Raw genomic sequence first — 128,743 nt, forward strand, 5'->3', positions numbered from 1 at the left:
CAGACCGTCAAAGATGAACACAACCTGGAAGTGATCAAAGCTGCACATTCCTGCTTCTTTGGTTTCAGTGAAGAAGAGATGAACAAGTTCCACCAAGCTGAGCTTCTTCTCTTTCAGCACATTCAGCTCTCTGAAGGTGAAGGGGAATGTGAACTCTATGTCCTGGTTGGCTTTGTCTTCAGCCCAGTCCAGAGTGAACTTCTGTGTTAAGACGGTTTTCCCAATGCCAGCCACTCCCTTTGTCATCACTGTTCTGATTGGTTGGTCTCTTCCAGGTGGGGGTTTAAAGATGTCTTCTTGTCTGATGGTTGTTTCTGCTCTGTCCTGTTTCCTGGATGCTGTTTCAATCTGTCTGAGCTCATGTTCCTCATTGACCTCTCCAGTCCCTCCCTCTGTGATGTAGAGCTCTGTGTAGATCTGATTCAGAAGGGTTGGGTTTCCTGCTTTAGAGATCCCCTCAAACACACACTGGAACTTCTTCTTCAGGCCAGATTTGAGTTTACGTCGACAAACTTGAGCACAAGTTTCTGAATGGGAGGAAAAACAAAAATCAAATGAAAAATTCAAACTACAAGGTTGATGTTTACTTCTTCTCAGGAATAAGAATATGATCAGAGTCTGCTCCGTCTCCTGAGACTTTAGTAAATTTTTGTGTAATTGATCCTAATTAATTAAATCCTATTACCTCTCTGCAGACAGTCAGCCAGCTCCTCCTGCTTCATCCTCCTCAGGAAGTTCACTGTGATCTTCAGAAATGCCTCTCTGCTCCTCCTCTGCTCTTCATCCATCTCATCATCCTCATTCTTGATGAATTGTGGGTAATCTGGACTCAGACTCTTTTTGATTTTCTTCAGCTCGTTCTTCAAAAAACAGACGATGTTCTCCTCCAGCAGCTGGAACACAATAACATCCTGTGTAAAGTTCACTCTCAGTATAAACTGATGGATCAAAGCATCAGATCATCAGTCAGCAGAGTTCAACTTTAGCTGCTGCTGTATCATCTGCTGCCACGTCTCTTTCCAGAGCTACACAGAAAGATTCAGACCTGCTGACTTCACTAAACTAACTTCACTGGTGTAACTTACTAAGTCTGAGTTTAGATTCTGACAACACAGAGATCCTGATCATCACATGAAGACCAAACTGATACAGCCCTTCAACACATCAACTCAGGAAGTGAAAATTCAAGGTATTAACTGTGACTGTGGCTGAAGATGGATCAGACCACCTGAACTAGTTCACTGATGAATTATTCCATTTTTAAAACCTGTAGAGACAGAGTCCATGGAGGTCCAGGACTGAATCTGATTAACTTTAACAGCTGAAATGATCTGGAAAAAAACTAAATAAACTCCAACAACAACTCCCAGTCCTCTCCCACTCTCTCCCACCCCAAACCTGTTCAATCCCAATTCAACTCCTGTCTGTCACAGAGTAAAGCTCTACTGGTCTAAAGAGTGCAGCTTCAAACTCAAGTCTTTGTTGGTGTCTGTTGTAGTCACTGGATGAACATTTACACACCATAAATATGGAGTCCAGGTCTGTGTGATGATGTTTGTCAGACTGAACTCTGAGGAGAAAAGACACAAACACACAGTTTGTTCCAGGAGTTTTCTATGAACAGCAGAGAAACTGATAGACAAGCTTTGATACCTTTAAGGAGTCAAACAACAACAAATGACCAGCTTTCACCTTTTTTCTTTGATAAAGTCATCCATAGACTGATCACTCTTCATGGACACACAGCTCAGTTCAGGAGAATCTGGTCTTGACGTCTGGTTGCTAGAAGATCGAAGCTTTCTTTAAAAGAATCAACAACCAAGAAACTGAGCAGCAAATGATCAGTTTAAGTTAAAATAGTAAGTTTTCATCTATATAACCATGAGTCACCCAGAATATTTTATTGTGTGATTTCCTTTTGATTTGAATGAAATTTAAATATAACTTAGATTTTTTTTTCATTTGACTCATGTAAAGCCTGTTACTTTGATTGAAATGTACAGAGCAAATAAAGATTATCGTGCTGATGCTCATCACTCACTCATCAATAATAATAACAATAATAATAATAATAATAATATCTCCACATGCTGTTTGAGATCCCTGTGAAAACAAGGGCAATCCAAATAGCAGCAGAAAAAGTTAAGGAGTAAAAAAAACAAAAAAAAAAAAAAACAGACCTAAGTGACAGAGAGAGTGAATAATGATGGAGCAGTGATCTGAGTGCTGAGCTCTGACAGATGGACAGTTAGAGATCCTCATCTCACCTCTGAGCTTTGGTCTGACTCTCATGTTCCCCACACAGAGTGGTTTTAGAGGGAGGGGCTCCCTCCTCTCTGTCCTCACACTGATTCATAGCTGAGCCTCCACCTGCCGAAAAAGTTACACAGTCATTCAGAACCAACAACTATGTCACTCTGAATTCACCCAACAGATCAGAAATATGGATTTCTTCATGACTTTAGTCTAATTTTATTTCTTACCTGAAGATAATATTCCATAGTGAGAAAGCTAATATTTGCATGTAAAACATTTTGAAAATTATTTGTAAACAATAGAAACCCCAAATAAAGTATACAGCTGACAACTTCTTCATGGTAAGTTTTTTTCGGAGCCACATCCCCCACAAATTGGGTTTGTATCAACAGCTGCAGTGTAGTTTTATAATATCTGGTGTTAATATTTGACTGAAATTCTACAATACAGCTTGTAGATTTGATTGAAAACAGATTTGATGTTTTTCTTTTTTTTTTTTTTAAAGCCACAAAACGTTTTAATCATTATCTTGTATATATTATATTGTATTTCATGAGAAGATATTGTTGGAAGCATACTAAAAAGTGAATTGTCAGATCACATTCTACTGATTTAACTGATATCATGTTGATGTTTTCAGAAGGAATTTTATGAGTTCATGTCTTTATCACAAACATTTTAAGAGATCTTGTTACTAAGTAACCACATCATCCACAACCAACCCTCTTTATCTGGAATCTGAACAGGGAGCTGTGAGGAGTTTGATGGCTCATCATCACGATTAAAGCATTCACTGACTGCAACATATAATTTAATATAACAGTTTCCTTTAATAAAATATTAACATTAAGATTAAACAGAACTGACCAGTTTGTGTTCTTTTATCACTTTGTCTATCTCCCTGTCTTTTTGTCATGTTCTTCAACTCTTCAACAGCCCATCTCAGTTAGTTACTCTTCTTTATATATCTGAGAAGGTAGCTGGTTGAAAATGATCATCGTGGCCCCAGATATTAACATCACATTGTCAGTTTTCAAAGAAAATTTGTTAATGTCAATTCCTAAACAATATTTTTTTTTTTTTCGTCAGGACTGACGTTCAGTATTTTATATGTCCATGCAACTAAATAATTTAAAATTTTCAATTTTGTTGACTTCACAATCTGTTTTTAAATCAGTTCAACATTCACTGATACAAACAGGATGAAGGCCGTTGGTTATGTTACCTGATGGTCGAACAAATCTTCATGCAGCTGATGAGTGAAGGTGAACTTTAACTGCAGCTTCCATGAAAAAAAAAAAAAAAAAAAGACAATATATGCATGTTTTCTTAAGTTGTTGATCCAAACACAGTCTGTGCTCTCCGACTGATCTGATCCCAGAGTAGTTTTAAACTTTGGAATGAATTTAAGTCAACCATTAACAGACAGTAATAATCCACATCAGGTAGATCACAAGACTCCAATGACCTTTGATTTATATGATGTGATGCACAATATGGGACAAATATATGCTCTTATCTTTTAATACAATGAGGAACCATTATTATACATGCCCACAGTCACAATTATGTTTGTCTACAATATACAGATGAGCTATAGCATAAACACAATGATCAGATTTGAAATGGCATAATATATCAGGGTTTGGTTTTTTCACTTTAAGTCAATTTAAACCTGGCCCCGATGTGCCACGTCGAGCCCTTGGCAGCAGCGCTTGAGCTGGATTAACATTCCTGGGATCTGTTTAAGTTATCCGGCTTCACTTACCCAGACATCCACAATCCTGATAAGTGGTCTCACATAGCTGGCTATCAACTCGAGACAGAGTTCACAGACTATGTGATTGAATAAATTACTGGGATTATATTATTAACTCTCCACCACATTCAATATAAACACTCATGATACAGCCCTGACAACTGTTGTATCCAGACTGTGCTGACTGCTGCTTTTCATGGAGAGCAGCTGTGTTTTATATATGTTGGATATTCCAAGCAGCACTGAGTTTCTAACATTTGGATGTTGGTAAGAAAAGTTATTTAGCATTGTCTGAAAAAACACCCTGAATAAGTCTTCATTTCTTGTTTGTCATACCTCCTCCTGTTCCTCCTCCCTCCTCCTTTATCGGGGCTAAAGAGAGACAGAAGCATCTCCACGTCCTCCCCCTGAACACAGGAGCCAGCCATCCATAACCAGATGTGGACAAACCTCCTCCCCACAACATCACCCAAAAAGAAACAACCCTCATCATCACTTCATCACAGAGAGGGACCTTCTGCTGCTGTCATCAGATTCAGTGATGTCTTCATCAGGGTCCTTATCCTTCCCTGGTGTGTCCAAAAGTTTGGATGACAAAGTTTACACATTATCAACTGTCTTTGAGGATAAATAATCAAACACCAAGTCAGTTTCTTCTCTGTATTTTCACCTGTCGGTCCAGGTGTGCTCTGACTAACAGGACTTCAGCCTGCTGACCTACACTGAGCTGCTCTGTTTCCTCTGAAAGAACAAGTCTTCAATTCGAGTTCAAACTGACTGTAACTGCAACAGTGAGAAATGTTCTTCCATGCTAACGAAGCCTAATTAGCTAATTAAGATACGTTAGCATGCTAGCTAAATTAGCAAAGTTAGCATGCTAACTAAATTAGCTAACTATGTTAGCATAACGACGTAACGACCTTAAACAAGCAGGACTCTGCTAAACATGTCTATTAAATGTTGTTTAAGAACAGTTTCACATGAAAACAGAGAAAAGACAACTTTACAGAAATTCGGCGTTAAGGTTCTCATTAAAGTTCTTACCTGAACTCCGGTGAATATTTACTACAGATGCTGCAGGAAGTGGGAAGCTTGTTTCAAAACTCAGACTGGTGAATTTACAGCATTTAGTTTGCAGCAAAACTTCCTGAACTTGTTTTTTAGCACTGCTCCTCTTTTCAGTTCACTTCTAAGTTTTATTTTGTTTTCCATTTTCTCACAAAATGTCGAGCTGTAGCAACTTAAACAACTTTACACAACGCGCTGTTACTCCAAATGACTGACACCACTGAGAGCCAATGACAGCTGAGGGGACATGGAAGGACCAATCAGGTTATAGGGGGAGGGAGCCTCCCTGTATCATCAATTTCAGTCCTAAAGTAGAAAACAGGAAGTTCACTTGCTGTGAAATGTCTCCTGTAGATTCACCAGTCACGATCGCACAGCTGATCGGCTGACGAGCCGACTTCCGGTCCTCTGAGGTCGACAATAAAAGACGAAGTGGAGAGAAATGAACTGATCTGTAGATACTTCACAACGACAGAACTTCACAACTCTCCGAAAGAGAAGCTGGATGCTGCCGTCTCATCCTGATCACATTTTGATGGGCAAATAGAAATCAATCATTCATCTGTGATCACGAGAGAATATTCTCATTCACTTCGACTCTTTCCTTCTCCTTATTTGTCCTAAAAAGGAACCAAGAAAGCCATCAAAGCTGAGCCACTTGGTTTTTCTTCATGCCAATCTGAACCAAAGACGAGATAAAACTGTTAGGATTTTCATTTACATCCGATTGTATCATCCTTCATACTTGTCTATGTGGTTTAAATGTAAGTAGTTCAACATTTTTAAATGATTTACATTTAATTAAAGATTAAAAATATTTTCAAACTGAGTTGGATCTTTGGGTTTTTGTGCTTTTTCATTTATTATTTGCCATTTATCATTCATTCGCGAAACGAGTCGTGTGCGTCTTTGTGCGCATGCGCTCATCCATCTGACACGAACGCTAGAGTGTCACGCGTGGGAGAGCGATCAAAGACAGGAAATGCCTTTGATCTCCAGTGACGTCACACAGTGTGGTAGCTCCATGTGGGTTGGAGCTGAGGATGTGATTTGTTTGAGTTGTTCTGAGCACACTCAGAAAAAGGACAGGAAGTGTCATTTCTCCGAACGTGTAGCATGATTTTTGTGCTGGAAGTTGTTCATCAAACATAACCAGAAAGTGACCAATTTAAAGAAGCATGAAACCAGAACATGCTGTGATCCATCCAACCGTTGTTGGCAGGATTTGAACCTGCGCGGGGAAACCCCAATGGATTTCAAGTCCATTGCCTTAACCACTCTGCCACAACAACCATGCACGGCAACGCTCCCATGACTCAGCATTTTCCAGCCTGGATAGTTTCCTCCTCAAAGGACAGGCTCTTGCTGCCTTCACTTCCCATGGAAGAAAAATGTTCATGTGGCTACTTGTGGATTGTTACAAGAGGCCATTTAGGAACAAACATTGTGCTTGATTGTAAGCGGGTGTCTGATGCTTTTAGTATTCCCATAAACCTTTTCTGACTTCTAACTTTCCCTGCACAGTGATTTATCATGAAGTCTTTATCAGTGTGCTTCTAATGTGCAAATAAACTAAACTAAAGCAGACAGCAACAAAAAGGGAGACACACAGAGACTGAACAGGCTGATCAGGAGAACAGGCTCTGCACTCAGCTTGTGCAGAAACAGTTTATTCCATCAGACACCTGAAACACCTCCGTTGTGGAGAAACTGTTCTGAATGGTGACAGTGGGACATCCTTTGTGTTTACATCTGATTACATCTGAATTCTAAATAAAGCTGATTGGTAGAGTGTTGTTACAGTTGTAATGACACAATTTTCAAATATAACCAATCATAGATCACAAACAGGCAATCAGGCCCTTAACCGCGCTACACCACTCTGCTGTAAACCAGCCCAGATGGGACTCGAACCCACAATCCCTGGCTTAGGAGGCCAGTGCCTTATCCATTAGGCCACTGGGGCAGATGTGACAACATGTCAATGGCTTCGAAGCCCACCAGGGACCTGCTGTGTTTAGTTTCCTTTTTAGTCCCAGACAACCCCTTCTGGTTCCATGGTGCGTCTGACTTTGGATCAGAAGACTGAGGGTTCGAGTCCCTTTGTGGTTAGGCACCTGTGTATTACAGGTGAACGGACTAAACTGTGTCCACTTTACAGAAACTTCTGCTGCTTGATGCTGCCTTCATCCTGATGAATGTTGAAGCAATGAAATGTGACAAGAACAGACACTAAACTGACAACAGGACATTAAAATGGGCCACACTCAGACCCCACATGGCCCAAAGGACAAGGTGTTTAGACCGAGGCTTTGAGGCCCTGGCTGCAGTAGACAAGAGAAAATGTAAATGCACGGTCCTGTGTTTAGCAGAAGGAAATTGGTGAGTGCCTTTTCATAGGAGACAAACTTTGTTAAGAGTCATGAGAGTGAGGCACTTCTGTTGGCTACAAGACATTATGGGCTCGACTGGGATTTCAACCCAGGACACTTCCTGTACTACAGCTTTTACCACAATGATCAATATTAAAAGAAATAAACACTTGAAATATGTCACTGTGTGTAATGATGTCATAAAATATATTATTTTTACTTTCTGAATGGAATAAAATGAAATAAAACAAATCTTTGATATTATTTCAGTGTAATCACATGCACCTGAAATGGGGGGCTGTCTGATAAGCAATTCACTTTGGAACAGGTCAGGAATCAAAAAGTGGTTGAATATATTTATCTTATAGCTTTTTGAAGGAATGAAATAGTTCTGTTTCATCCCTTTTACAGTGATGAGTAATCTGTCACTGATTCCATTTTAAAGTAACTTCCCCAACACTGTACGACGGTGCTGACTGCTGCAATAATGCTGCCTTTAATAGAAGTTTAGGAACATTTGATGAAAGAATACATTTTGATGATGATTGGAAATGTCTGTTTATAGTTTATCACTTGTTAGGATCCCCGTTAGCTGTCACTGAGGCAGCAGCTACTCTTCCTGGGGTCCAAATGAAAATGCACATCTGCAGTCAAACAGGTTCAGGTAGATGCAGAGTCCGACATTAAAACAAATCACTTTACCATCATCATCAGCTGCAGTATACACATTACACTTCCATTAACAGATCCTCTGTATATAGATGTACTTCAGAGTGGTTCTGTGGCTTAGCTGGTCAAAATACCTGTCTCCTGGGTTTGAATCCTCTACCACTGAGCTACATCCTATTTGGACCTTTACTGAACCACAGAGGCTCTGAGCTACTGCAGCAGGTGAAAAGAGAAACTGTTTCATGAAGCCTCCTCTCTGCTCAGGGGGGGATCACTGTTTTTGGGGAGAGTGGAGTTACTGTTATATGTAGTCACTATCCCACTAAATCAGAAGACAGAGGTTCCACCGAGACTTGAACTCAGATCACTGGATTTAAAGTCCAGAGTGCTAACCATTACACCATGGAACCCTGCAGGTGCTAGTTTGAGGTTCCAGTGTCGAGGGATGTCACTGATGGAGCCAAACCGTCTCCACTTCTTAAATGGTGAATGTGTGCTTCTGTGGTTTTTTTTCTTTTGCAAGAAAATGTAAAATGTTTACTTCTTCTACGATACAGATACAGACGTTTTACGTTTACTGCAGAGATGACTTTCTGCTTAGTTGAGGTGATGAGGAGGAACTCCACTGAGAGCGAAGCACTGCTGGGGTTTGGATGCAGGATGTCCTATTTACAAGACAGACTCTACTCTCAGACTCTCTTTGAAAATCTGAGTATCCGGTTCCAGAACAGTTGATCTTAGTTGGTTCATGTTCACGTTGAGTTGCACGTGTGCACAACCTCTATAAAAAGCCATCATCAATGGAGATCCAGTTATTTCAACACAGTGGAGTTGGAGGTCTTAAAGCAGGCCCATGGAGAGGATGAGCACGTTTCGCCGTAAATGTAACAGCTGCAGTAGCAAAGGAGAAACAGCATGAGAAGAAATTACTACCTGAGTCAACGTATAAGTTTGGATGTACTCTTCGATTGATTTTACATTTAACTTTAAGAGATCGTAGTTTACAGTTATAAATATAAATGGGGATAAAATCTGATTTTCATTTCATTTCAAAACTCTCGAGTGGTGAATGCACAACTTCCTGAACTTGTTTTCAGAATTGCTCCTTTTCTTTCAGCTCACTTCTAAAATTAATTTTATTTTACATTTTCTTGCTGAAGATAAAGCAGAGAGGAGGCTTCATCCGACAATTTGCATGCAGTCATACGTGTAGAGTGGACAAAAGGAGGTTGTTTCCATTTTCAAAGGACAGAGTGGCAGTTTTTCTTTCAGGACTCTCAGTGTTCCATTGGTAAGACTCAGGTTCCACCAAGACTTGAACTCGGATAGCTGGATTCTGAGTCCAGAGTGCTAACCATTGCACCATGTAACCAGGCAGGTGTGTGTGTTCATGCAGATGTGAAAGGAATTTTAGTCTTTTAAAAGTGTGGGCGGTCAAAAGTCGACCAAAATACCTTTGTCCCCAAAGAAAAAGGACATCTTTTTGCCATTCTCCGCTCCAAACATTTGGACACAGCTTTCCATCTGAGCTGCAGAAAGAACAAGAACAGTAACCACACAAGCATTTCAAAATAAAAGCAAATTTAGATTATTTTATTTCTCCACTTCTCCAAAGTCCCACAATGAAGGTGGTTATTAATATTTTTTGTTTTCATTGAGGGGAAGTTAAAACAGACCAGGAACACTAAATAATGGGCGGGGGGTGAAAATGACAGGAGGGTTAAAGAGCAGTGTTAATGGGCAAAAACAAGCAGAACTGTCGCAGAACATCCAGCAGAAGTGGAGGTTTCCAGCCGAAATAGCTCAGTTGGGAGAGCGTTAGACTGAAGATCTAAAGGTCCCTGGTTCAATCCCGGGTTTCGGCATCGAAGGTGGTACCTGAGTGAGGTTCAAGCTCTGTTTTGTTTTTTTTTTTTAACCTACATTTCCAATATTCTCCCTCCTCTTCCAACCACACCATGAAATATTGTGATGGTGGATGCGCCACGCTGACTGGACACACAAGAACACAACAAGAAAACACACAACATTGAAATGAACCTGTTTAAGTCAGAGAACCTTTCCTTAGTTCTTATTCTATACCAATGTATGGTAGTGTGGCCGAGCGGTCCAAGGCGCTGGATTTAGGCTCCAGTCTCTTCAGAGGCGTGGGTTCAAATCCCACCACTGCCAGTAGCCCAAGCTGTGCATAATGTGATATGATCTTACATCCAGCAGCTACTGTCACTGGGTGTTTCCAAAGTGGGGACTGAGCTGAAGATACAGATAAAACAATCAAAATTGGCTTTCTTTTTGAAATGCGTCCATGGTTGTTCTTGTTTTTTCTGTAGCAAAAAGTTAAGTCATTGTTTTAAGAAACAATGCCTGGTATAAAAGGCGTTCATGTTGGAGACATAGAATCTGTGATGTGTTACACTAAGTGACTTTAACTCCATAATTAAAAAACAACAAACCCAGGATTGAAACAGGGACCTTTAAACCTTCAATCTAACGCTCCCCCAAATGAGCTATTTCAGCACAGCACACAGTGGAAATGACTTCTCATTATTGCTTCCATGACCTGGAAGCCGTGGCCCAGGTTCGATTCCCGGTCAGGGAAAGTGTTTTTACTGAAAAATACAGGTGATTGACCCCAGAACATAAATATGTCATCATGCACCTGGGGGGTATTTCAGGTAGGAGTTTCAACAAACTTTGAGTCTATCCCTGAACTCTGAGTTGACTTACTCTGAGATGAGAAACTCTAAGTATCTGGTTCCAGAACAGCTGATCTTAGTTGGTTCAATCAACTCTGAGTATGTTCACCTGGAGTTGCGCACATGCACAACCTCGATAAAAGCCATCATCAATGGAGTCCCGTCAAGCTGCTAAAGCTACCACACCGTGCAGGGGATGTAGCTCAGTGGGCGAGCGTACTGCACAGCTGGGGCAAACTGGCAGTGGTGGGATTCGAACCCACGCCTCTGAATAGACTGGCGCCTAAATCCAGGGTCTTTGAATCCCATATGGTCTAGCGGTCAGGATTCCTGGTTTTCACCCAGGCGGCCGGGGTTCGACTCCCGGTATGGGAAGTTGCTTTACAACAATGGACCAATGAACGTCTACCAATGATCTGCATCCTCTTTGTGTTCAAATCCCACTTCTGACAGAAATGTCTTTTCTTTCACCTCTACTGCTGTTAGGTGTGTGTCGGACGATATGCTTTGATCATAATCATGGACCAGCAAAGATGGTGACAGATAGGACATCATGTCAGCACCACAAAAGTAGTACAAAGAAGTACCAAGATGTACAGAGGATCTGAAAATATTGCAAAGTGGCTGACTATCATGACTCCTAGCAAAGTTTGTCTCCTGTGAAAAGCAGTCAATCACCAATATCCCTTCTCCTCAGCACAGCATGAGCCACAAAATTAACATTGCTCTTGCTTCAGTTGCCAAGATACTGCAACTAACAACCAGACAGCAAACCTCACACAGCTCCATAGTATTACAGTTAGCACCCCTATCGGCTGAAAGGCAACAGATGGGCTCATCCGGGATTTGAACCCGGGACCTCTCACACCCTAAGCGAGAACCATACCCCTAGACCAACGAGCCATGTGGACTGCAGAGCTCATGACAAAAAAGTGGGAGGAGTCTTTGATCCCTTTGATGTCATTAGAACCTTTGTGACATCACAGAATCAGCATCTCCTTTGATGGTTACTGATGGAACATTTGTGGCTTTGTGACGTCACTGGAGATCAAAGGTATTTCCTGCCTTTCATTGATCCCCCACGCGACACAGATGGATACGTCACACTCTCACGTTCGCTTCAAATGAATGAGTGCATGCAGTCATGTCTTATAATGAAAAGGAACATTCAGTGTGTGCTCATGTTTATCTTTCTCTGTTCTCCCCTTGACATGTGGGTTCAAATTCCACTTCTGACAGAAGCTGCTTTACTTTCACCTCTACTGCTGTAAGGTGCATTTTGTGCTTTTCATGTGTGAGTCCTACAACATCTAACATTAGCAGTAAGGCACTGCTGGGATTTGAACCCAGGATCTCCTGTTTGCAGGTGCTTTGACCAGCTAAGCCACAGCACCACGTACATGCACTGCAGCTGCAGCTGTTTAAACCTATTTACACCTCTAAACTATTTAAACCTCAACGAGTTTCATGTTGGTTCAAACTGATAAGTTTAGATATTTTACTCGAGCAGTCATGGTTGGTCGATGTATGCTGGATAAGAGCAAGTGGATTAAACACAGCACGTCTCTCAGTGGGCTCCAAAAGACCACTGAGCCATCCTGACATGTGTGTCCAGCTGCCAGCCTCTGATGAGGAAACAGAGAAGTTAATGCTAGCTTTGATAGGACAGTGTCAGCTACACAGTGCATTGCAGTTGGCTGTGTATGAGGCAGCTGAGCTGCAGACCAGTCAGGGAGGAAGAAGGCAAGTTGGCAGAGGCAGTGTTCTGCTGGGTAACTTTGGATCTGAAGAAACTGCTTATCGCCCAACGTGGGGCTCAAACCCACAACCCTGAGATGAAGAATTTCATGCTCTACTGACTGAGCTGGCCGGGCTGCTGGAACTGCAGAGTGTTATATGTATTTCAAGTGTGAACAAGAGAAGACCATGATTGTCTTTGGAGCTTCATTAACATTGTGCACTCCATGGTGGAGGTCATGACAAGAGATGGGCAGAGTCTTTGATCTCATAAATATGTATTGTCAGTAATTTGTTTGAGTGACTAAGCAGGAGCAGTTGAGCATTTCATACGCTTCATTATAAAAGCTGGAGATGCTGGGGATTGAACCCGGGGCCTCATACATGCGAAGCATGCGCTCTACCACTGAGCTACATCCCCTGGATGGCTTCTAACATACTGTGACAGGTGAAGGTTCATTCTGATGGAATGAACTGTTTCTACACAAGCTGCATGAATGTGACACAGAGCTCATGTTTAAAGTATTTTTCTTCAGTACTGTTATTGTGTATGGAGCTCTGACTGTTGCCAAAAGTGCAGGTGACGTAAATTCAGCAGGACAGGCAGCATTATCAATGGCCACTGCCTCATCATAGTCCTTGTAGTAGAAGAGTAGCTGCTTCCTCAGTGACAGCTAACAGGGATCCTAACAAGTGATAAACAATTAACAGACATTTCCAATCGTCATCAAAATGTATTCTTTCATGAAATGTTCCTAAACTTCTATTAAAGGCAGCATTATTGCAGCAGGCAGCACTCTATGGTGGAGGTCATGAGAAAAAGTGGGAGGAGTCTTTGATCTCTGTGATGTCATTAGAACCTTTGTGACATCACAGAATCAGCATCTCCTTTGATGGTTACTGATGGAACAGGAGAAGGTCAGATCCTGATATAATCTTGTGAATCCACAAGTATGCCTTTCTTTGTTTGTGTACCAACAGCCTGAGCTCTGGTTCTGACTTTGTTTTGATGAACCTCATTATTTACACACAGCACATTCAGGACGATGGTGATTGACCCCGTGACATAAATAAGTTATCATGCACCTGCGGGGTGTACCAGGTAGGAGGTTCACTATCCAAAGTCTGTAACATTTGAAGATGACATCTTTACAATAGTAACAATGCCATGCTGAAGCTGCACTAGCTGAAGAGGGAAGATCTTCAGTGTTCCACCGTATTCACACTAGAGATGATTTTGCACCATCATCTTTGGAAGAGTTTGGTTCACATATTTTACAAGAGACTTTGTCAGGAGTGGGATTTGAACCCACGTCTCCATTCAGAGACCAGAATGCCCTTTAGTGCAGGAAGGAGCTCACCTTGAGTCTGGCGCCTTAGACCACTCGGCCATCCGGACATACGGACCTAGCTCAACTATCCCCTCAGTGTAGTCATTCTACCAAATTACTAACTGAACACAAACATATACGTGATGACAAAACAACAGCCATTGAATGCCACTTAAAACCAAAAATCTCCTAGTGTTTTGCCCCCACCCCCATTTTTTAAACCACACTTCAAAACATCATAATGAAGTTACAGCAAATACCCTCATGGTGACAGTTTAATTTGGTTAATGAACTTAATGAAGTGCGTTAGAGGATGACTCTGAGGCGCAATGGTAGCGCATCTGACTCCAGATGAGAAGGCTGCGTGTTCAAGTCTGATTGAATCTGATTGGGGGACCTTTTGAGCTGCAGTCAGAAGTTCAGTCCATAAAAATGGTTGTATTTGTGTCCGCACACTCCCTGGTGGTCGAGTGGCTAGGATTTGACACTCAAGATCAATAATCTTCTCAGCTGCTCTGAATGGTGACAGTGGGGCAGACTTTGTGTTTACATCTGAATCACATATGATTTTGGAAATTCTTCAAAGCAAAAGTTTCATTCTGGCAGTATTGTGGCATCATCAGGTGACATCATCAGGTGATGTATCAAAGGCAGCAGCTCTTCAGACTCACATCACAATAAGTTTTGTGTCTTATTTGGCTCCATTTGGTGGTACACATGGTAGTGTAGGTGGATGATAACATCATATGAGGGCGTTTTGGCAATGACATGTATTTTAAACGAAATAAAGCCATTTTCTCTGACTGGGAATTGAACCCGGGCCAAAGTGGTCCAAGCATTCTAATGTTCATGCAGCCATTTTTGTGGACGATCCAATGAACCCTGTAGATCTCAGGCTGATGGTGCCAAAAGAACCACATCATCTGAAAAATCCTGCGATCTTCCACGAGAAAATGGCGTCTTTGACAGCCTTTTGGACACACAACCAGTCAGCGTGACGCATCCACCCTCACAATATTTCATGGTGCTGTTGAAAGAGGAGGGAGAATTTGGGAAATGTAGGTTAAAAAAAAAAAACTGAGTGTGAATCTCACTCAGGTACCACCTTCGATGCCGAAACCCGGGATTGAACCAGGGACCTTTAGATCTTCAGTCTAACGCTCTCCCAACTGAGCTATTTCGGCTGGATGGCGCCATTTCTGCTCATGAAACAGGAAACATGAAACTCGCTCAGGTTTAAATAGTTTAGAGGTGTAAATAGGTTTAAACAGCTGCAGCTGCAGTGCATGTATGTGGTGCTGTGGCTTAGCTGGTCAAAGCACCTGCAAACAGGAGATCCTGGGGATGTAGCTCAGTGGGAGAGCGCATGCTTTGCATGTATGAGGCCCCGGATTCATTCCCCGGCATCTCCAGTATGGTACACAGGAAGTACTTATCTTGTCTAAAACTTAGATTTTTACGATGAGAGCAGAGGAGTATCTGATGAAGGAAGTTCAACAGAGCCGGGCTTTGTTTGGGTGTAGTTTCTGTCAGAAGTGGGATTTGAACCTACGCCTCCAGGGGAGACTGCGACCTGAACACCAGCTGCAGAAGGATCGTTCGACCTGCCACAAGAAAATGGCAGAAAGATGTTGTTGACAGCCTTTTGGACACACAACCAGTCAGCTGTTAAAACTGTCTCAGAGTGGTTAACATGAGTAACTGCAGTGAAAATAAAACTGGGCACTGAAAATGTATTCCAAAATGAACATGTAAAAAAGAAGTAGATAACCAGAGACCAAACTCCTCAACATGAAGTTGTGTGTGTGTGTGCATGTGAATTCATGCACATGAGTGGCATTTGACACTCCCTGCGCACACTAGCATGTTAGCACAGCGGAGTTAGCTCAATGGGTAGGCTGCTGGCTTAGTATGTATTTGTATCAATAATCTTCACAGCTGCTCTGAATGGTGACAGTGGGGCAGCCTTTGTGTTTACATGTGATTCAGATGTAAAACATTTTGAGGTACAGAAAGCACCACACAAGCATTTGAAAATAAAGCTAATTTAGATAATATTATTTGTATCTTTAGCTCAACAAATGTAGCAAAGCGCAACAATGCTGTCAATAAGGATCTTTCCCATTTGGGTTACTTGAAGTGATGGTGGCCACTGATGCAACAATCCGTAGCAGCACCACTCTGATGTACAGGGATGTATTTTGGATCTGAAAATACCCCCAACGTACGTGGCTGACCATCATGACTCTTACCAAAGTTTCTTTAGCAGATAATAAACTGTCACATTAACTGTCACATGAATGTGCTGTGTGTACATAATGAAAAAAAAAACGCCACAAATGTTCCATCAGTAACCATCAAAGGAGATGCTGATTCTGTGATGTCACAAAGGTTCTAATGACATCAAAGGGATGAAAGACTCCTCCCACTTTTTTGTCATGATCTCCACAGTCAGCATGGCTCGTTGGTCTAGGGGTATGATTCTCGCTTAGGGTGCGAGAGGTCCCGGGTTCAAATCCCGGACGAGCCCATCTGTTGCCTTTCAGTCAATAAGGGTGCTAACTGTTCCACTATGGAGCTGTGTGAGGTTTGCTGTCTGGTTGTTAGTTGCAGTATCTTGGCAACTGAAGCAAGAGCAATGGTAGTTTTGTGGCTCATGCTGTGCTGAGGAGAAGGGATATTGGTGATTGACTGCTTTTCACAGGAGACAAACTTTGGTAGGAGGGTTAGATGATGGTCAGCCACTTACTTTGCAATATTTTCAGATCCTCTGTACATCTTGGTACTTCTTTGTACTACTTTTGTGGTGCTGACATAACATGATGTTCTATCTGTCACCATCTTTACTGGTCCATGATTATGATGCATATAATGATCTTCATTTGCACGTGCACAGCGTGATTATATATATTTTTATCTTGGCAGGTGACCAATTGTCTGCTAGTTCACGATGTCCTTAAAGGCAGATATTTAGGATAATTCTAGCAGGAATAGCAGGCTGCAACAGGAAAAGTTCCAGTCAGACCTCTCGCACCCGAAGCGAGAATCAGACCCCTAGACCAACGAGCCATTGACAGCAGGACATTTATGGCATTTAAAATGTATTACATAGCCTATCGTAGCTCAAAGCTGTTGATCCAGTGAGACATTTATAAGCAGTTAGAGCACATTGAACAGAACCTGTTGAAGTCAGAGAAGCCTTCCTGAATTCATGTTGTCTAACTTACTGACCCTTGAATAGTGGAACTGCAGACAGCGGACACATCATATGAGGGGCTCCTCTGGGATTTACACACAGAACCTCTTGCACCCAAAGTAAGAATCATACCCCTCGATCAGGGGTCTGCAACCTTTATTGCCATTATTTAGTGTGATATTGATTAAGAAAAACCAATAACATCCAACCACCACCCAAAACAGAGGTTCATGATGACCCTGTAGTTGGCACACACCCTCTGGTCCCCCTTCTTGAAGGGCTGTTCATCATTATTTTGTTTGTGTGACGCTGTTCTGTTCTTAATGTTGGATCTTTCTAGTCAAGAAAGAACGCTTGAATAAAGATCAGAATGAAAAGTAACATTTTTTCAATAATTTAAAAAGCCTTACCAAGGGCTCGTTGGTCTAGGGGTATGATTCTCACTTTGGGTGCGAGAGGTCCTGCGTTCAAATCCCGGACGAGCCCTTCATATGACATGTCCAATGATCTGCCCTCCTTCACTTTCCAGCAAAACATTTCCAATATTATTTTTTTAAACATTGATTCAATGTGGTCCTTAACCTGCAATATGCCCTTTAAGGTAACATTTGTGACTTTCTAACTACTTTCTAAACCCTCCACCCTCCATATCATTGATAAAACTTGCTGACTTTTGGGTTTTTGTTTTTGTTTTTTTATATTCAAAATAAACTGAAATAAAATCAAATGGTGATGTGTGTCCATCTAAAATAATGAGAAATAGCGATGTGAAATGTGATGTGAAGAAATTAAATGGATCATCAGAAAAACACATCCTGCTGCACCACAGAGTATGTGAGCGTTTACCAAAAGTGCAAACAGATGATCTGACCCTGACGTGAGTTAAACACGCAACCTTCTGAGCTGGAGTCAGACGCGCTACCATTGCGCCACAGAGTCTCTCAGAAGTGCACAACTGTAGGAGTTGAAACGCAGCAAAACATATTAAATGACCAAAATAAAGATTTGAAGAAGGAAATACACATAACAGTCTGTGTTTTTTGTCAATTTTTTGGAGGATTTTTTGCAGTTCCTCATCAGAGACTGGCAGCTGGACACACATGTCAGGATGGCTCAGTGGTCTTTTGGAGCCCACTGAGAGACGTGCTGTGTTCAATCTACTTTCTCTTATCCAGCATACATCGACCAACAATGACTGCTAGAGTCAAATATCTTAACATCAGTTTGAACCAACATGAAACTATCTGAGGTTTAAATAGTGTAACTACAGCTGCTGGTCATTAAGTCTCTGTGGGGCAATGAGCCAGTGTGTTTGGCTGCTAACTGAAAGGATGGTGGACAGGAACCTGCAGAGAGATGCTGAGGTTGTGAGTTCAAGCCTCAGCTGGAGCATCTGGCAGTCTGTGGATTACTCCTGGAATGAATTTAATAACTTTGCACCAGAGTGTAGCAAAAAAAAAAAAATCTGTGATGTGTGCACACTGTTAATGAAGCTCCAAAGACAATCATGGTCCTGCCAGATAACTTTGAGTTCTGCCGACAGAAGAAAGAACCAAACTGGGCCAGGAGCCACATGTTTGTTGGATCAGGAATCCTGAAATGTCTCTCTTTTGTGCAGTCAGGATGTCCGAGCAATCTCAGACTGTCCCTGTTTTACCAGCAGCCCTACAAGTGAATCTGTCTTTTTCTTTTGTCCTCAGTAAAATAAACTGCATTTAAAAGCTTCACAATGTGAACAAGCTTCCAATGACAACCGTCCCAAGTACAGTCTCCATATTGTTCAACTTTTGCCCAAATGATTCAGTTGTGGAACTAATTTTCACTCCTATGCCGATGATCCCCTCCAACGAGACAACGACCTTTTGTTACTCAGTGTGATTCAACTTTGTTAAGATTTGGCTATATATATGAATGAATCTGAATTAATTTGAATCTGTGATTTTTGTTTTGGTGGCTTTCAGAATTTATAATGAAACTAGTTGTGCTAACTCAGACGTGGCTGGATTTGTGAAGTAATGTCAGATCTGTAAATATTAGTCAAAGAAGACAAGAAGACAAACATACTAACGGCTCCCTTCGATAGCTCAGTTGGTAGCGCGGAGGACTGTAGAGGCTTACAGCTGAAATCCTTAGGTCGCTGGTTCAACTCCGGCGAGGTCTTTCCTTTCATCGGCCTCATCCAGCATGGTGATGAGTCTGACTACAGACAGGAGGTGACCACTGTTCATGTAGAGCAGCTGTGTTTTATACTGCAGGCAGCACTGAGTTTCTAACCACTCATCCCAGTCTTCCAGAGACAGGCAGAGATCCTGTCCACAAAGGAGTTTAAACAAAGAACATCCCTGTGTGGGCTTGAACCACCATCCTTTCAGATAACAGCCAAACACATTATACATTGCACCACAGAGACACGTTGAGAAAATAAAAGTGATGAACTGTGGATGGCAGCCTGGCATTGTGCATCAATTTGGAGAGCAGCAGCGGTCAGGTGGACAGGTTTCCTTCAGCAGTTCTGCCCTCTGTGAATACACCTGTTTGGTCACACCCTGTGTTGTTACTGTTTTCACCAGCTTGAGGAATTGGTTGTCACATTTGTTGCTGCTAACAACCTTTTCAAAAGAAAAGCTGTCACAAAAAGAACAACAGCATCAAACGCACGAGTGTTGAGCACAGAGACTTTCGATTTGCAAAGTTTAACAGGCTGTTGATGGTTTCCGTTTTTAACAGATGCCCCTTGACAAGCAGAGAGATCAGAACTCATCTTCCTTTCTTTTGGCTGGAACTACAAAGCCTCTTCAGTTTTCAACAGCATTGTCATCCATTGGAGGACTGTTTGGAGCTTCATCAGCCTCCTCACCAGGGTGAGCATTCTGGGAAGTAGTGGAGTCAGGGTCAGGTCCTATGACAGTTGTTGCATCAGCTACATCATCCATTTAACGTTTTTGTTTTGCAGAACGAATCCTCATGTTTCCCTCAATGAGGGAAAGATTGGTTGGCACGAATGGGTAGGTTTTCATGTTTGAAAAGCCCATTTTTCATGTTTTTGAACTCTGCTTCAACAGCAGCAGAACTTCCACTGATGCTGGTGCTTCAGAAAAGTCAGAGTCAGTCGCGATGGTACGTAGAAGTTGTTTTGCATGTTCCACAGATTGTGACTTAAGAAGCTGTGCTATTGACCTCACAAGGAAATCTTTAACACCATGTGTTTTATTTTTCAGGCCGTCTCACTGGCAGATCATCTTGATGCCGTGTGCAACATCTACCCTTACAGAACATGGGGGCAGTTTTGAAGGTTGATTCCCAAGCAAGACGTTAAACTTATTCAGATCAGCCAAATCAGAAAAGCCAATTTAGATTATTTTATTTGTATCTTTAGTTCAGATGTAGCAAAGCGCAACAATGCTGTCAATAAGGATCTTTCCCATTTGGGTTCCTTGAAGTGATGGTGGCCACTGATGCAACACTCCGTAGCAGCACCACTCTGATGTACAGGGATGTATTTTGGATCTGAAAATACCCCCAACATATGTGGCTGACCATCGTCACTCTTACCAAAAGTTTCTTTAGCAGATAATAAACTGTCACATTAATGTCCTGAATGTGCTGTGTGTAAATAATGAAAAAAAAAAAAACACGCCACAAATGTTCCATCAGTAACCATCAAAGGAGATGCTGATTCTGTGATGTCACAAAGGTTCGAATGACATCAAAAGGATGAAAGACTCCTCCCACTTTTTTGTCCTGACCTCCACAGACCACATGGCTCGTTGGTCTAGGGGTATGATTCTCGCTTAGGGTGCGAGAGGTCCCGGGTTCAAATCCCGGACGAGCCCATCTGTTGCCTTTCAGTCAATAAGGGTGCTAACTGTTACACTATGGAGCTGTGTGAGGTTTGCTGTCTGGTTGTTAGTTGCAGTATCTTGGCAACTGAAGCAAGAGCACTGGTAGTTTTGTGGCTCATGCTGTGCTGAGGAGAAGGGATATTGGTGATTGACTGCTTTTCACAGGAGACAAACTTTGGTAGGAGTCATGATGGTCAGCCACTTACTTTGCAATATTTTCAGATCCTCTGTACATCTTGGTACTTCTTTGTACTACTTTTGTGGTGATGACATAACATGATGTTCTATCTGTCACCATCTTTGCTGGTCCATGATTATGATGCATATAATGATCTTCGTTTGCACGTGCACAGCGTGATTATATATATTTTTATCTTGGCAGGTGACCAATTGTCTGCTAGTTCACGATGTCCTTAAAGGCAGATATTTAGGATAATTCTAGCAGGAATAGCAGGCTGCAACAGGAAAAGTTCCAGTCAGACCTCTCGCACCCGAAGCGAGAATCAGACCCCTAGACCAACGAGCCATTGACAGCAGGACATTTATGGCATTTAAAATGTATTACATAGCCTATCGTAGCTCAAAGCTTTTGATCCAGTGAGACATTTATAAGCAGTTAGAGCACATTGAACAGAACCTGTTGAAGTCAGAGAAGCCTTCCTGAATTCATGTTGTCTAACTTACTGACACTTGAATAGTGGAACTGCAGACAGCGGACACATCATATGAGGGGCTCCTCTGGGATTTACACACAGAACCTCTTGCACCCAAAGTCAGAATCATACCCCTCGATCAGGGGTCTGCAACCTTTATTTATTTAACCTTTATTGCCATTATTTAGTTTGATATTGATTAAGAAAAACCAATAACATCCAACCACCACCCAAAACAGAGGTTCATGATGACCCTGTAGTTGGCACACACCCTCTGGTCCCCCTTCTTGAAGGGCTGTTCATCATTATTTTGTTTGTGTGTAGCTGTTCTGTTCTTAATGTTGGATCTTTCTTGTCAATAAAGAACGCTTGAATAAAGATCTGAATGAAAAGTAAAATTTTTTCAATAATTCAAAAACTTTATCAAGGGCTGGTTGGTCTAGGGGTATGATTCTCGCTTTGGGTGCGAGAGGTCCCGGGTTCAAATCCCGGACGAGCCCTTCATATGACGTGTCCAATGATCTGCCCCCCTTCTGCTGTGGACATTTTACCTCCTTCACTTTCCAGCAAAACATTTCCAAAATTATTTTTTTAAACATTGATTCAATGTGGTCCTTAACCTGCAATATGCCCTTTAAGGTAACATTTGTGACTTTCTAACTACTTTCTAAACCCTCCACCCTCCATATCATTGATAAAACTTGCAGACTTTTGGGTTTGTTTGTTTTTTTTTTTATATTGTTCAAAATAAACTGAAATAAAATCAAATGGTGATGTGTGTCCATCTAAAATAATGGGAAATAGTGATGTGAAATGTGATGTGAAGAAATTAAATGGATCATCAGAAAAACACGTCCTGCTGCACCACAGAGTATGTGAGCGTTTACCAAAAGTGCAAACAGATGATCTGACCCTGACGTGAGTTGAACACGCAACCTTCTGATCTGGAGTCAGACGCGCTACCATTGCGCCACAGAGTCTCTCAGAAGCGCACACCTGTAGGAGTTGAAATGCAGCAAAACATATTAAATGACCAAAATAAAGATTTGAAGAAGGAAATACACATAACAGTCTGTGTTTTTTGTCAATTTTTTGGAGGATTTTTTGCAGTTCCTCATCAGAGACTGGCAGCTGGACACACATGTCAGGATGGCTCAGTGGTCTTTTGGAGCCCACTGAGAGACGTGCTGTGTTTCATCTACTTTCTCTTATCCAGCATACATCGACCAACAATGACTGCTAGAGTCAAATATCTGAACATCAGTTTGAACCAACATGAAGCTAGCTGAGGTTTAAATAGTGTAACTACAGCTGCTGGTCATTCAGTCTCTGTGGGGCAATGAGCCAGTGTGTTTGGCTGCTAACTGAAAGGATGGTGGACAGGAACCTGCAGAGAGATGCTGAGGTTGTGAGTTCAAGCCTCAGCTGGAGCATCTGGCAGTCTGTGGATTACTCCTGGAATGAACTTAATAAACTTTGCACCAGAGTGTAGCAAAAAAAAAATTCTGTAATGTGTGCACACTGTTAATGAAGCTCCAAAGACAATCATGGTCCTGCCAGATAACTGTGAGTTCTGCTGACAGAAGAAAGAACCCAACTGGGCAAGAAGCCAAATGTTTGTTGGATCAGGAATCCTGAAATGTCTCTCTTTTGTGCAGTCAGGATGTCCAAGCAATCTCAGACTGTCCCTGTTTTACCAGCAGCCCTACAAGTGAATCTGTCTTTTTCTTTGTCCTCAGTAAAATAAACTGCATTTAAAAGCTTCACAAAGTGAACAAGCTTCCAATGACAACCGTCCCAAGTAAAGTCTCCATATTGTTCAACTTTTGCCCAAATGATTCTGTTGTGGAACTAATTTTCACTCCTATGCCGATGATCCCCTCCAACGAGACAACGACCTTTTGTTACTCAGTGTGATTCAACTTTGTTAAGATTTGGCAATATATATGAATGAATCTGATTTAATTGGAATCTGTGACTGTTTGTTTTGGTGGCAAGAAGTAGGCTCCCTTCGATAGCTCAGTTGGTAGAGCGGAGGACTGTAGAGGCTTACAGCTGAAATCCTTAGGTCGCTGGTTCAACTCCGGCTCGAAGGAGGTTTTTCCTTTCATTGGCCTCATCCAGCACAGTGATGAGTCTGTCTACAGGTGACCACTGTTGTATCACTGTTCATGTAGAGCAGCTGTGTTTTATATTGCAAGCAGCACTGAGTTTCTAACATTCAGGAAATCCCAGTCTTCTACAAGACAGGCAGAGATCCTGTACACAAAGGGGTTTAAACAAAGAACATCCCTGGGTGGGCTTGAACCACCATCCTTTCAGATAACAGCCAAACACATTATACATTGCACCACAGAGACATGTTGAGAAAATAAAAGTGATGAACTGTGGATGGCAGCCTGGCATTGTGCATCAATTTGGAGAGCAGCAGCGGTCAGGTGGACAGGTTTCCTTCAGCAGTTCTGCCCTCTGTGAATACACCTGTTTGGTCACACCCTGTGTTGTTATTGTTTTCACCAGCTTGAGGAATTGGTTGTCACATTTGTTGCTGCTAACAACCTTTTCAAAAGAAAAGCTGTCACAAAAAGAACAACAGCATCAAACGCACGAGTGTTGAGCACAGAGACTTTCGATTTGCAAATTTTAACAGGCTGTTGATGGTTTCCGTTTTTAACAGATGCCCCTTGACAAGCAGAGAGATCAGAACTCATCTTCCTTTCTTTTGGCTGGAACTACAAAGCCTCTTCAGTTTTCAACAGCATTGTCATCCATTGGAGGACTGTTTGGAGCTTCATCAGCCTCCTCACCAGGGTGAGCATTCTGGGAAGTAGTGGAGTCAGGGTCAGGTCCTATGACAGTTGTTGCATCAGCTACATCATCCATTTAACGTTTTTGTTTTGCAGAACGAATCCTCATGTTTCCCTCAATGAAGGAAAGATTGGTTGGCACGAATGGGTAGGTTTTCATGTTTGAAAAGCCCATTTTTCATGTTTTTGAACTCTGCTTCAACAGCAGCAGAACTTCCACTGATGCTGGTGCTTCAGAAGAGTCAGAGTCAGTCGCGATGGTACGTAGAAGTTGTTTTGCATGTTCCACAGATTGTGACTTAAGAAGCTGTGCTATTGAACTCACAAAGAAATCTTTAACACCATGTGTTTTATTTTTCAGGCCGTCTCACTGGCAGATCATCTTGACGCAGTGTGCAACACCTACCCTTACAGAACATGGGGGCAGTTTTGCAGGTTGATTCCCAAGCAAGACGTTAAACCTATTCAGATCAGCCAAATCAGAAAAGCCAATTTAGATTATTTTATTTGTATCTTTAGTTCAGATGTAACAAAGCGCAACAATGCTGTCAATAAGGATCTTTCCCATTTGGGTTACTTGAAGTGATGGTGGCCACTGATGCAACACTCCGTAGCAGCACCACTCTGATGTACAAGGATGTATTTTGGATCTGAAAATACCCCCAACATATGTGGCTGACCATCGTCACTCTTACCAAAAGTTTCTTTAGCATATAATAAACTGTCACATTAATGTCCTGAATGTGCTGTGTGTAAATAATGAAAAAAAAAAAAAAAAACCCCACAAATGTTCCATCAGTAACCATCAAAGGAGATGCTGATTCTGTGATGTCACAAAGGTTCTAATGACATCAAAGGGATGAAAGACTCCTCCCACTTTTTTGTCCTGACCTCCACAGCCCACATGGCTCGTTGGTCTAGGGGTATGATTCTCGCTTAGGGTGCGAGAGGTCCCAGGTTCAAATCCCGGACGAGCCCATGCGTTGCCTTTCAGTCAGTAGGGCTGCTAACCGTTACACTATGGAGCTGTGTGAGGTTTGCTGTCTGGCAGTTTTGTGGCTCATGCTGTGCTGAGGAGAAGGGATATTGGTGATTGAATGCTTTTCACAGGAGACAAACTTTGGTAGGAGGGTTAGATGATTGTCAGCCACTTACTTTGCAATATTTTCAGATCCTCTGTACATCTTGGTACTTCTTTGTACTACTTTTGTGGTGCTGACATACCATGATGTTCTATCTGTCACCATCTTTACTGGTCCATGATTATGATGCATATAATGATCTTCATTTGCACGTGCACAGCGTGATTATATATATTTTTATCTTGGCAGGTGACCAATTGTCTGCTAGTTCACGATGTCCTTAAAGGCAGATATTTAGGATAATTCTAGCAGGAATAGCAGGCTGCAACACGAAGCGAGAATCATACCCCTAGACCAACGAGCCATTGACAGCAGGACATTTATGGCATTTAAAATGTAGTCAAACGTTTTCTGAGCATTGATCATACACTACAACATTTAGTATCCTTCCTAACCTATTCTCGCTTCTTGGAGATATTAAACATCTGTCCCGGTGGCCTAATGGAACTAACTGCTTATAAATGTCTCACTGGATCAAAGGCTTTGAGCTACGATAGGCTAGGTAATTATTTAAGATTGAACATCTTAAATTACTGACATCTGACATTACTGTTTGATAAATTTGGTGACAACTGCACTTTGGGTCCATTTGGAGAACATGGGGGGCTGTGTGACTTCATCACCAGAAATTAAAATGTCTCACATCGATAAAACCGTAGCAGCACAAATAAGAATTTTTACAGTGCAAACAAACGGTACCATTTCGCATCCATTCGGAGTGGACGCTCACCATTTTACATGCAATGGTGGTATAGTGGTGAGCATAGCTGCCTTCCAAGCAGTTGACCCGGGTTCGATTCCCGGCCATTGCAGCCTAACTGTGTGTCTACAATTTAACTTGAGATCCTGTAGATCTCATGCCAATGGTGCCCAACTGGTCTACAGACCAGGAGGAGGACGAAACTGTTCTATCTACTCAGCTACAGTCGATCTGTTACAGTAGATACACACTCACACACATTGTTTAACTACATGAGATTTTCAGCAGCACTGATTAACAGGAAGACATTGAGAACTCTGTCTGTCATATCTATAATATTGATCATTGTAACCTACACCTGATGAAAACCCAGAAGTCCTTTTTTTCTACAACATCTGACTTTAGCAACAAGGAACTGCTGGGAGACATGAAGACTGTGCAGTTAAGTGACTGGTCAGAGAGAGTGCTGTGTCCTTTTAATGAAACTTATATGAATTTAACTCAACAACCTGAAACTTTATCAATGAGACACTGAACCCAGGATCTCCTGTTTACTAGACAGGCGCTTTGACCAACTAAGCCACAGCACCACTCTGAAGTACAGGGATGTATTTTGGATCTGAAAATACCCCCAACATATGTGGCTGACCATCATGAGTCTTAACAAGGTTTCTTTAGCATATAATAAACTGTCACATTAATGTCCTGAATGTGCTGTGTGTAAATAATGAGGTTCATCAAAACAAAGTCAGAACCAGAGGTCAGGCTGTTGGTACACAAACAAAGAAAGGCATACTTGTGGATTCACAAGATTATATCAGGATCTGACCTTTTCCTGTTCCATCAGTAACCATCAAAGGAGATGCTGATTCTGTGATGTCACAAAGGTTCTAATGACATCACAGAGATCAAAGACTCCTCCCACTTTTTCTCATGACCTCCACCATAGAGTGCACTCTGTTAATGAAGCTCAAAACACAAACATGGTACCTTTGAGTTCTGCCCGACAGAAGCAACAACAGAAGTGGAACTGTCTGTGGTAGTGTGGCCGAGCGGTCCAAGGCGCTGGATTAAGGGTCGGAGGCGTGGGTTCGAATCCCACCACTGCCTGTTTGTTTCTTGTCAATGAAAACCAATCCACTAAGTCAGGCACTTTTCATCTCCCTGTGAACAAAAGTTACAGTGACAGACGATACCAACACCAGCTGGGCTGAAATGAGAAACATCACAGTCAGCCTTTTCAGACCCAGGTAGGTTTGGAGGTCTACCAGGTCCAATTTTCTCCAGATGTCCCCAAACACACGCTTCCCCTCCAGGTTTGTCATCTCCAGTATAATTCCCTCAAGGAAAAAGATTTGGAAGTTGTGCTGGGAGCTTTGGTGTGTGTGGTTGTTGTGGCCGAGTGGTTAAGGCGATGGACTAGAAATCCACTGGGGTTTCCCCGCGCAGGTTCAAATCCTGCCAACAACGGTTGGTTGTTTTTCCGGTTTGGGAAGCCTTTCAATGTCGCTCCAGTTGTGCTTCTGGGCAAGCTATTAGCTTTTAAAACTAAATTTATTTTAAAGTCACAAGAGCATCTGAATCTCCAAAGAAATAACAATACAAAAATAACTATACTAAATAAATAAGACAAAATGAATGAATTGACCATTAACTGTTATTTTTATTTTTTTCCAAAATAAGTCAGCTTGGAACAACATGAGGAACGAAACAGCTGCACACAAACAAAGTAATCATTAACAGCCCTTCAAGAAGGGGGACCAGAGGGTGTGTGCTAACGACAGGGTCATCACACACCGGCATGAAGCTGGTGTGTGATGACCCTGGAGTGTTGCATCAGTGGCCACCATCACTTCAAATAACCCAAATGGGAAAGATCCTTATTGACAGAATTGTTGCGCTTTGCTACATCTGAACTAAAGATACAAATAAAATAATCTAAATTGGCTTTTATTTTGAAATGTTTGTAAAACTGCTCTTGTTCTTTCTGCAGCTCAAAGCATCAAGGAGCATACATACAACGCAGCATAATGATAAAAATAAACAGTCTGTATTTTTTGGGAATTTTTAGGATAATTTTTTGCAGCTTTAGCAGCCCGGCTAGCTCAGTCGGTAGAGCATGAGACTCTTAATCTCAGGGTCGTGGGTTCAAGCCCCACGTTGGGCGATAAGTAGTTTCTTTTTTTTTCAGACCCAAACTTATCCAGCAGAACACTGCCTGGTTATGAGCAGGTTAAAAAGTACTGAGACTTCCACCTGCAGTCTATCCAATGACCAGCAGGCTCCACTGGTTGACAAAAACAGTCAGGATGGCCGAGCGGTCCAAGGCGCTGTGTTCAGGTCGCAGTCTCCTCTGGAGGCGGGGGTTTGAAAGGGTCATCTCTGCAGTTGTTCTCCGAAACCGTCTGTATCTGTATCGTAGAAGAAGTAAAAACTAATGGGAAAATAACACTCAGTAACATTTATGTTTGTATGTATGTTGTTGTTGCGACATGGAAAGACTAACGCAACCACCAACGAGGATGGGATTCAAACCCATGTGTGCAGAGCACAACGGATTAGCCGTCCATCGCCTTAATCACTCGGCCTCCTCGTCAGGTTTGATACTTGTCCTGGAGTCTGCAGGGGAGACTGCGACCTGAACGCAGCACCTTAGAACGCTCAGCCATTCTGACGACAGAAGCTGAAAAATTTGCCCATCAAAGTGAGTCCAGTCATTCCAATACACAATGACCACGATCTGATCAGATCACATGGAGGCTCAGAGTTTGCACTTGCTCACACGTGTGGAGTGGACAAAACAGGTTGTCTACAGGTTAAGGTTTCACATTGGAACCTTCACTGTGTGAAATGACAGATTTTCTTTCACCTCTACTGCTGTAAGGTTTTGGGACAAAGGTGTTTCGTCTACACGCTCCCTGGTGGTCTAATGGCTAGCATTCGGCGCTCTCACCGCCGCAGCCGGGGTTCGATTCCCGGTCAGGGAAAGTGTTTTTACTGAAAAATACAGATGATTGAAAAATTGAATTATTTTGAACTCTCTCGAAAAAGCTTTGAAACCTGTTGATGTTGTTAAAGCTGCCATTTCTCAAAGCTTAGCTTGCATGCTAGCATGGCAGGGGAATTAGCTCAAATGGTAGAGCGCTCGCTTAGCATGTGAGAGGTAGTGGGATCGATGCCCACATTCTCCACAAGACTTTAGCTCTTTGGAGATACAGCAACAAGTGAACTAAACACAGCAAGTCTTTGTTTTTTTGGATGGATTCATGGCAGTGGATCAGCAACAACCACAACTGTTTCTCTTGTCCAGAGATTGCAATGATAATTGTGCATTTAAACTGGAAAATAGTGAGATGACACCTGTTGTGTTGCAAGGTTGTTTCAAGACTCGTGAGTGGCGAATTTACAGCATTTAGTTTGCATTTAGAGCCAGGTGATCAGAATGAGGATGCAACTTTAAGGAGGAGATTGGAGTTGTTCTTTGGGTATTCAGACAGGAAGTGTCATTTATTTAGTGTCATAACATGTAGCATGATTCTTGTGCTGGACATCAGGAGTGAAGGCAGTAACTCAAACAGTTCCAATATGATCAGGACTGTGGCAGCAAAATGAAGAAGCATGAAACCAGATTCTGTGATGTCACAAAGGTTCTAATGACATCACAGAGATCAAAGACTCCTCCCACTTTTTTGTCATGACCGCCACAGTAGAGTGCACTCTGTTAATGAAGCTCAAAAGACAATCATGGTCCTGCCAGATACCTTTGAGTTCTGCCGACAGAAGCGACAACAAAACTGGAACTATTTGGACTGAACTGGATTTGAAACCTTCACTGTCACCACCCACCACTGCCAGTTTGTTTCTTGTCAATGAAAACTAATCAGCTAATTCAGGCATTTTTCATCTCCCTGTGAACAAAAGTTATAGAAGCCAGTGAAAGACGATACCAACACCAGGTGGGCTGAAATGAGAAACATCACAGTCAAACAGAGTTCATGCCTGCGTATGAAAACATGCAGGTTTGGCAGGGGACACCCAAATTTGAACTGGGGACCTCTTGACCTGCAGTCAAATGGCCACGCCGTTGATGTGACATGTTACGGCTTCAGCCTGGCGTCTTCACTGTGGCAAGTGTCTTGTCAAGATCCTTCAAGTAACACAACCAGACAGCAAACTTCACACTGTCATTCATCTGTCGTTCATAACATAACAGCGGGCGTTGTGCACCATGCAGGGGATGTAGCTCAGTGGTAGAGTGCATGCTTTGCATGTATGAGGCCCCGCGGCCCCTGTCATCTCCAGCGTTGATAATGAAGCATGGGAAGTCTTTATCTTGTGCAACACCCTGATCTCTCAATTATCCACGCAGCTTGGAGCGATTTATCCTGTGTAGTCATCCTACCAAATTACCAAAGTGAACACAAGTGTACATGTGATGACAAAACAGCAGCCATTGAAGTCCACTTAAAAGCAAACTCCTAATGTTTTGGCCTCTTTTTTTAACTCACGTCAAAACATCATAATTAAGTTACGTCAAGTACATATAGAGCAGGTCTAGACCAAACTCTTATTAAAATTATTTTGAGAGCCGTGAAGAGGAGGGGTTCCAGGTCAGTATCTGGAGGATTTTGCAGATGATGTGCGCCTTTCAGCACCATCAGCCTGAGAACGACAGCACTCATTGGATCGGTTCACAGCTGAGTGTGAAGCAGCAGTGGAGCAGTGGAAGAGTGCTGGGCCCAAAACCCACCTCTGCTGAGGCAGTGATGCAAATAACAAACTACATTGATCAACTTGCTGATTACTGCCACTACATGTTGATGTTATGACAGTTGCACTGCCCCTTTCCTCCACTTTGGTTTCACCAGAACCATTAAATATGGTATAACCTGTAATACATAACTTCCCCACCACGAAGGGACTCGAACCCTCAGTCTTCTGATCCGAAGTCAGACGCCTTGTCCATTAGGCCACGTGGTCACTGGGCCACAGTCCCATTGTCAGAATCAGTCAGTTCTTTCTCTTGGCATGATAACACTGTGAGAGATGTGCATTTGAAGCCTTCACGTTGGGACTTTGGAGAAGTGGAAGGTGAACAGAACATCCTGCATTAGTGAGCTCAGCCAGCCGAAATAGCTCAGCTGGGAGAGCGTTAGACTGAAGATCTAAAGGTCCCTGGTTCAATCCTGGGTTTCGGCATCGGAGGTGGTACCTGAGTGAGGTGCAAGCTCAGGTTTCTTCGACCTACATTTGCAATGTTCTCCCTCCTCTTTCAACCACACAATGAAATATTGTGAGGTTGGATGCATCACGCTGACTGGTTGTGTGTCCAAAAGGCTGTCAAACACATCTTTCTTCCATTTTCTCCTCCAAACATTTGTACACAGTTTTGAGATTTCCCATAATGTCATATGTGTGTCATTTTTGCAGTGAAGTATTTAATTAAATGTAAAACTGTTATAAACGGAGTGTTGCATTAGTGGCCACCATCACTTCAAGTAACCCAAATGGGAAAGATCCTTATCGACAGCATTGTTGTGCTGGCGGTCTGTTCCCCTGAGGTTAGTCTGTGTTGTGCAGGGTGCGTAATTCAGGCATTTCTGTCTCCCTGTGAACAAAAGTTACAGAAGGCAGTGAAAGATAATACTAACACCAGGTGCACTGAAATGAGAAACATCACAGACAAACAGAGTTTGTGTTTGCATGTGAAAACACGCAGTTTGGCAGGGGGCACCCAGATTTGAACTGGGGACCTCTTGATCTGCAGTCAAATGCTCTACCACTGAGCTACACCCCCCATAAACACACACAGCCCATCACTGCAGATCAGCAGGTCTGACTGAAAACATACTGTAAAGTCTGAACCACAGCACTGCTGGGGTTTGAATTCTTAGGGTGCGAGAGGTCCTGGGTTCAAATCCTGGACGAGCCCTTATGTTATTTCGCCAATATCAAGTTTTTGTCCTGTGCAAAGCGGTCAATCACCAAATTTCCATCTGCGCAACAACCACTAAATTACTGTTTCTCTTGTCTTGTCCAGAGATTGCAAGTAAAAGCTGTAACAGCTGAGAGTGAAGCACTGCTGGGGTTTGAATGCAGGATGTCCTGTTTACCAAAAGCCTCCAAAGCCCACTCAGGGACCTGCTGTTTTTAGTTCACTTGTTGCTGTAATCTCCAACAAAGAGCTAAAGTCTTGTGGAGAATGTGGGCATCGATCCCACTACCTCTCAGATGCTAAGCGAGCGTTGAGTTCTGCAGACAGAAGTAAGAACCAAACTGGGCGAGGAGCCAAATGTTTGTTGGATCAGGCATCCTGAAATGTCTCTCTTTTGTGCAGTCAGGATGTCCAAGCAATCTCAGACTGTCCCTGTTTTACCAGCAGCCCTACAAGTGAGTCTGCCTTTTTCTTTGTCCTCAGTAAAATAAACTGCATTTGAAAGCTTCACAATGTGAACAAGCTTCCAATGACAACTGTCCCAAGTAAATTCTCCATATTGTTCAACTTTTGCTCCTACATTAAAACAAACCACTTTACCATCAACCTCAGCTGCAGTTTACACATTACACTTCCATCACCAGATCCTCTGTATATACATGTACTTCAGAGTGGTTCTGTGGCTTAGCTGGTCAAAGCGCCTGTCTCGTAAACAGGACATCCTGGGTTCAAATCCCAGCAGTGCCTTGCGCATAATGTTAAATGTTATAGATATAACAGATGCAGCTTTAGTTAATAATGAGAATTTAGTGGTTTAAACCTCAAATCCTTGAACACTGTCTGGTTAACATGTTTCGGTGATATTAGACTTCTATGGACCATTTCACCCCACTGGACCATTTTTGCAGAATCAACGACTAATAACTCCACAACGAGACTGTGTGACGTCACTGGAGATCAAAGGCATTTCCTGCCTTTCATTGATGCCCCACGCGACACAGATGGATACGTCACACTCTCACGTTCGCTTCAAATGAATGAGTGCATGCAGTTTCTGTAGTGTAGTGACCATCATGACTCTTAACAAAGTTTGTCTCCTGTTAAAAAAGTGCAACCACTACATTTCAACAGCAGGGTACAACTCAGACAGACTAAAGCCAGCTGAACACCGACAAGGATGGGATTCGAACCCACGCGTGCAGAGCACAATGGATTAGCAGTCCATCGCCTTCACCACTCGGCCACCTCGTCATGAACCCAAAGGTACATGTGATGACAAAAAAACAGCCATTGGTAAGAAGCTGCAGCACCTGAACAGGGACTTGAACCCTGGATCCTCAGATTAAAAGTCTGATGCTCTTCAATAAGATCTGACTTCATTTTCCAAGCTGCCCCCTCGTGGTCATTTGATACACTGCAGGTGGAAATCTCAGTACTTTTTAACCAAAACACCCACTTTGACAGAAAGTGGATGTGGTGGTTAAAAATTACACAAAACTCCAGAGGACATTGCAAACTGAAAGTAATGAGCAGAGTGGTGCAGTGGAAGCGTGCTGGGCCCATAACCCAGAGGTCGATGGATTGAAACCATCCTCTGCTGTTTATACACACCACATGAGATTTTCAGCAGCACTGGTTAACAGGAAAACATCAAGAACTCTGTCTGTCATATCTATAATATTGATCATTGTAACCTACAGCTGATGAAAACCCAGAAGTACTTTTTTTCTACAACATCTGACTTTAGCAACAAGGAACTGCTGGGAGACATGAAGACTGTGCAGTTAAGTGACTGGTCAGAGAGAGTGCTGTGTCCTTTTAATGAAACTTATATGAATTTAACTCAACAACCTGAAACTTTATCAATGAGACAGTGAACCCAGGATCTCCTGTTTACTAGACAGGCGCTTTGACCAACTAAGCCACAGCACCACTCTGATGTACAGGGATGTATTTTGGATCTGAAAATACCCCCAACATACGTGGCTGACCATCATGAGTCTGAACAAGGTTTCTTTAGCATATAATAAACTGTCACATTAATGTCCTGAATGATCTGACCTTTTCCTGTTCCATCAGTAACCATCAAAGGAGATGCTGATTCTGTGATCTCACAAAGGTTCTAATGACATCAAAGAGATCAAAGACTCCTCCCACTTTTTAGTCATGACCTCCACCATAGAGTGCACACTGTTAATGAAGCTAAAAACACAAACGTTGTCTTCGACAGCTCAGTTGGTAGAGCGGAGGACTGTAGAGGCTTACAGCTGAAATCTTTAGGTTGCTGGTTCAAATCCAGCTTGAAGGAGGCTGTTTTTTTTCATCGGCCTCATCCAGCACAGTGATGAGTCTGACAGAGTCGGCCTCCCTCCACATTTAGGAGGCTTTTTCACTTCTTACAACAGCTGACAAAGGGCTCATCTGGGATTTGAACCCCGGACCTGTCACACCCTGAGCCAGAATCATCCTGATTGTTCCTGGAATGGTTTGGTTAGTCAGAGTGTGTCTGTGTGTGTTCTTGTCTCTCTGAGTGGTTGGAAATGAAAATGGAGATCGGTAGAAGCAGATGACTCTGAGGATGAATGAATGTTTCACTGACAACATCAACAACTGCTTACCTCCACGAGACTGTGTGACGTCACTGGAGATCAAAGAGTCAGACGGAATGGCGCATGTGCACAAATCAGCTGTTATTAGACAAATAAGTGGCGTTAAATTGAACTAAAACCAAATCTGTTGGTTTGTTCCTCCTAATACTTATTAAAATGCGTCTTTTCCTGCTTTCACTCATTTTTGCAATCACAAGCTGAGAGAAGCTGAGCACCTCGTCCACTGTGTGTGTGTGTGTGTGTGTGTGTGTGTGTCTGTGCTCTCTCTGCTGGTCTGAGCTCTCAGTTCATGTAAATACTTTGTTGGATCTGTCTGTCTGTATCATGTCAGAAACTCTGAAACACTCTGAACTCCTTTAAAACACGGTGGATTTACTGATATGAAAGTGTCCAGCGGTCCATGATGGATTATTATAGAAAAATATCAGCTTTAATGTAAACACAGAAATTACAATAATCATCTGTAAAACGTGTAAAAAAAAATGTTGCCGTCTCACTCAGCGGAGGAACAAAGGAGGAACCTGTGTGAGAAAAACAGAAAAAAGAAGACTCTCCCTGATCGGGTTAGCTGCCACGTTATAAAATGCAGGAAGTACTTCAGAACATGCGTTTCAACAACTGTTGAAAGCTGCTGATGACTAGAGAACCCTGACGTAATGGTGAGACTCAATAAGTAAGCATTGGTGGTTCAGTGGTCGAATTCTCGCCTGCCACGCGGGAGGCCCGGGTTCGATTCCCGGCCAATGCAGAGTAACTCTTTACCAACATCCAGATGTTAGAAACACAGTGCTGCTTGGAAAATACCCTGATAGACTCCAACACACTGTGACTTTGTGAAACAACCAGTGGAGCCCCCTGGTGGTCAGTAGAAGTGCAGCCCCTCTGAGCTGGTGGCAGACCAAGGCTTCAGTCTGCACACATCTTCCACATGTGATGGCACACACACTGTGTATTGTGGCAACATCCGTCCCCTCAGAGAGAATCTGCTCTTTAACCCTCCTGTCGTTTTCACCCCCCGCCCCTTACTTTAGTGTTCCTGCTCTGTTTGATACGGTGGCCGGTAAGTGCAAAACTAAATTACAAAGTGCCAAACACTTTTACAAAGCGTCAAACAAATTTACATGTTGGGAAATATGTTTACATTTTATTTTTAAAAAATGACATAAGAAAAACACTTTTACCCCGGACAAAACAAATTCACGTTAGAAAACAAAATTCAAAAAGAAATCTTCCGGAAGGGGAATGTACCAAATGCCGGAAGTGATCCAGAAGAAGATTGACTGTGAGCTCAAAAAGTTTGTATCGGTTTGTGTGGCGGGAAAACTTTGCGGAGTGAAAGTTTATGGCAGCATGGAGTAAATGATGTTTTGGCAGTTTTGGGGAAACACCTTGAGCCAATTTACGCGGTTGTGTTTTCCGTGCGGACGATCTGTAGAATGTTTAACGTTGATGAACGGACCAGACGGAAGGAGCACGCGCACAGGAGACATCTAATAAACAGCCGGAAAATGCTAAACAAGCTAAGTGTAGCATCGCGCTAACTAGCTGAAGCCGCTGTCAGACATGCAGTGAATTAAAGTGCACCGAAACAGGTCCAGGTACGTGTGTGGATATATCTGTAAAATATGGAAGTCAATATATATATGTGTGTGTGTGTGTGAAATGAATGATATCTTTTTGTTATTTTAGCAGATAAACATGGATTGATGGCGCCACATGGAGCTGATTTAAAAGCTCAGAGAGGGAAAACACTCCCATTATATACAGATCCGGAGGTAGCAGCACCTGATCTACTGAAGCAAGCTGTCCAAGAAATGAGAACATTTAACAAGAACATGGATGAAGGAGCAGACCTTCTTTTGTATCCAGACTGTTCAGAGGTGCTCCATGTGCCTGGGTCAGAAAGCCCATTCAAACTGGCAGAATATAAAAAGGAAATAGGAAAGGCACTTTTTTCATTTGCCTAGAAACACACTTTAGAGGAGGTTTGTGGATCTCTTCATTCAATATTTTTACACATTTATTTACTCTGATGTAGCATAATTAATAATGTGTTGTTTGTTTTTACTACAGAGGTTGATACATCAGACTCTGATTCTGAAATTGTCATCACATCGAGGAGCACAGCTGAATTCTATGCAGCTGACACTGTGGTACGTTCATTTTTACATTTTGTACTTTCAGTTTTTTTATTTATTTATTGATAGAATATGCATTTGATTTCAAGCATTAAGTCTAAGAACCAAGTCTTGATTATTTGGCATTTACTATTCCAATCAGACACCCTGATAACCTTTCACCATTGATATATACTGTATGTGGTGAGGGAACAATAATGGAAGCTGTTTAAAGTTGCTGACAATTGTGTGCTTTTCTTCTCAGGTTTTTGAACCAAAAAAAACACAGTTCTCCCAAACGCAAACCTGAAGATAAAGGGTAGGTATTAGTTTTTACAAAAGCAGTAATTTGTCTTTAAGTTGTTGATGTGGTTGTGATGAACATGTGGTAGAAAATATCATACGTGTGATATCATTTATAACAAAATCATCTTATTTATAAATCTTATGGTTCCTCTCTACCTCTAAATGTTACTCAAAGCTCTGTTATACTCTGTATCATAAAGTTCATCAGTTTATCAATTTTATCATGTTTCAGAGATTCATCCACAGCTCAGCCTGGACAGGTATTAAGGCAGATTATGGCAGCCTGATGTTCTTTGCTTTCAGTGTGTTGTTTCAGACATTTTCATTTGTTTTTCAGACAGTAATATCTGACGCTGAGGATCTGGATCCACCTGAAACAAATCCAGTCAGGAGTACTTCCTACGGATAAGTAAAAAAAACACAACAGTGATTCACTTAATTTTAATATTAATTTATTGATTACATGGGAAAGATAATTGCATTTGTAAGATGTTCAACATATTCTGAAACCTGTGACATGCTGGTAAAATTCACAGATGATGCTGCCGTTTTGGAAGAAGGAATTGACACAGGTGGGCCGAGACGAGAGTCTTTAACTCTACTGATGAAACATCTGAAAGACCGGCCCATTTCTGATGGACCAGAAGGACATCAGTTCTTGGTGTACAATGCAAATGGTATGAACAGGGTTAGATGTAAACAATACTAATGGTTAATGATCATTAACTTCATATATCACATGACGCTTTGTTGCTTGAACTATTTTTCAAAAACGTGTTTCATCTCAGATTGAGAATGTTTCTTCAGTGGATGCTCTGTGAGAATGCATCATGAGACACGGCACAATGTTACAGACAGCAGTCTGTCTGAGACTTGTTGCTACTGTTGAAGAAAAGAAAGAAATCATGTCAGACTCCCTCCGATGGTACATTATTGACCGCATCCCATCTGTGTGTGCCTTAGTTTAGTATAATTGCTGTGTGATGTCTGTCTCCCCTTCCTCTGTCTTATGCCAATCAAAAGGTGCTCATGTCATTCCAGTCTTGTGTTTGTGTGCGTAATTCTTGCAGTCTGTAGAGTAACAATTACCCTGCCAAGTGCAAAGCAAGACACAGAGTTCTTCTTTAAATCAGTAATGTTCAACACAACCATTTTTACTCATTTCTATATGTTTGGCTGGATAGTCATTTTAGAAAACATTGATGTTTCTTTAGGTCATTTAAATGTGAAACAATGTTTGTGGTGACTTTTTAGATTCAAAGATGGTCTTTCAGCTCTTCAGTTTCTGACTGCACTGCAGAACAGCCTACTTTGCTGGCTCCTGTCCTGTGCCACTCTGAAAAGCCACTCACTGGTCTGGAACTTGAGACTCTTCAAACCTGACCTCAGTCCATCAGGAAGTAACAGGAGACTTAAAGAAAGTCAAACTTTGGGCTACTGGGCGGACTGTGTCTTTTATTGTGAAGGTTTGTAAATCACATTTTTATTTTTTATGATTTGTTGAGAAAATACATTGCCAAGATGTAACTGAAGGTTTTTCTTTGCAGAAGGTCAGGCTGCTGTGTCTCTGGAGGATGTTTTGATGTTTGCAGCTGGGCTGACTTCACCTCCCCCGTCCGGATTGGAACCATCGCCAAGAATAGAGTTCCTGGATGACTCTCCATTCCCAGTTCCCAATACATGTTCAAACACATTGAAATTAGCACTCATAGATTCACACACTGTGTTTAAGTCACACATGGACTTGTAACTGTAACTTGTAATTGGTAACTAGATCACCCCTCCAGACCAGACACCGAAAAGGTGTTTTGTTTTGTTTTTTTTCTCTCCACACAGTTAAGATTTTCACTGTTAAGTTTTAGACAAAACAAATTTCAAGAGGTTTTGTATTCCATACTTACAAAAATATAGGACTCATTACTTTGCTATAATTTTTATCAATTGATTTCAAACTCAGCAAAAATGAAGCTGTGACACTTGGTGTTCAGACAGACTGCAGTGTTCCACCACTCCAAATCAGATTTCATAGTTTGTCATTCACTTTTGCTTGTGATGTTTCCAAATGATTCTGGTACTTGTTCATCTGAAGAAATGAAACAATGGGAATGCAAATGTTATGTTTACAAACAATAAAAAAATTGCAAATATTTCCTTCTGATTGCATCTGTGATAGATGTTTTTTCCAAACTATTTTAAAACAGAAAAACAATATTTGATTCAATTCTGTGTGACTTGTCTAATACCAAATCACAGCACAGTCATCTCATGGCTCTTGACATGTATATTAAAAAAATTAATTAATTTAAAAAATAAATAAAATAGAAATAGGACAAACCCCAATGAGTAAGCACTTGATAATGCAGGAAGGGAAAATTCCCTTTGTCACTGACTCACAGCTGAGCAGTTTCTTTCAGCTTCATGTACAGTTCTGTTGCAGACTCCCAGTTCTCTGGCTTCTGTAGTTGTTTGTGCTCCATAACAAAGTCAAAGTCCTCCTGCATGTTTGAGTCCCCACATGGAGCTATTGACAGGCTCACCTCTGGAACAGCATCCAAATCAGCTGGTTCAATCTCAAATCCAGTCTGTGGAGCCAAATCTGTGTTAGATACAATAAATAGCATTTATATGATTTATTTACATTTAACCAATAAAATAATAATAATAAAACAAACATGGAAATATCAATCATCACCAATATTACCTGTGTGGTCAGCAGTACAGTTCATTGGACATGACGCTGTTCTGGAAGTGTGAATCCTGTGACTGTTCCACAGTCTCACACACTCATCCAACATCACCATAGCAACATCTCAGAAGGCACTGATGCTCATGGCTCCCGTTGAAGTATCCAGCAAACAACTCCATCCAGAACTGAGACCTGTAGAAATGGATAGAATCAGAAGTAAATATATATTATTAGTAGAAGTGGGACTCCATTAAAAAAGTCTAATTCATTAAAGGTTTTGTAATGAATTAATTGAAATGAACACGTTAAAGTCACAGCCTCAATTATTATATATGTTTAGAGGAGTTCATCTGCGATAGAACATAAAGATAAAAATCAAATGAAAGGTCAGTCATAATAAAATGACTTCATGAAGGCCACTTACCTTCCCCTTCTAAATATGGCCCACCAGGATTCAACACGCTGCTTATTCGTGGATGAGCCATACATGTGGCTGGACGGCCCAGAGCAGCAGTCATCATGATGGAGGCGTAGGGGAGACTGAATGGCAGCCATAATGCCATTCTCCGTGCCACAATCAGTCCTCAGTCTCATGAGAGGAGATTCTCAGCGATCACTGTTGGCTTCTTGTTATTTGTCGGTCCACATTGGAGCCACAGCACTTTAGGTGAAAAAATCCATCCATGCGTCCTGAGAGAGCCAGTTTATCAGAACCATCTGCATGCCACATACAGTTCGCTCCCATTGAGGAGCAGCTTCTTCTTAGAAACCTTCTGCGTGCTCTCTCATTCATCACATCATCTCTCTTCACTCGAAGATTGGACTTTTGTCTGAGTACCTGCCACATCGTCCGATAGCCAAACAGTTGTCCAGGTCCACGAAGTTCCAACCTGATGGCGTTTGGAGAGGAATCATCCTTTTAAGAGTCCGCAGGCTGATGTTTGCACCGTGTAAGCTTCACATCATGCTTCAGTAGATCAGGTGCTGCTACCTCCGGATCTGTATATAATGGGAGTGTTTTCCCTCTCTGAGCTTTTAAATCAGCTCCATGTGGCGCCATCAATCCATGTTTATCTGCTAAAATAACAAAAAGATATCATTCATTTCACACACACATATTGACTTCCATATTTTACAGATATATCCACACACGTACCTGGACCTGTTTCCTTTCGGCCCACAGTTCTTTTGACTTTGACTTTCTGTCCTCCATGAATTGTTTATATGATGTTCATGGTTGTTCTGCTGGAATGAACGGAATTCCGTATCAAAACAGAAAGTTAGCAGCAGCTAAAACAATCAGCAACAATTGTGCATTTATAACTGAAACTGAAAGCCTAAAATAAATAAAAACTAGCAACGCATACTAACTAAACGCGTTGCTATTCCGTGAAGACAACGATTGGCTGCTAAATGAAACGGTGCACTTTAATTCACTGCATGTCTGACAGCGGCTTCAGCTAGTTAGCGCGATGCTACACTTAGCTTGTTTAGCATTTTCCGGCTGTTTATTAGATGTCTCCTGTGCGCGTGCTCCTTCCGTCTGGTCCGTTCATCAACGTTAAACATTCTACAGATCGTCCGCACGGAAAACACAACCGCGTAAATTGGCTCAATTTGTTTCCACAAAACGGCCAAAACATAATTTACTCCATGCTGCCAAAAACTTTCACTCTGCAAAGTTTTCCCGCCACACAAACCGATACAAACTTTTTGAGCTCACAGTCAATCTTCTTCTGGATCACTTCCGGCATTTGGTACATTCCCCTTCCGGAAGATTCTGTCGTTTGGAAAATTGTTTCGCAACTTGTAAATTTGTTTTCTCAAATGTCAATTTGTTTTGTCCGTGGGAAAAGTGTTTTTCTTGTGTCATTTTGTTGAATAAAATGTAAAAATATTTCCCAACATGTAAATTAGTTTGACGCTTTGTAAAAGTGTTTGGCACTTTGTGATTTTGTTTTGCACTTACCGGCCACCGTATCAAACAGAGCAGGAACACTAAAGTAAGGGGCGGGGGGTGAAAACGACAGGAGGGTTAAAGAGCAGATTCTCTCTGAGGGGACGGATGTTGCCACAATACACAGTGTGTGTGCCATCACATGTGGAAGATGTGTGCAGACTGAAGCCTTGGTCTGCCACCAGCTCAGAGGGGCTGCACTTCTACTGACCACCAGGGGGCTCCACTGGTTGTTTCACAAAGTCACAGTGTGTTGGAGTCTATCAGGGTATTTTCCAAGCAGCACTGTGTTTCTAACATCTGGATGTTGGTAAAGAGTTACTCTGCATTGGCCGGGAATCGAACCCGGGCCTCCCGCGTGGCAGGCGAGAATTCTACCACTGACCCACCAATGCTTATTTAACGACTTTCACCATGACGTCACGAATCTCCAGGCATCAGCAGCCTTCAACACTTCCTGCATTTTATAACGTGGCAACTGACCCGATCAGGGAGAGTCTTCTTTTTTCTGTTTTTCTCACACAGGTGTCACTCCTCAATCAGGATTCATGACGTCATCTCACAACTTGTATAATTTATTTGGCAACATCTTAAGTTTTATTGTAATTTCAGTATTAATATACAACAGTGTATTTACATTAAAGCTGATTTCTTTCTATAATAATCCATCATGGACTGCTGGACTCTTTCATATCAGTAAATCCACCATATTTTAAAGAAGTTCAGAGTGTTTCAGAGTTTCTGACATGATACAGACAGACAGATCCAACAAAGTATTTAAATGAACTGAGAGCTCAGACCAGCAGAGAGAGCACACACACACACACACACACACACACACACAGTGGACGAGGTGCGCAACTTCGCTCAGTCTGTGATTCCAAAAATGAGCAAAAGCAGGAAAATAAGCATTTTAATAAGTAGAAGGAGGAACAAACCAACAGATTTGGTTTTAGTTCAATTTAACAGCACTTACTTGTCTAATAACAGCTGATTTGTGTTTCACTTCATTCGTTCGCGAGACAAGTGTGAGCTTCTTCGTGCGCATGCGCCGTTCCAGCTGAATCTGATGCGAGTGTGACGTTTGAGTTGGTGTCGCGTGGGAGAGCGATGAAGGACAGGAAATGCCTTTGATCTGCAGTGACGTCACATAGCCTCAGAGAGGTGAGTAAACAGTTGTTGATGTTGTCAGCGAAACATTCATTCATCCTCAGAGTCATCTGCTTCTACCGATCTCCATTTTCATTTCCAACCACTCAGAGAGACAAGAACACACACAGACACACTCTGACTAACCAAACCATTCCAGGAACAATCAGGATGATTCTGGCTCAGGGTGTGACAGGTCCGGGGTTCAAATCCCAGATGAGCCCTTTGTCAGCTGTTGTAAGAAGTGAAAAAGCCTCCTAAATGTGGAGGGAGGCCGACTCTGTCAGAGAGCAGTGTGCATTCTAGCTTCCTTTAGCTGTCAGCCTCTGATCATCAACTCTTCAGCTTCTATGACTTCAACAATTCCTTCTGAATGCAGTCTGAGGCAGTGATTGTGAAACTTTCATTCAGACAGAGATCCCACATTCAGAAGAAAACAGCCACACACAAACAAAGTCATCATGAACAGCCTACATGGAGCCTAAATGAAAAGAAGCAGGAAGTAAAGTGTGAAAATAATGATGAACAAAGTGTCACACAGAGAGGCTGCAGCCTGGTGTGGACTATAACGTCAGAAAATGGATCAGTCTGTGACACGGAGCACTAAAGTTGGAAGGCTGAGTTCAGCTTCAGCTTCTTTCATGTTCTCCCTGTGAAAGAAAGAAGGTGAACATGAGCTTGATATGAGAACACAGCAGTGTGCATCATGGTGCTCATGTTCATATAGAAAGAAGGAGGAAAAGCAGCAGCTCTGGTTTGCTGTTTCACTCCCTTTCCCTCCCCGCTATGAGCTGTCACTCACCCACAGCACATACTGTAGACTGGTTCACAGTCAGACTCATGATTCATGACTCATTGGTTCAGAGTGGAACTCATGAGTCCCAGTTCAGCAGCAGCACATTCACACACTGAGCTGAGAGTCTGCTGCACGACTCCAATAGAACATGACTAGACTGTATGATATCACTATATCAGCCAATTAACCAACCAACATATCAATCACTACTTTAAACTTTAGTTGATTTACACAGCCCCTTTCAAACAAAAAACAGTGTTCCACAAAGTGCTTTACACATTAAAAAATAATAGTCAGGACAAGATCCCCCAAACAGGCCACATCATCATCCACACATAAATGCATACGCACACACTCAGCGACATTCAGATTAAAACAGGATGTTAAGTTTGACTCCCAAAAATAATTTAGTACACTTAATAAAAATTTTCCTTTCAGAAGATGAAGTACGCTGTTGCAGTGTCCTCTCTTGAGATCTGCCTTTTAACCCTGTTATTTACTGAAAAATTTTTTAGCCACACATGGCAAAAAAAAAAAAAAAAAAAAAAAAGAAAAGAAATATTGTAATAAGAACAAACATTTAAAAAAAATTCATTTTGATGAAGGAAGAAAATGCTAATTTAAAAAGTGCTGACTGACAGTCACGTTTCACAACAAAATTACATCTTTTATACAGTAATGCTTCTAGAAATGTTGCTGAAGCAGCCCAAAGGGTCCAGAAGAAGCTGAACCTAAACCCCAGGTGGAGTTTGGAGGAGCTGGCTGAGAGGAGAGGAGGACTTGAGGAGTCTCTGGGATCATGGTGGACTGGACCCTGTTCTCAGACCAGTTCTGATTCCTCTGTCAGTCTCTGCTGGATGAAGCTCTCCTCTCCACCTCCCAGGAACATGGTCCAGAGTCTGGACAAGCTGCTGCTGCAACATCTGGATCATCAGGAAGCATCAACACACATCTTCTTTTTCACCACCCCTGCGGCCTGTGGAGAGAATAAGAGAGCAGATAAATCAGTGTTTCCTGACTCTGTCCATCAGCTGTCATCAACTTGGGGTACACCTTGTCCTGGTCACCAGGCCAGACGAGATCGTGGGAGGACACCCATGCAACCCACTGTTCAAACTCTGCACAGAAAGGTGGCTGGCTGGAAACCAAACCAGTGACCTTAACCACGTTAACCACGATGCTGCAGTGCTTCCAGATTCAGAACCTGAACGTCTGAGTTCTCTCATGATCATGATGATTGGCTGACTGTTTTCTCTCTGTTTTTCTGTCTAATTCTGAAAACAATTTGTTCTCCTCTCACAGCTTCACTGAGGAGTTTGAAGGTTCACAGGAAACACAGTCTTTGTTCTGATACTGGATTTAAACAATATTACTGAAAGGAACATAAACTGAGTCCAACTCTACTGACTTCAGAGTCTCCAGTCTGAAGTCTGGATTCTCCACAAGATCAGACAGATTCTTCAGCTCTGAATCCTTCAGGTTGTTCAGACTCAGGTCCAGTTCTCTGAGATGGGAGGGGTTGGACTTCAGAGCTGAGACCAGAGAAGAACAGCTGATCTTTGACAACCTGCAGCTTCTTAACCTGAGTGAAGAATAAAAGATGTGACTTTAGGAGACAAAGTTCCTGCTTGAAAGTGTTCAATGTTTCATCATCTGTTTAGAGCTGAAGGTTTAGAAAGTAGAAGTTTAGAAAAAGAAAGTCAAACAGCTGAACCAACAGGAAGCAGCTTCACAACAGTCAAATACAAACAGTGAAAAGATTTCATGGGGAAATGAAACAACACTGTAAAGAACCTGAACTGACTCAGACTGGCAATGTGAATTTCAACGGAGTAAAATCCAAATGTCATTTTCAAATAATTAAAAACTTCTTTTCAAAAGTTACTTTCCACCATGTAACAGTTTAAATGTTTAAAACCTGAAGAGGATTTTCCCTCATAAATATAAACCTGTCTGCAGGTCAGAGTCACCACAACTGTAACATCATATTAATCTGAGAGCAGAAATAAAACATGAGTCTGACCTCAGAGTCTCCAGTCTACAGTGAGGACTCTTCAGAAAACCACACAGATCCTTCAGTCCTGAATCCTGCAGGTCATTGTTGTGACTCAGGTCCAGTTCTCTGAGATGGGAGGGGTTGGACTTCAGAGCTGAGACCAGAGAAGAACAGCTGATCTTTGACAACCTGCAGCTTCTTAACCTGAGTAAAGAATAAAAGATGCGACTTTAGGAGACAAAGTTCCTGCTTGAAAGTGTTCAATGTTACATCATCTGTTCAGAGCTGAAGGTTTAGAAAGTAGAAGTTTAGAAAATGAAAGTCAAACAGCTGAACCAACAGGAAGCAGCTTCACAACAGTCCAATGCAAACAGTGACAAGATATAATGAGAAAATGAAACAACACTGCAAAGAACCTGAACTGACTCAAACTGTCAACATCTTAAATATAAACAGCTTGAAATCCAGATGTAATTTTCAAATAATTAAAAATCACTTTTCAAAAGTTACTTTCAGCTATTTAACAGTTTAAATGTTAAAACCTGAAGAGGATTTTCCCTCATAAAAATATAAACCTGTCTGCAGGTCAGAGTCACCACAACTGTAACATCATATTAATCTGAGAGCAGAAATAAAACATGAGTCTGACCTCAGAGTCTCCAGTCTGCAGTGAGGACTCTCCAGAAAACCACACAGATCCTTCAGTCCTGAATCCTTCAGGTCGTTCAGACTCAGGTCCAGTTCTCTGAGATGGGAGGGGTTGGACTTCAGAGCTGAGACCAGAGAAGAACAGCTGATCTCTGACAAACTGCAGTTCATCAACCTAAAGAGTAAAGAATAAAAGATGTGACTTTAGGAGACAAAGTTCCTGCTTGAAAGCGTTCAATGTTTCATCATCTGTTCAGAGCTGAAGTTTTAGAAAGAAGTTTAGAGAATTAAAGTCACACAGCTGAACCAACAGGAAGCAGCTTCTGTAAAGAACCTGAACTGAGTCAAACTGTCAACATTGTGATTTTAACACATCAGAAATAACCAAACAGCAGAGTCAGCCAAACTTTATTTCTATCTCTGATTCTGCCACATATGAACTCCTGTATAACAATCTGAGCTTTGAAATATCTTGGCCTGACATTGGACCAACACATGGCTATGGGTTATCTTACAGCAGGACACAAATTGACCTCAGTGTTGGCTCTTCATGGTGATTTGGGTTGGGAGTCCTCGAGTATCAGACATAAGAGAAATGCTCCAGCTCTGGAACGAAGCTGCCTGATCATAGAAATATGAAAAAGATATTTCATCACCATCCCTGAGCCAGTGAGCTGATATTAATATTCTATATTTGTGATTTATCTGATATTTTCATTCATAAATGACATGATATTCGAGATATTATAAACAAACTGTTCCTAAAGCAGAGAGATGAATGGTCTCAGGATATTTGGAGGAAGCCAAAATTAAGAAACTGAAAAAAAAAAAAAAAAAAAAAAAAACTCTTATGACCTTTGGTCACCATCCTTGTTCACAGGGTGGAGTCAACTCTGTATGCAAGTATGCATGTCCGTCCCATTTCCTATTCAGGTGGAGGTGGGATAGGCTGGTTCTCCTCTTTAAAGGTAGTTCTCCTGTACTGGGGTGACTCCTTCCTACTCTAGTTCATCCTGGGCTGTGCTGCATTTTGCTTTGGATCAAAGACAAAAAAGGGGGGGGAGAGCTCTCTCTCTCTCTCTCTCTCTCTCTCTCTCTCTCGCTCTCATATTACACATGTAGTTTTATTTTCTTAATGTTACAATAGCAGTCTTAGTAGCTGTAGGGGAGGGAAGGTGGGAAGGTATTTGTTTTCATGAACCCTTTTCTCCTGTTTCATTGTTGAGGGAGATTAACTTGCAGGTTTTCTTTTTTTGTCAGGTTATATATTCTACACCTTATTTGATTATGACTAAAACAAAGACAGTAAAAAAACAGCAGAGCAACACAACAGCTGAACCACAAATAACTGAGTAAGGTAAAGACAGTTCCACAAACACTGTATAGTGAAGCATTGATTCTGCTCTGTGTTCAACCAAGTTCATTCATCCACAGAGCATCATATCAGCAGTCCACTCAACCTCTGGTGTCTTTGAGCCCCTTAAATATTTTCCTGAATGAGAACTCCATCATCACAACTGTGACAGACAAAAGCAGCAGAAAGGTTGTGTCCACCTCACTAAAAGTAAAAATATTTCTCAGTGAACATGGAATTCACCACTGGAGGATTCACCAGGACGACACCAGCATGACCCAGCATGCACCTGTTGGCTGAGCAACAGTGTATGTGTCTGATTTGTTTCATTTTGTGTTCTCCATGTGGTGAAACAAATCAGTGATCCATTATGGAGCATGAAGCTTTTTATACTGATGACAAACTCCAAAATATATAAACCTCTTCAGTTCATTTTACCTGATTTCATGAAAATTCACAACTATGTAAAATGTCTTCACTCAAATATGAATTCTGACCTGAGAGTTTCCAGCTCACAGTGTGGACTCTTCAGTCCAGCAGACAGCAGCTTCACTCCTGAATCCTGCAGGTTGTTGTTACTCAGGTCCAGATCTCTCAGACTAGAGGACTGGGAGCTGAGGACTGAGGACAGAGCTTCACAGCTTCTGTCTGAGAGGTTACAGCAACTCAGTCTGGGGAGGAATCAGCAAAAAATAAATAAATAAATAAAAAATAAAAATAATAAATAAATAGAATAAAAAAATAAAAATCAGGGTTTTTGCACCATTTTACGAGTCAAATTTAATGCTTTATAAGACCTCAACAAATAAAATTTAAGACTCATTAAAAAATACATTTTTTCTTTCTTTTACTTCATGACAATTTAAACCCATCCCAGCTGTGGCTGGCTGCTGCCATATACAGCTGGTGCTTTCCTCCTTTCATATGCAACTCGACAGGTTTTCGACCCCTTTGAGGTCCCTAACGAAAAAGTCCTTTTGCATAATTTGCCCATGGCCTCATTGAGTGGGTTTACACGACATTTTAAAAATTTGATGCATTGCATTTGCTCGGCTAAAACTGGACTTTTAAAGTGCATGGAAACGTGTTAGCCTGCCTGAAATCGGGAGTTATTATCGAGCTAACACCCTTAGATAATGTGAATGAAGCCGAGCTACTGTTGCATGTACACTGACAATTGGGCTGGAGTCGGGAGTGGAGCAGGAGGAGCTGATCTGCGCATGTGTTAAAGTTTTTTGCCAAGCTATGACCCGGAAATCCAGCGACATTTAAAACGTAAACTTAGGAGATCAGACAAAAGAAGCCAGCTAACTGCTAATGCATAGAACATAATTCAAAGCCCAATACACAGTCCTGTCAATATGTCACAACAGCTTTTTAAAAAAAATAAAAAAACTTTAATATGCGCTAGTGAAACACAGCGGAAGTTATGATTGCTACATTGATATACATTATGGATTGTTGATGATGTTGACATGTCTCTGAACAGGTCATTTTCAATGGGCGAATTGTCAAATCCATAAATGACACGTCTGTTCTGATCTGTTAACATGGGCCATGAAATGAAAAGCAGCAGGTTCCGCAATGCACATTTGCTCCTAAAGAAGGCAGTGTGTCCCAGGCCTGAGCACTTTGACTGTAAATATATGTCTATGACTTCGACCACAACCATGGTGTGTAATGGCTGCACGCAGCCCGACGTCAGTCTGTCGCTGATGAACAGCTATTAATCGCTGAGTCTATTTACTACATGGGCTTTGTACTAAGTTAGTGAAACAGATAGGCTTTTACGGGCAAACCCTGCTTTCCCATCGGCATTAAACACACCGTCTGGAAATTTAATACCTATAGCAAAATTAAGACAATTTAAGGCCGATACAGCATACGACAGACTGTTGTCCTCGCTTAAAGTTATCAGGATAATCCATAGATTACCAAGATTTAAAATTAAGGCATTACGACTTTGTAAAGGACTTGATCTTGATGTATGTATTTACACGTACAGAACTTTGTTGGAGGCTTTGACCACTGGCAGCAGCCTCAGAAGAGCCTCCTCTGAAGCAGAGTATTTCTTCAGGTCAAACACGTCCAGATCTTTTTCTGATGACAGTAAGATGAAGACCAGAGCTGACCATTGAGCAGGAGACAGTTTATCTGTGGAGAGACGTCCTGATCTCAGGGACTGTTGGATCTTCTCCACCAGAGAACCATCATTCAGTTCATTCAGACAGTGAAACAGGTTGATACTTTTCTCTGGAGACAAATTCTCACTGATCTTTGTCTTGATGTACTGGACTGTTTCCTGACTGGTCTCTGAGCTACTTCCTGTCTGTGTCACCAGGCCTCGTAGGAGAGTTTGGTTGGTCTGCAGTGAAAGACCCAGAAGGAACCGGAGGAACAAGTCCAGGTGTCCATTTGGACTCTGTAAGGCCTCATCCACAGCATTCTGGTAGAGACATGTTTTTGATTCAGTCCTTATTGGTTTACACTTCTGAGTTGTTTGTTTTTCTGACATCAGATTGACTCCAGAGTTGATGAAGGTCAGATGGACATGAAGAGCAGCCAGAAACTCCTGAACACTCAGATGGACGAAGCAGAAGACCTTGTCCTGGTACAGCCCTGTCTCCTCTTTGAAGATCTGTGTGAACACTCCTGAGTAAACTGATGCTGCTCTGATATCGATGCCACACTCTGTCAGGTCTGATTCATAGAAGATCAGGTTTCCTTTCTGCAGCTGCTCAAAAGCCACTTTTCCCAGAGACTCAATCATCTTCCTGGTCTCTGGACTCCAGTGTGGATCTGACTCAGCTCCTCCATCGTACTTGACCTTCTTCAGTTTGGACTGAACCACCAGGAAGTGGATGTACATCTCAGTCAGGGTCTTGGGCAGCTCTCCTCCCTCTCTGGTCTTCAACACCTCCTCCAGAACTGTAGCAGTGATCCAGCAGAAGACTGGGATGTGGCACATGATGTGGAGGCTTCGTGAGGTCTTGATGTGGGAGATGATCCTGCTGGCCTGCTCCTCGTGTCTGAACCTCTTCCTGAAGTACTCCTCCTTCTGGGGGTCATTGAACCCTCTGACCTCTGTCACCATGTCAACACATTGAGGAGGGATCTGATTGGCTGCTGCAGGTCGTGTGGTTATCCAGAGGCGAGCAGAGGGAAGCAGTTTCCCCCTGATGAGGTTTGTCAGCAGCACGTCCACTGAGGTGGACTCTGTAGGATCAGTCAGGACCTCAGTGTTGTGGAAGTCCAAAGGAAGTCGACACTCATCCAGACCGTCAAAGATGAACACAACCTGGAACTGATCAAAGCTGCACATTCCTGCTTGTTTGGTTTCAGTGAAGAAGAGATGAACAAGTTCCACCAAGCTGAACTTCTTCTCTTTCAGCACATTCAGCTCTCTGAAGGTGAAGGGGAATGTGAACTCTATGTCCTGGTTGGCTTTGTCTTCAGCCCAGTCCAGAGTGAACTTCTGTGTTAAGACGGTTTTCCCAATGCCAGCCACTCCCTTTGTCATCACTGTTCTGATTGGTTGGTCTCTTCCAGGTGGGGGTTTAAAGATGTCTTCTTGTCTGATGCTTGTTTCTGCTCTGTCCTGTTTCCTGGATGCTGTTTCAATCTGTCTGACCTCATGTTCCTCATTGACCTCTCCAGTCCCTCCCTCTGTGATGTAGAGCTCTGTGTAGATCTGATTCAGAAGGGTTGGGTTTCCTGCTTTAGAGATCCCCTCAAACACACACTGGAACTTCTTCTTCAGGGAAGATTTGAGTTTATGCTGACACACTCGAGCATGACTTCCTGAATAAACAAAAAATAAATAAAAGATGAAAAAAAATTACAAGGTTGATGTTTACTTTTCCTAAAGAATATGATCATATTTCTCTCCGTCTCCTCAGACTTTAGTAAATGTCTAATTGATCCATCAAGTTAAATCCTCTTACTGCTCAGACAGTCAGCCAGCTCCTCCTGCTTCATCCTCCTCAGGAAGTTCACTGTGATCTTCAGAAATGCCTCTCTGCTCCTCCTCTGCTCTTCATCCACCTCATCATCCTCATTCTTCATGAATTGTGGGTAATCTAGACTCAGACTCCTTTTCATTTTCTTCAGCTCGTTCTTCACAAAACAGACGATGTTCTCCTCCAGCAGCTGGAACACAATAACATCCTGTGTAAAGTTCACTCTCAGTATAAACTGATGGATCAAAGCATCAGATCATCAGTCAGCAGAGTTCAACTTTAGCTGCTGCTGTATCATCTGCTGCCACGTCTCTTTCCAGAGCTACACAGAAAGATTCACACCTGCTGACTTCACTAAACTAACTTCACTGGTGTAACTTACTAAGTTTGACTTTAGATTCTGACAACACAGAGATCCTGATCATCACATGAAGACCAAACTGATACAGCCCTTCAACACATCAACTCAGGAAGTGAAAATTCAGGGTATTAACTGTGACTGTGGCTGAAGATGGATCAGACCACCTGAACTAGTTCACTGATGAATTATTCCATCTTTAAACCCTGTAGAGACAGAGTCCATGGAGGTCCAGGACTGAATCTGATTAACTTTGGTCTTTGTTATTAAGTCACAGCTGAAATTATCTGGCAAACAACTAAATAAACTTTACTTTAAGATTCACTGTAGTTGAACAAGAAGGAGCAGAAATGTTTTGTAAAAGTCTCCAACAGACCATATTCATACAGAACATATCTGTTGAGGCTGATGGATTATTGCTCTGTGGTGAACTACAACTCCCAGTCCTCTCCCACTCTCTCCCACCCCAAACCTGTTCAATCCCAATTCAACTCCTGTCTGTCACAGAGTAAAGCTCTACTGGTCTAAAGAGTGCAGCTTCAAACTCAAGTCTTTGTTGGTGTCTGTTGTAGTCACTGGATGAACATTTACACACCATAAATATGGAGTCCAGGTCTGTGTGATGATGTTTGTCAGACTGAACTCTGAGGAGAAAAGACACAAACACACAGTTTGTTCCAGGAGTTTTCTATCAACACCAGAGAAACTGATAGACAAACTTTGATACCTTTAATGAGTCAAACAACAACAAATGATCAGCTTTCACCTTTTGTCTTTGATAAAATCATCCACAGACTGATCACTCTTCATGGACACACAACTGGATACAGCAGACTGTTGTCCTCCCTTAAACTCAATAGGAGGATCCATAGACCAATCACTCTTCATGGACACACAGCTCACTTCAGGAGAATCTGGTCCTGACTTCTGGTTGCTAGTAGAAACAGAGTTGATATTAAAGTCATGAAAAACCAAGATAATGAAAAAAGAAATAGTCAAGCCATTTCATTTGTATTGCCACAAATCACCCAAAATATTTTATTTTGAGTTTTCGTCATTCATTTTTACTTTGACTTGGTTGTCTATTTGACTCACTACGAATTTTCAGGCTTGAATTGAAAAGTGCAACACAATTAAAGATATTATGATCATTATTATTCATGACAGTATTTCTCCATGCAGGTTAAGCTCCCTATGATAACATACAATGGCAGAAAAAGTTCAGGATCAAAAAAAAAAAAAAACAAAAAAAAAAAACTAAGTGACAGCAAATAATGAAATCAGATTTATTTATACCGTACCAAATCATAGCAAAGTCACATCAAGGGACTTTACTTAGAGCAGGTCTCGATCAAACCCTTTCTAAAATTATTTAAAGAGACCCAACAGATCAACAAAAGACAGATAATGATGGCACAGTGATCTGAGTGCTGAGCTCTGACAGATGGACAGTTAGAGATCCTCATCTCACCTCTGAGCTTTGGTCTGACTCTCATGTTCCCCACACAGAGTGGTTTTAGAGGGAGGGGCTCCCTCCTCTCTGTCCTCACACTGATTCATAGCTGAGCCTCCACCTTCACACAAACACAACAAAAAGATTCATTACAACAGGATTTACATCACAGCACATCTTTAGATTATTGTCTGTCACTGAAGACATACAAAAAGGAATTTTCTTAACTTGTGTTTCACTGATTAAGTCATTATTGTTACCAGTCTAATTGACACTTTGCCAAAGTGTTTAAATGAACTTAATTGTCTTTTTAATGAAGTTTTCATCTAAATATAGTGTAATAGAAGAGTAAAATTTCCTTCTAAAATCTAGTGGTGTTGAAGAGAAGAGTCACAATCATTAGAAACACTCAAATATAACCAGCATTTTAAATTGTATTTAAGCACACTTTATATTCTGATACAACATAACATCTCTAAATAAACTGACCCTGCATTGTCTAATGACTGAGCACCAGTGTTGGCTCAGTATGAAATACCAAGCCAACACTGAACATAAAAAGGAGCGCTGTCAGTTAGCTAACATTAGTTTGCTGGAGTGTATTTAGCTTCAGTGTAAAGTATTCAGATTAATATTCACTGTTGCTGACACGTCAGAAACATCAAGTCTGGAAGCAATATAGCAAATAAGACTGAGAGGTAGCTGCTGCTAATTAGATGTAGTTATTTTCCCATTGGCTTCAATACAATCAGACTTATTTTACAACCAGTGGAGTCAGTTTGACATTGGCTTAACTTTTCACTCTTAGTACAGTCTGATCTCATTCTCTTCATCATCACCGGCACATTAGCTTTCTCATGTCTCATTAACATGGAAGAAATAATTACCAAAGTAAGCCACCTTTATGTTTGACAGCAGCTCTACATTTGGTATTTGATTTGTAATCCCAAATGTGTTACATTTAATCAAATAAAAGCTGTATTCGTTTTCAAATCCAGCACAACTGTACTGATAGAAAGTTTATTATCTTGGTGAAAAATAGTAAATAGATAAATTATATAGTTTATAATACAAACCCTGATACTACATGTCTGAGAAATGTCTGCTCCAACCTGTTTTAGAAGCAGTCTGTGCCAGAGGAATCCTTGGTTTGTTGTTGTACTGCTGCACCAACACACCTAATGTCCTCTTTAAAAGGACTGGAGTGCAGCTGAACCAGTGTACAGACTGAGGTCCAATGATGTCCAATCTTGGACAGCCTGCTGGGTTAACTGGATTATTTCCCAGTTGTCTCAGAGTAATTATGTTCTGCACTGTGAACGGTCAATTTGCTCAGCCATTAAATGGCAAAAGGACAAGTCACATTCTCAGAAATTCAGAATCAAAGTATAAACAAAAACATCTGGGTGACATCAAAACAACTCTAACCTGTAGAGGAAACGTAGTCAGGGCCAGAGGAACATGAGATCATATGATATAGTTTGACTATTCGTCCCCCAGATCATACAAATTATGGGCTAAATTTCAGCTTTGTAAGAGATTTAAACTGGGTAAAATATAATGGATATATGAGACTCATGAGTTAAACATAATACAAAGGGTAACTGGAGGTCTGTCCAACACTTTAACTGTCTCTTAAGGTAAGACAGGTTTCAAATAAGGCTGAGGACTCTCTGGCAGAGATAAAAACCATTTGTTCCTAAAATTAAATTACACATCAACACCATGAGTGCAACCAGCAGACTAGTATTGTTTAATACTTTTGAAACTAAAAAAGGTGATGTTGGGAAATTTCAATTATGCCTTAAAAATTTACAGCAACTTCCTCAGTGAACTTTCAGCAGGTGTTGCTAATAACATGTACACTTATATTCCCCCATACACTTCAATACAATCTAATTTATTTTACAACCAGTGGAGTCAGTTTGACATTGGTTTAACTTTTCATACTTAGTACAGTCTGATCAGTAATGACGGTCATTAGATATTTACAGATTTGATCTGATTCTCTCCATCATTACAAGACAGAGTTCTCTCATGTGTCATGAACATGGAAGAAACAATTACCAAAGCAAACGATCATCTCTGACAGCAGCTCTACCATTTGGCATTTATTGATTTGTAACCCCAAATGCTGCATTTATCACATAAAAGTTGCATTTGTTTTCAAATCTGTATTGATAGGAAATGTATTATCTTGGTGAAATTAAATAATACATTTGTTTTACTATCCAAACCCTGATACTGTGTTTCTGAGAAATCACACACGGTTTCTGGGAAGACAAGTCTTTGTTATTGTCAGAGATAATTTATGATGTTGATTATTTAAAGAACAAAGACAACATATCTGAGCTGTCAGACCAGTTCTGTCTTAAAATGTCAAAAGTTGGCACACCCTGTGGTGTTAATGTATGAGGAAAAAACGAGGACAAAAGAAAGTCAATTCACAAGATCAGTGCTCCGTTGATGCTATTTATGGGCATAAATAGAACTGATCCTCAAATCATTGTCCTTTAACTCCAAGAGAAACTAATAATATTTGTACACATCTGAAAGCAGCCAATCAGCATCCAGAAAAGTTCTCCTGTCCACTCAAACAGTGAAACAACACAATGTGATCACAGTGATCCTGTTCACACATTTACAGATTCTCACCTGCTGAACTCACTTCAGGGAGACTTTCTGACACTTTCCAGCTTCATGTGAAGAGAAGAAGCTGCTTGTTCTCCCTCATCAGTCCTGGTGTCTGTTTGAGCTGAGGAAAAGTCACATCCTCATAACTTCAGAGTCCAAAGTATGAAACATTAAAACCGCTCCAACCTGTTTTTGGTTTGTTGTTGTACTGCTGCTGTTAGTCAGCGAGGTGTTACGGGTCACTAAAAAAAAAAAAAAAAAGAGCCAACAAAGAAACAGATCCGGTAAAAGGGTTAGGGTCTTTATCTACAGTTAGAGTCCAACAGAAATAGTCCGGTAGGGATACAAAAGTCCAACAAAAAGAGGAAACACAGACTGAGCTCGACTTTCTGAAAAACTAACAAAGTAACAACAGAGAGAGAAAACAAAAGGCGAGACTGAACAAACAGGGAACCAAGAGAGGCTGACTGAGAGACACCGGAGAACCTGAACGGAAACAGAGAAAAGACACGACGACAATAATAAAATTAATAATATTATTTAAAAAAACCCAATGAAGGTGACCGTGAGCAGCTGGAACAATAAGAAGAAGCAGGACACTCCGGCACTGAAGAGAAGTCCGAGGAGGGAATCTATGTGGGCTGATTGGCGGGAAATGCAGGACAGGTGTGCCTCATTAGGAGAGGGGACACGCCCACTGGGACAGAACACAGGGGGGAGGGGCCGGGGGACACGTGACTTTAGCAACAAGGAAGCAGCTGACATACACAACCTTTATCATTCAGCCTGTTTCAGTCCACAGCTGTCTCTAATCTCAAAGTCAGGTCACCCTTCGAGAAAGGAATACTTCAAAATACAATTTTTTTTTTTGGGGGGGGGGTTATGTTTTCACTTTGTAAAAAAATAGTCAAGCCTCATTTTTAACAGTGCAGCAAACAGCCAGAATTTAACTCTAGCTAATCAATAAACAGCTAATACAGTTTGATTGAAACTGTAATTGTAACTGAGAGATGTGTCAATGAAGAATGAGGAATCAAAAAGAGAAAAGATTGTCATGTTTAACATGGATGTGTGTTAATCATCATGTGTTGATTCAAACAGCCTTACATGCCTCTGAAAAAAGGGAGAGTGGTTAAAATAGGATTTATTCCTTCTGTGCTGTGCATCATGTACCGGCCTGCCCGGTGTGTGGCTGGTTCAGCCCGTGTTGTGCGGGGTGCTCCTGACAGGTCTGGGCTCGTTTGGTTGTTCAGGCCTCGTTGGCGCAGTAGGCAGCGTATCAGTCTCATAATCTGAAGATCATGAGTTCGAGCCTCATGTGAGGCACAACTTTAGTTAATAATGAGGAGTTATTAAAACCTCAGTTCTTTGAACACCCTTCTTCAGAGAATCCGTGCAGACAGGGGCGTTATTTTGATGGACACACCATGAGGCCAATCACATGAGAGGACAAACTGATGTTTTCACAATAATATTCAGCTGGTAAACTGACATAGATATGAAGTTTTACAGGTGACCAAGAAGAGACGTTTTCTTTGCTCTACAACGTAACTTTGTGAAAATAACATGTCTGTGGTTGTTTTCTGATCCCTCCTTCGTTTCTTCATGTCTTCTGTTTGTGTCTCTCTCTCGGAGTGATGTTGTTACTGAAGCCGACTCTGACCCCTCACTGAGCGGGTCGGTGCGGAGAAACACTCCGTTACCTCCGACAGCTGAGCGGTATCGCTTCTCGGCCTTTTGGCTAAGATCAAGTGTAGTATCTGTTCTTATCAGTTTAATATCTGATACGTCCCCTACCCGGGGACCATATATTAAATAGATTTTTGGAACAGGGAGATGGAATAGGGGCTTGCTCCGTCCACTCCACGCATCGACCTGGTATTGCAGTATCTCCAGGAACGGTGCACTCCCTCTGTGTGTTCAATACAAGTCCTGTTCAGCTCAACATCACCTTAAACACATGATGTTGTCTTCATGTGTGTAACGCTGAGTGTACAGAGTGTTCATGTTCAGTTTATGGTTTTAGAATCAGTGATGCATTCATGTAGAAACATCAGTTTAATGTTGCTGATTTCATCAGGTTATATTCTGCTGACCAGACTGAATCAATAAAGTTTTGTTTCAACACATCATCGTTTAAATGTTGGTTGTATTTTGCATTTGTCAGCTGAATCCACAGAGTGACTGAAATGATGAAGTAAATCCAGGAAAGGAAAAACATTTGGCTCTGAATCTCAATGTAGATTTGAACAAAGAGCTCCAGCTGAAGAAAACAATGCTGTCTGTTTCCAGATGATGAAGAACTCAGTTCTCAGTTGATGCTCAGTTATCTCCATCTAGTGGACAGATGGTAGAAGTTGATTCCTGAAAAGAGGAAGTGACTTTTCCTCAGATCAAACTGTTGAAGGAGAACGAACAGCTTCTTCCTCACTGACTCACTCAACTTCTGTCTCCTGGGTTTGGATTTGAGCCTCTTTCTCAGGAGCACACACAGAAAAAATAAGATTTTCTATTCCAACAATATACGTGATGTCGTGAATGAATGAATGTTTCACTGATGCACAACTCCACAACGAGACTGTGTGACGTCACTGGAGAGCAAAGGCATTTCCTGCCTTTCATTGATCTCCCACGCGACACAGATTCATACGTCACTCTCTCAAGTTCGCTTCAAATGAATGAGTGCAGTCTCTGTAGTGTAGTGGTTGTCATGTTTACATCACACTAAAAGTCTCTTCACAGCTCCTCGTTAGTATAGTGGACAGTATCTCCGCCTGTCACGCGGAAGACCGGGGTTCGATTCCCCGACGGGGAGAGCACGTGTGTTTTTCTATAATATGTTATTAACCAGAGTGACAGAAGTAAACAAAATGGCCACACTGCCACAGGACTCCGTTGCAGCTCTCTTCCGGTCAGCTCAGTAGGCTGACATGAACCACGTGACCACCCCGCGGTGAGAACAGGGAGTGTCGGGACTCTTCTCTCTCTGTCTGTCTGTATCATGTCAGAAACTCTGAAACACTCTGAACGTCTTTAAAACACGGTGGATTTACTGATATGAAAGTGTCCAGCAGTCCATGATGGATTATTATAGAAAGATATCAACTTTAATTCAAATACATTGTTGAATATAAACACAGAAATTTAAATAATCATCTGCAGCTTTTTTCTAATGTTAAAATGAATGAAGTCAGATCACAGACTGTTGTGTTGTTGGTCTCTGGTCCTCTGCTCCAGGTGGAGAGTCCTTCAGTTTGTGGAGGATTTCAGTGTGTATACAGATACAAATGCAAATAAAGATAAGTATATGCACCACAAAGGGCCTCTGATGTAAAATAGAAATTGTCAATTAAAACAAGGTTGTGATTTAATCATTTTACTCCTGGAGATACTTTCACAGCTACCAAAGTCGTGAGAACAAACTAGCAGACAATCGGTCACCTGCCAAAATAAAAATATATATAATCACACTGTGCACGTGCAAATAAAGATCAGAACATGGGGGCTGACGGCTGGGGAATTGGATGGTTGTACAAGCAGTTTGGTGATCTTCTGTAGGATGGCAACCTGTTTCTTCTGTATCGCTGTCTCCTCTTCTTCCTATAGTCTGGGAAAAAAACTGCTAAAGCTACCACACCATGCAGGGGATGTAGCTCAGTGGGAGAGCGCATGCTTTGCATGTATGAGGCCCCGGGTTCAATCCCCGGCATCTCCAGAGCTTATCTTGCCTAAAACTTAGACAATTTTTACGATGAGAGCAGAGGAGTATCTTACGAACAGAGCCGTGCTTTGTTTGGGTGAGCTGGCTCGAAAGCTGAGTCGAAAGTCGAAAGCTCCAACCAGAGATAACGAGTTATCGGCGGTTATCAACTTGGTTTGTCCACCCAGGCTTTCCTCAGCAGGCTCTGTGCATGTCCACATAGGGCTGTTTACAGGGACCTTTAGATTTTCAGTCCAACATTCTCCCAACTGAACCATTTCGGGTGGAAGAGTTAGGAGTCAGGAGGGACACATCACAGGCGCCAGTGGCGCAATCGGTTAGCGCGCGGTACTTATATGACAGTAACCTGCAGAGTGATGCCGAGGTTGTGAGTTCAAGCCTCACCTGGAGCAGCTGAGCTTTTGGAAGAAAGTTGGTATCTTGTTGAAAAAAAATTCTGTCATGCCACCAAGACTCCTCCCACTTTTTCGCATGACCTCCACTGTACACACTGTTAATGAAGCTCAAAACAAACATAGTCATGCCAGATACCTTTGAGTTCTGCCGACAGAAGCAACAACAAAACTGGAACAAATTTTCACTGCTATGCAGATGAGCCCCACAACCTCTCACATGCTAAGCGAGCGCTCTACTATTAGATTCTATGAGCTAATTCCCCTGGGCTGGCATGCAAGCTAAGCTTTGGAAAAAAAGCAGTGAATAGTTCGAAGGAGGCAGACTGGGTACTCAGCACTAAAACAACATTTACTTCCACTGCTAAGGAAAACTGCTGGGAGTTAAAACAAGCAAGGTTAATACTGTACTGAAGATCTTCCCTCTTCAGCTAGTGCAGCTTCAGTATGGCATTTTTACTATTGTAATGATGTCATCTTCAAATCCAACAAACTTTGGATAGTGGAAAATGTCAGGAGTTTTTCAAGCAGCACTGATTTACAGGAAACGACGAACATTGGATCATGAACAGCTAGCTGTTGCTAAAAAGCCATTAGCAGAGGATGGTTTCGATCCATCGACCTCTGGGTTATGGGCCCAGCACGCTTCCGCTGCGCCACTCTGCTCATAGGACAACTGCAAAGAGAAGCACTTGTACAAAAGGACTTCATCAGTCTTTCTAATTGAAATGATCAGTGATGCATTCTAAGTTGTTTTTGTCAGTCAGCACTGCCCCAACAAGTAGCACTTACTGAATTCAACAGTCAAGCTAGTGCTCAAGTTAAGGTAACATTTGTGACTTTCAATTACTTCCTAATCCCTCACCCCCCATATCACTGATAATATCTGCTGTCCTGGTGATTGAAGAAAAGAAGGAATGACATTCCTCATCTTTTTTGTCCAAATTCCAACCAGGACAACCCCAAAGAGAAGATCTTATGCACAAAGACTTCATCAGTGTCTCTGATTGGAGTGATCTGAGTTAGATCTGAAGAAAACATGGCTCCAAGACTTATTGTTGTTTTTGCCATTTAACAATGAAAGAGGAAAAAGAGAGCAAAGAGAATAGAAACATTCATGGAGAAAATAGTCATCAATGTCTCATTGAATTGGCAAAGTCACATTAAGCTTTCATTCTGACCTAACTCTGGTGATTATTGATTAGGGCAGTGTTGTTTCAATTGACCAGGAGAAATCTGTTCAAAATGGGAATCTTGATCATTTTGTTGAAGTTCTAACCAGGACAACCCCAAAGAGAAGCACTTTTGCACAAAGAATTCATCAGCGTTTCTGATTGAGGTGGTCTGAGTTAGATTGTCTGAGTCTAATGGGAAATGGGTAAAGGAAGGAAAACTTCTGAAATCACCAACATTACCCCAACTAATAGCACTTACTGCTCTCAGAACACAAGTCTGTGCTTCAGTTGGGGAAATGCTGATGACAAATTAATACATTACACAACTAATCCTGCTAACTAATTTTTCCTCAATATTCCAACCAGGACAACCCCAAAGAGAAGATGTTGTTGAATCATCAATTACTTTCTTAACTCCCACCACCCCAAAATTGATAGAACCTGCTGATTGTGATGATAGACCTTGTGATTGACTTCTGAAATCACCAACATTACCCCAACTAATAGCACTTACTGCTCTCAGAATACAAGTTGGTGCTTCAGTTCGGGAAATATTGATGACTCATTCAACTGATCTGAAAAGACAGTTTTTTTTTATTCCATCCAGGACAACCCCAAAGAGAAGCACTGATACAAAAGGCATCAGTGTTTCTAATTGAAATGGTCAGTATTGTATTCTAAGATGTCGTTGTCAGTCAGCACTGCCCCAACAAGTAGCACTTACTGAATTCAACAGCCAAGTCAGTGCTCAAGTTAAGGTAACATTTGTGACTTTCAAATTACTTTCTTAACCCCCACCACCCAAAAATTGATAGAACCTCATCTGCTTGTGATTGGCTTTTGAAATCACCAACATTACCCCAACTAATAGCACTTACTGCTCTCAGAATACAAGTCTGTGCTTCAGTTCGGGAAATGTTCATGACAAATTTAGTTGTTTTAAAGAAATCTATCAAAACTTTAATTCCATCCAGGACAACCCCAAAGAGAAGCACTTATGCACAAAGACTTCATCAATGCCTCTGATTGGAGTGATCCGAGTTAGATCTGAAGAAAACATGGCTCCAAGAATTAATGTCGTTTTTGTGAATTAACCCTGAAAGGGGAACAGAGAGCAAAGAGAATAGAAGTCAGATTGAGCTCAAATTTTTACCTCACATGATCTCCTCCAAAGAGTCTTTGCAGCCACTTCCCAGTTGTGTTGCAGTTCCAATGGACTCCCTTTCAGGCTTTTACCTGAATTTATCTTATACCTGAATGAAACCACTCCCACAGCTCCCTGTCTACTTAGTTTGGGCGGTTTCAATGGTCTTGGTAATGGTTTGTAATGAAGAACACATTTAGTCCATCAGGAACAGACAACGATCCTCTTAAATTCATGAGGACCGTTAGCATATGGTGAGAGGACAGCTAACTCTGGTGATTAATGTTGCTGCAGCTGATCTGAACAAATCTTTTCAAAATGGCCATCTTTGTTGCTGTTTTTATTCCAACCAAAACTTTTTTTCCACCAAATTGTGAAATAAACTCTCTGTCCTGGTTAATCCTTGGACGGAATGAAAAACATTTGAAATCACAAACTCTGCCCCAACAAATAGCACTTACTGCTCTGAAAACACAAGTCTGTTCTTCAGTTGCAGAAATGTTGATGACAAATTCATAGATTTAGCTGATCTCAAGAAATCATTAAAAACAGGTAAAATTTCCACCAGAGCAACCTCAAAGAATTAGAATTAGAATGTTTTTATTGCCATCATACACAACGTATAACAAACTTTAAAGAAAACTCTGTGGTACAAAATATAATTATAAAATAAGAAAGATAAAAGATGCAGTAAAAAATAAAATGTATGAATATATTTACAAAAGGAGCCAGTAAGAATATATGAACAGTTGAGAATTAGCATGACTGTAGATAACTGTGGAAATAAATATAAAAGTAAAAAAACAAAAACTAGTGATTACTGAATTTAACAGTTAAAGTAACATAAGGTAAGAAGAAAGAAAGGACACATTGACAGAACCACTGTGCTTCATACCAGGACACAGCAGCGTGAATCATGAATCATCATGAATCATGTTCGGGAAATGTTTATGACAAATTCATGACTTTGGCTGATTTCAAAAAATAAATATAAATAAATAAAACATTCTGTCCAAATTGCAAACAGGACAACCCCAAAGAGAAACACTCATGCAGAAAGGAATCAACAGTGTCTCTGACTGATGTGATCTGAGTTAGAAGACATTGATTCTTTACTTCTTTATTGTCTTTGTCAGTTAACGCTGCCCCAATAAGCAGCATTGACTGAATCCAAGTGAATCAAGTCAGCAAACACGTTGGATAATTAATTGTGACTCTGAACTTTTTTCCAGTTTGTTGAATAAATGTGTTGTCCTCCTTCAGCAGGAAGTTTCTGTGGTCTTGGTAACAGTTTGAAGAACAGAATGATCAGACAACGATCCTCTTAAATTCATGAGGACCGTTAGCATATGATGAGAGGACTGTTAACTGCAGTGATTAGGGATCAGGGTTGTGTTGTTGTAGCTGATCTGTACAAATCTATTTAAAATAGCAAATCATCATCATTTTTTACTGAATTTCTGAGCAGGACAACCCCAAAGAGAAGCATTTATGTAGAAAGTTAACAAGCAGCTGTGTTGTGTTAGAAACACCAAACATGTCCAGAAAAGACAGACTGTTCTGTGTATTTCCCTGAAGAGTTGCCAGACTGTGTTCACACCATGATTTCTGCCATCACAGTTCACCTTTTGTGTCTTTCTTTTGTCATCCTTCACAAAATTTTATTTGCTGGCACAGAGGCACGAATAGAAAAATGGCGGGGGGGCTGTGACTTGGTTCCCATCATTCATATTAAAGAGCCGTTCAAGAGACTCTCTGTGATCTCTGTGAACAAAAAATCTTTACCTCGGTCTTCTGATCCAAAGTCAAACACCTTGTCCTTTGGGCCATGTGGGGTCTGAGTGTGGCCCATTTTAATGTCCTGTTGTCAGTTTAGTGTCTGTTCTTGTCATATTTCATTGCTTCAACATTCATCAGGATGAAGGCAGCATCAAGCAGCAGAGGTCAGTGTTGGCCATGACCTGAGATCAGATCCACCTTCTGTGGAGGAGATCTGAAAAACCTCACTTGTTTCTGTAAAATGGACACGGTTTAGTCCATTCACCTACACACAACTGCCCAACCACAAAGGGACTCGAACCCTCAGTCTTCTGATCCGAAGTCAGACGCCTTGTCCATTAGGCCACGTGGTCATTGCCAGGCTAATGTCCCATTGTCAGTCAGTCAGCTCTGCCTGGATACAACAGTGGTCAGGGCTGTGTGATGTATGTTTATATTGAAACTCTGACAGCTCTCCTCCATCTCACTCTTTTACTTTCTCTGGGTTCCAGGCCTCGTAGGCAGCGTGTCAGTCTCATAATCTGACCAACGATCCATGTTGGTCCATGATGTTAACGTGTGTTAAAATCAGACAGAATTTACACTCATTCAACTCAAATCCAGGAACATCCCAAACATGACGATTAGTCCTGTCTGAGAGTTTCCTCCACTGACAGCAAACATACTGTATATCCATACTGATCACTGTGATCAGGTTTGAATCATCTCTGTGAGAATCCCCCATGAAGCTGTCAGTCCTGCTGGATAGGAAGTAAGCTACAGGAAAGTAGATCCCTCGAACTGGTTCAAACCTGAACCTTCTACTGCTGGATGTGCTCCTGTGATGTGCGTTAGCATAAGCGTGGCACAATCAGCCAGTGTGCGGTTCTTTTATGACAGTAACCTGCAGAGTGATCCTGAGGTTGTGAGTTCAAGCCTCACCTGAAGCAGCTGGTTGAGCTATTTGAAGAAAGGTGGTATCTACTTACAGCGCAAAAATTCTTTCTTTTTTTGTGGATGATGTCACAGTACTCACAGAATGAAACTCCTCCTTTGAAGCTGCTTTGAAGAATTTCCAAAATCACATGTGATTCAGATGTAAACACAAAGGCTGCCCCACTGTCACCATTCAGAGCAGCTGTGAAGATTATTGATCATTCATTGATCAGCTCAGAACCAAACAGTGTATCTGACCATGCTAGCATGCTGTATTTAACACATTGTAGTGTAGGTGGATGATAACATCTTCATATTAGGGCGTTTTGACAATGACCTGTATTTTAAATGAAATAAAGCCATTTTCTCTGACTGGGAATTGAACCCAGGCTACTTATGTTGGAATATTTTAAGATCCTCTGTACATTGCTGTGCATCAGCGTGGTGCTGTGGCTTAGTTGGTCAAAGCGCCTGTCTAGTAAACAGGAGATCCTGGGTTCAAATCCCAGCAGTACCTGCTTTAAGGTTGTTGCGATAAACTCATGTAACTTCTTCTGCAGGAGTTCCATGAAAACTTAAAGCCAATGCTGTTAGCTGGTTCAAGATTTGTAAAAATAAGCCAACAAAACAACCCATGAACCCATGACCTTGACATTATTAGCACCATGCTCTAACCAGCTGAGCTAACTGGCATGTTTGGCAGCTTTTAGGCTAATTAGAAAAGGACAAACAGCTGTCCCAGGTAGGAGGCGCAATAAACTCTGAGTCATACAAAAGGGCTGTGATTTTGCTCCTTCATATGCAATGGTGGTATAGTGGTGAGCATAGCTGCCTTCCAAGCAGTTGACCTGGGTTCGATTCCCGGCCGTTGCAGTTTAACTGTGTGTCTACAATTTAACTTTGTGTTTTTCATGTTTGTTTTCCTTCCAGAAATCCTGAAATCCTGTAGATCTCAGGCCGATGGTGCCAAAGTCCTCCAGCTACAGACCTGTAACCCGTCCTCACCACAGCTGTACATCTGTTACACCCTGTAGTTGTCTCGGGGAAAGGGAAGCTTATTGTCATATAGTGATGGGATGGCTCCATACTCCAGAACATCCCTGTGAACCCGGTCATACACCTTCTCCAGATCAAATCTTGGTGTTCCACATGTCCACTATAATTCCAGTGGATAAGACAAGTCAATCACAATCACAAGTTTTATCAGTTTTTAGGGTGTGGGGGTTAAGACATCTGAATTAGTTTGAAAGTCACAATTGTTACCTTAACCTTACCTTTAGTTCCACTTCCAGGCCATGGAAGCAACAATGAGAAGTCATTTCCACTGTGTGCTGTGCTGAAACAGCTCAGTTGGTGGAGTCCCTGGTTCAATTCTAGATTTTAGTACCTGTGGTGTGTCTTTTTTAATTAATGAGAGATAAAAAGCTATTTAGGAAATGTCAAGGTGCCAAACAAACCAACAGTTTCTACCAACAGTTAATTGAGGAATCAGTTGAATGAGGACAGATGTGAATTAAAGCAAAACAAATTCATCAGTAAAGATCTTTCCTAAGAGGGCCCTCGCCTCTCTGTTCAGCTTCATTGGCTCGTACAGTCATTTCCCATATGATCTGTCAGTGAGGATTCCACAAAATTTCCATCGCTCTTGCTTCAGTAACCAAGATACTGCAACAAGACAGAAACCCTCACACAGCTCCACAGTTCGCACCGCTAACGACTGGAAGTCAACAGATGGGCTCGTCCGGGATTTGAACATGCCACACGCTGTTATGACTCTTACCAAAGTTTGTCTTCCGTGAAAACCTGTCAGTCACCAAATTTCCTTCTGCTAAACACAGCACCAACCACTAAATTACTGTTCCTCTTATCCAGATACTGCAGGTAAACGCTGTAATACAGGAAGTGATGGTTTGTTTCAGTGATGAGCAGGAACTCCACTGAGAGTGAAGCTCTGCTGGGGTTTGAATGCAGGATGACCTTCCTCAAAGGTTTGAAGTGATGTGTGAGTCTGAAGAGCTGCTGCCTTTGATACACAGAATGAAACTCCTCCTTTGAAGCTGCTTTGAAGAATTTCCAACATCACATGTGATTCAGATGTAAACACAAAGGCTGCCTCACTGTCACCATTCAGAACAGCTGAGAAGATTATTGATCATTCATTGATTATGAATGATCAGCTCAGAACCAAACAGTATATCTTTCATCCAAACCCTGACAGTTTCTCCACACAGGAGGTGTTTCAGGTGTCTGGTTCCTCCATTTAAACTCAAATCTGTGAAAAACTTGTGACATGGCCAAACCCCCCTCCCCCTCCTGAAACATACAAGTGTTCACCGACACAGACGTGGTTTCAGAGACAAACTGCAGAGAAACTCAGAAACTCGGAAACTCTGAGTCTGTCTCTCAGTGAACTTTTGTGCTCCTCAAAATTGTGTCCCACTTCCTCAAAGGTTTGAAGTGAAGTGTGAGTCTGAAGAGGTGCTGCCTTTGATCCATCACCTGATGATGTCACAATACTAAAAAACTGAGCAGACTGCTGTGGACTTCAGTGAAACAGTGAAAGGATTTCAGCGGTGTTACATTTTCGGCGAAACATTTGCTCATCCTCTCCATGGGCCTGCATTAAGACCTCCGACTCCACTGGGTTGAAATAACTGGATCTTTTTTTTTTCTCGGTTGTCGTGGTGACAGGACTCCATAGATGATGGCCTTGATAGAGGTTGTGCATGTGTGCAACTCAAGCTGAACATAATCAGAGTTGATTGAACCAACTAAGATCAGCTGTTCTGGAACCAGATACTCAGAGTAAGTCAACTCAGAGTTCAGGGAGAGATTCAAAGTTCGTTTGAACTCCTACGTGGAATACTTTATAGAAAATTCCAGCTTGTCACATCAAAAAACGAGTTTATTTTACTGAGGACAAAGAAAAAAGGCAGACTCACTTGTAGAGCTGCTGGTAAAACATGGACAGTCTGAGATTGCTCGGACATCCTGACTGCACAAAAGAGAGAAATTTCAGGATGCCTGCTTGGCTCCTGGCCCAGTTTGGTTCTTTCTTCTGTCTCAAAGGTGTCTGGCACGACCATGATTGTCTTTGGAGCTTCATTAACAGTGTGCACTCTATGGTGGAGGTCATGAGAAAAAGTGGGAGGAGTCTTTGACCTCATTCGAACCTTTGTGACATATAGATTTCTTTTTTTTTTTTTTTTTGCTGCACTCTGGTGCAAAGTTTATTCCAGGAGTACTCCACAGACTGACAGAAGGTCAGCCAGCTGCTCCAGCTGAGGCATCACTCTGCAGGTTACTGTCTTATATGTCCTGCACGCTGACCGATTGCATCACAGGAGCCTGTGGAGTGAGTCTGCCAACACACATCACAGGATACATCCAGCAACAGGAAGGTTCTGGAGCTGACCTGCTCTGGGGATCAAGTTTCCTGATGCTGGCCTAAACAGGTTCAAATCCCAGCAGTGCCTTGTTGTAAATGTTGGAGAAACAACATGGCTGATGTAAGTTTCCCCGTCTTGATTAGAAATTTCCGGAACTATTTGTGAAGGTGCTGCTGGCTAACAGGAGTATTATATTTTAGAAATAAAAAGTCCTTTTTTCAGCTATTCCACTGTTATGTTTAAAATGCAAAGTACCTTTTTAACCAACATCAAAATACTGGAAACACCGTGCTGTGGCTCGCCCCGTCCGGGCGTGTGTGGTCGGGGGGAGCCGGCCTCGCCGCTGTGAGGCAGGACCCTTGCTGGTGGCTCTGTGCCACTGTGCTCTGTTTGTGTTGTCCGGTTTGTGCCCAATGGCCCTGGGGTCCTTTTGTTGGCCCCTCGCTTCCAGGCCTTGTTGGCGCAGTAGGCAGAGCGTCAGTCTCATAATTTGAAGGTTGTGAGTTCGAGCCTCACACGGGGCACTTCTTTAGTTAATAATGAGAATTTAGTGGTTGGGTCTAGAAGCTCAGTTCTTTTAACACTCTCTGGTTAACATGTTTCAATGATATCTTTGGACCGTCTACGGACCATTTCACTGCTCCGCGTGGACAAATATGTGAAGTTTTATAGCTGACCAAGAAGAGACATTTTCTTTGCTCTACAACGTAACTTTGTGAAAATAACATGTCTGTGGTTGTTCTCTGATCCCTCCTTCGTTTCTTCATGTCTTCTGTTTGTGTCTCTCTCTCGGAGTGATGTTGTTACTGAAGCCGACTCTGACCCCTCACTGAGCGGGTCGGTGCGGAGAAACACTCCGTTACCTCCGACAGCTGAGCGGTATCGCTTCTCGGCCTTTTGGCTAAGATCAAGTGTAGTATCTGTTCTTATCAGTTTAATATCTGATACGTCCCCTACCGGGGACCATATATTAAATAGATTTTTGGAACAGGGAGATGGAATAGGGGCTTGCTCCGTCCACTCCACGCATCGACCTGGTATTGCAGTATCTCCAGGAACGGTCCACTCAAATGGATAAAGCACGTGCGCGCAAAGATGCACAGAAAGTTTGTTGGTGTTTGGTGGGAGTTTGTTGCTGTTAGACATTCATTTGGTTCCTGTTTTCTGGTCAAGTGATATTTTTATGAGCTCTCTTCGGTACCAGAGCATCCCTGTGACCTTACTGTGACCTGTGGATCTCATTTCTGCCAGCCAGAGTCTGTTATGAATGATAAAATCTGAAAACATTCACGGAATACATAGAAAACAGCATCACAGAGTGACAAATATTTTTAGAACTTTATAGCAAAGTATGTCACAATAAGTAGAAAATATGTTGAAAGACTGACGGCATAGGTCTCACTTTGAGCGATGATTTAGAAAATAATGCTCAAATTTTATTCATTTTCACAAAACTATAATGGATCAGTTTAGTTCTGATAAATCACTTTGATAAAGTGAGTAACTTACAGGTTTAATCCATTTTCAGTTTATACTATTTTCATGTCACGCCATGTGATGATTTTAGGCATAATACAAAAAATTGTCACATAATTGCAGATACCAATGAAAAATCTAAACACAACATGTTTCTATACAGATGAGAGTTAGTAGAGCAAAAATCAACCTTTTTTGTTCCTCTCTTATTTAAATTTTTTACAAAACCTTTTTTTGGTATAGGGTTAGGGTTAGCAACAGCAAAGAAAAGTAAAAAAAAAAAAAAAATGTTTGTTTACTTTTGGTCAACCAGCAAAGATCCTGCAGTCAGCCGCTTCGGTCTTTCTCTTTATAGTCGTCACAACCAAACAGTTTCTGTTCTGTATGGATCCCCATGTGTACTTTAAGGCTTTTCTTTGGTTTAAATCTTTTCCCATAAACATCACAGCTGAAGGGTTTCTCTTCTGTATGGATCGTCGTGTGTCTGTTAAGGGTTGCCTTTAGTTTAAATCTTTTCCCACATACATCACAGCTGAAGGGTCTCTCATCTGTGTGGACTGCCAAATGTGCTTTAAGCATTCCCTTTAGTTGAAAGCTTTTCCCACAAACATCACAGCTGAAGGGTTTCTCTTTTGTATGGATCATCATGTGTCTTTTTAGTTGTACCTTCAGTTTAAATTTTTTCCCACAAACATCACAGCTGAAGGGTCTCACTTCTGTGTGGACTGCCATGTGTTTTTTAAGGCTTCCCTTTACTTTAAATCTTTTCCCACAAATGTCACAACTGAATGGTGTCTCTTCTGTGTGGGTCTTCATGTGAGTCTTCAAATCCTTTTTTTTAAACGTTTTCCCACAAACATGACAGCTGAAGGGTTTCTCCTCTGTGTGGACTACCATGTGTAATTTAAGATAATCTTGTCGCTTAAATCTTTTGCCACAAAATGAGCAGCCAAACGGTCTCTCTTCTGCGTGAACTTGCATGTGCTGTTTCTTCATGTGAGTCTTCAGACACAACTTTTTTTTAAACGTTTTCCCACACTCAGAGCAGCTGATGGGTTTTTCATTGCTGTCACATCTACTACCATTTACATCACCATCATCTATTTTCATATCTGACTGGGCCACTCTGGTTTCATGATAATCATCTTCACTGATTTCAGTATCAGAGGAGTCTGAGACCTCTTCCTCTGGATCTGGATCTGGTTGAAGAGGACTCTGTGGATCACAGCTCCTGGCCGGTTCATTCATCTCTTCATCCTCACTCTTCACCTGAAACGGCCTCACAGGGTTCCTGGTCTCCTCCAGTCCTGGTACCTGGTCCTCCTCCTGTTCCTGTTTAAGGACTGGACTCTCTGAATCCTCCGGATCCGGACTGGAGGTGAACTCAGCAGGAACCTCTTTTTTCACCATCAGCTGCTGAACATCTGGAGGAAACGATTCAATAATGAATCCTCTTTATTAGCTACAATATGAACACAGTTATTCCTCCAGCTGCTTCATTCTACATCTGCCAAATACAGTCCTCAGCCTTTCTCACTCATAAAAACAACCGACCCGTTTTGTGGATCAGGACTCGGGACTGCAGCAGCTCCAGCTGGCTCCTCTGCCGGTCGATCTCCTGCCTGAAGCCCGAAGCCTCCTCCTCATATCCGGCTACCATTCTGTCCACGGCCGCTAAGATCTCCTGGGAGGCGGCGGCGAGTCTGTCGGTGACAAAACCCCGCAGGACTTCTGCTGTGGACATTTTACCTCCTTCACTTTCCAGCTGAGGGACAAAAGACCGTCAGTCCCGTTGGTGTGGAGCAGCTCCGACCGCTTCCGGTTTGGCTGCGTCATTAATGTGGCCGAGTGGAAACAAAGACCTGTGAGAAAAGTTCTTCCTCCTGCTTCGTGCTTTTCCCGATCAATCCACAATTGAATGAAGAAATAAGATCAGCCAGAACATCATGACACTGACAGCTGGAGTCAAACATATACACCATCTGACTAAAGGTGTATTATTATTTAAATTATTATTATTATTATTTAAATTTCATCAATCCTCTCACATTGTTTTTCACACACATGGGTTTTACTTTTCAGAAGTAGGGTCCGTTTCACAAAGCAGGTTCAACAGATTCTGAGTCTGGCCCTGAACTCTGAGTTTTCCGTCCCAGAACAGCAGATTTGATTTAGCTTGATCAACTCGGAGTAGTTTCACCCGGAGTTAAGTGCGTGCACCAAAACTCTAAAAAGACAGCATCAATGGAGCCCCGATTCGAAGCAGATGTTTCATTCTGTGAGTATTGTGACATCAGCGGACCACCGAGCTACAGGGACTGCTGGACGCTGTGAAGACCAGAGTCCAGAGTCCAGGACCTCGCGGAACGTTAACTTTCCAAGGAAGTGCATATTCGAGGGCAGCTTCTATTTGCTCATTCTAAAGTTAACTATAGTAAAGACTAAGTTTTATAAATTTAAAGTTTTTGATGTTTGCATAGAAATTAGTGCATTAGAATAGGATCTAACAACTTATTCATGTGTTACATATGCTGCATGAAACTTAATCTGACACGTCCCCTACCCGGGGACCATATATTAAATAGATTTTTGGAACAGGGAGATGGAATAGGGGCTTGCTCCGTCCACTCCACGCATCGACCTGGTATTGCAGTATCTCCAGGAACGGTGCACTCCCTCTGTGTGTTCAATACAAGTCCTGTTCAGCTCAACATCACCTTAAACACATGATGTTGTCTTCATGTGTGTAACGCTGAGTGTACAGAGTGTTCATGTTCAGTTTATGGTTTTAGAATCAGTGATGCATTCATGTAGAAACATCAGTTTAATGTTGCAGCTGATTTCATCAGGTTATATTCTGCTGACCAGACTGAATCAATAAAGTTTTGTTTCAACACGTCATCGTTTAAATGTTGGTTGTGTTTTGCATTTGTCAGCTGAATCCACAGAGTCACTGAAATGATGAAGTAAATCCAGGAAAGGAAAAATATTTGGCTCTGAATCTCAATGTAGATTTGAACAAAGAGCTCCAGCTGAAGAAAACAATGCTGTCTGTTTCCAGATGAAGAACTCAGTTCTCAGTTGATGCTCAGTTATCTCCATCTAGTGGACAGATGGTAGAAGTTGATTCCTGAAAAGAGGAAGTGACTTTTCCTCAGATCAATCTGTTGAAGGAGAACGAGCAGCTTCTTCCTCACTGACTCACTCAACTTCTGTCTCCTGGGTTTGGATTTGAGCCTCTTTCTCAGGAGCACACACAGAAAAAATAAGATTTTCTATTCCAACAATATTCGTGATGTCCTCGCGTATGAATGAATGTTTCACTGATGCACAACTCCACAACGAGACTGTGTGACGTCACTGGAGATCAAAGGCATTTCCTGCCTTTCATTGATCTCCCACGCGACACAGATTCACACGTCACTCTCTCACGTTCGCTTCAAATGAATGAGTGCAGTTTCTGTAGTGTAGTGGTTGTCATGTTTACATCACACACTAAATGTCTCTTTGCAGCTCCTCGTTAGTATAGTGGACAGTATCTCACGCGGAAGACCGGGGTTCGATTCCCCGACGGGGAGAGCACGTGTGTTTTTCTATAATATGTTATTAACCAGAGTGATAGAAGTAAACAAAATGGCCACACTCCCACAGGACTCCGTGTAGCTCTCTTCCGGTCAGCTCAGTCGGCCGACATGAACCACGTGACCACCCCGCAGTGAGATCAGGGAGTGTCGGGACTCTTCTCTCTCTGTCTGTCTGTATCATGTCAGAAACTCTGAAACAATCTGAACTTCTTTAAAACACGGTGGATTTACTGATATCAAAGTGTCCAGCGGTCCATGATGGATCATTATAGTAAGATATCAACTTTAATTCAAACACATTGTTGGATATAAACACAGAAATTAAAATAACCATCTGCAGCTTTTTTCTAATGTTAAAATGAATGAAGTCAGATCACAGACTGTTGTGTTGTTGGTCTCTGGTCCTCTGCTCCAGGTGGAGAGTCCTTCAGTTTGTGGAGGATTTCAGTGAAAATAAAGGATGAGGTCGTGTTGTGTGTATAGTGGCAGCATAAAGACTGGGTCCCGCTGTCTTACTCAGGCTGAACTACAGCGTCTATTCACGGGGGCTTTGACCTGCTCCGTGTCCGACCTGGGCCGGTGCACCCCTCCTTAGACGACCTGGTGATCCCGGGCTCCCCCCGGAGCACCATATCGATACCGAACTTAGTGCGGACACCCGATCGACATAGTCCGCTGCAGCCCAGAGCTCCTGAGCTCAAACGCTCCTCCAGCCTCAGCCTCCCGGTAACTTGGATTACAGGCGCGCGCCACCGCACCCGGCGAGGGACACACTTCCTGATCGGACTTTTAGCTTTTACGACAGTGACGTCACTAAAAGAGATGGCGATACCCGGTGGTGAAATTCATTAAGAACGTGAAGAGTTTGAATTCACTGATAAATAATAAAGTCTAATAATGAGAAAATGAAAACTCTGATGCTTCTAGTATTTCTATAAACCTTTTGTGACTTCTAACTTCTGTTGTTTCTGGGATTTGAACCAGCACCTCTCACACCCTAAGCAAGAATCATACCCCTACCGCCTTGAGCACAAGGACTTGTATGGCACTAAAATGACGCACACATCATTTATCACACAGTGAGACAGTAATTTTTAAGGTGGAGTCATAAACATATTAGAACATAACATGGGTGCAGGGAGCTGATAAGTTTAGACTTCTTCCCACTCCTTTTTTAACACATCATTTCTAACCTTTTTATTGTTTGTTGTTTTTTTTTCTTTTTATATTGTTCAAAATAAACTTAAATAAAATCAAATGGTGATGTGTGTTTAGGTCCATCTAAAATAATGGGAAATAGTTGTGTTGTTTGTTCTTTTCACAGTGTAGCTGATAGATGCATTTTTCTAACAAACCCAATACAAAATAACAAATAATAAAAACAATAAGGTCAGTCTTCCAGCTACATGACAGCCTGCAACCACAAAGGCAGCCCACCAACTTGGAGAGCAGCAGCGTTGATCTTACAGGGATTTGAAGTCGTCATCTTGTGCCTTCAGATGTGCAGTCAGAGATGCTAAGATAGTCCAATAGTCCTCCTGGAATTCTGAAATTGTCTGTGATGTGAAGAAATGAAATGGATCATCAGAAAAAAACTTCCTGCTGCACCACAGAGTATGTGAGGGTTTACCAAAAGTGCAAACAGATGATCTGACCCTGACGTGAGTTGAACATGTGACTGAGTGTTTTTCTCCCATTTGTGTGTCCCTCCTCTACGATAGGAGCAGAACTTTTCTGTCATCAAAGATCTCACACAGAGCAAAGTGGGAGGAGTCTTTGATCTCTGTGATACACTCCAATACATTTCCAATATTCTGCCTCTGCCTTTCAACCACACCATGAAATATTGTGAGGTTGAATGCTGCACGCTGACTGGTTGTGTGTCCAAATGGCTTCAAAGACATCTTTCTGCCATTAACTCCTCCAAACCTTTGGACACAGCTTTGAGCTGTCTCACAGGTGACACAGGTGTCAGTGAAGATGTATGTGATATTATGACCACGGTGCTGTATTCAGTCTCTTGGCGTGGGTTCAAATCCCACCACTGCCAAGTCATCTCTCTCTCTGCCATTATATATTATATTTAGAATATAATAATATACATTATATTATAAATATATATATGGTATTTATAATATATGCATAGAAATACCAGAACCAAAGACAAAGAATTCATCAGTGTCTCTGATTGGAGTGAATCAATAGATTGTGTAATTGAAGTCATCTAACGTCTAAGAAGACATCAATTCCATGACTTGTTGTGTTTGGTAGTTAACACAGCACCAAGAAATAACACTATTAAATTCAAAACTCAAGTAAATGTTGAGTAATTAATTGCGACCTTTCACTTTGTGGTGGCAGTTATGGCTCCCACCAAACCTGCTGTTGCCTTTGTCAGTCAGCACTGCCTCAACAAGTAGCACTTTGTGAATTCAACAGCCAAGTCAGTGCTCAGGTTTAGGTAAGCTAAAGTTTTATGGAGAATGTGGGCATTAATCCCACTCCCTCTCACATCCTCTGCGGTGGTTGCTTCAGTCTGTCCATGTTGCAGCTTGCTATTCCAGTTAGAATTTTCCTCAATGTCTCAAAAGTTAGGTTAGTTCAGCTGGTTAGAGCGTGGTGCTAATAACACCACAGTCATTGATTCGATCCCCATACTGTGATAAATGACATTCTCCATGTTTTCCACATTTGTCTTTGGAGCTTCGTTGACAGTGTGCACTCTGTGGTGGAGAGATCAAAGACTCCTCCCATTTTTTCTCATGAACTCCACAGTAGAATGCACACAGTTAATGAAGCTCCAAAGACAAACGTGGTGTGCTCTGCTCCCTCAAAGACGTTGCTGCTAATGGCTCGTTGGTCTAGGGGTATGATTCTCGCTTAGGGTGCGAGAGGGTTCAAATCCCAGACGAGCCCTTTGTGTTATGTTGCCAATTTGTGGTGAGGAAAGGTTACAGGTCCCTAGCGTAGGAGATCTATAGCGCTCGGATCGGTTCACAGCTTAGTGTGAAGCAGCAGGGACGAGGATCAACCTCGTCAAGGAGGTCAAGTATCTCAGGTCTTGTTCACGAGTAATGGAACTCTGTTGCTTTGGTTGAAGACAGATGGATGGATGCAGACAAGGTAAGTTCCATTACTGTGAATAATGTAGAGAAAGGACTGACCTTCCTCTGGTGAAAGCTAAACTGCAAGGGCCGTGAATCGAATCCGGGTCAACTGCTTGGAAAGCAGCTATGCTTACCACTATACCACCATTGCATGTGAAGGTGAAAAATCACAGTCCTTTTTAATGAAACTGGTTATGGGACCTCATGTGGCTGGATTTATGACCAAACATGAGCACCGTAGACTTTGAAATGATTTTTTGCAATTTTTTTTTTTTTTTTTTGGAGGATGTTTTGCATTTCCAGCAGCCCGGCTAGCTCAGTCGGTAGAGCATGAGACTCTTAATCTCAGGGTCGTGGGTTTGAGCCCCACGTTGGGTGATAAGCAGTTTTTTTTTTTTTTTTTTTTTTTTAGACCCAAAGTTACATTTCCAATATTCTGCCTCGTCTTTCAACCACACCACAACCACATGAAATATTGTGAGGTTGAATGCTGCACGCTGACTGGTTGTGTGTCCAAATGGCTTCAAAGACATCTTTCTGCCATTCACTCCTCCAAACCTTTGGACACAGCTTTGAGCTGTCTCACAGGTGTCATTATTTCAGTGAAGATGTATGTATGGATGTATTCCCCCTGAATCCTGCGATTCACAGCTTCCACCAAATGGAGCCTAATAAGACACAAAACTAATTGTGATGTGAGTCTGAAGAGCTGCTGCCTTTGATACATCACCCGATGATGTCACCTGATGACGTCACAGTACTCACAGAATGAAAGCCTTTCCTTTGAAGCTGCTAGAAAGAATTTCCAAAATCACGTGATTCAGATGTAAACACAAAGGCTGCCCCACTGTCACCATTCAGAACAGCTGAGAAGATTATTGAACATTAACAATCAGCTCAGAAACAAACAGTGTATCTGAAGCACAGGAAAGAGTTCTGCTCTCCAACACTCTGATCCCTCAAATACTGCAATATTAATGCTGGAGATGCCGGGGATTGAACCCGGGGCCTCATACATGCAAAGCATGCGCTCTACCACTGAGCTACATCCCCTGCATGCTGTGGTAGCTTTAGCAGTTTTAGCAGCTTTAGCTAACCAGACAGCTTCTGAGCTCCTGCGACAGCTAAAACACCAATTTATACTATACTATAAATAACACAACCAGCCAACCTCACACAGCTCCATATCATAAGGGTTAGCTCTCCTGAGGACTGCAAGGCAACAGCTGGGCTTGTAAGCAAAGGAGATGCTCATTCTGTGATGTCACAAAGGTTTTAGTGACATCACAGAGATCACAGACTCCTCCCATTTTTTCTCATGAACTCCACCATAGAGTGCACTCTGTTAATGAAGCTCAAAAGGCAATCATGGTGCTGCCATCACTTCCTGCATTATAGCTTTTGCTTGCAGTCTCCAGACTAGACAAACAGCAGTTTAGTGTTTGTTGCTGTGTTGAGCAGATGGAAATTTGGTGATTGCACTTTTTTAACAGAAGACCAACTTTGGTGAGTCATGATGGTCAGGCACTGATATTGGCAACATAACATTAAGTGCTTGTGCAGGATTTGAACCAGGGACCTCACGCACCCACAGCTAGAATCATACCCCTAGACCAACGAGTCATTAGTTGCAACAGTTTGTCTGTCTAACATAGCTGAGTTAGATGTAACAAACTTAAGTTTCCAATGAGGACTCTGCTCACCATGTCTATTCAACGTGCTGCAGCTGTCACAGTCATGCAGCTTGTGTAGAAACTGTTTCAGAGCCATCAAATCCAGCATACCATGCAGGGGATGTAGCTCAGTGGTAGAGCACATGCTTTGCATGTTGAAATGGAAACATGAACATGACCGAGGGTCGATTCTGATCATCTCCGTTAGAGCTTTATTGTGTAATTCAGTGTGTGTGCAGTTTGGGACACATTCATAAAACAGGGCAGAACCAGTACATGGAGCTGTTTGGATGTTTCTATCATATGGTTGTCTATATTTTAAACTAATGAGCACTTTTGGGGATCAAACAGAAAAGGACAGAGGTATGAAAGGATATTTCTTTTCTTTTAATTAAAAGAAACAATGTCACAACAAATAACAATTTGCATAATTAGGAAATATAACTCCAAAAAATTGACAAACACAGTGCCTAATCCTACTGCTGGGATTTGAACCCAGGATTTCCTGCTTACTAGGCAGGTGCTTTGACCAACTAAGCCACAGAACCACTCTGATGTACAGGGATGTATTTTGGATCTGAAAATACCAGAACCAAAACCATAAATAGTTTTGTGGCTCATGCTGTGCTGAGGAGAAGGGATATTGGTGAATGACTGCTTTTCACAGGAGACAAACTTTGGTAGGAGTCATGATGGTCAGCCACTTATTTTGCAATATTTTCAGATCCTCTGTACATCTTTGTAGTGCTTTTGTGGTGCTGTGGCTTAGTTGTTTGCATGTGTTCTTCAACAACATTCAATAGACATGATTAGCAGAGTCCTTCTTGAAAACTTCACTTAGTTGCATCTAACTCAGCTACGTTAGACAGGTTTCTGAGGAGCTCAGACATCTGGGAGAGACTCTGAGTAGAACAGCTGCTCCTTTCTGATGCTCCACTGACTGAGCTACAGATGATTCAGTAACAGCTGAGTTATCTTTAGTCCAACAACTGCTGTCCATTCCTGCCACAGGGAGCCACAGGCTTTAGTGTTTTCAGTCCTAACTCCTTTATTGTGAAAAAGTCACATTGACTTTCATCCACTTTGGATGAAAAAAAGAGTTTGGATCACAAATTTTGCAAAACTCTTCCCTTTGTCAGGACTGGGATTTGAACCCATGTCTCCATTCAGAGACCAGAATGCCCTTTAGTGCAGGAAGGAGTGAACCTTGAGTCTGGCGCCTTAGACCACTCGGCCATCCTGACATGTGCACCCTGCTGGCAGTCTCTGATGAGGAAACAGAAACGTTAATGCTAGCTTTGATAGGACAGTGTCAGCTACACATGGCACCAGGATCCACTGTGGAAGAAGGCCAGCTGGCAGAGGCAGAGTTCTGCTGGGTATCTTCAGGTCTATAAAGCTATTTAATCACCCAACGTGGGGCTCAAACCCACAACCCTGAGATTTAGACTCTCGTGCTCTACCAACTAGCCAGGTTGCTACAAGCACACGAAATGCCCACAAAAGACAGACTGTTATGTGAATTTTAAAACGTGGTCTTCCATGTGACAAGTGGATATATGATACACTCTACTCTGCATTGCCATCATATTGGAGGTGGGTTTGGCTGAGCAGTCAGTTGGGAGAGCGTTAGACTGAAGATCTAAAGGTCCCTGGTTCAATCCTGGGTTTTGGCATCAGAGATGGTACCTGAGTGAGGTTCAAACTCATGTTTTTTGACCTACATTTCCAATATTCTCCCTCCTCTTTCACCCACACCATGAAATATTGTGAGTTTGGATGCGTCACGCTGACTGGTTGTGTGTCCAAAAGGCTGTCAAACACATCTTTCTTCCATTTTCTCCTCCAAACATTTGTACACAGTTTTGAGATTTCCCATAATGTCATATGTGTGTCATTTTTGCAGTGAAGTATTTAATTAAATGTAAAACTGTTATAAACGGAGTGTTGCAAAAAAGTGTCCCAACTGAGCCATTTCGGGTGGAAGTTTGTTTCACAGAACGTGTCAGGAGGGACATGTCACAAGGTCCAGTGGCACAATCGGTTATCGCGCGATACTTATATGACAGTAACCTGCGGAGTGATGCCGAGGTTGTGAGTTCAAGCCTCACCTGGAGCAGCTGATTGAGCTTTTGGAACCCTCAGTCCAACATCTTGGCAACTGGAGCAATGGTAATGTTGTGCTGAGGAGAAGGGATATTAGTGATTGACTGCTTTTCACAGGAGACACACTTTGGTAGGAGGGTTAGATGATGGTCAGCCACTTACTTTGCAATATTTTCAGATCCTCTGTACATCTTGGTACTTCTTTGTACTACTTTTGTGGTGCTGACATAACATGATGTTCTATCTGTCACCATCTTTACTGGTCCATGATTATGATGCATATAATGATCTTCATTTGCACCTGCACAGCAAGATTATATATTTTTTTTTCTTAATTTTTATCTTATAGCAGGCTGCAACAGGAAAATGGCTTCCTTAACTTCTGTTCACAGGGTAGTGTGGCCGAGCGGTCCAAGGCGCTGGATTAAGGCTCCAGTCTCTTCGGAGGCGTGGGTTCGAATCCCACCACTGCCAGTTTGTTTCTTGTCAATGAAAACTAATCAGCTAATTTGGGCATTTTTTGTCTCCCTGTGAACAAAAGTTATAGAAGCCAGTGAAAGACGATACCAACACCAGGTGGGCTGAAATGAGAAACATCACAGTCAACCAGAGTTCGTGCTTGTGTATGAAAACATGTAGGTTTGGCAGGGGGCACCCAAATTTGAACTGAATGAAATAATTTCTATCTGTGAAAAAAATCATATGTCATATGTGTGTCATTGTGTGGCTGAGCGAGTACAATCTTGAAGTGTTTTATTAAATGTAAAACTGTTATAAACGGAGTGTTGCATCACCGAAGCTCAGGTAAGAACTCTACAATTGTTTGTTTTCTGTTTGCACGTTAAACTGTTCTTAAACAACACTGAATACACATGATTAGCAGAGTCCTCCTTGGAAACTTTTGGCACTTCCTTTGCCAAAAGGAACGTGACTCCTGCCATCTATTCACATTGGAACCTCCACTGAGTGAAATGACAGATTTTCTTTCACCTCTACTGCTGTAAGGTTTTGGGACAAAGGTATTTTGGTCGACCTTTGACTGCCCACGCTTTTAAAGGACTAAAATTCCATCCACATCTGCATGAGCACATGCCAGCAGGTTTCCATGGTGTAATGGTTAGCACTCTGGACTCTGAATCCAGCGATCTGAGTTCAAATCTCGGTGGAACCTGAATCTTACCAGTGAAACGCTCTACACGGGTGAGGAAATGCAAATTTTGAGCCTCCATGCGATCTAATCAGGCAGTCATTGTGTATTGTGGACTCACTTTGATGGGCTAATTTTCAGCAAATTTTTCGGTTAATTGTTCAGCATCTGTTGTCAGAATGACCGAGCGGTCTAAGGCGCTGCGTTCAGGTCACAGTCTCTCCTGGAGGTGTGGGTTCAAATCCCACTTCTGACAGAAGCTGCTTTTCTTTCATCTCTACTTAACTCCCTCAGGGACCACCTCTGATGCCAAAAACCAGGAGCCTTTACATCTTCAGTCTAACGCTCTCCCAAGTGAGCTATGTCATGACTTAGTGGATACTTAGAGTGAGGGATCTTCAGCACACAATGAAAATTTGTCCTATTACGGGCAGTAATTTTGCACAAAGGCAACACAACACTATCTCAAAGTAAATGTGTGCTGTACAAAGGAGAGGGAAGTCTTAGGGATGGATTTCTGAATTCAAGATTTCAAAATGGTCAGTGACAGGAAGGGTATCATCAGCATGGCAGAAAATGTGTTTACTAAGTGTGAACAAAAGATGTAATCTGGATGTACTCCTGTGATGTGATGATTAAACTCTTTAGCTGTTAAAACTGTCTCAGAATGGTTAACATGAGTAACTGCAGCGAAAATAAAACTGGGCACTGAAAATGTATTCCAAAATGAACATGTAAAAAAGAAGTAGATGACCAGAGACCAAACTCCTCAACATGAAGTTGTGTGTGTGCGTGCATGTGAATTCATGCACATGAGTGGCATTTGACACTCCCTGCGCACGCTAGCATGTTAGCACAGCGGAGTTAGCTCAATGGGTAGGCTGCTGACTTAGCATGTATTTGTATCAATAATCTTCACAGCTGCTCTGAATGGTGACAGTGGGGCAGCCTTTGTGTTTACATGTGATTCAGATGTAAAACGTTTTGAGGTACAGAAAGAACAAGAGCAGTCGCACCACACAAGCATTTGGAAATAAAGCTAATTTAGATAATTTTATTTGTATCTTTAGCTCAACAAAGCGCAACACAGCGTGCCAGCATTCACCTTCCCAGCAGTGCCTCTTTATTGAAGTTTAAGGTTGTTGAGATAACCTCATGTAACTTCTTCTGCAGGAGTTTAGTCAGTAATTTGGTTGAGTGACTAAGCAGGATAATATGGAGCAGTAATTTCAGTAATTTCCAACACCGTGGAGATGATGTTTGGAACTATACGAGGCCGCATCAAGGCAGCATCTTTCCCTGGTGGTCTAGTGGCTAGGATTTGGCGCTCTCACCGCCGCGGCCCGGGTTCGATTCCCGGTCAGGGAAAGTGTTTTTACTGAAAAATACAGGTGATTGAAAAATTTAATTATTTTGAACTCTCTCGAGATAACTTTGAAACCTGTTGATGTTGTTAAAGCAGCCTTTTCTGTAATTACTGAAGTGTGCTTCGACAAACACAAAATCTTTCCCAGATGATCACATCCACTTTCTGTCAAAGTGGATGTGATCATCTGGGAAATTACACTGGAGATTACACTAATCTCCAGAGGAGACTGCAACCTGAACACCCCGAGCAGAGTGGCGCAGCGGAAGCGTGCTGGGCCCATAACCCAGAGGTCGATGGATCGAAACCATCGTCTGCTATTTATACATACTGCTACATATACATACTGGATGTCCCATCATGAGACATGAGTTTTTCAGCAGCACTGATTAACAGGAAGACATGGAGAATTTTGTCTGTCATATCTATAATATTGATCGTTGTAACCTACAGCTGATGAAAACCCAAAAGCAGTTTGTTTCTACAGCATCTCAACTGAGCAACAAGGCTCTTTGACCAACTAAACCACAGCACCACTCTGATGTACAGGGATGTATTTTGGATCTGAAAATACCCCCAACATACGTGGCTGACCATCATGACTCTTACCAAAGTTTCTTTAGCATAAAATAAATTAATTACATTAATGTCCTGAATGTGCTGTGTGTAAATAATGAGGTTCATCAAAACAAAACGCCACACAAGTCAGAACCAGAGGTCAGGCTGTTGGTACACAAACAAAGAAAGGCATACTTGTGGATTCACAAGATTATATCAGGATCTGACCTTTTCCTGTTCCATCAGTAACCATCAAAGGAGATGCTGATTCTGTGATGTCACAAAGGTTCTAATGACATCACAGAGATCAAAGACTCCTCCCACTTTTTCTCATGACCTCCACCATAGAGTGCTGCCTGCTGCAATAATTCTGCCTTTAATAGAAGTTTAGGAACATTTCATGAAAGAATACATTTTGATGACAGTTGGAAATGTCCGTTTGTTGTTTATCACTCGTTAGGATCCCTGTTAGCTGTCACTGAGGCAGCAGCTACTCTTCTACTACAAGGACTATGATGAGGCAGTGGCCATTGATAATGCTGCCTGTCCTGCTGAATTAGGTCACCTGCACGTTTGGCAACAGTCAGAGCTCCAGACACAATAACAGTACACACACACTGAATGTTCCTTTACATTATGAGACATGACCTTTAGCTGGAAAATGTCTCATGAAAGACACATGTGAAGTCACGCAAATTTTGAGCCTCTGTGCGATCTAATCAGGAAATCTTTGCGTACTCACGTTGATGGGCTAATTTTTCAGCAAATTTTTTTAGCTTTTGTGGTTGCCTGAACACTCTGGCTTCATGTTGCTTCCCTTTGGATGGATGCAGACAAAGTTCCATGACTGTGAATAATGTAGAGAAAAGACTGACCTTCCTCTGGCAAAAGTTAAACTGCAATGGCCGGGAATCGAACCCGGGTCAACTGCTTGGAAGGCAGCTATGCTCACCACTATACCACCATTGCATGTGAAGGTGCAAAATCACAGTCCTTTTTTAATGAAACTGGTTATGGGAACTCACATGGCTGGATTTATGACCGAACATTATCCACACTTTAAATGAATCAAAGTAAACTCATCATCCCTCAACAGAGGCCTCAGATATGTCTTTCCTTCTTTCGTCCTCTGGTGGAGGCCACTAGAGGTGAAAAAAATTCCAAATGCCAATTCCAAAAGAGACAATATTTCTTCCTTGCTAAGCGTCACACCATGGAACCACAAGGATGCAGCTGAGGGTCTGCTGATGGTGTCCTGAGGTGACAGCAGTTTGTAGTTTGTCATATAATACAGACTGGAGTATAACAGACTGTCACTTATTTAGTTACCTGTTTTGTCTCAGCAAGAATTTGGTTCAGGTGTCATCAGAGGAAATGACATGATGAACAGCAAACAATGTTTGTTGCAAGGATCATGTAGATCTGCATACTGTAGGGTATCATCAATATCACAGGTTGGTAACATCACGAGTGGGTAGGCTATTGCCTCAGTATGTATTTGTATCAAGAAGTGACCGACACAGATGTGTTTTCAGAGACAGACTGCAGAGAAACTGGTACGTTGGCATGATCACAGTGATCATGGCTGCTGATTGATGTGTCTGCTGGTGGGTGTGTTGATCAGTATGTGGGGAGTGTTCATTAGCCAATCAATGACCAGTGTCGGCTGGAACACGCTGTTATGACTCTTACCAAAGTTTGTCTTCTGTGAAAAGCTGTCGGTCACCCAATTTCCATCCATTCCATTCCATTCATCAAGAAATATTCTTTAATTAAATGTTCCTAAACTTCTATTAAAGGCAGCATTATTGCAGCAGGCAGCACTCTATGGTGGAATTCATGAGAAAAAGTGGGAGGAGTCTTTGATCTCTGTGATGTCATTAGAACCTTTGTGACATCACAGAATCAGCATCTCCTTTGATGGTTACTGATGGAACAGGAAAAGGTCAGATCCTGATATAATCTTGTGAATCCACAAGTATGCCTTTCTTTGTTTGTGTACCAACAGCCTGAGCTCTGGAACATTTGATGAAAGAATACATTTTGATGATGGTTGGAAATGTCTGTTTATTGTTTATCACTTGTTAGGATCCCTGTTAGCTGTCACTGAGGCAGCAGCTACTCTTCCTGGGGTCCAAATGAAAATGCACATCTGCAGTCAAACAGGTTCAGGTAGATGCAGAGTCCTCCATTAAAACAAACCACTTTACCATCAACCTCAGCTGCAGTATACACATTACACTTCCATCACCAGATCCTCTGTATATACATGTACTTCAGAGTGGTGCTGTGGCTTAGCTGGTCAAAGCACCTGTCTTGTAAACAGGAGATCAGGGGTTCAAATCCCAGCAATACCTCATTCATAATGTAAAATTTTGTAGATAGGAAACACTTATACATGGGAAGTGAACGTTCTACCACTGAGCTCCTGAAGCTGTCTGATGAAGACTTTTGGATGAGATGAGGACATTGATGATGCTGCTGAATTTAGGTCACCTGCACTTATGTCAACAGTCAGAGCTCCATACACAATAAGAGTACTGAAGAAAAAAACTTTAAACATGAGCTCTGTGTCACATTCATGCAGCTTGTGTAGAAACAGTTCATTCCATCAGAATGAAGCTTCACCTGTTCAGGTAACAGTTTGGTCACAGTCAAAGCTCCCATTTGGGGAGAGACACAGCTGAGTGCTGTTGTTAGGACTCTAAGAGGAGGAGAGCACTCACTGGTGCTCAGTTATCATTATCAAGGCCGGTGATAGGGACACACCTTTAGTTCCACTTCCAGGTCATGGAAGCAATAATGAGAAGTCATTTCTACTGTGTGCTGTGCTGAAATAGCTCATTTGGGGGAGCGAACAAAAGGACCCACAACAGCTGCTGAAACCCAGGATTGAAACAGGGACCTTTAAATCTTTAATGTAACGCTCTCCCAAACAGGCAGGATCTCTGTGAGACACAAAAGGAGCAACATTTAGGATAATTATAGCTTATTATAGAGCCCACACTTTAAGAACGGCGGCCCTATAAGCATCCAACAGCATCACTGAGTCAGGAGCAGCACAGTGACAACTGTACACATTACTGGAGAAAGTGATAAATGACATTCTCCATCTATTTGAGTCAGTGAGGAAATATGTGAAGAGAAGAAGCTGCTCGTTCTCCTTCAACAGTTTGATCTGAGGAAAAGTCACTTCCTCTTTTCAGGAATCAACTTCTACCATCTGTCCACTAGATGGAGATAACTGAGCATCAACGTAAAAATCCTCCGGTCTTCCATGTGTGAACTATAATACCAGTGAATTAAACAAAATACGTCCCTGGGTGGGCTCGAACCACCATCCTCTCGGTTAACAGCCGAACGCGCTGACCGATTGCGCCACAGAGACATGATGACCAGTTCCTGTTACAGCCTAAAACCATAAACTGAACATGAATCCAGCACTCAGCGTTACAGCAGCACACCTCTGTTACTGTGGAGCTGTGTCTCTTTTCTACTTTATTATAGATGACAGAAAAAAACTCCAGATAAGAAGCAGCTGTACATGCAGTGACTAGTTCTCCTGCTCAGGTATCGTCTCTCAGGGCATCGTGTGTTGTCTTTGTGTGTTTTTGTGTCCGATGCTTCACAGCACACAGGCCAAAGTACGGGCTGGCCTTCATGGCTCACATGTACAGATGAGTTACCTCAATGTAAGTATCATAGGTACAGCACACAGCTGAAACATTTCCTGTTCAGGGTGGAATACGGCACCTCGCTCAGTGCTTGTCCAGGCAAGAAAAGGTTCAGCTGCCAGCTTGTTATATCAACAATGTGTCACATTCAGAAGCAAAGTACTGCTGGGACTTGAACCCAGGAGCTCTTGAATACTAGACAGACACTTTGACCAGCTAAGCCACAGAACCACTCTGAAGTACATGTATATACAGAGGATCTGGTGATGGAAGTGTAATGTGTATACTGCAGCTGAGGTTGATGGTCAAGTGGTTTGTTTTAATGTAGGACTCTGCATCTACCTGAACCTGTTTGACTGCAGATGTGCATTTTCATTTGGACCCCAGGAAGAGTAGCTGCTGCCTCAGTGACAGCTAACGGGGATCCTAACAAGTGATAAACAATAAACAGACATTTCCAATCATCATCAGAACAGATAAAAAACTTTATGACACGGGCCACTTAAGTTGGTGACAGATAGAACATCATGTTACTTGATGCTACTTCATTACATTTGAAAATTGTAAGGTTAGTGTATTTCATTGGCATTTTGTGGGGGGCAGGTGGGACTTGAAAATTAATTCTTGTCAGAAATGATTGAGCAATAAAGAACAACGATAAACGAGGGGAGAGGGGTGAACAACATTAATGGGCTGGAAAACTGTATCTGCCATAGAAGAAGACATTCATAAAGAGTTAAAGCAAATTCATTCAAAATGTCATATGAGGGGCTCATTCAGAAACTGGGAACTCTTGCACCCAAAGCGAGAATCATACCTGTACACCAACAAGCCCTGGAAGGAGGAAATGTTGATAGTGTCCATGGTTTTGCACACCACAATTGTCATCCAACAACATAATGTTCCTTTATTTTGTTGTTTATGCCTTTATTGCTCACTGCTACAGTTAGTAAAATATAAAACACATATGAATTCTATTTTAATCTGTTCATTTTAATTTTCCTGATCTGGTGGCAGCTGCAGCTTTTTTCTCATGTTAAAATGAATGAAGTCAGATCACAGACTGTTCTTTTATTGATGTCTGGTCCTCTGCTCCAGGTGGAGAGTCCTTCAGTTTGTGGAGGATTTCAGTGTGAATAAAGGATGAGGTCGTGTTGTGTGTGTGTATATATACATATATATAGTGGCAGCATAAAGACTGGGTCCCGCTGTCTTACTCAGGCTGAACTACAGCGTCTATTCACGGGCGCGATCCCACTACTGAGCGGCACGGGGGCTTTGACCTGCTCCGTGTCCGACCTGGGCCGGTGCACCCCTCCTTAGACGACCTGGTGATCCCGGGCTCCCCCCGGAGCACCATATCGATACCGAACTTAGCGCGGACACCCGATCGACATAGTCCGCTGCAGCCCAGAGCTCCTGAGCTCAAACGCTCCTCCAGCCTCAGCCTCCCGGTAACTTGGATTACAGGCGCGCGCCACCGCACCCGGCGAGGGACACACTTCCTGATTGGACTTTTAGCTTTTACGACAGTGACGTCACAAAAGGCAGCAGCGCTTCAGACTCACACATCACTTCAAACCTTTGAGGAAGTGACACACAACTGTGAGGAGCACACGTGTTGACCGACACAGACGTGGTTTCAGAGACAACAACATGGCAGTGAAGCGCACACTCTTATTTTGAAGGACAGTATTTTTTTATGTCATGCTTTCTTTTATTCTTTTGAGTGTTAATATTGTAGGAAAGAATTTACAGTCACAGATGTTGATGTTAAGGTTTAAAACGTACACAAATGCCGGGAGGGAGGTCTACGAAGCACCGGAAGTAGAATGCATATTTTATTTTGTAACCTCCATTTACCGTCTTGCGCTGCATATTATTTCCTCTTGCTCGCGACTCTCCTTCCAGAAAATTACGCATTTCTGATGTTCTTTGTATTTTTTTTAATCGTTTTTGTTGTTTAAATTGAACTAAGTTAGTAAAAAAGACTTACAAAGTTGATGTAAACACAGAGTTAAGTTGTAAAACTGTATATTTTGTTATTTTCATGCATAATCTCGCCAATTAGAGGAAAAGTGGAGAAGCATGAGTTTCTCGGCTGCTACTTAGCTTATAACGCCAGAGTGTGCTATTGAGACTGGATGCTAACAGGAGCCATGTAGTGACTGTGTTCATGGTGTTACAGAGCACAGAGGGCATGTAGGAGAAAAACCTGTCAACACCTGTGAATGTTTCTTCTCCACAATGCAGGTATGTGAGTTTATGCAAGTTATTCTTTTTTTAGTTTTCTTAGGTTGATGTACATTTTATTTAGTTGGGTTAGGGTTAGTTGTTTGTGCTCTTAAATAAAGCTGGTCCCTTCCGGGTACTTTTCCTGTGTGAGGGGAACAGATGAGCACAGGTGAACCCCATGTGAGGGTCAAACTCACAGCTTTCATATAATGAGACTGCAACATCTAGGCCTGGAAGTCAGCTTAAGTAAGAGTGAGATGGAGGAGACCTGTCAGTGCTGCTTTTCATGTAGAGCAGCTCTGTTTTAAAAAGTTGGGGGAAAAAGAAACATTGCATTGGCCGGGAATCAAACTCGTGAAAGTACACATCATTCTGCAGTTCTCTGTCAGCAGCAGCAGCAGCAGGTACTGCTGGGAGCTCCGTCCTCTCCCTCCTCCCAAAAACAGTCACAAAACTGTCAGTGTGGCTGAACTGGTCTGGTTGCAGCGGACACTCCAGAATCAAGCCATGTCAAGCCAGTGGGTTTATTTATACCACCTGCTGTTAGTTGTTTCAATTTAATTTAGTTAGTGGTATTAAAACGTTCTTTTCATGTTGTTTGTTGTCTGCGTGTCATGAACTGAAAGCTGTTAGTCTGTGTTAGTTCTGCTGTGGGAAAGGTCATAAATGCACGCTATGATAGAATCAACACAAAGACGTCACACTGCACTGGTTTTCTTCTTTTCTCACCTGCCCAGCTCTACCTGTCTGCTGCACCCACCTAATCAGTACAACCATCTCATTCCACAAATTTTCTGACAGATTATATCTCGTGTTTGTTGCATTCATTTATGCACGGTGTGCCTTGTTTTGATCATACCTGTCTCTGACCCAGCAAAACTTGCAGAGTTGTGGCGGGCCAAGTGAGCCTGAGTGGAGTGAGGGAGGAGCGTTGTATGCACATTAGGACTGAGAGAGAAGCTGCACTCACACACTCTGCGAGGAAATTCAAGTCATGCGTTGTATGACTTGTATGTATAAAAGAGAGACTGCAAGAAAAACATCAAATTCATCACACTAGTATTGATCCAATACTGATGCTGACCTTGGTATCAATACTGTTGATATGTGGATCGATCCGCCCACTCCAACCTGCCAGCAATTTTCCACTCACCTGCTGCACCCACCTAATCAGTTCTACCATCTCATTCCACTCATTTTCTGATAGATTATCTTTAGCGTCTCATGTTCATTTCCAGACTGTTTGTCTGGATTTGATCCTCTCTGTGTCTGACCTCTTAACCTGACACATAACCAACACATAAGCAACAGACTGTTAGAGCTCCGCTGTCGAAGAGGCAGATACAGGAAATCATTCCTGCCACATGCCCTCACACTGTACAATAACTGTCATCTGTCTGACAGAGAAAAGTCACATATCTGATATATAAAAACAAAACAAACTGCTACTTATAGCACCTTATGTGTCATTGTATTCTTATAGTTTGTGTAGTTATTGTATGTTTATAGTTTTTATTATATTGTATATATTTGATATTTTGTTATTATTAGTATCCTGTTACATACTGTACAGCGAGTCTTGCTGCTGTGACATGAGAATTTCCTACTCTGGGATCAATAAATTACATGTAAGGATGTAAGGCATTATTCTTTATTCTTTATTCAATCCCGGGCCATATTCCACATAGTCTGGAGTCATTTAGCCTTTTTACAGCAGTTTCAAAAACAGGTTGGAGCGGTTTTAAATCTGATGTTGTGTCATACTTTGGACTCTGAAGTTATGAGGGTGTGACTTTTCCTCAGCTCAAACAGACACCAGGACTGACAAGGGAGAACAAGCAGCTTCTTCTCTTCACATGAAGCTGGAAAGTGTCAGAAAGTCTCCCTGAAGTGAGTTCAGCAGGTGAGAATCTGTAAATGTGTGAACAGGATCACTGTGATCACATTGTGTTGTTTCACTGTTTGACTGGACAGGAAAACTTTTCTGGATGCTGATTGGCTGCTTTCAGATATGTAAAATGTAATGTTTCTTCATTATTCACTCTCAATGTCACTTACATTGTTTACTGTTGAACGTTTGCTGCTGCTGGTTTGTTAGTTTGTTTTAATAGAGAGGTCAACCAGCATGTAGAGATATTATTATTAATATTATTATTATTACTATTATTATTATTATTATTGGTCTTGGACTTTTCATCTAGAAAATTCCTTTGCAGAAACTCTGAGAGTGCTTCAGGGGGCTGCTGTCAGGATGAGTTTGTGATTTATTTCCCGTGTTCAAAAGTCACCCCGATCACATTCTGGTTTGGAGAAATTTCTTGTTATATTGTTACTATAGTGTTGCCAACGCCTCAGGAAAGAAAGTAGCTATTGGATGTCTTAAAAGTTGCAAAATGGCATCATCGCTTAATTTATATAATTTATTGACAATAGCGTTGTTTTCTTTTGATCCTTGCTTTTTTTTGTCATTGAAATAGGCTATCACTCCTCTAAATGATGACATGAAAGCAACTAATGCTGGTGGAGAGCCACATTAAAAAGGCTCTCCACTCTCTCTCCACTGCTACAAAGAAAAATGACTCACCATGTTTGGATTCAATGGTGTTAGTAAGCACGTTTACATGCACAGTTAAGTTGAGCTGTGGTTAGAGCTCGATAAAGCCATCTCATCTGACTTCTGTCCTTGTCCCAGTATAAATGCACAGGATTGAAATCGATTTATTTGTTCAAATCGTGTCGCCTCCGCTAAGATAGGTGGTGATGTGCACTCTTTCGGCTTGGGGGTAATGGGACACTACCGATTGAGTTATGACGTCACAGACCACAACAGAGGTGGAAAGACACAAAGATCGGTGAGCTAGCAAGTTAGCAACTCAGAGGTAAACTGGCACAAAATTGGACAGCCACCTTGTAAATGTGCACATACCTTTGCCATGTTAGCCAGCTGCTTTGTTTGACTTCCTATATTTCTTTTTGCGTTTTAAATGCCATTCAACGTCCGGGTCATAGCTTGGCGTGAAACTTAAGCACATGCGCAGATCACCTCCTCCAGCTCCAGTCCAACTGTCTGCATACATGCAACAGTAGATCAACCTTCAATCACATTATCTGGGTGTGTTAATCCGACTATTTTCAGCTCAATTTCAGCCGAGTTAACGTGTTTACATGTACTTTAAATGCCCAGTTTTGGTCATACAGACCCTGTAGTTCAGTTTTTTAGGTGTCAAGTAAACGTGCTTACTGTCATTCCAAGTATCACGCTACTTACCTGCTTTACATTTAATTGTTTTGTTTTGGTCCATCTAACTGATATATACAAACATTGCTGAACACAACCTTGATTTTCACAATTTAAATTCAAAAATAAAAAATGGTAAGTCCAAAACTGACTCATATTTTAAACACTGCGCAATTTGTGTTGATGAGTACATGAAGTATGCGTGCTTGTAGTGTGAAAGAGTGCCAAAATCACGTTTGGCCGAAAGCTGTATCGCAGGTGCGTGACCATGCAAGAGGGCCACAGACAGACAAACAGAGATGTTTTTCTTTGTAGATAGATAGAAATATAAATAAATAGTGTCATCACAGTGTTTCACAAAAAAGTATTTTATTGTATTTTGAAAATACGAAACTACCCAACACTGAAATATCTCAAAATACAAATTACAAACAGTGTTTTGTATTTAATATACATATATTAGAAATATTGCTAATCCCTGTCAGTTACATGTTCTGTCCACTGTGGAGGAAGAAGAGTCTGAATGAAGCTCTGTCCACAAAAAGACACAAACAAAATGAGGACACAAAGTGAAGTGAGGTACTTCCTGTTCCCCCATTGACAGTTTGACTCAATGTGATGATGGATAATACACATGAAACCTATAATGAAACCAACAAACCTGACCGGGACTTTATTTTTCTGTGTGTGTTCGTGTGTGACAGAGATTCTGATCTTCTGTCAGCTTCACTCTCAGACTGATTCTGTCCTGAAGATGAAGGACTGTGTGTGTTTGGATTTGCTTGGTATTTTTTGGTGTGTAGCTTTGGAACAAACTATTTGTCCTGTTTCTTGTTTGTCTTCTGTCAGTCAGAAAGTGTTTCCCTCTCAGACCAAGTCCGTCCTGAAGATGATGGACTGTGATGAGGAAGAGGAGGCCAGACCAGAGTCTCCAGGATCAAGCTGTCTGTCTCTGAAGTCTGACCGGTCCAAAGAGTTTCATCATCCAGACTTCAGTAATGGACGTGGACCCTCAGAGACAAAGTAAGAGACTGTGAAGATGAGAATAAAAATATGTTAATAGATTAATATACATGATCCTGAATCATTCATGCAGATTCAGGAAGACACTGAGATGGATCTTCTGGGTTTTATCACCAGAAACAACTCATGTTTTTTTTTATGCCCAAACATTTTATTCCATCAGTCAGATCATGTCAGTTATAAAGAAATGTTTTCACAGAGACAGGAAGGGGAAAAGACATGTCTCTGAAGAGGAGCAGCCGTCCCACTGTGCTCTGTGTCAGGACGTCCTGAAGGATCCAGTCTCTACCAGCTGTGGACACTGGGTCTGCAGACAGTGCTGCACCTCACACTGGGACCAGTCTGCTTCTTCAGGAGACTCCTCCTGTCCCCAGTGTGGACAAAGATCCAGAACCAGACCAGGTCTACAGACCAGCCCTGAACAGAGTGAGACTGAACTTCTGACTGACGTCTTTAGTTTTTCATCAGATCCTCAGACTCTCTGTCTTCAGTCTGACGTTGTCTCTTCTCTGTCAGCAGATCGTGTTCTACAGGAGGTTTTAGATCAACATAAGATCAGTCTGAGGACCAGATGTCAACATGTGACTGAAGGAACAGGAACAGGAAGTGGAACCCTCCTCAACAGGATCTACACTGAGCTCTACATCACAGAGGGACAGAGTGAAGAGGTGAATACCCAACATGAGGTGAGGCAGCTGGAGACAACTTCAAAGAAGAAGAGCCTCCATGATGCTCCAATCAAATGTCACCACATCTTTAAAGTCTCACCTGACCAGCAGAGTCCCATCAGACTGGTTCTGACCAACGGCGTGGCTGGAGTTGGAAAAACTTTCTCTGTGCAGAAGTTCAGTCTGGACTGGGCAGAGGGCTTGGAGAACCAGGATGTCAGTCTGCTGGTTCTGCTTTCATTCAGGGAGCTGAACCTGATCAGAGATCAGCAGTACAGTCTTCTCAGGCTGCTTCATGTTTTCCATCCAACATTACAGAAGGTCACAGCAGAGCAGCTGGCTGCCTGTAAAGTTCTGTTCATCCTGGACGGCCTGGATGAAAGCAGACTTTCACTGGACTTCACCAACAGGGAGGTCGTGTCTGACATCACACAGGAGTCATCGGTCCACCGGCTGCTGACAAACCTCATCCAGGGGAATCTGCTTCCCTCGGCTCTGGTCTGGATCACTTCCAGACCTGCAGCAGCCAGTCAGATCCCTCCTTCATGTGTTAACAGGCTATCAGAAGTCCGAGGCTTCACTGACGCCCAGCAGGAGGAGTACTTCAGGAGGAGGTCCAGGGATGAAGGGCTGTCCAACAGAATCATCTCACACATCAAGAAGTCCAGGAGCCTTCACATCATGTGTCAAATCCCAGTTTTCTGCTGGATCATCGCTACAGTTCTGGAGCACATGTTGACTACAGACCAGCAAGGAGAGCTTCCTCAGACCATGACTGACCTGTACTCACACTTCCTGCTGGTCCAGACCAGGAGGAAGAGGATCAAGTACCATGAGGGACATGAGACAAGTCCACAGGAGCTGATGGAGGCTGACAGGGAAGTTCTTCTGAAGCTGGGGAGGCTGGCGTTTGAACATCTGGAGAAAGGGAACATCATGTTCTACCAAGAAGACCTGGAGCAGTGTGGTCTTGATGTCACAGAGGCCTCAGTGTACTCAGGACTCTGTACTGAGATCTTCAAAGCAGAGAGTGTGATCTTCCAGAAAACAGTCTACTGCTTTGTTCATCTGAGTGTTCAGGAGTTTCTGGCTGCAGTCTACATGTTCCACTGTCAAACCAACAGGAACAAGGAAGTCCTGAAGGGCTTTCTGGGTAAAAAACAGCAAGATTCAGCCCTGGAGGACTTTCTGATGGCAGTCCTGAAGAAATCCCTCAGAAATAAAAATGGTCACCTGGACCTGTTTGTCCGCTTCCTTCATGGTCTCTCTCTGCAGTCCAACCAGAGACTCTTAGGAGGTCTGCTGGGTCAGACAGAAACCAAACCAGAGACCATCCAGAGAGCCATCAACAACCTGAAGAAGATGAGGAAGATGAAAATCTCTCCTGACAGAAGCATCAACATCTTCCACTGTCTGATGGAGCTGAAGGATCACTCAGTTCATCAGGAGATCCAGGAGTTCCTGAAGTCAGAGACCAGATCAGATAAGAAACTCTCCCTGATCCACTGCTCAGGTCTGGCCTACATGCTACAGATGTCAGAGGACGTTCTGGATGAGTTTGACCTGGAGAAGTACAACACATCAGAGGAGGGACGACGGAGACTGATCCCAGCTGTGAGGAACTGCAGGAAGGCTCGGTGAGTCCACTCTCCTTCTCATCAATCCTTCTGAAGATTAGTGAAGATGTTTTTAAATCTGAATCAGATGGTGCTTCACTGTCAGCTGTTTGTTTTCAGATGATTCAAATGCTGCCAGAGATAAATATTCACTTTGTTGTGTTTCGAGTGGAAATCCTAAAGACTGATGACATCAGCAGGTATCAGTGACTGATCATCTTCACCAGCTTCACTGTTCCCCTCAACTCAGTGAAAGTCAAAACAGTAGACAGTCAAATCTTTTCAGGTCAACGTGGCCTCATGGTCCCTCAGAGGACATAAACCTGGATCAGGTCCCTGACAGACTGAGGACCTGATGGAAGACCAACTGACCAAATTTTGTCTCTTCATCTGAAAATTTTAATCTCTGATGGAGTGAGAGAGATGAGAACAACAGTTTCATGTCAGAGAGAAAAGATTCAGTGAAAAGAGAAAATCTGAATCCACACAGGAAGTCTTGGCGTGAACTCTCCAGATGAATATGTAGTGTCGTCTTTCACAGTGACATATTGTGTAATGTGTGTCATCACAGACTTGTTGGTTGTGGACTCACAAAGACTGAGTGTGATGTCGTGGCCTCAGCTCTCAAGTCCAACCCCTCCCATCTGAGAGACCTGGACCTGAGTCAGAACCACATCGAGGATTCAGGACTGAAGCTGGTTTGTGCTGGACTGGAGAGTCCAAACTGTGGACTGGAGACTCTGAGGTCAGTTCACTGACTGGACCTGCTGTAGTTTGAATGTTGTGCTGTTGTTTGGATGATGTCTGAGACATGATGATGACCCACAATAACATAAAGATCATTGAGGACATTTCTGATTTGTTATAAATGATTTGATCTTCATCTGTTATTCTTCATTTTTTCAGGTTGGAGCACTGCAGTTTGTCAGAGATCAGCTGTTCTTCTCTGGTCTCAGCTCTGAAGTCCAACCCCTCCCATCTCAGAGAACTGGACCTGAGTCATAACAACCTGCAGGATTCAGGACTGAAGGATCTGTGTGGTTTTCTGAAGAGTCCTCACTGTAAACTGGAGACTCTGAGGTCAGTTTAGTTATTTTTTAGAGCTTTTATGTTTAATCCAGAAATCGTCCTCACATAGAACTTGAATTTATTCTCTTTGGATCAACAATATTTTAAATAGCTTAATAAATTAAATAGTTTAAATTGTATTTCCAGTTGTTCTTTTGTTGTTGTTGTTATCATAATCTAACCCTTTTCCATTTCTGGGTCACGGGGGTGCTGGAGCCAATCCCAGGTAACTCTGGGAGAAGGTGGGGTCACCCTGGATAGGTCACTAATCCATCACAGGGCCAGCATACAAAGATAAACAACCATTCACTCTCTCACTCAGAGCTACAGACAATTTGGAGTCACCTGTAACTTAGACATGCACGTGTTTGGACGGTGGGAGGAAACCGGAGTACCCGGAGGAAAGTCATGCAGATGGGGAGACAATGCAAACTCTACACAGAAAGGCCCCAGGCCAGGAACCAAACCTACGACCTTCTTATTGTAGGGCAGTGCTAACCACTACGCCGCTGTGCTGCCCTATTATTATTATCGCTGTTGTTATTATTATTACTGTTGTTTTTGTTGTTGCATTAATAATAATTATAGTGTTAGGATTTTCATTGTTTTCACAAAGTTGAGTTTACTTGTTTAATATTAATATGGAAAAGTGTTACAGGAACTTAACAGTTGGTTTCACATGTTTGATCTCCAGACAAAAACCAGGACCAAGGGAGACCTTCGTCCTGGATCAGAATTTGGATCTTTAAAGTCTTGGTCTTGGTTTTGGTATCTGTATTAGAACAATGTGTGATGTGGACCAGCAACATTTGAAGAGTTAAAGTGGGTCATGAGCTTCACAAGGTAGAGAAATTTTTTAACAGGGCATTTCTGACTATCATTTCATCTACATCAATGTCACGAACCCATCGATCGCGATCAACTGGTCACTCTTTGAGACATTTCAAGTCAAGATGCATGCTGCTGCACTTTTACGACGCCAAACAGTTTATGGTCTTTAGAGAAAGGTGATGTTCGTTGCCAACTGTGATGGTCTAAAGCAGAGTCACATTTATGGCGAGCCACAGACGAAGAGTCAGAAACGCTACAGATTTTTTTCAGAATGGGAAAAGGATTTGTTCACGTTAAAGACAGATGTTTGTGCTTGCTATGTCGTGTGTGGACATATGTTTCATACTTGCATACGTTGTTGCAGTCATACTGGTATTTGATTTAGGGATGCACCGATTTACATTTTTTCACTTCCGATCTGATCCCGATAACTGAATTTGGGTATCTACCAATACCAGAGCTCTGCTTGCTTTAATATAATTAACACTCTTCTGTCTAGAACTTTTGCAGCTTTTTTGTCGACTGTTTGACTGGTTTTAGAGTGGACTTACCTGCCAGAGCTCAGATTGTTATACAGGAGTTCATATGTGGCAGAATCAGAGATAGAAATAAAGTTTGGCTGACTCTGCTGTTTGGTTATTTCTGATGTGTTAAAATCACAATGTTGACAGTTTGAGTCAGTTCAGGTTCTTTACAGTGTTGTTTCATTTTCTCATTAAATCTTGTCACTGTTTGTATTTGACTGTTGTGAAGCTGCTTCCTGTTGGTTCGGCTGTTTGAATTTGATTTTCTAGATTTCTACTTTCTAAACCTTCAGCTCTGAACAGATGATGAAACATTGAACACTTTCAAGCAGGAACTTTGTTTCCTATAGTCACATCTTTTATTCTTTACTCAGGTTGATGAATTGCAGGTTGTCAGAGATCAGCTGTTCTTCTCTGGTCTCAGCTCTGAAGTCCAACCCCTCCCATTTCAGAGAATTGGACCTTAGTCACAACAATGACCTGCAGGATTCAGGACTTAGGGATCTATGTTCAGGACTGGAGAGTCCAGATTGCAGACTGGAGACCCTGAGGTTGTTCAGTTTTGGTTGTAGATTTTTTTTATTTTTCTTTTAATGCAGAAATCATCTACACATAGAACTTGAATTTGTTCAATTTTAATCAACATGTTGTTTCATGTTTCCAGTTGTTCTATTATTGTTATTATTATTATTGGTATTGTTGTTGATGATGATGATGATGATGATAATGAAAGTTATCATTCTTTTCCAAAAGTTGAATTTACTTTTTAATGTATGAATAATGAAAAGGAACCAAACTGTTCGTTTCAAATGTTTGATCTCCAGACAGAAACCAGGACCAAGGAAGACCTTGGTCCTGGATCAGGGCTGCATATTTGAGGTGAACCAGGAACGCTTGAGATGTTAAAGTGGGTGATGAATTTGAAAAGATGGAGAAGTTCTGGATCAGGACATTTCTGACTGATTATTTGTTCTTTTTTCAGGTTGAGATGCTGTTGGTTGTCAAAGATCAGCTGTTCTTCTCTGGCCTCAGCTCTGAAGTCCAACCCCTCCCATCTCAGAGAACTGGACCTGAGAGGAAACCTCCTGCAGGATCCAGATGTGAAGGAGCTGCGTGATCTTGTGGAGAGTCTAGACTGCAGACTGGAGACTCTGAGGTCAGTCCACTGTGGTAGATCTTTAATCCACCGCTGAATCTAATGTCCTAATAAATGTCTTCAGACTTGGAGGGTGTGGAGCTGAGGACCAGAGTCAGTTGTGTTGTTGAGACTCCAGCCCTCATGGGGCTTTCAGACACGTGGCCGTGGCCCCCCTGTGCTCTGAAAGCTGTTATTTCCAAAGGATTGGAGCTCCACCACAGGTTTCCCTGCACTGAGCACAGTTCATGTGCAGCACAGTGATAGTTGTGTTTCTTTGTGGTGTGGTCATACTCAGTCAGTGTGTTACTGCAGTAGATGGAGTTCAGAGCAGCGGTACAGAAGCTGAGTGATGAGCTGCTGTGGAAGAAGTCAACATCAAAAAGCTCTTCTACACACTTTGAAAACAAACAGACTTTACTTTAAAGTCTTCTGAACATTTCTGACTGATTATCAATGATTTTATCTGCATCTTTTCTTCCTTATTCAGATTTGACAACTCCAGTTTGTCAGAGATCAGCTGTTCTTCTCTGGTCTCAGCTCTGAAGTCCAACCCCTCCCATCTCAGAGAACTGGAGCTGAATCAGAACGACCTGAAGGATTCAGGACTGAAGGATCTGTGTGGTTTTCTGAAGAGTCCTCACTGTAGACTGGAGACTCTGAGGTCAGACTGATGTTTTATTTCTGCTCTCAGATTAATATGATGTTACAGTTGTGGTGACTCTGACCTGCAGACATCAGGCTGATATTATACTGATCCTCACTGAGGATCTTCATGCTGACGTCTGTTTTCTTCTTCGCTGGTTTAGTCCAGTTACTGTGGCAGGGAAATGTTAAACTAGAAATTTAAAACTTGAAGAAAAAAAGTCAGTGTTTCAATGATGGGAAACATTTTTCCACACTGACATGAACAAATATATATTCAGTGTTTTCTTGTTCCAACACGACTATAAAGTTAATTCCCAACCCACATGGGTTGATAAGACATGTATTTAATTATACAGTCGCTGTTTTAACAACATAAAATCATGAGTGCATATAAACATACACAAATATATTATTATCCTTTCCTCAAGTAATAATTTTGAATAATATATTTAGCAAAACAAATAACCAAACTAAAGATTTAACTATTTTTCTGATGCCTTGGAAATTAAATCAGCGCCTACATGATTCTCTTTGCTAAAAAGGAACTCATGTTTCTCACTATCATACAAATCAAAGAAATCAACATAAATTTAAACCATTTTGCCAACAAAAACACCTCTAGGGTGTTCGTACGCAGAACAGCAAAACAAAAAATGGATCTGACTTTCCACTTCATCCAGTTTGCATAGTGAACAAATCCGGTCTTCCTCAGGTGTGGCATTAAAGCTCCCTGTTTCTGGGACTAATGGAAGTGTTCCTGAACACAACTGTCCATAATGAGCTTTGTCTTTTAGTTCACTTATTCTTAATGTAAGGTTCCACACTGTAAGTGTTCTTATTAAGACAGCAGGTTCTTCATTTTGGCTTCCTCCAAACATCCAGAGACCGTTTATCTCTCTGCTTTAGGAACAGTTTGTTTATAATTTCTGTAATATCACAACATCATTTATGAATGAAAATATCAGAGAAATCACTAATATAGAATATTAATTTCATCCACATGTAACATGGCTCTGTTGGTTGAGTTTGGGATATTTCAGTCATAATGCCAATTTAGTTTGAATATCAAACAGATTGTAAGAACTAATGCTTTCATTTTCCAAGGAACCTTCCCACCTGGTCCATTATTAGAATAATAATGTTTACATGAACCACTGACCCCAAAGCAGTTACATGAATGTACATGACCAACACACTGCAGCAGTGGAAATAAGGTGGCTCCAAACATACCTAATGTAAACATCACCACCTCAGGAAAACATCCATTTTGCTGTGATTGTGTAGCAAAGCTTTAGTCCAATCAGCTGCAGTGGTTTGGTTCCACACTAAGATAAGGATTGGCTCTAAGGGCTGGTCTGCTGGGGGAGCAGTTGCCCCGTTGCCCTCCTCTCTCTGCTGCAGGAAACATGTTTGCTCTGTCTGCCTCGCTGATCTCCCAGCTATGTTAAATATCAGTCTCAGGATTCTGTGGACTGATATCAGATCATTCAAATGAAAATCAGTCAGAATTGGGATATTTTTTTTCTACCCATCCCCATAATCCCTTAAAGATGACATAGGTCAGAATAGATTCTGCTTATTTAAGTAGTATTTCCACATCCACTGTTCAGCTGTTATAAAGTTTGGCTGACTCTGCTGCTTGGTTATTTCTGATATGTTAAAATCACAGAACACATTGACAGTTTGAGCCAGATCAGATTCTTTCAAGTGTTGTCATTTTTTTTATCATTAAATCTTGTCATTGTTTGTATTTGACTGTCTTCTCCTAAAGTCACATCTTTTCTTCTTTACTCAGGTTGATGAGCTCCAGGTTGTCAGAGATCAGCTGTTCTTCTCTGGTCTCAGCTCTGAAGTCCAACCCCTCCCATCTCAGAGAACTGGACCTGAGTCTGAACAAGCTGAAGGATTCAGGACTGAAGGATCTGTGTGTTTTTCTTAAGAGTCCTCACTGTAAATTGGAGACTCTGAGGTCAGACTGATGTTTTATTTCTGCTCTCAGATTAATATGATGTTACAGTTGTGGTGACTCTGACCTGCAGACATCAGGCTGATATTATACTGATCCTCACTGAGGATCTTCATGCTGACGTCTGTTTTCTTCTTCGCTGGTTTAGTCCAGTTACTGTGGCAGGGAAATGTTAAACTAGAAATTTAAAACTTGAAGAAAAAAAGTCAGTGTTTCAATGATGGGAAACATTTTTCCACACTGACATGAACAAATATATATTCAGTGTTTTCTTGTTCCAACACGACTATAAAGTTAATTCCCAACCCACATGGGTTGATAAGACATGTATTTAATTATACAGTCGCTGTTTTAACAACATAAAATCATGAGTGCATATAAACATACACAAATACATTATTATCCTTTTCTCAATTAATAATTTTGAATAATATCTTCAGCAAAACAAATAACCAAACTAAAGATTTAACTGTTTTTCTGATGCCTTGGAAATTAAATCAGCGCCTACATGATTCTCTTTGCTAAAAAGGAACTCATGTTTCTCACTATCATACAAATCAAAGAAATCAACATAAATTTAAACCATTTTGCCAACAAAAACACCTCTAGGGTGTTCGTACGCAGAACAGCAAAACAAAAAATGGATCTGACTTTCCACTTCATCCAGTTTGCATATTGAACAAATCCGGTCTTCCTCAGGTGTGGCATTAAAGCTCCCTGTTTCTGGGACTAATGGAAGTGTTCCTGAACACAACTGTCCATCATGATTTGTCTTTTAGTTCACTTATTCTTAATGTAAGGTTCCACACTGTAAGTGTTCTTATTAAGACAGTAGGTTCTTCATTTTGGCTTCCTCCAAACATCCAGAGACCGTTTATCTCTCTGCTTTAGGAACAGTTTGTTTATAATTTCTGTAATATCACAACATCATTTATGAATGAAAATATCAGATAAATCACAAAGATAGAATATTAATTTCATCCACATGTAACATGGCTCTGTTGGTTGAGTTTGGGATATTTCAGTCATAATGCCAATTTAGTTTGAATATCAAACAGATTGTCAGAACTAATGCTTTCATTTTCCAAGGAACCTTCCCACCTGGTCCATTATTAGAATAATAATGTTTACATGAACCACTGACCCCAAAGCAGTTACATGAATGTACATGAGCAACACACTGCAGCAGTGGAAATAAGGTGGCTCCAAACATACCTAATGTAAACATCACCACCTCAGGAAAACATCCATTTTGCTGTGATTGTGTAGCAAAGCTTTAGTCCAATCAGCTGCAGTGGTTTGGTTCCACACTAAGATAAGGATTGGCTCTAAGGGCTGGTCTGCTGGGGGAGCAGTTGCCCCGTTGCCCTCCTCTCTCTGCTGCAGGAAACATGTTTGCTCTGTCTGCCTCGCTGATCTCCCAGCTATGTTAAATATCAGTCTCAGGATTCTGTGGACTGATATCAGATCATTCAAATGAAAATCAGTCAGAATTGGGATATTTTTTTTCTACCCATCCCCATAATCCCTTAAAGATGACATAGGTCAGAATAGATTCTGCTTATTTAAGTAGTATTTCCACATCCACTGTTCAGCTGTTATAAAGTTTGGCTGACTCTGCTGCTTGGTTATTTCTGATATGTTAAAATCACAGAACACATTGACAGTTTGAGCCAGATCAGATTCTTTCAAGTGTTGTCATTTTTTTTATCATTAAATCTTGTCATTGTTTGTATTTGACTGTCTTCTCCTAAAGTCACATCTTTTCTTCTTTACTCAGGTTGATGAGCTCCAGGTTGTCAGAGATCAGCTGTTCTTCTCTGGTCTCAGCTCTGAAGTCCAACCCCTCCCATCTCAGAGAACTGGACCTGAGTCTGAACAAGCTGAAGGATTCAGGACTGAAGGATCTGTGTGTTTTTCTTAAGAGTCCTCACTGTAAATTGGAGACTCTGAGGTCAGACTGATGTTTTATTTCTGCTCTCAGATTAATATGATGTTACAGTTGTGGTGACTCTGACCTGCAGACATCAGGCTGATATTATACTGATCCTCACTGAGGATCTTCATGCTGACGTCTGTTTTCTTCTTCGCTGGTTTAGTCCAGTTACTGTGGCAGGGAAATGTTAAACTAGAAATTTAAAACTTGAAGAAAAAAAGTCAGTGTTTCAATGATGGGAAACATTTTTCCACACTGACATGAACAAATATATATTCAGTGTTTTCTTGTTCCAACACGACTATAAAGTTAATTCCCAACCCACATGGGTTGATAAGACATGTATTTAATTATACAGTCGCTGTTTTAACAACATAAAATCATGAGTGCATATAAACATACACAAATACATTATTATCCTTTTCTCAATTAATAATTTTGAATAATATCTTCAGCAAAACAAATAACCAAACTAAAGATTTAACTGTTTTTCTGATGCCTTGGAAATTAAATCAGCGCCTACATGATTCTCTTTGCTAAAAAGGAACTCATGTTTCTCACTATCATACAAATCAAAGAAATCAACATAAATTTAAACCATTTTGCCAACAAAAACACCTCTAGGGTGTTCGTACGCAGAACAGCAAAACAAAAAATGGATCTGACTTTCCACTTCATCCAGTTTGCATATTGAACAAATCCGGTCTTCCTCAGGTGTGGCATTAAAGCTCCCTGTTTCTGGGACTAATGGAAGTGTTCCTGAACACAACTGTCCATCATGATTTGTCTTTTAGTTCACTTATTCTTAATGTAAGGTTCCACACTGTAAGTGTTCTTATTAAGACAGTAGGTTCTTCATTTTGGCTTCCTCCAAACATCCAGAGACCGTTTATCTCTCTGCTTTAGGAACAGTTTGTTTATAATTTCTGTAATATCACAACATCATTTATGAATGAAAATATCAGATAAATCACAAAGATAGAATATTAATTTCATCCACATGTAACATGGCTCTGTTGGTTGAGTTTGGGATATTTCAGTCATAATGCCAATTTAGTTTGAATATCAAACAGATTGTCAGAACTAATGCTTTCATTTTCCAAGGAACCTTCCCACCTGGTCCATTATTAGAATAATAATGTTTACATGAACCACTGACCCCAAAGCAGTTACATGAATGTACATGAGCAACACACTGCAGCAGTGGAAATAAGGTGGCTCCAAACATACCTAATGTAAACATCACCACCTCAGGAAAACATCCATTTTGCTGTGATTGTGTAGCAAAGCTTTAGTCCAATCAGCTGCAGTGGTTTGGTTCCACACTAAGATAAGGATTGGCTCTAAGGGCTGGTCTGCTGGGGGAGCAGTTGCCCCGTTGCCCTCCTCTCTCTGCTGCAGGAAACATGTTTGCTCTGTCTGCCTCGCTGATCTCCCAGCTATGTTAAATATCAGTCTCAGGATTCTGTGGACTGATATCAGATCATTCAAATGAAAATCAGTCAGAATTGGGATATTTTTTTTCTACCCATCCCCATAATCCCTTAAAGATGACATAGGTCAGAATAGATTCTGCTTATTTAAGTAGTATTTCCACATCCACTGTTCAGCTGTTATAAAGTTTGGCTGACTCTGCTGCTTGGTTATTTCTGATATGTTAAAATCACAGAACACATTGACAGTTTGAGCCAGATCAGATTCTTTCAAGTGTTGTCATTTTTTTTATCATTAAATCTTGTCATTGTTTGTATTTGACTGTCTTCTCCTAAAGTCACATCTTTTCTTCTTTACTCAGGTTGATGAGCTCCAGGTTGTCAGAGATCAGCTGTTCTTCTCTGGTCTCAGCTCTGAAGTCCAACCCCTCCCATCTCAGAGAACTGGACCTGAGTGAGAATTACCTGAAGGATTCAGGACTGAAGGATCTGTGTGGTTTTCTTAAGCGTCCTCACTGCAGACTGGAGACTCTGAGGTCAGACTCATGTTTTATTTCTGCTCTCAGATTAATATGATGTTACAGTTGTGGTGACTCTGACCTGCAGACATCAGGCTGATATTATACTGATCCTCACTGAGGATCTTCATGCTGACGTCTGTTTTCTTCTTCGCTGGTTTAGTCCAGTTACTGTGGCAGGGAATTGTTAAACTACAAATTTAAAACTTGAAGAAGAAAAGTCAGTGTTTCAATGATGGGAAACATTTTTCCACACTGACATGAACAAATATATATTCAGTGTTTTCTTGTTCCAACACGACTATAAAGTTAATTCCCAACCCACATGGGTTGATAAGACATGTATTTAATTATACAGTCGCTGTTTTAACAACATAAAATCATGAGTGCATATAAACATACACAAATACATTATTATCCTTTTCTCAATTAATAATTTTGAATAATATATTCAGCAAAACAAATAACCAAACTAAAGATTTAACTGTTTTTCTGATGCCTTGGAAATTAAATCAGCGCCTACATGATTCTCTTTGCTAAAAAGGAACTCATGTTTCTCACTATCATACAAATCAAAGAAATCAACATAAATTTAAACCCTTTTGCCAACAAAAACACCTCTAGGGTGTTCGTACGCAGAATAGCAAAACAAAAAATGGATCTGACTTTCTACTTCATCCAGTTTGCAGAGTGAACAAATCCGGTCTTCCTCAGGTGTGGCATTAAAGCTCCCTGTTTCTGGGACTAATGGAAGTGTTCCTGAACACAACTGTCCATAATGAGCTTTGTCTTTTAGTTCACTTATTCTTAATGTAAGGTTCCACACTGTAAGTGTTCTTATTAAGACAGTAGGTTCTTCATTTTGGCTTCCTCCAAACATCCAGAGACCGTTTATCTCTCTGCTTTAGGAACAGTTTGTTTATAATATCTGTAATATCACAACATCATTTATGAATGAAAATATCAGAGAAATCACTAATATAGAATATTAATTTCATCCACATGTAACATGGCTCTGTTGGTTGAGTTTGGGATATTTCAGTCATAATGCCAATTTAGTTTGAATATCAAACAGATTGTAAGAACTAATGCTTTCATTTTCCAAGGAACCTTCCCACCTGGTCCATTATTAGAATAATAATGTTTACATGAACCACTGACCCCAAAGCAGTTACATGAATGTACATGAGCAACACAGTGCAGCAGTGGAAATAAGGTGGCTCCAAACATACCTAATGTAAACATCACCACCTCAGGAAAACATCCATTTTGCTGTGATTGTGTAGCAAAGCTTTAGTCCAATCAGCTGCAGTGGTTTGGTTCCACACTAAGATAAGGATTGGCTCTAAGGGCTGGTCTGCTGGGGGAGCAGTTGCCCTGTTGCCCTCCTCTCTCTGCTGCAGGAAACATGTTTGCTCCGTCTGCTTCGCTGATCTCCCAGCTATGTTAAATATCAGTCTCAGGATTCGATGGACTGATATCAGATCATTCAAATGAAGATCAGTCAGAATTGGGATATTTTTTTTCTACCCATCCCCATAATCCCTTAAAGATGACATAGGTCAGAATAGATTCTGCTTATTTAAGTAGTATTTCCACATCCACTGTTCAGCTGTTATAAAGTTTCAGTTATTCACAGAACACATTGACAGTTTGAGCCAGATTAGGTTCTTACAAGTGTTATCATTTTCTCATTAAATCTTGTCATTGTCTGTGTTTGACTGTCTTCTCCTAAAGTCACATATTTTATTATTAATTCAGGTTGGAGGAATGCAGTTTGTCAGAGATCAGCTGTTCTTCTCTGGTCTCAGCTCTGAAGTCCAACCCCTCCCATCTCAGAGAACTGGACCTGTGTGACAACAACCTGAAGGATTCAGGACTGAAGGATCTGTGTGGTTTTCTGGAGAGTCCTCACTGCAGACTGGAGACTCTGAGGTCAGACTCATGTTTTATTTCTGCTCTCAGATTAATATGATGTTACAGTTGTGATGACTCTGACCTGCAGACAGGTTTAAATATATGAGGAAAAATCCTCTTCAGGTTTTAACATTCAAATAATTTAAAATAACTTTTGAAAACTGATTTGTAATCATCTGAATATTTCAATTTCACACAGTTTATATTCTCAATGTTGACAGTTTGAGTTTTGTCTGTCTAGAACTTTTGCAGCTTGTTTGTAGACTGTTTGACTGGTTTTAGAGTGGACTTACCTGCCAGAGCTCAGATTGTTATACAGAAGTTCATATGTGGCAGAATCAGAGATAGAAATAAAGTTTGGCTGACTCTGCTGTTTGGTTATTTCTGATGTGTTAAAATCACAATGTTGACAGTTTGAGTCAGTTCAGATTCTTTTCAGTGTTGTTTCATTTTCTCATGAAATCTTGTCACTGTTTGTATTTGACTGTGGTGAAGCTGCTTCCTGTTGGTTCAGCTGTCTGACTCTCATTTTCTAAACCGTCACACGGAAAAGATGATGAAAAATTAAACACTCTCAAGCAGGAACTTTGTCTCCTATAGTCATGTCTTTTATTCTTTTCTTAGGTTGATGAACTGCAATTTGTCAGAGATCAGCTGTTCTTCTCTGGTCTCAGCTCTGAAGTCCAACCCCTCCCATCTCAGAGAACTGGACCTGATTCAGAACGACCTGAAGGATTCAGGACTGAAGGATCTGTGTGGTTTTCTGAAGAGTCCTCACTGTAGACTGGAGACTCTGAGGTCAGACTGATGTTTTATTTCTGCTCTCAGATTAATATGATGTTACAGTTGTGGTGACTCTGACCTGCAGACATCAGGCTGATATTATACTGATCCTCACTGAGGATCTTCATGCTGACGTCTTTTTTCTTCTTCTCTGGTTTAGTCCAGTCAGTGTGGCAGAGAAATGTTGAACGACAGATTTAAAACTTGAAGAAAAGAAGAAAAATCCTTCAGAGTTTGAATGTTAGGAAACATTTTTCCACACTGACATGAATTAATGTATATTCAATGTTTTTTTGTTCCAACACGACTATGATGTCATGTGACTAAAGCAGACTGATGGAAAGATTCAGGCAAAACTATTTGTTAAACGGGGTCACCGCTGAATGAAGTGAATATGTTCCAGATGTTGTGAACCATGTTTTGACTTTTCTTTTCTTTGAAAAGTTGAGGATTTTTAGTAGAATCTCTAATGAATATGAGTTTGTACAGAAGGAGCCACAGGTGGAGCTGGTCGACTTTAAGAGGTGGAGTCACTACGTCTTAATGGAAGCAGCAGCATGTTGTCATTAATATTAAAAGAGCTGCTTGTCACTGTTTGTATTTGACTGTTGTGAAGCTGCTTCTTGGTGGTTCAGCTGTTTGACTTTCATTCATCATCAACAGATGATGAAACACTGAACACTTTCAAGCAGGAACTTTGTCTCCTAAAGTCACATCTTTTCTTCTTTACTGAGGTTGGAGCGCTGCAGGTTGTCAGAGATCAGCTGTTCTTCTCTGGTCTCAGCTCTGAAGTCCAACCCCTCCCATCTCAGAGAACTGTACCTGAGTTGGAACGACCTGCAGGATTCAGACCTGAAGGATCTGTCTGATCTTGTGAAGAGTCCAGACTTCAGACTGGAGACTCTGAGGTCAGTAGAGTTGGACTCAGTTCATGTTCCTTTCAGTAATATTGTTTAAATCCAGTATCAGAGCAAAGACTCAGTGTTTCCTGTGAACCTTCAAACTCCTCGGTGAAGCTGTGAGAGGAGAACAGAAACAGATTTCAGGACTGTTGTGATCATGTGACCATCAAATGAAGCAGATTCCAGCTGAAGAACTCAGAGATGTTCAGATTCTGGTCTTCGTCCATCAAACTGTCAGATCTGAGCTGAGACTGTTTGTTCTCTGATCAGGTTCATCTGTCACAGCTCTGAGATCAGTCTGACTGAAAGCTGCACATCACTGATCTTCTTTCATCACACTGTCACCATGTGGTCTTTCTGCAGACCAGAATCCTGTCTGTCTGTCTGTCTGTCTGTCTGTGTGTCTGTCTGTCTGCCTGTCTGTCTGCCTGTCTGCCTGTCTGTCTGTCTGTCTGTCTGAGTCTCTGTTTAAATGGACCTTCAGTAAATCATCAGTAAAGTGATGAACCTTCATGACTCAGCACTTTATCTCCACTGTGGACTCAGAGAAATGTGCTGAGTCAGCAGACTTGAGGTCAGTGAGTTTCCAGCTCAGTGTGTTCACTCCAACATGTTAACATGAGCTGAGAGGAAGCAACTGCTGCACATCTGGACTGAACAGGACTGAAGTCCCTGCAGGTCTTTATGCTGGATCTGCATCACTGACTGACAGCTGATGGACAGAGTCAGGAAACACTGATGGATCTGCTCTCTTCTTCTCTACACAGGTGGCAGTGAAGAAGAAGGTGTGTGTTGACAGAGGATCAGCTGCTTCCTGATGATCCAGATGTTGCAGCAGCAGCTTGTCCAGACTCTGGACCATGTTCCTGGGAGGTGGAGAGGAGAGCTTCATCCAGCAGAGACTGACAGAGGAATCAGAACTGGTCTGAGAACAGAGTCCAGTCCACCATGATCCCAGAGACTCCTCAAGTCCTCCTCTCCTCTCAGCCAGCTCCTCCAAACTCCACCTGGGGTTTAGGTTCAGCTTCTTCTGGACCCTTTGGGTTGTTTTTGGAACGTTTCTACAAGCATTTTTTGTTGATATAAAATATTTTCTTGTGAAATATGTTGACTGTCATTCGGCACTGATTAAACTTTTAAATTGGCCTTTTCTTCACTTCTTAAAAATATTGCATTTTTCTTTGTTTTCTTATCTTCAACAATATTTATTTTTATCCACATGTGGCAAAAAAAGCATGCCAATAAATAACGGGATGCTGAAAGGGCAAAGAGGAGATGACAATAGTTTATCTTCTGAAAGGACAATTTTTATTCAGTGTACTAAATTATATTTAGTAGAAAAACATAATGTGTGTGTGAGAGAGATGTGGCCTGTGTGGGAGAACTCATCCTGATTATTCTTACGTTTCAATGTTTAAAGCCCTTTGTGAAACTTTTTTTTGAAAGGGGCTGTATAAATAAAAGTTTAAAGCAGCGATTGATATGTTGGTTGGTTAATTGAATGATATTGTGACATAATACAGTCCAATAATGTCCAATAAATTGTGTTGTTTTTTTTTTAATCATTATCTCAACTAATTCTTATTTTTAACATGTTCCAAAAAAAGTATGTAAATACATAACAGGATGCTGAAAGAGCAGAACTCAGAGGACATTGCAATTTTTATTTTGTGTACTAAAAGACCTTTGTAAGACAAACAATGTCCTGTTTTAATCTGTGTGTGTGTGGTGATGATGTGGCCTGGGTGGGGATATTGTTTATTTTTATATTTTAATGTTTAAAGAACTTTGTGTAACATTGCTATTAGTTTGAAAAGTTTTGCATTAATAAAGTTCAAATTATTGATATAGTGATATAATATTGTCTGAATGTGCTGCTGCTGAACTGGGACTCATGAGTTCCACTCTGAACCAATGAGTCATGAATCATGAGTCTGACTGTGAACCAGTCTACAGTATGTGCTGTGGGTGAGTGACAGCTCATAGCGGGGAGGGAAAGGGAGTGAAACAGCAAACCAGAGCTGCTGCTTTTCCTCCTTCTTTCTATATGAACATGAGCACCATGATGCACACTGCTGTGTTCTCATATCAAGCTCATGTTCACCTTCTTTCTTTCACAGGGAGAACATGAAAGAAGCTGAAGCTGAACTCAGCCTTCCAACTTTAGTGCTCCGTGTCACAGACTGATCCATTTTCTGACGTTATAGTCCACACCAGGCTGCAGCCTCTCTGTGTGACACTTTGTTCATCATTATTTTCACACTTTAGTTCCTGCTTCTTTTCATTTAGGCTCCATGTAGGCTGTTCATGATGACTTTGTTTGTGTGTGGCTGTTTTCTTCTGAATGTGGGATCTCTGTCTGAATGAAAGTTTCACAATCACTGCCTCAGACTGCATTCAGAAGGAATTGTTGAAGTCATAGAAGCTGAAGAGTTGATGATCAGAGGCTGACAGCTAAAGGAAGCTAGAATGCACACTGCTCTCTGACAGAGTCGGCCTCCCTCCACATTTAGGAGGCTTTTTCACTTCTTACAACAGCTGACAAAGGGCTCATCTGGGATTTGAACCCCGGACCTGTCACACCCTGAGCCAGAATCATCCTGATTGTTCCTGGAATGGTTTGGTTAGTCAGAGTGTGTCTGTGTGTGTTCTTGTCTCTCTGAGTGGTTGGAAATGAAAATGGAGATCGGTAGAAGCAGATGACTCTGAGGATGAATGAATGTTTCACTGACAACATCAACAGCCGTTTACTCATCCCACAACGTGACTGTGTGACGTCACTGGAGATCAAAGACGGAAGCGTCAAAGAGTCAGACGGAATGGCGCATGCGCACAAAGAAGCTCACGCTTGTCTCGCGAAGAATGAAGTGAAACACAAATCAGCTGTTATTAGACAAATAAGTGGCGTTAAATTGAACTAAAATCAAATCAGTTGGTTTGTTCCTCCCACATACTCAGATGTCTGTTTTGCCTTCTACTTATTAAAATGCTTCTTTTCCTGCTTTCGCTCATTTTTGGAATCGCGCACCTCGTCCACTGTGTGTGTGTGTGTGTGTGTGTGTGCTCTCTCTGCTGGTCTGAGCTCTCAGTTCATTTAAATACTTTGTTGGATCTGTCTGTCTGTATCATGTCAGAAACTCTGAAACACTCTGAACTTCTTTAAAACACGGTGGATTTACTGATATCAAAGTGTCCAGCGGTCCATGATGGATTATTATAGAAAGATATCAGCTTTAATGTAAATACATTGTTGTATATTAATACAGAAATTACAATAATCATCTGTGAAAGGCTGCTGATGCCTGGAGATTCATGACGTCATTGTAAAAGTCTTAAAATAAGCATTGGTGGTTCAGTGGTAGAACTGTGACTTTGTGAAACAACCAGTGGAGCCCCCTGGTGGTCAGTAGAAGTGCAGCCCCTCTGAGCTGGTGGCAGACCAAGGCTTCAGTCTGCACACATCTTCCACATGTGATGGCACACACACTGTGTATTGTGGCAACATCCGTCCCCTCAGAGAGAATCTGCTCTTTAACCCTCCTGTCGTTTTCACCCCCCGCCCCTTACTTTAGTGTTCCTGCTCTGTTTGATACGGTGGCCGGTAAGTGCAAAACTAAATTACAAAGTGCCAAACACTTTTACAAAAAGTGAAACAAATTTACATGTTGGGAAACATTTTTACATTTTACTCAACAAAATGACACAAGGAAAACACGTTTCCCACGGACAAAACAAACTCACATTTAAGAAAACAATTTTACGTTTTAAGTTGCGAAACAATTTTCCAAACGACAGAATCTTCCGGAAGGGGAATGTACCAACTACCGGAAGTGATCCAGAAGAAAATTGACTGTGAGCTCAAAAAGCTTGTATTAGTTTGTGTGGCGGGAAAACTTTGCGGAGTGAAAGTTTATGGCAGCATGGAGTAAATGATGTTTTGGCCGTTTTGTGGAAACAACTTGAGCCAATTTACGCGGTTGTGTTTTCCGTGCGGACGATCTGTAGAATGTTTAACGTTGATGAACGGACCAGACGGAAGGAGCACGCGCACAGGAGACATCTAATAAACAGCCGGAAAATGCTAAACAAGCTAAGTGTAGCATCGCGCTAACTAGCTGAAGCCGCTGTCAGACATGCAGTGAATTAAAGTGCACCGTTTCATTTTGCAGCCAATCGTTGTCTTCACGGAATAGCGACGCGTTTAGTTAGTATGCGTTGCTAGTTTTTTATTTATTTATTTGTTAGGCTTTCAGTTATGCTAAATGCACAATTGTTGCTGATTGTTTTAGCTGCTGCTAACTTTGTGTTTTGATGCGGAACTCCGTTCATTCCAGCAGAACAACCATGAACATCATATAAACAATTCATGGAGGACAGAAAGTCAAAGTCAAAAGAACTGTGGGCCGAAAGGAAACAGGTCCAGGTACGTGTGTGGATATATCTGTAAAATATGGAAGTAAATATATATGTGTGTGTGTGTGTGTGAAATGAATGATATCTTTTTGTTATTTTAGTAGATAAACATGGATTGATGGCGCCACATGGAGCTGATTTAAAAGCTCAGAGAGGGAAAACATTCCCATTATATACAGATCCGGAGGTAGCAGCACCTGATCTACTGAAGCATGATGTGAAGTTTACACGGTGCAAACATCAGCCTGCGGACTCTTAAAAGGATGATTCCTCTCCAAACGCCATCAGCTTGGAACTTCGTGGACCTGGACAACTGTTTGGCTATCGGACGATGTGGCAGGTACTCAGACAAAAGTCCAATCTTCGAGTGAAGAGAGATGATGTGATGAATGAGAGAGCACGCAGAAGGTTTCTAAGAAGAAGCTGCTACTCAATGGGAGCGAACTGTATGTGGCATGCAGATGGTTCTGATAAACTGGCTCTCTCAGGACGCATGGATGGATTTTTTCACCTAAAGTGCTGTGGCTCCAATGTGGACCGACAAATAACAAGAAGCCAACAGTGATCGCTGAGAATCTCCTCTCATGAGACTGAGGACTGATTGTGGCACGGAGAATGGCATTATGGCTGCCATTCAGTCTCCCCTACGCCTCCATCATGATGACTGCTGCTCTGGGCCGTCCAGCCACATGTATGGCTCATCCACGAATAAGCAGCGTGTTGAATCCTGGTGGGCCATATTTAGAAGGGGAAGGTAAGTGGCCTTCATGAAGTCATTTTATTATGACTGACCTTTCATTTGATTTTTATCTTTATGTTCTGTCGCAGATGAACTCCTCTAAACATATATAATAATTGAGGCTGGGACTTTAACGCGTTCATTTCAAAGCCTTTAATGAATTAGATTTTTTTTAATGGAGTCCCACTTCTACTAATAATATATATTTACTTCGGATTCTATCCATTTCTACAGGTCTCAGTTCTGGATGGAGTTGTTTGCTGGATACTTCAACGGGAGCCATGAGCATCAGTGCCTTCTGAGATGTTGCTATGGTGATGTTGGATGAGTGTGTGAGACTGTGGAACAGTCACAGGATTCACACTTCCAGAACAGCGTCATGTCCAATGAACTGTACTGCTGACCACACAGGTAATATTGGTGATGGATTGATATTTCCATGTTTGTTTTATTTATTTATTGCTTAAATGTAAATAAATAATATAAATGCTATTTATTGTATCTAACACGGATTTGAGATTGAACCAGCTGATTTGGATGCTGTTCCAGAGGCGAGCCTGTCAATAGCTCCATGTGGGGACTCAAACATGCAGGAGGACTTTGACTTTGTTATGGAGCACAAACAACTACAGAAGCCAGAGAACTGGGAGTCTGCAACAGAACTGTACATGAAGCTGAAAGAAACTGCTGAGCTGTGAGTCAGTGACAAAGGGAATTTTCCCTTCCACATTGTGCTTGTTCATTGGGGTTTCTGTCCTATTTCTATTTATTTATTTTTTAAATTAATTAATTTTTTAAATATACATGTCAAGAGCCATGAGATGACTGTGCTGTGATTTGGTATTAGACAAGTAACACAGAATTGAATCAAATATTGCCATGACTGAAAAACATGCAATTTTTCTGTTTTAAAATAGTTTGGAAAAAACTCATAACCAATCTATCACAGATGCAATCAGAAGGAAATATTTGCAATTTTTTTATTGTTTGTCAACATAACATTTGCATTCCCATTGTTTCATTTCTTCAGATGAACAGGTACCAGAATCATTTGGAAACATCACAAGGAAAAGTGAATGACAAGCAATGAAATCTGATTTGGAGTGGTGGACAAAGACCACTCAAAGACACAGTCCGCCCAGTAGCCCAAAGTTTGACTTTCTTTAAGTCTCCTGTTACTTCCTGATGGACTGAGGTCAGGTTTGAAGAGTCTCAAGTTCCAGACCAGTGAGTGGCTTTTCAGAGTGGCACAGGACAGGGGCCAGCAAAGTAGGCTGTTGCTGCAGTGCAGTCAGAAACTGAAGAGCTGAAAGACCATCTTTGAATCTAAAAAGTCACCACAAACATTGTTTCACATTTAAATGACCTAAAGAAACTTCAATGTTTTCTAAAATGACTATCCACCCAAACATATAGAAATGAGTAAAAATGGTTGTGTTGAACATTACTGATTTAAAGAAGAACTCTGTGTCTTGCTTTGCACTTGGCAGGGTAATTGTTACTCTACAGACTGCAAGAATTACGCACACAAACAAGACTGGAATGACATGAGCACCTTTTGATTGGCATAAGACAGAGGAAGGGGAGACAGACATCACACAGCAATTATACTAAACTAAGGCACACATTCTGACACACTGATTCAGAGCTAAAAAATATACATTCTTAATAAACCACAGAGGGGGATGATGAGGCATTTCAAACTAAAATATCTTAAATACAAAAAAATAAAAATCACATCATTACAAATATGATCTTACCTGTCAATTACAGATGGGATGTGGTCAATAATGTACCATCGGAGGGAGTCTGACACGATTTCTTTCTTTTCTTCAACAGGAGCAACACGTCTCAGACAGCCTGCTGTCTGTAACATTGTGCTGCGTCTCATGATGCATTCTCACAGAGCATCCACTGAAGAAACATTCTCAATCTGAGATGAAACAACACGTTTTTTAAAAATAGTTCAAGCAACAAAGTGTATGTCATGTGATATATAAAGTTAATGATCATTAACCATTAGTGTTGTTTACATCTAACCCTGTTCATACCATTTGCATTGTACACCAAGAACTGATGTCCTTCTGGTCCATCAGAAATGGGCCGGTCTTTCAGATGTTTCATCAGAAGAGTTAAAAACTCTCGTCTCAGCCCACCTGTGTCAATTCCTTCTTCCAAAACAGCATCATCTGTGAATTTTACCAGCATGTCACAGGTTTCAGAATATGTTGAACATCTTACAAATGCAAATATCTTTCCCATGTAATCAATAAAGTAAAATTAAATTAAGTGAGTCGCTGTTGTTTTTTTACTTACCCGTAGCAAGTACTCCTGACTGGATTTGTTTCAGGTGGATCCAGATCCTCGGTGTCAGATATTACTGTCTGAAAAACAAATGAAAATGTCTGAAACAACACACTGAAAGCAAAGAACATCAGGCTGCCATAATCTGCCTTAATACCTGTCCAGGCTGAGCTGTGGATGAATCTCTGAAACATGATAAAATTGATAAACTGATGAACTTTATGATACAGAGTATAACAGAGCTTTGAGTAACATTTAGAGGTAGAGAGGAACCATAAGATTTATAAATAAGATGATTTTGTTATAAATTATATCACACGTATGATATTTTCTACCACATGTTCATCACAATCACATCAACAACTTAAAGACAAATGACTTCTTTTGTAAAAACTAATACCTACCCTTTATCTTCAGGTTTGCGTTTGGGAGAACTGTGTTTTTTTTGGTTCAAAAACCTGAGAAGAAAAGCACACAATTGTCAGCAACTTTAAACAGCTTCCATTATTGTTCCCTCACCACATACAGTATATATCAATGGTGAAAGGTTATCAGGGTGTCTGATTGGAATAGTAAATGCCAAATAATCAAGACTTGGTTCTTAGACTTAATGCTTGAAACCAAATACACATCCTGTCAATAAATAAAGGGAAAAAACTGAATTAAAGTACAAACTGTAAAAATGAACGTACCACAGTGTCAGCTGCATTGAATTCAGCTGTGCTCCTCGATGTGATGACAATTTCAGAATCAGAGTCTGATGTATCAACCTCTGTAGTAAAAACAAACAATTCAACACATTATTAATTATGCTGCATCAGAGTAAATAAATGTGTAAAAAAATATTGAATGAAGAGCTCCACAAACCTCCTCTAAAGTGTGTTTCTAGGCAAATGAAAAAAGTGCCTTTCCTATTTCCTTTTTATATTCTGCCAGTTTGAATGGACTTTCTGACCCAGGCACATGGAGCACCTCTGAACAGTCTGGATACAAAAGAAGGTCTGCTCCTTCATCCATCTTCTTGTTAAATGTTCTAATTTCTTGGACAGCTTGCTTCAGTAGATCAGGTGCTGCTACCTCCGGATCTGTATATAATGGGAGTGTTTTCCCTCTCTGAGCTTTTAAATCAGCTCCATGTGGCGCCATCAATCCATGTTTATCTGCTAAAATAACAAAAAGATATCATTCATTTCACACACACACATATTTACTTCCATATTTTACAGATATATCCACACACGTACCTGGACCTGTTTCCTTTCGGCCCACAGTTCTTTTGACTTTGACTTTCTGTCCTCCATGAATTGTTTATATGATGTTCATGGTTGTTCTGCTGGAATGAACGGAGTTCCGTATCAAAACAGAAAGTTAGCAGCAGCTAAAACAATCAGCAACAATTGTGCATTTAGCATAACTGTAAGCCTAAAATAAATAAATAAATAAATAAATAAAAACTAGCAACGCATACTAACTAAACGCGTTGCTATTCCGTGAAGACAACGATTGGCTGCAAAATGAAACGGTGCACTTTAATTCACTGCATGTCTGACAGCGGCTTCAGCTAGTTAGCGCGATGCTACACTTAGCTTGTTTAGCATTTTCCGGCTGTTTATTAGATGTCTGCTGTGCGCGTGCTCCTTCCGTCTGGTCCGTTCATCAACGTTAAACATTCTACAGATCGTCCGCACGGAAAACACAACCGCGTAAATTGGCTCAAGTTGTTTCCACAAAACGGCCAAAACATCATTTACTCCATGCTGCCATAAACTTTCACTCTGCAAAGTTTTCCCGCCACACAAACCGATACAAACTTTTTGAGCTCACAGTCAATCTTCTTCTGGATCACTTCCGGCATTTGGTACATTCCCCTTCCGGAAGATTTCTTTTGGAAATTTGTTTTCTAACATGCGAATTTGTTTTGTCCGGGGTAAAAGTGTTTTTCTTATTTAATTTTGTTGAATGCAATGTAAAAATGTTTCCCAACATGTAAATTTGTTTCACGCTTTGTAAAAGTGTTTGGCACTTTGTAATTTAGTTTTGCACTTACCGGCCACCGTATCAAACAGAGCAGGAACACTAAAGTAAGGGGCGGGGGGTGAAAACGACAGGAGGGTTAAAGAGCAGATTCTCTCTGAGGGGACGGATGTTGCCACAATACACAGTGTGTGTGCCATCACATGTGGAAGATGTGTGCAGACTGAAGCCTTGGTCTGCCACCAGCTCAGAGGGGCTGCACTTCTACTGACCACCAGGGGGCTCCACTGGTTGTTTCACAAAGTCACAGTGTGTTGGAGTCTATCAGGGTATTTTCCAAGCAGCACTGTGTTTCTAACATCTGGATGTTGGTAAAAAGTTACTCTGCATTGGCCGGGAATCGAACCCGGGCCTCCCGCGTGGCAGGCGAGAATTCTACCACTGAACCACCAATGCTCATTCAACATCTTTTACCATGATGTCATGAATCTCCAGGTATCAGCAGCCTTTCACAGATGATTATTCAAATTTCTGTATTAATATACAACAATGTATTTACATTAAAGCTGATATCTTTCTATGATAATCCATCATGGACTGCTGGACTCTTTCATATCAGTAAATCCACCGTGTTTTAAAGAAGTTCAGAGTGTTTCAAAGTTTCTCACATAATACAGACAGACAACAAAGTATTTAAATGAACTGAGAGCTCAGACCAGCAGAGTGAGCACACACAAACACACACACACACACTGGACGAGGTGCGCAGCTTCTGTGATTGCAAAAATGAGCGAAAGCAGGAAAAGAAGCATTTTAATAAGTATTAGGAGGAACAAACCAACAGATTTGGTTTTAGTCCAATTTAACGCCACTTATTTGTCTAATAACAGCTGATTTGTGTTTCACTTCATTCGTTCACGAGACAAGTGTGAGCTTCCTCGTGCGCATGCGCCGCTCCAGCTGAATCTAATGCGAATGTGACGTTTGAGTTGGTGTCGCGTGGGAGAGCGATGAAGGACAGGAAATGTCATTGATCTCCAGTGACGTCACACAGTCTCGTTGTGAGGTGAGTAAACAGTTGTGATGTTGTCAGTGAAACATTCATTCATCCTCAGAGTCATCTGCTTCTACCGATCTCCATTTTCATTTCCAACCACTCAGAGAGACAAGAACACACACAGACACACTCTGACTAACCAAACCATTCCAGGAACAATCAGGATGATTCTGGCTAAGGTGTGACAGGTCCGGGGTTCAAATCCCAGATGAGCCCTTTGTCAGCTGTTGTAAGAAGTGAAAAAGCCTCCTAAATGTGGAGGGAGGCCGACTCTGTCAGAGAGCAGTGTGCATTCTAGCTTCCTTTAGCTGTCAGCCTCTGATCATCAACTCTTCAGCTTCTATGACTTCAACAATTCCTTCTGAATGCAGTCTGAGGCAGTGATTGTGAAACTTTCATTCAGACAGAGATCCCACATTCAGAAGAAAACAGCCACACACAAACAAAGTCATCATGAACAGCCTACATGGAGCCTAAATGAAAAGAAGCAGGAACTAAAGTGTGAAAATAATGATGAACAAAGTGTCACACAGAGAGGCTGCAGCCTGGTGTGGACTATAACGTCAGAAAATGGATCAGTCTGTGACACGGAGCACTAAAGTTGGAAGGCTGAGTTCAGCTTCAGCTTCTTTCATGTTCTCCCTGTGAAAGAAAGAAGGTGAACATGAGCTTGATATGAGAACACAGCAGTGTGCATCATGGTGCTCATGTTCATATAGAAAGAAGGAGGAAAAGCAGCAGCTCTGGTTTGCTGTTTCACTCCCTTTCCCTCCCCGCTATGAGCTGTCACTCACCCACAGCACATACTGTAGACTGGTTCACAGTCAGACTCATGATTCATGACTCATTGGTTCAGAGTGGAACTCATGAGTCCCAGTTCAGCAGCAGCACATTCAGACAATATTATATCACTATATCAATAATTTGAACTTTATTAATACAAAACTTTTCAAACTAATAGCAATGTTACACAAAGTTCTTTAAACATTAAAATATAAAAATAAACAATATCCCCACCCAGGCCGCATCATCACCACACACACAGATTAAAACAGGACATTGTTTGTCTTACAAAGGTCTTTTAGTACAAGAAATAAAAATTGCAGTGTCCTCTGAGTTCTGCTCTTTCAGCATCCTGTTATGTATTTACATACTTTTTTTGGAACATGTTAAAAATAAGAATTAGTTGAGATAATGATTAAAAAAAAAACACACAATTACATTTTATGAAGTGAAGAAAGGGCCTATTTAAAAGTTTAATCAGTGCCGACTGACAGTTAAATATTTCACATGGAAATATTTTATACGAACAAAAAAAATGCTTGTATAAATGTCCCCAAAGCAGCCCAAAGGGTCCAGAAGAAGCTGAACCTAAACCCCAGGTGGAGTTTGGAGGAGCTGGCTGAGAGGAGAGGAGGACTTGAGGAGTCTCTGGGATCATGGTGGACTGGACTCTGTTCTCAGACCAGTTCTGATTCCTCTGTCAGTCTCTGCTGGATGAAGCTCTCCTCTCCACCTCCCAGGAACATGGTCCAGAGTCTGGACAAGCTGCTGCTGCAACATCTGGATCATCAGGAAGCAGCTGATCCTCCATCAACACACACCGTCCTCTTCACTGCCACCTGTGTAGAGAGAAGAAGAGAGCAGATCCATCAGTGTTTCCTGACTCTGTCCATCAGCTGTCAGTCAGTGATGCAGATCCAGCATAAAGACCTGCAGGGACTTCAGTCCTGTTCAGTCCAGATGTGCAGCAGCTGCTTCCTCTCAGCTCATGTTAACGTGTTGGAGTGAACACACTGAGCTGGAAACTCACAGACCTCAAGTCTGCTGACTCAGCACATTTCTTTGAGTCCACAGTGGAGATAAAGAGCTGAGTCATGAAGGTTCATCACTTTACTGATGATTTACTGAAGGTCCATTTAAACTGAGAGACTCTGACAGACAGACAGACAGACAGACAGACAGACAGACAGGATTCTGGTCTGCAGAAAGACCACATGGTGACAGTGTGATGAAAGAAGATCAGTGATGTGCAGCTTTCAGTCAGACTGATCTCAGAGCTGTGACAGATGAACCTGATCAGAGAACAAACAGTCTCAGCTCAGATCTGACAGTTTGATGGACGAGGACCAAAATCTGAACATCTGAGTTCTTCAGCTGGAATCTGCTTCATTTGATGGTCACATGATCACAACAGTCCTCTGACTGATCTGATTGGCTGACTGTTTTCTCTCTGTCTTTCTGTTTAATTCTGAAATCTGTTTCTGTTCTCCTCTCACAGCTTCACTGAGGGTTAGAGTGAAACAATATTACTGAAAGGAACATGAACTGAGTCCAACTGTAGCGGAAATAAAACATGAGTCTGACCTCAGAGTCTCCAGTCTGAAGTTTGGACTCTTCACAAGATCAGACAGATGCTTCAGTCCTGAATCCTGCAGGTCATTCCACCTCAGGTCCAGTTCTCTGAGATGGGAGGGGTTGGACTTCAGAGCTGCGACCAGAGAAGAACAGCTCATCTCTGACAAACTGCAGTTTTCCAACCTGTGCAAAGAATAAAAGATGTGACTTTAGGAGACAAAGTTCCTGCTTGAAAGCGTTCAAAGTTTCATCATGACTATGAATCTAATTGTTTTGAATCGAAAATCATTTTGAATAAAGAATGAATTTTGAATCGAATCAAAGCCCCAAAAATCCAAATTGAATCGAATTGTTGGAGAGTGAATGATTGCGACCCCACTGAATGTATATTTGTCCATGTCAGTGAGGAAAAATATTTCCTGTCATTGAAACACTGAAGGATTTTTATTATTTTTTTAAGTTTTAAATCTGTAGTTCAACATTTCTCTGCCACACTGACTGGACTAAACCAGAGAAGAAGAAAACAGATGTCAGCATGAAGATCCTCAGTGAGGATCAGTATAATATCAGCCTGATGTCTGCAGGTCAGAGTCACCACAACTGTAACATCATATTAATCTGAGAGCAGAAATAAAACATGAGTCTGACCTCAGAGTCTCCAGTCTACAGTGAGGACTCTCCAGAAAACCACACAGATCCTTCAGTCCTGAATCCTTCAGGTTGTTCTCACTCAGGTCCAGTTCTCTGAGATGGGAGGGGTTGGACTTCAGAGCTGAGACCAGAGAAGAAGAGCTGATCTCTGACAAACTGCAGCCCCACAACCTGAGTAAAGAATAAAAGATGTGACTTTAGGAGACAAAGTTCCTGCTTGAAAGCGTTCAATGTTTCATCATCTGTTCAGAGCTGAAGGTTTAGAAAGTAGAAGTTTAGAAAATGAAAGTCAAACAGCTGAACCAACAGGAAGCAGCTTCACAACAGTCAAATACAAACAGTGACAAGATTTAATGAGAAAATGAACCTGAACTGACTCAAACTGTCATCATTGTGATTTGAACACATCAGAAATAACCAAACAGCAGAGTCAGCCAAACTTTATTTCTATCTCTGATTCTGACACATATGATCTCTTGTATAACGCAGAGATGGTCTTCTGGTCAGGGATGGAATTTTGGGTGGGGGCATTTCCCTTGCACTTTTTTGTATGGAGTCAGAACAATCTCATAATGAATGAACTCTCGTGGGGGCTTTCGTACTCATATTTTGCAGTGTCGTAGTCGTATTTCAGTTTTTGTACTCGTATTTCGGACTTCGCAAATGTGATTTTGAGGCACACTTGTGAGATAAATTTATGGAGCATACAAATTGCTGAATGTGCAGTTATGAAATCTGTGTGTTGAATTTTGAGACTGATCTGACGTTGCAGTTTAACCAACATCACCATTGGCTGATAAAGCTGTGGATCAATCGCATGGAGAGACTCAACCTCAACCTGTCAGTGACATTTATCTGACTATCCCCTTGTTGTAAATCATGCAATGTCACTGAATGAGTGGAAGCGTCCTGCTTAGCAAAGTTAAATGTTTGAATGAACAAACTATGTGACCGTATGTTACATGCCGCCTTTGCAAAAGGTGTTGTTTATTGTTGCCATAGTGACGACGGTCACCAATGGTTTAAGTGTGGAGAAATGTAAGGGGCCACATGAATGGCTGATGAATCTGTCAATCAAAAACATACATTTGATTGACAGCTTTAACAGCCAATGGGGACGTTTGTTGGATGCTGAAGTGTGCGACTTAAGTTTGACTGGAGCCTCCATCTGTTAGCTCTGGCAGGTAAGTCCACTCTAAAACCAGTCAAACTGTCAACTACACAACCTCCAAAGGTTCTACACAGAAAACATAACTCATCATTAATGATATATTTGAAGAAACATGAATAGCTGAATGTGGAAATCATACTTAAATATGCAGAATCTATTCTGATCTATGTCATCTTTAATGGATTATAAGGATGGGTTGAAAATTAAATATATAAATAAACTGTTGATTTTCCCGATTCTGACTGATCTTCATTTGAATGATCTGATATCAGTCCATAGAATCCTGAGACTGATATTTAACATAGCTGGGAGATCAGCGAGGCAGACGGAGCAAACATGTTTCCTGCAGCAGAGAGAGGAGGGCAACGGGGCAACTGCTCCCCCAGCAGACCAGCCCTTAGAGCCAATCCTTATCTTAGTGTGGAACCAAACCACTGCAGCTGATTGGACTAAAGCTTTGCTACACAATCACAGCAAAATGGATGTTTTCCTGAGGTGCTGATGTTTACATTAGGTATGTTTGGAGCCACCTTATTTCCACTGCTGCAGTGTGTTGCTCATGTACATTCATGTGCTTTGGGGTCAGTGGGGTCAGTGGTTCATATAAACATTATTATTCTAATAATGGACCAGGTGGGAAGGTTCCTTGGAAAATGAAAACATTAGTTCTGACAATCTGTTCTATATTCAAACTAAATTGGCATTAAATTGGCTTACCTCTCTCAATCAGGATAAACAGACTCCCCTTAACCAGCTCCTCCACTCTGCCTCTCTGCCAGATTGTCTTTTTATTACGCTCAGCTTTCCCGACGGACCTCCTGGGGCCTAACCTGCCTTCGGCCCCAGACCACTACTCCTCATCTCTGCCCCGGTAACCTGACCTGCTGCCTGTCTCTAGACTCTGCCTCTGCCTGCCGTCTGTTTGGGCTGCTGCACGTAGTCAATAAAGTTCTCAGCTGTTCCAGTCTAGACTTGTGCCAATCTTGGGTGAGAGAGCGAACCCATTACAGTTTTGTTGTTCTGTGTATGAGCACCTCAGAGGTGTTTTTGTTGGCAAAAGGGTTTATATTTGTGTTGATTTCTTTGATTTTGGATGATTCTAAGAAACATTGAAATAAGATTTTAATATATCAAAAACATTAGATCAATGTTTTCCATTCCAATGTCATTTTGAAATAAACTTTTTCAAAAGCTATTTTCAACCATTTAACAGTTAAATGTCTAAAACCTGAAGAGGATTTTCCCTCATAAATATAAACCTGTCTGCAGGTCAGAGTCACCACAACTGTAACATCATATTAATCTGAGAGCAGAAATAAAACATGAGTCTGACCTCAGAGTCTCCAGTCTACAGTGAGGACTCTTCAGAAAACCACACAGATCCTTCAGTCCTGAATCCTTCAGGTCGTTCCAACTCAGGTCCAGTTCTCTGAGATGGGAGGGGTTGGACTTCAGAGCTGAGACCAGAGAAGAACAGCTGATCTCTGACAAACTGCAGTGCTCCAACCTGAGTAAATAATAAAAGATGTGACTTTAGGAGACAAAGTTCCTTCTTGCAAGCTTTCAATGTTTCATCATCTGTTCAGAGGTGAAGGTTTAGAAAGCAGAAGTTTAGAAAATGAAAGTCAAACAGCTGAACAAACAGGAAGCAGCTTCACAACAGTCAAATACAAACAGTGACAAGATTTAATGAGAAAATGAAACAACACTGTAAAGAACCTGAACTGACTCAAACTGTCAACATTGTGATTTGAACACATCAGAAATAACCAAACAGCAGAGTCAGCCCAACTTTATTTCTACCTCTGATTCTGCCACATATGAACTCCTGTATAACAATCTGAGCTTTGGCAGGTAAGTCCACTCTAAAACCAGCCAAACAGTCTACAAACAAGTTGCAGAAGTTCTAGACAGAAAATCTAACTCATCATTAATGAGATATTTGAAGAAACATGAACAGTTGAATGTGGAAATCCCCAGGGTCAATTTGACCACATTCAATGTTTCATTCATTCAAAAAATATTAGTTTACTTTTTTTTTTTGCTTCGTATTTCATGACTTTTCCAAATTTGATGGGTACAATTGATTAAGTATAAAATTATCATGAAGAAATTTTTCAATGTGTTGAACACATATTGCACACATTGGTATTCCTCTGGGGTCAATTTGGCCCCAAGCTGTTTCAGCTGTGTAAAACTGGTCTGCCTGTGTGTGACCCATGTGTGACCTAACATTCCCACACCTATAGGTGCAGAATTGATACTTTTAAGTTGATACATGAAATGGGGGGGTATGAATGTGTGTGTGTATCTGACATATTACTAACACCTTCCAAAGTAGAACAGATATTTCCCGTGCTGTGGAGGGCGGGTTTTCCCCGTCAAAGACATTGGTAGTTCATTCAAAGGGAGGATCAAACACATAAAAGCTTGCTCTCTATCCAAATCATTTTGTTGTGGAGGACCCTGATTTGGAGGCATTGTCATCTGATGGGAATGAGAGCGTTGACCCTCCTGTTGTCACTCAACCACCAGCGACACGATCCCCTCCAAAATGAAAATATGGTCCCTTCTCCACTTCAACAGCAGGATAGACTTAGTGCTGCTAATATTATCAAAACGGTTCCAGGCCGGACCACATATGCAGTCAGCCGTGTTGAAGACATCAAGGCATCATCAACAAGTTTTGTCCTGTGTCATACGCTTTGATGACAAACAAACAAGGCAGGGCCAAGTTGTGCATTGTATGAATTACATGAATTACATTGTACCAGTACATTGTATGAATGTAGTGGAATGATGATTAGCATTTGCATTAAAAAGACAATACTTTGATATATTTAAATAAATTGCTGGTTAAGCTCCTTGATTCCTGGATTGTACGAACATCCAGACAGGTACGCCTACCCAACTGCAACCTTGAGGACGAAACGAGCTTGAAGAAAAAGGGGAGAGGAAGCTTTGATATGCGAGTGGAGGGGAACCACAACATCTGTGCCGTCAAATGGTACGACAACAGAGCAGTCACACTTGTCTTCTCCTTTGCTGGACCAGACACTGTGCAGAAGATTCAGCCCCGGGACAAACACACCAAAACCATAACTGAAGCTGAGAGGCCTTGCATTGCTGGTACCTGTAACATATAGATGGGGGGGATTTGTTGGACTCATTTACATCAAAATACAAGTTCCCCATGAAATCCCACCACTGGCACATTTACATGGTCTGGCACAGCATCATCCTGCTGGATCTGACAATCTGTTTGATATTCAAACTAAATTGGTATTATGGCTGAAATTTCCCAAACTGAACCAATAGAGCCATGTTACATGTGGATGATGTCATTCTGTTGTCTAAGAAAGAAAAAATGTTCACGTTATGCTGAACATTGTTCCAAAACGGTGCTGGAAGTGGAGACTAATGGAGAACCAAGACAAAACACAAGTGGTGAATTTTAGGCCAAGTTGAACGTTGTTAATCTTGGGACAGTACTGCTGTCCTACACTGATCAGTATAAATGTCCTGACGTTGGACCAACACATGACATTTAACCCAGCTGTCAGTGTTTTAGCTCAGTCTGCAGGTAGAGCCCTGAACAAGTCTGAACACTGTGCTCATCTGGGAGTTCATACTTTCACTCTGTTCTGTAATGTGTGTGTGTGTGTGTGTGTGTGTGTGTGTGTGTGTGTGTCAGACGATGCTTCTGCTGTCTGGGGATTCTGTGAATATTCTCTTTGTAATACTCAGCATCATAGAGCTATTGGTTATCTTACAGCAGTACACAAATGGACCTCAGTGTTGGCTCTTCATGGTGATTTGGGTTGGGAGCCCTCGAGTATCAGGCATAAGAGACAAATGTTCCAGCTGTGGAACAGATCTGTGAAGCTGCCTGATCATAGAATTACTGAAAAGATATTTCATTCTTACACTTTGCATCACCATCCCTGGGCCAGTGAGCTGAAATAAATGTTCTATATGAGTGATTTATGAAATCATGAAATGAAATCTTTCTTCATTTGTGCTGCTCGTGTGATGATTGACTTTTTCTTTGCAAAGAAAATAAAAATGTGTCGGCCAGAAAAAGTCTGTATTTCATTCTTCAACAGCAGCAGAGAATTTCCACAACAGAAATGACACACAAATGTGTCTACAGTGGTGGACTAACAATAATCAGTGGAACTCCTCTAATGGGCTGTTGTCACAAGGAGCTTTGTGAACACTCCTACAGAGGTTAAATACCTGGG

The 128,743-nt window shown here is 41.6% G+C and overlaps 1 long non-coding RNA gene, 47 other non-coding genes and 1 pseudogene across 48 annotated transcripts; 29 read left to right on the forward strand and 20 right to left on the reverse strand.

The window, feature by feature from the left end:
• Nucleotides 1-6,293: 6,293 nt before the first annotated feature.
• On the reverse strand, nucleotides 6,294-6,375 carry trnas-uga (transfer RNA serine (anticodon UGA)). Its single transcript has one exon. It is a non-coding gene; the product is annotated as a tRNA-Ser (tRNA).
• Nucleotides 6,376-6,976: 601 nt separating this feature from the next.
• On the reverse strand, nucleotides 6,977-7,049 carry trnar-ccu (transfer RNA arginine (anticodon CCU)). Its single transcript has one exon. It is a non-coding gene; the product is annotated as a tRNA-Arg (tRNA).
• Nucleotides 7,050-9,916: 2,867 nt separating this feature from the next.
• On the forward strand, nucleotides 9,917-9,989 carry trnaf-gaa (transfer RNA phenylalanine (anticodon GAA)). The gene has a single exon. It is a non-coding gene; the product is annotated as a tRNA-Phe (tRNA).
• A 225-nt stretch (nucleotides 9,990-10,214) lies between these two features.
• Nucleotides 10,215-10,296, forward strand: trnal-uag (transfer RNA leucine (anticodon UAG)). Its single transcript has one exon. It is a non-coding gene; the product is annotated as a tRNA-Leu (tRNA).
• An 827-nt stretch (nucleotides 10,297-11,123) lies between these two features.
• On the forward strand, nucleotides 11,124-11,195 carry trnae-uuc (transfer RNA glutamic acid (anticodon UUC)). Its single transcript has one exon. It is a non-coding gene; the product is annotated as a tRNA-Glu (tRNA).
• A 456-nt stretch (nucleotides 11,196-11,651) lies between these two features.
• trnap-agg (transfer RNA proline (anticodon AGG)) lies at nucleotides 11,652-11,723 on the reverse strand. Its single transcript has one exon. It is a non-coding gene; the product is annotated as a tRNA-Pro (tRNA).
• Nucleotides 11,724-12,906: 1,183 nt separating this feature from the next.
• On the reverse strand, nucleotides 12,907-12,978 carry trnaa-cgc (transfer RNA alanine (anticodon CGC)). Its single transcript has one exon. It is a non-coding gene; the product is annotated as a tRNA-Ala (tRNA).
• An 867-nt stretch (nucleotides 12,979-13,845) lies between these two features.
• Nucleotides 13,846-13,956, reverse strand: trnal-caa (transfer RNA leucine (anticodon CAA)). Its single transcript has 2 exons — nucleotides 13,919-13,956; nucleotides 13,846-13,891 (listed from the first exon to the last, which is right to left on the reverse strand). It is a non-coding gene; the product is annotated as a tRNA-Leu (tRNA).
• A 1,043-nt stretch (nucleotides 13,957-14,999) lies between these two features.
• Nucleotides 15,000-15,072, reverse strand: trnaf-gaa (transfer RNA phenylalanine (anticodon GAA)). Its single transcript has one exon. It is a non-coding gene; the product is annotated as a tRNA-Phe (tRNA).
• A 1,274-nt stretch (nucleotides 15,073-16,346) lies between these two features.
• trnap-agg (transfer RNA proline (anticodon AGG)) lies at nucleotides 16,347-16,418 on the forward strand. Its single transcript has one exon. It is a non-coding gene; the product is annotated as a tRNA-Pro (tRNA).
• A 1,080-nt stretch (nucleotides 16,419-17,498) lies between these two features.
• trnap-ugg (transfer RNA proline (anticodon UGG)) lies at nucleotides 17,499-17,570 on the forward strand. Its single transcript has one exon. It is a non-coding gene; the product is annotated as a tRNA-Pro (tRNA).
• A 381-nt stretch (nucleotides 17,571-17,951) lies between these two features.
• trnaw-cca (transfer RNA tryptophan (anticodon CCA)) lies at nucleotides 17,952-18,023 on the reverse strand. The gene has a single exon. It is a non-coding gene; the product is annotated as a tRNA-Trp (tRNA).
• Nucleotides 18,024-20,845: 2,822 nt separating this feature from the next.
• trnap-agg (transfer RNA proline (anticodon AGG)) lies at nucleotides 20,846-20,917 on the forward strand. Its single transcript has one exon. It is a non-coding gene; the product is annotated as a tRNA-Pro (tRNA).
• A 1,090-nt stretch (nucleotides 20,918-22,007) lies between these two features.
• On the forward strand, nucleotides 22,008-22,079 carry trnap-ugg (transfer RNA proline (anticodon UGG)). The gene has a single exon. It is a non-coding gene; the product is annotated as a tRNA-Pro (tRNA).
• Nucleotides 22,080-22,487: 408 nt separating this feature from the next.
• trnaw-cca (transfer RNA tryptophan (anticodon CCA)) lies at nucleotides 22,488-22,559 on the reverse strand. The gene has a single exon. It is a non-coding gene; the product is annotated as a tRNA-Trp (tRNA).
• A 1,028-nt stretch (nucleotides 22,560-23,587) lies between these two features.
• trnay-gua (transfer RNA tyrosine (anticodon GUA)) lies at nucleotides 23,588-23,675 on the forward strand. Its single transcript is given in 2 exon segments — nucleotides 23,588-23,624; nucleotides 23,640-23,675. It is a non-coding gene; the product is annotated as a tRNA-Tyr (tRNA).
• Nucleotides 23,676-25,292: 1,617 nt separating this feature from the next.
• trnap-agg (transfer RNA proline (anticodon AGG)) lies at nucleotides 25,293-25,364 on the forward strand. Its single transcript has one exon. It is a non-coding gene; the product is annotated as a tRNA-Pro (tRNA).
• Nucleotides 25,365-26,268: 904 nt separating this feature from the next.
• On the forward strand, nucleotides 26,269-26,340 carry trnag-ucc (transfer RNA glycine (anticodon UCC)). Its single transcript has one exon. It is a non-coding gene; the product is annotated as a tRNA-Gly (tRNA).
• A 1,276-nt stretch (nucleotides 26,341-27,616) lies between these two features.
• trnas-aga (transfer RNA serine (anticodon AGA)) lies at nucleotides 27,617-27,698 on the forward strand. Its single transcript has one exon. It is a non-coding gene; the product is annotated as a tRNA-Ser (tRNA).
• Nucleotides 27,699-28,322: 624 nt separating this feature from the next.
• On the forward strand, nucleotides 28,323-28,395 carry trnak-cuu (transfer RNA lysine (anticodon CUU)). The gene has a single exon. It is a non-coding gene; the product is annotated as a tRNA-Lys (tRNA).
• A 951-nt stretch (nucleotides 28,396-29,346) lies between these two features.
• trnaa-agc (transfer RNA alanine (anticodon AGC)) lies at nucleotides 29,347-29,419 on the forward strand. Its single transcript has one exon. It is a non-coding gene; the product is annotated as a tRNA-Ala (tRNA).
• Nucleotides 29,420-31,135: 1,716 nt separating this feature from the next.
• trnar-ucg (transfer RNA arginine (anticodon UCG)) lies at nucleotides 31,136-31,208 on the reverse strand. Its single transcript has one exon. It is a non-coding gene; the product is annotated as a tRNA-Arg (tRNA).
• Nucleotides 31,209-31,354: 146 nt separating this feature from the next.
• trnaf-gaa (transfer RNA phenylalanine (anticodon GAA)) lies at nucleotides 31,355-31,427 on the forward strand. The gene has a single exon. It is a non-coding gene; the product is annotated as a tRNA-Phe (tRNA).
• Nucleotides 31,428-31,953: 526 nt separating this feature from the next.
• Nucleotides 31,954-32,025, reverse strand: trnac-gca (transfer RNA cysteine (anticodon GCA)). Its single transcript has one exon. It is a non-coding gene; the product is annotated as a tRNA-Cys (tRNA).
• An 811-nt stretch (nucleotides 32,026-32,836) lies between these two features.
• trnat-cgu (transfer RNA threonine (anticodon CGU)) lies at nucleotides 32,837-32,910 on the forward strand. The gene has a single exon. It is a non-coding gene; the product is annotated as a tRNA-Thr (tRNA).
• Nucleotides 32,911-33,332: 422 nt separating this feature from the next.
• Nucleotides 33,333-33,414, reverse strand: trnas-gcu (transfer RNA serine (anticodon GCU)). Its single transcript has one exon. It is a non-coding gene; the product is annotated as a tRNA-Ser (tRNA).
• Nucleotides 33,415-35,449: 2,035 nt separating this feature from the next.
• Nucleotides 35,450-35,520, forward strand: trnag-gcc (transfer RNA glycine (anticodon GCC)). The gene has a single exon. It is a non-coding gene; the product is annotated as a tRNA-Gly (tRNA).
• A 6,642-nt stretch (nucleotides 35,521-42,162) lies between these two features.
• Nucleotides 42,163-42,233, reverse strand: trnag-gcc (transfer RNA glycine (anticodon GCC)). Its single transcript has one exon. It is a non-coding gene; the product is annotated as a tRNA-Gly (tRNA).
• A 10,464-nt stretch (nucleotides 42,234-52,697) lies between these two features.
• LOC115056699 (uncharacterized) lies at nucleotides 52,698-53,628 on the reverse strand. The gene is made up of 3 exons (XR_003841809.1): nucleotides 53,570-53,628; nucleotides 52,865-53,032; nucleotides 52,698-52,742 (listed from the first exon to the last, which is right to left on the reverse strand). It is a non-coding gene; the product is annotated as an uncharacterized LOC115056699 (long non-coding RNA).
• A 4,278-nt stretch (nucleotides 53,629-57,906) lies between these two features.
• On the forward strand, nucleotides 57,907-58,097 carry LOC115057724 (U2 spliceosomal RNA). The gene has a single exon (XR_003841945.1). It is a non-coding gene; the product is annotated as a U2 spliceosomal RNA (small nuclear RNA).
• An 831-nt stretch (nucleotides 58,098-58,928) lies between these two features.
• On the forward strand, nucleotides 58,929-59,000 carry trnad-guc (transfer RNA aspartic acid (anticodon GUC)). Its single transcript has one exon. It is a non-coding gene; the product is annotated as a tRNA-Asp (tRNA).
• An 828-nt stretch (nucleotides 59,001-59,828) lies between these two features.
• trnaa-ugc (transfer RNA alanine (anticodon UGC)) lies at nucleotides 59,829-59,900 on the forward strand. Its single transcript has one exon. It is a non-coding gene; the product is annotated as a tRNA-Ala (tRNA).
• Nucleotides 59,901-60,204: 304 nt separating this feature from the next.
• On the forward strand, nucleotides 60,205-60,298 carry trnai-uau (transfer RNA isoleucine (anticodon UAU)). Its single transcript has 2 exons — nucleotides 60,205-60,242; nucleotides 60,263-60,298. It is a non-coding gene; the product is annotated as a tRNA-Ile (tRNA).
• Nucleotides 60,299-60,892: 594 nt separating this feature from the next.
• trnam-cau (transfer RNA methionine (anticodon CAU)) lies at nucleotides 60,893-60,964 on the reverse strand. The gene has a single exon. It is a non-coding gene; the product is annotated as a tRNA-Met (tRNA).
• A 3,712-nt stretch (nucleotides 60,965-64,676) lies between these two features.
• On the reverse strand, nucleotides 64,677-64,749 carry trnar-ucg (transfer RNA arginine (anticodon UCG)). The gene has a single exon. It is a non-coding gene; the product is annotated as a tRNA-Arg (tRNA).
• Nucleotides 64,750-65,754: 1,005 nt separating this feature from the next.
• Nucleotides 65,755-65,828, forward strand: trnat-agu (transfer RNA threonine (anticodon AGU)). The gene has a single exon. It is a non-coding gene; the product is annotated as a tRNA-Thr (tRNA).
• Nucleotides 65,829-66,112: 284 nt separating this feature from the next.
• trnag-ucc (transfer RNA glycine (anticodon UCC)) lies at nucleotides 66,113-66,184 on the forward strand. The gene has a single exon. It is a non-coding gene; the product is annotated as a tRNA-Gly (tRNA).
• Nucleotides 66,185-69,581: 3,397 nt separating this feature from the next.
• LOC115058059 (U2 spliceosomal RNA) lies at nucleotides 69,582-69,771 on the forward strand. The gene has a single exon (XR_003842018.1). It is a non-coding gene; the product is annotated as a U2 spliceosomal RNA (small nuclear RNA).
• A 2,911-nt stretch (nucleotides 69,772-72,682) lies between these two features.
• Nucleotides 72,683-72,854, forward strand: LOC115058308 (uncharacterized; annotated as a pseudogene).
• Nucleotides 72,855-77,172: 4,318 nt separating this feature from the next.
• Nucleotides 77,173-77,245, forward strand: trnak-cuu (transfer RNA lysine (anticodon CUU)). Its single transcript has one exon. It is a non-coding gene; the product is annotated as a tRNA-Lys (tRNA).
• A 603-nt stretch (nucleotides 77,246-77,848) lies between these two features.
• Nucleotides 77,849-77,920, reverse strand: trnaa-ugc (transfer RNA alanine (anticodon UGC)). Its single transcript has one exon. It is a non-coding gene; the product is annotated as a tRNA-Ala (tRNA).
• Nucleotides 77,921-79,673: 1,753 nt separating this feature from the next.
• On the reverse strand, nucleotides 79,674-79,784 carry trnal-caa (transfer RNA leucine (anticodon CAA)). The gene is made up of 2 exons: nucleotides 79,747-79,784; nucleotides 79,674-79,719 (listed from the first exon to the last, which is right to left on the reverse strand). It is a non-coding gene; the product is annotated as a tRNA-Leu (tRNA).
• Nucleotides 79,785-81,038: 1,254 nt separating this feature from the next.
• Nucleotides 81,039-81,120, forward strand: trnal-aag (transfer RNA leucine (anticodon AAG)). Its single transcript has one exon. It is a non-coding gene; the product is annotated as a tRNA-Leu (tRNA).
• Nucleotides 81,121-81,745: 625 nt separating this feature from the next.
• Nucleotides 81,746-81,817, forward strand: trnaq-cug (transfer RNA glutamine (anticodon CUG)). The gene has a single exon. It is a non-coding gene; the product is annotated as a tRNA-Gln (tRNA).
• A 149-nt stretch (nucleotides 81,818-81,966) lies between these two features.
• Nucleotides 81,967-82,049, forward strand: trnal-cag (transfer RNA leucine (anticodon CAG)). Its single transcript has one exon. It is a non-coding gene; the product is annotated as a tRNA-Leu (tRNA).
• A 1,040-nt stretch (nucleotides 82,050-83,089) lies between these two features.
• Nucleotides 83,090-83,161, forward strand: trnae-cuc (transfer RNA glutamic acid (anticodon CUC)). The gene has a single exon. It is a non-coding gene; the product is annotated as a tRNA-Glu (tRNA).
• A 1,453-nt stretch (nucleotides 83,162-84,614) lies between these two features.
• On the reverse strand, nucleotides 84,615-84,686 carry trnag-ucc (transfer RNA glycine (anticodon UCC)). The gene has a single exon. It is a non-coding gene; the product is annotated as a tRNA-Gly (tRNA).
• Nucleotides 84,687-87,031: 2,345 nt separating this feature from the next.
• On the reverse strand, nucleotides 87,032-87,105 carry trnan-guu (transfer RNA asparagine (anticodon GUU)). The gene has a single exon. It is a non-coding gene; the product is annotated as a tRNA-Asn (tRNA).
• Nucleotides 87,106-119,647: 32,542 nt separating this feature from the next.
• trnag-gcc (transfer RNA glycine (anticodon GCC)) lies at nucleotides 119,648-119,718 on the reverse strand. Its single transcript has one exon. It is a non-coding gene; the product is annotated as a tRNA-Gly (tRNA).
• Nucleotides 119,719-128,743: the final 9,025 nt, after the last annotated feature.

The sequence above is a fragment of the Echeneis naucrates genome, chromosome 2 (assembly GCF_900963305.1).
Source record: "Echeneis naucrates chromosome 2, fEcheNa1.1, whole genome shotgun sequence".
NCBI lineage: Eukaryota > Metazoa > Chordata > Actinopteri > Carangiformes > Echeneidae > Echeneis > Echeneis naucrates.